At 42.1% G+C, this 144179-nt stretch overlaps 1 protein-coding gene across 1 annotated transcript; it reads left to right on the top strand.

Moving 5' to 3' along the window:
• Positions 1-37060: 37060 nt before the first annotated feature.
• Positions 37061-133748, top strand: MOXD1 (monooxygenase DBH like 1). The gene is made up of 12 exons (XM_088451486.1): positions 37061-37429; positions 50808-50954; positions 51029-51196; positions 52198-52281; positions 84145-84324; positions 84954-85056; positions 96174-96340; positions 98955-99146; positions 107449-107508; positions 114765-114907; positions 128216-128384; positions 133533-133748. The coding sequence occupies exons 1-12, from the start codon at positions 37172-37174 to the stop codon at positions 133686-133688; spliced, it is 1827 nt and encodes a 608-aa protein (XP_088307612.1). The 5' UTR covers positions 37061-37171; the 3' UTR covers positions 133689-133748.
• The last annotated feature ends 10431 nt before the right edge of the window (positions 133749-144179 follow it).

Here is a 144179-nt window from a genome sequence, read left to right as displayed (position 1 = left end):
AACATGACATTTTTAATATGATTACTTTTAAGTGACCTGGGGTTATATAGATGCTATGCAGTGGTGTAGCCAGCTTTTTACATAAAAGGGAATTAAATTGGAAAAATAGACCAAAATTAAAATATCAGAACCTAATACATTATTTGCATCAAAATTACATCAATAATTCTCCCTGACATTACATAATTTACCCCCCCACACACTACCAAAACAGTTTAAAGAAACATAGCCAGAACTCCGTGATCGCCATACAGTAAAAAGAGCATCCCAGTCACTGCCATACAGTACACAGGGCTCTGACAGAGCGCTCACTCTGAATCAAGCCGGCTCTCTGGTTTTTTTGAGCAGCCTCCTGGCCGCTCGCATAGCTGTGAATGACCACCCACTGCTATAGCGAGTGGCCATGATGATGGTCGTGATGGTCAAGACCTTTGCGACCATCGGACTTGCGACAAGACCCTTGTGGTAGGGTCTCGTTGCCGCAAGCCCAAGAGTGCTTTCGGCTCTAACAGAGCCGAAAGCACTCCCACTGACATCACTTGTGATGTCAGTGGGGCCGGCCCCGGACGGTAGGTGTTCCCATGGGAACGCCTCCGTCTGGGCAGCCACGCCCCCAGCCCGCCCACCAAAGGTGGTGTGCTGTCACTCCACATCGACAGCACGCCCCCTTTGGTACGAGACCTGGAGCGACCGTTTGCCCGACACTACCCGGGTCTCGCGGATGCGCACGACGGAGCCGCCTCCGTCGTGCGCATGCGCACTGGGACACCATCGACCTACTTGTGAGCGCAAAGCGCTCTCAAGTGGGCCTGAATCAGGCCCACAGTCTCCAGTAAATGCCATATGGTAACACAGCAGAGCAGTGACTGCCAAACAGTATATAGAGCATACTAGTGAACATCATATCATACAGAGAACATTTTAGTAACTGCCATAATAGAGGATGCATTAAATCCTCCTCAAAAGTGTGAATTTAGGCTGATTACTAATATCTCTTTTAGATAAAACGTATTTCATAACAGTTGTTGATTTTTGTTAAAGGTTTGGCAAATTGAATCCCCTTAAAAGGTGGCTAGCAAGCCTATCCTGCTGTTACTCTAAGTATGTGACTATGGGCCTGCTTCAGACCCTTTCGCTAGTTGTGGCTGCTGTCTCCCTGAGTATGTAAATTAATTTAAGTGACGTCAAGGCAGGCGCTCACCCAGCAAGACCTTAGCACGCCTACTATGTCTTGGCGAACGATCACTTTGTGTTTCCAGATGCCCACCAGCCTGTCTTTAGCCGCTCTAGCGTACATCATCTCCAGGAAGTATATACAACCATCGGTACATCGGTAATCATCGGAACTGACCGTAGCACTTGCGGTTGACTGTACCCTACCGCAAGCACTGTGTGCAGTTCAGTGTAAAAATCAACCAGGTGACGTGTAGTATGACGCTGCCTGTTAATTATGCATGCCTCTGAAACAGCATTGAAACACTCTGGCACGCCTGCGTCCGCAACTCTACTCCCCCGTTACTACTGCCCTGCCCCTGTTACCACCCACAAATGGCCTTTCCTGTCACTCATTCCACTGGGCTGTCTTGGCAGGGCGAGCGAACACATTCCTATAGCTCGTACTAGTTTGCGCACTGCGAACCACACGCATGCGCACATTAGTGAACATCATCTGCAACAAGCGGCCGCTTGCTAGCAAGCAGGTCTGAATCAGGCCCTATGTGTAGCCACGAAGCTTGAATGACCTTGTTTAAATACCAATGCTGCAGAACCCAATCGTGGCAATTGGTCATGGGGAAAGACTTTGGGCCCGATTCAGACCCGGACGGTAAGCTGCGGACACACACTATGGGCGATTGTAACCCATCTACGCATGCGTATGAATGCCAGTGCGCGTGCGTGAACCAGTCATTGCGATAGGGAATCATTCGCTCTTAACACAAAAAGACTGAGGACCTCATTCAGAGTCTCTTGCTAGGGCGCGATCGCTCGCATCAGCAGTGAGCGACAAAATGCAAAGCGAGCGCTCGCAACGCACAGCACAAGCGGGTAAACACCCACCACAATGAAAGCACACCTCCCGGACCACGTAACAGGGCGAGCGAGGACTACAGTCTTAGTAATCTGTCGGACACAGCCGTCAACCTACGTGACCATCGTGATATCTTTGCTGAGTCTTGTTTTCTCATCTGCTCTTTCGATGGACCTTTTACTTGGTTTCGATGCGATTGCAATCAGCGTTAATTCGCACCTTGTTTTTTTTGTTTTGTTTATTTTGATTTCATCATCTCATTTATACAGACTGGAGTAAGCAAATTGGACTTCCCCCAACTTTGTTAGACAAATTAAATATTGTTGCTCGCAATACATATCTATATATATATATATATATATATATATATATATATATATAGAAATATATATAGAAATACATAGAGAGATAGATCTAGATGTTTCCAGACAAATATATCTTAATTTGTAAGTAAACATATATGTATATACATATATCTAGATGTGTATCTTTATATCTGCACATATACTGTATATATATTTTTTTTAATTGCAAAAGATTATATATATAGATATTTTTTTTGACACCTTAAAAATGTACATGTCTACCCAAACATTTATTCCTATAGTTCGACTTTATTAAGATCTGTTTTTATGCAATTTTTGCCATTTAATAAAAACAACACTCATTTTTCTGGTCCAGCTTCATTTATTTTTTCTAATTTTTGGAGGACAAAAAAATATTTAAGAGCATTAGGTGGAGGACACATTCTGCAATTAGGGCCACCTACCTCCTAAGTAGGTCCCACAGTGGCTCCTCTTCTTCAACTGAAATGTAAAGAAAATTGATTAAGAATTATTAAGTATTTGTTATTAATGCAAAACAGTTTTTAATAACAACCACCCACCATAAGCCTGAATAATTGGTGTGTATCCCTTTGCCACATTGCATTCTTTTCTGGTTCCTACATTACATATACATTGCATAATGACATCTTTAACATATGTACCTTCAGGTCCTTGGCCCAGCACTTCTTGGGCTGATGCAGCCCAATTACCACTTTCTGCTGAGTGGGTGGGTGAAACCTCTTCTGGTGTTGGTAGGGAGGAGTGGGTGGGGGAGCCATCTTCTGGGGTTGGTGGGGAGGAGTGAGTGGGGTAGCCATATTCGGTGATGGGTGGGGAGGAGTGGATGGGTGAAACCTCTTCTGGGATGGGTGGGGAGGAGTGGGTGAAACCTCTTCTGGGATGGGTGAGGAGGAGCGGGTGGGGGAGCCATCTTTTGGGATGGGTGGGGAGGAGTGGGTGGGGGAGCCATCTTCTTGGATGGGTGGGGAGGAGTGGGTGGGGGAGCCATCTTCTGGGGTTGGTGGGGCCTCAGTTTGCCTCCTCCTTTGTCTTCTTTGACGTAATCCTATGAATTTTGAAATTTGTTTTATAAACTGACAACGTCCAAAAAACAACAGCGCAAAGGCATGCTTTTTTTGTACATTTTTTAATAAAAAGGAATACATAAAGGCACCTGTGTCACCCATGTGACAAGAATCCAGAGACACAGCATAAAATGTAGCCTGACACTCAAATTGTCACACATCTTCTGCATTTAAAGTAACACATATGTCATAAACCATGTGGTTTTTAAACTCACACACACAAACTCACACACACCTAATGACTACAACAGTTGTGCTTATTTTTAAAAAACAGTATTGAAATTATGGGTTGCAACTTGTTGGCAGCCATTTTGTGTTGTTAAAAATTAGGCACACCTTAAAATGCGGCAAACAAACAGCCCTTCAAAAGCAGAAAATAAAGCATAAACACACACACCCACACACATACACATGCAGAAAGGCATACACAACACATAGCATACACGATGCAATGCATATACATATTACTTACTTTGGCGGTTGCCCGCACGCAGTTGCTCCAGGAGGGCCGGGGTTCGCCTCCGGAGATCCGACCACCGCCGCTCTAATTGGACCACTGTCTGGTGGAATCCAAGGTGCCGCAGCCTCCCTCGGACCTCCGCGGAAGCCCGCATCTTGATGAGGTTTGGCACATGCAGGCCTACGGGTCCCAGGCGTCGGTCTATGACCTCAGTCAAGATGCGGAGCTCCCGCCTGCAAAAGCTGGAGGATCTCATGATGGCAATGAAAAATATTACAGTGTGCAAACTTTATATAAACTATGGTGCAGTCTGATTGGTTGGCCATTCTAAAATGGTGGATAAACACAGGACATTTGTTGATTTAATACATCTCTAACAACACAACACCTATCAGACATCATATGACTCACCTCATTCCACAGCTAGGATATGCCTGTGCAGCCTTTAGGGCACTCCCAACACTACGCAGCTCCTGGGGAAAGTGTTTGGAATTGTGAGGGGTGCTTTTAAAGGGTGTGTTAGTCGCTTGTGCATTGCGTAGTGCACTGCGTGGGAGTGGCGCACAGTTGCAGGCGCTTACACAGATTGCTATAAATAGAAATGCCCGATTTTAAAACATTTGCAGTCATGGATTCAGAGGAGGCCAATGAGGACTGCATGCTTGATATATATGAATTTCTGGACGAATTTGGTTTAGGAGTTGCTTCAGAAATTTAAGTAGTGGATACACTTGCAGATGAGGCTGAAAAAAGTGTGCCTGATCCCACACCAGATGATCCTCCTCCAGCACCTATAAACACATCACCTCCAAATGTGGCTGACCCATCACATGGAATAATACAAGGTCAAGTTAAACCTTGTCGGGTTTCAGATACACTAATCGAGTTGGCACTAACCAGATTCACTTTTGGACATAATATTCCTTTGCATGATCAGAAAAAAATCTGGGTGAAATTTACAAAGATCATCAATCGGAAGCACTCCACTCATTTGGAGACCTCTTTTCTGCGAAATAAGTAAGTTTATTGCTAAAAATTTAAAATTTTTGGTTACTGTACAAAATGTTAAAAGTTTTTCTCTAGTTAACCAAACAAGTAGTAAAACTGAAAAATGTTTGTAAAATTGCCTCACTCCTACAAAAATGTTTTGCCTTAAAAATAATTGTGGTGCACTTTTTCAAAAGGTGGAGTGACCTTTGCAGTCGACTCAAGTCGAAGCTGAAATTGCGGATCCTACACTTTAATGGGCCAGGGGGTCCCCTGCCTGACATCTTGGCTTTGAACAAAAGCCAACATTGTCTTTTGGGGGCCTTAGATAGGAGGATAGCAGTGGAGGCAAAAGTATACCATCAGGAGCCTCCACAAGATGACCCACATGCTGAGTCTGGTAATTATTTGCATGCACCTGGCTCTGTATCTGAATTCATTTATTTTACTTTATATTAATTGTTTTTTAGTCACCCATTTTTAGGCACTAACATGGCTGAAAGCCTTCTGATGGATGGGGTGACAGCACAACCTTCATCAATTGTGCCTCCCCCATCCTCTACTGCCACCGTTACCGAAGTCATGGATGGGCTTAGGGAGGCAGTGTTAAAGCAAGCAGCAGCCATGGAGGTTGTCCAGGCCAGCATGTTGGAGCAAACCTCCTATCTAAGGTCCATAAGCCAACATGTCAGGGAGATTAAAGAACATCTGACTGGCCCAGTAGTAAAAGGTGGGGTGGACCAGTGCCCTGCTGTGGCTGGACCGAGCACCCAGCAGGGTCCACGACGGTCCACCCTGATCCATAATTTCAGCTTACCGGAGTCGGCTGCAAAGAAGAAAAAAATCAGATTGATGATCTTTATTGAATTTCACCCAGAACTTTCCAAAATTATGTCCAAAAATGGAATCTGGTTAGTGCCCGGGGAAGGCCCACAAGGACTATTTTGATTTTGTATTGTTCCATGTGTTGTGCCTGACACATTTTGAGGTGATAAGTTTGTAGGAGGTGCAGGAGGATCATCTGGTGGTGGCACAGGCACACATTCATCACCCACATCTGCAAGTGTGTCCATTTTCTGTTGGTAATCCAAAACCAAATTCGTCCAGAAATTGATGTATTTTTAATGAATTAAATAGTTATTTTATTTTATGTTTTGCCAAAAATATTCAAATTATGCTTTTGTTTAAATTCAAATCCCCCCCCCAAAAAAAAAACAAATAAAAAAAATACATTGACAAAATATTTTTTGTTTCTTCTTCCAACATAAATTATGATTATGAAAATAGTATGGTTGAACAAATCCAGCCATGGCCTGCAACAGTATTGGCCAAAAAACATGTATTTACTCTGGAATGGCATGCTGGGATGTGCAGTACCACAAACAAAAAAGCACTATCACTTTAAAAACTTAAAAATAATCAAAACATGTATTTACTCTGGAATGGCATGCTGGGTTGTGCAGTACCACAAACAAAAAAGCACTATCACTTTAAAAACTTAAAAAACAAACAAACATGTATTTGAGAATTTTAAAAATACAGGGACTATTGTATTGGAATTAAAATTTCTATGGGTTTGTAATCAAATTTAAGATCCAAATAACACACCAAAATAGACAAAAGAAAAGAAATCTTAAAAAAAATATATGCTAATTTACGCAACCACTTTGCTTTTAAACAATGCAATGAGTACTCTATTAATTGACTGCAAACATCGCCTGCACACGCACACGATGAAGAAACCATCGCCTGCACACGCAGTGCTTGTGGTAGACCCTGGGCTTCCACAAGCACTGCGAGAAGTTCCATGGTAATGGATGCGATATGACGTCTGCTATGATGCGCACTTTAAATTGTGCATGCCCTTAAAACTCAATTTTGACGGTCAGACACGCCTGTGTTCACAGCACCACTCCCCCGTTCACAAGCACCTTCCCCTGTTACCACCCATAAACAGTACTATCTGTCATTCAGAGCAGCGACCTGATAGTGGCTTAAGAGCAACCAAAATCAGCTCACAAAGACTGACTTGGGCATGCGCACTGCGAATTATATGCATGCGCAGATGTGAAAAAATTGCTCATAGCGAGCGATCGTGCCCTAGTGAGAGACTCTGAATGAGGTCCTGAGTGCTACTTTCAGTGACAGATAGTGCCGTTTGTGGGTGGTAACAGGGGAAGATGCTTGTGAACGGGGTGGTGGTGCTGCAAACGCAGGCGTGTCTGGGCATCACAGTGGAGGTTTATGAGTCTGCATAATAGCATGGAAGCGTCAATGTACACGTCACTTGGTTGTATATCAGCCTTCAGTGATCGCAGTGCTTGCGGTGGAGTAGGGTCTACCTCAAGCGCTCTGTGTAGCTCCGATGGCTCTCGATAGTTCTGATTAATCATACACTTCCTGGAGATGACATGTGCTAAGAAAGAAAAGTGGGCATCTTTATACCGGCATGCGCTCCCTCTGCCGTCGCTCTTTAAAATATAGAGGGCATCGTTACACTAGACAGTGCGATTACAGAATTTGCATACTGGTCCCTTTTGGCAGCGAGAGAGCGCAGCTTAGCATCCAGGTCTGAATTGATCCCTTTGCTCTCAACATAAGTGTTCATGAACCGCCGAGCGGCAGTGGAGAAAATCATGCTCTAAGGGGCATATCCAATTGTTGGTGTGAAAATTAAAAATCCCCAAGGCGCAGGGTTTTTTGCACAGCTGCTGGGTATTGCTATTGAATAAGGTGACTGAAAATGGGATGCAGTGATTTCTATAGAAATTACTGCGTCTTTTCTCTCGCACCTCCAGAGCAAGTCTGATTTTTCCTAAAATCGTTACATTTTATAAAAAATCAGTGGGACTTGCTCTGGGACCCTGGCAGCACCCCCCGTGAGGACTAATTAAGCTATTGGAAGATTCAAATTAGCTTATTTAGTCCTTAATTACTCACCTTCTGAAGTGGTGTCTTCTGCATCCAGCGTCAAAAGCAGCTAAACCTCGCACCCAATTGAATATGTCCTTAAGGCTGACTTCCTCCAATTCAAATTTATGCTCTCATCCTGCAGTGCTGCCCTTTTTCTCTCTAAACAGTCATATTTCAAGAACCTAATCTCCTCCTAGTTCTCTAAACCCCGGTTTATCTTCTCCATGTTCAACTCCCTCCTCTAAAATGTAATCAATACGTCGGGACATCAGTTCCCACGAAACCACCAGCACTCCACCCCCTCCTTTCCCTGTTAACTTCTCCCCATTCATCACACCAACATCTGACATCTTTCTTCTCTGTATCAGGAGAAGTAGTCATGGCCCTCATCAGGACCTCCTCCCTTCCATCTCCCCCCTTGACCCTATCCCCTCCCATCTCATCCGCTAGCTCTCTCCTTCTACATGTTCCCATCTTGCCCACCTCCTTAATCTCTCCATTCTATCAGACACTGTCCCTTCTGCCTTCAACATGCCCTTGTATCCCCCATTCTTACAATGCCTGCCATTGAACCCAACACTCTCTCCAACTACCGACCCATCTCTCTCTTTCCTTTTGCCTCAAAACTCCTTGAGCATATTGACTACAACACCTTTACCACCTTTCTTTCCTCCCACTCCCTCCTTGACTCATTTCAGTCTGGCTTTAGTTCTCTCCACTCCACTGAAATTGCCATTACAAAAGTCAGCACTTACCTCCTTGCTGCCAAATCCAAGGTACACTGGGCCTGATTCAGAGCCGGACGCTATTTGCGCTCGCTCGTTCAGAAATAGGGGCCGGCTATTTAAATTGAGCGCTTGTTCTTTGCGGTCTGTTGACGCCTCTATGTCTGAGCGAGTGAACGAAACATGCGCTCGCTATTTTGTAAAGACGCCCCCTGGCCGCTCGCATCATACGTCATCTCCGCTATTTATTAGATTAATCGAGTACATCGAAAGGCGCCTGAACTGCTCGCAGTGCTTGTGGTTGGATTTTCCTACCGCAATCATGCGAACAGTTCAGGCTAAGAGACAACCAAGTGACATGGCCTATGACGCTGCTTTGTTAATTATGCACACCCTTACAACGCCCATTTTGACCGTTTGGTACCCCTGTGTTCGGATCTCCACTCCCCATTTTCAAGCACCTTCCCCTGTTACCACCCACAAACGCCTCATCCTGTCACTCAAATTAGCAGGCACTCGCAATTTTGCGAACAAACGATTTCTGACCGCACTGACTGGTTGGTGCTTGCGCATTATGACCCATACGCATGCGCAGATGTGCGAACATCGCTTGGAGCGAACGAGCGGCCGCTTATGAGCGGCTTTGAATCAGGCCCACTACTCTGTTCATTCTTCTTGACTCTCTGCTGTTTTTGACATTGTGGACCACCCTCTCTTTTACTCCCTTGGTCTACATGATACTGCCCTCTCCTAGCTGTCCTACCTATGTGACCATTCCTTCACTGACTCCTCTCATGTCTCCTCTTCTGCCCCAGTTCCACTAATGATAGGTGTTCCCCAAGATTCTGTTCTTGAACCTCTCCTATTCTCCTTCTATACATCTTTTTTAGGTGAACTCATCAGCTCTTTTGACCTTCAATACTATCTCTCTGCTGATGATACTCAGATCTACCTTTCCTCCCCTGACCTCTCCCCCTCTCTTGTATCTCCAACTGCCTCTCTGCTATCTCTTCCTGGATGTGCCAGTGCTTTCTTAAACTTAACATGTCAAAGACTGAGCTGATCATCTTCTCACCCTTGTGCATAACCTCACTTCCCTCAAGTTCATTATCTATTAATGGCGTAACTATCTCCACTAGCCCCCAAGTGTGATGTCTTGGAGTTATCCTGGACTCCTCCCTCTCCTTCAAACCACATATTCAGAACCTCTCACAGTCCTGCTGCTTACATCTCAAAAACATTTCCAGGATCTGACCCTTTCTCACCCTGGAGGCAACTAAGACCCTCATCCACTCACTGGTCATCACCAGATTGGACTTTTGTAACCTCCTCTTGTCCAGCCTCCCTGACTCCCACCTCTGTCTACTCCAGTCTGTTGTCAATGCTGCTGATCGGCTCAGCTTCCTCTCCAAACATTTCATATCTGCCTCCCCTCTCCTACAAGCCCTACACTGCCTCCCCTTCACCTTTAGAACACAATTCAGGGTTCTTACACTCATTTACAAAGCCCTCTCTCATTTACATCTCTGATCTCATCTCACTTCACACACCTGCCCATCCACTTCGCTCAATTAATGCATGCCGCCTCTCTTGCCAACTGATTACTTCCTCCCACTTCTGCCTCCAAGATTTTGCCTGTGCTGGTCCCTACCTCTGGAACGCTCTCCCACTTCCTATCACACTCTACAAATCTTCATATGGGCTCTCAAGACCCACTACTTCATCAAGGCCTTAAGGGCTCCCATCTTAACTCGCTGCTCCATGCTTCTTCATTGCTGTGTACCCCATCTGTGTCACCCCTGTCTGTCTGCCCCTCCCCTTTAGAATGTAAGCTCTCACAAGCAGAGCTCTCTTCCCTATTGTTCTTCTCCTTTCCTCACTCATATGATCATCTAATCCTAACTCCGCACAAGGGCATCTAACACTTGGTTTATGACGCCCTGCTGCTTATGTGAGTGTTATGATCACTATTGCAGCATTGTTTAGAAACTATTTCCCTGTCCTGCATTATTTTGTATTGTAAGTCACTGTTTTCATGTTTGCTCATTTGTTTATGTACTTTTTAAGGTGCTGCGGAACCCTTTTGGTGCCATATAAATAATGTATAATAATAATAATAATAATAATGTCCCAGTGCTGCTATGCTCTCAAGGCTCATACACACTAGACAAATTGCTGTATGAATGATATTGGTGAAAGATTTCCCTTGAACTTTCTGTAGTGCAGGACTAACAATATTGGGTGTACACACTGAAAGATATCTTTAAAGATATCTTTCAGTGAAGTCATCCTGCCACATATCTGAACAGGCAATTCCTGATGATATCATCAGATTGACCTGCATGTATGGATGACAAAAGACATCATTAATGACCCGTGGGAGCGCGCATCATTGGTCGTTCACTGCATACACACTGAGTGATATGAACGATATTTTGTTGTACAATATCGTTATCGTCCATATCATTCAGAAAAATCGTCTAGTGTGTATGCGGCTTCATCCAATCAGCGCTTCACCATTCATGTCAAAGGGAGTGACTGGTCATTTCGGTATAGGCACTAAACAGAATGCAGAGTGTGATCGTGAGGATTGGTAATGATTTTTTTTTTATTTTACCAACACCTATGGGTGCTTGAATGGACTGAAAAGAAGGCCACCCAAGTATTTGGTAAGTATGTAATTAGTGTTTTAAAAAAAATAAAAATAAAGGATTATCACCTTCGCTGTCCGAGTGCTGTGGTTATTTTAGTATTTTCTTTACAGGCAGACTACAGATGCCAGTGGGCCCTTAATGTCAAGGCATGCTGGAACAATATTATTAGCTATTACTATTACCACATACCCAAAGCCCAGGTGGTGCATAGAAGAGCCCAGGGCTTTTAGTCCAGGACTGATAGTTCCTTGGTAGGGGGAACCCCATTTAATTTTGGGGTCCCCACTTTATGAGGAATTACAGCCCTGGGCTGACCAATTTGGAACTGGTTAATATGATGGCAGGGGGGCCCCATGCTGTATGTTTCCCTGTTATGGCATTATCCCCCTGGCTGGTTTTTGGAGACTAGGGAAAACCCCATGCCTTTTTTTTTCCTATCCAATATCAGACCAGGCTGAGAAATCCAGGGCTCGTTACAGATTTTAGGGAGGACCACACGCATTTTCTTTTCATTTAATTTCAACTTTTTTGCATCTAAGCTAGCAGCTTTGGTGAAGTGTGCTAGTAATATATTATGTTTTCTACTAGGCTTTTCATTTTAGTCTATTAATTCTTGATTAATGAAAACATTCATTAGGATCAGATAGTTTATTAAACTGCCATCCTGTTTGCCATTGCTTTGCCACTATGTAATATTCTTTTAAACGGCCTTGTGTTTGTGCCGCTGCTCTGTTGCTTAGTTTAATTGACAATCATTAATGAATAATCATGGCCTGAGGCCTGTGATTTCTGATTTACTGGTTGGAGAAGTGTGCTATATTATATTATATTATATTATATTTCTTTCTACTAGGCTTTTACATTTAGGCTAATAGTTCTTGAGTAATAAAAACATTCTATAGGGTCATATAGTTTATTAAGCTTGCATCCTTTCTGCCACTACCGTGCCACTATGTTTCTTAGATGTGCTATATTCTTTTAAACTGCCGTCTTGGCCTTGGGTTCGGCTTTGTCAAAATATCTGTCAACATATTTTTAGTCTCATGGTATGTTAGCAAAATATTGCGCCACTAGATCACAAAGGTAATGATTCTTCACATCAACATCATGCATTTACTTGTTCAATGTTTGCAAGTATTATGCATCCTTGATTGTCCTCAAACAACACTGTTGGTTGAGCTCTCCAAATCCTCTAGTAGCTAATGAAACCAAGCAACCTCTGACTGGCATAGGCTGCTATTCGGCTTCTGTTGATAATAAAGCAAGTAAAATGGCTTTTTACCAGACCATAAGATTGCACTGTTCCCAAGTTTGAAGAAGTAGTCACTTGTTGACTGCAATCCCTGTTATGACCTGATCAATATGCATAAACGCATACATTTTATTGTAAGTCAAGTTTACCTTCTGCTAACAATATTATGTTCACCATTTGTGTGTTTAAGGTATTGTGCCACTCTCTTACTTGTATTCCAATCTCTTTCACAAGGTTTACTTGCATGTCTACAAAGTTGAGACACAGCTAGTGAAATATAAGGCCTTGTAGTATTTGCCACATATAAGAGTGCCACAACTGCTTGTTAGTACTGTTCATGATTTGGCAAGATGTCATATTCTTCTTCTAATTTCAGATATGATGCATCTCTTGGTGTTGTCATAACTTTTGCTTCTGACATTCCAAACCAATTGAGAATTGTAGCATTTGTAGAAGACTGATTAAGTAGAAAACTTCCATCTTCTTCTCGTTGTATGTAGATTCCTAGATAGTAGATTCCTATATAGTATGTCACCTCTCCCAGGTCTTTAGTATAAAAGTTTGAGTCTAAAACTTAGTTTTGTGATCTCTTCTCCTTCATGGGCAATAATCAAATCATCCATGAATAAGAGCAGAAACACCCATTTCCCTCATTCAAACTTTCAATATAGACATGGATCAACTTTACTTCCTGTAAACAATTGTTACTTCTACAACTCCAGGTGCTTGCCGATTGTTTAAAAACATAGAGTGATTTCTGTAAGATGATCTTGGCCTTTTTGAAAATCTTTATCACCATTAAGAAAAACAGTTTTGATGTCATAATGTCCCACTTGCTTATTCCTTAAGGCATCTATGGTGATCAAGGTTCTGAAAGTACTCTGCTTAGCAACTGCTGCAAAAGTGGCATCGTAATCTTCACCATGTTTTTTATAATAGCCTTCTGCCTCTAATCTTGCTTTAAATCTGTAAACTATACCTTCAAAGTCATATTTGGTCTTTTTTGCTGGTGGTAAATCTGTAAGATCTCATGTCTGGAGCAGATGAGAAATTCCATATCTTCATCAGCAGCTTTAATCCATTTTTCCTTTTTCTGAGTAGGCAGTTTCTGCATCTCTTTCCAGGATTCTGGCTCAAGTTATGGTGCTGCCCGAGCAAGATAAGATAACTGCTTTGGTGGTATACTCTTATTCGACCTAGTAAATCCCCTGACCAAAGGCAATGGTCATATTCCCATTTCAACAGTAACTGGATCATTCACAGTAGCTCCAATTTTATTTACCTCTTCCTCTGGTGGTGGTTTCTGAACTTCTTCCTTAAGCAGTTCTGCTTGTGTAGCTTCATCAAATGATTGATACGCTGAGTTTTCATCAATAATTACATGTTTGCTTAGTTTGACCAGATTGGGTTCTTTATACAGAATTATGTAACCCTCCACTGAAGTCTACAAGCATTCTTTCCTTTACAAGAGAATTCCACTTTGATGGGCAGATCTAGTTGCAGGCGAAATTTTGAAAAACTCCTTTGTGCTGGGTTTTTCCCCTGGTAGCAAGGTTTTTCCTATTCAATTGCCAGGTAGAAAATCAGTCTTGGTAATTTCTATGGGAATTAACACAGCTATTTTCTCACAGCCCAGAGCAGGTCTAAGAAAATAAAAATTACATATTTTATAAATGCTGGGGACCCTTACAGCATCCCTTGCATAACATTATTACCTTTTTTGCTACTTTTTTTGCATTTTTTGTTTCATTTGGTTGTAATAAAACAAAAAAGTTTGCTTTTTATAATATGTTTACTATAAAAAATGCACAAAACAGCCATTTAATGTATTTTTAAAAAACAATATATTTTTCTTTAAGACAGTAAAAACAATTATTACTGTTACCCAATATGTTTTTTTTAATTTTTTGGGGTACAGACTGTTCCCAATTTAAAAAACAAATCCAGAAAAATATTTCCAACCAATTATTTTCTATTGGATTCAGCGGTGGGTATCAGGAGGTTGCATAACTGTGGTAAAAGAAAATTGGTGGTGATGTTCGAAAACCTTGCGGCTAAATGAGCGTTTCTCCTTTGGAATATGATTAGATGCTTTGATTACAAATATTTTTATATACTGTAGAATATATTCCTTCCATTTCAAAGTTTATATTGAGTCTTTTCAATTGTTTTTCCAATTTTGAAGATAGCAGACTGTTGTTATAGCTTCTCCCTAGTAAACTGCTGGAATATCTGCATCAAAAAGCATGCTTCCCCTACTTTCACAGTGTGTCTATTCATCCTCTCAGCTACTGTACTCCATTTTGCTCTGGATTGTATGGTAATGATGCCTGGAACATAAATCCATATCTTTTCAGAACGCCTTTTGTGTCTGGCTTGTGTTCTCTGTCCCATTATCTGATTTGGAAAACATCCAAACTTGTTATTTACTTGAGCAAGATAATCTACAAGTTTTCCTGAGACTTCATCCTTACTGTGCAGCAAGTGAAGTTTTGTGAGCTTTTAGTAATCATCAATGAATGTGGGAAAATATTTATGTTGTTCTGGGATCACAGTTTTCATTTGTCCAAGTATATCTGTGTAAATTATGTCTAGACAAGCTCTTCTGTTACTGGTTTGTAGAAAACATTTTCTTGCATCTTCCCTTTTAAAAAGCTTACACATTTCTTGAGTGCAGGGATCAATTTTAATACCATTTGCATGCTATTCTTGGATTAGTATTCTTATGGCTTCTGGATTTCTTTGCCTGAGATGACAGGGCTACACATGAGTACAAGGTGAGCTGTGTTAACAGCTTCTTTACTGTCACGGCTTGGCGTGCGCTTGGACCCGGAGTGGAGTCGGATGAGGAATGAGGACTTGTTTGCTGGTACTTGAAGGCAGCCGGCCTTAGGGGAGTATGACTCATGAAGCAGTGGCACGCGACGGGATCAGAACCAGGCTGCGAGACACTGGCGGAACTTAGAGACCCAGGGTAGGCTGGGTATAGCAGGTAGACGGGATCAGGAGACAGGTAGTAACAGGAGCAAACTGCACCAAGGCTGAGAGGGGAGTCTGCAGAAACACACTGGTACTGACACTTTAAATGAGCAAAGGAGCACAGAGAACTAGCTCACAGCATACGCTGTGATAGACGTTGCACTGGCAACTAAAGAGCCTCTGGACAGCCCTTTAGTACCCTCAGGTAGTGCAGGATTGGTTGCTAGCCTCCCCAGCCCAGACTGAACCTGATTGGCCAGAAACAACATGTGACCCAAATCCAAGATGGCCGCGCCCAGTGGTCACAGCATGGAAGCTCTGCCAGTCTCAGCCCCTCTCACCTGCCTCCAGATGGAAGCCCTTGGCCTGCGGAGACTCACAGCACCCAGCGCTATTCTCCAGGAACCTGCACCTCTGCTGGAAACACCATGCCACAGCGCCCGGAGTGGTAAGCGCCGCGATCTCAGCAGCCTGTCACCCCTGGTCGTGACAGTACCCCCTCCTTTAGGAGTGGCCTCTGGACACTTCTTGGGTTTACCAGGATTCTCAGAGTGAAACTTAAGCACTGGGCGAGGAGCGTAGACATCCTCAGCTTTCACCCAGCAACGTTCTTCGGGACCGTAACCTATCCAATCCAGTAGATATTGGAGTTGCCCATAACGAAAACGAGAGTCCAGGACCTGTTTGATCTCGAACTCTACACCCCTCTCAGTCAAGACTTTGGGGGAGGGTGGCAGAGCATCTGCTGGAAACACCATGCCACAGCACCCAGAGTGGTAAGCGCCGCGATCTCAGCAGCCTGTCACCCCTGGTCGTGACATTTACAAGTTAACTGGTACAGTTGAGTTGTGATTTGTTCTTCTGCAAGTCCGTCTACCATTTGTATTATTGCATGTATCACCTTTAAATGTAACAATATGTCCATGATTGGTAATCTTTTTCATAGTTAACAGAATGGTGTCAAGATTAGGCACTTATAAGACATTCTTTATAAGTATCTTTCTGGTAAATGTTGGAGAGACTGGACAGGAAATATAACCTTTTGAAACCATTTAATGACCATAAGCTATGGCTATTGTCTGAATTACTTTTGTCTGAGTAAAGAAATTATTTTAATTTGTCATATGACTTATAGCTTTTGAGTCAATACACCAAGCCTTTGTAACTGTGCCTGTGTTTAAATTGAAAGAACATTGGAAGTATTTTTCAGCTCCTTTATATCACTCTTTGCATGTTAGTTTGTACCTTGTTTCTTTAGCTGATTCATTCTGGCTTTATCAGATTGCAGTCTGCCATTAAGAAACCATTTTTTTTGCACACAAAACATTCATATGTTTCTGGTCTCTGACTAATGCTTTTAATAATACAGTCTTGAGCTCTCAACACTTTGCACTTTTTATCTTTCAATTGAATTCATCCACAAGTTTCCCTTTATCATCCTCTAATGTCAGTTGATTATCTGGTCTGGCATCAAGTACAAGTGTCTCATAGCAGTCAGGGAGACCACTAAGTAGCATGGATGCTACTGTATATGAAAGTCTTTTATTTCTTTTCCAAAGTAGCATGGATGTTCTACCATTTTTAGTATATATAATATATAATTCTGCATATGCTGGCCTTTAAGCAGGTTAGTCTGGTACAACTTTTTTTAAATGAAATACAGCTATTGCTAAAATTAGCTCTTTCGTGCACTTTCTGCAGCATATCCTATAGATTGTAAGCTTGCGAGCAGGGCCTTCCTACCTTTATATCTGTCTGTTATTACCTAGTTTTGTTCTATTAATGTTTACAATTGTAAAGCACAATGGAATTTGCTGCACTATATAAGAAACTGTTAATAAATAAATAAATATCCCACATTTCTATTTTAGAGTCACAGTTACAAATATTGACAATCTGATCTTTATCTACATTGTTAGATATATGTCACAGTTATATATACTGTATGCACCATCTGATCTTTATCTACACTGATAGATATTGTACTCTGTGCTTTCTGGTCTTTATGAGTCTATTCCTCTGTGACTGGGTCAGGCTTAAGCTGGGTACACACCAGGATGACTAACTGGCTGATCCGCCATCCTATCTGATGATTGGTAAGTGAATACACACCAATAATTGACCCAATGTGTCATGACTGATTTCACAACTGGGTAGACATTTACATGTGCTCACCCAGGTGAGCTGTCAGTCACCAGTGGCCTCTGTAGCAAGTGTATAAACAACATGATGCACCAATATAGCTGTAGATATATTGGGCATAGACTGTGCTGCACAGCCGAGGTGATATGTCTGTGAACAGACATATCATCTGTATACACTGGCTGACGCACACACGATATACCGGAGTTCAATTGAATGGCCAATATATTGCCCAGTGTGTACCCAGCATTAGACTCTTATATTGTATATATTTCTGCAAACCTTCTCTTATGAGCAGCATCTTTAAATTGAATTTCCATGTCTGATTAGTTCTGGTTAGTCAGACTCATCACTGTGAATTTGGCTGAAGCACTAGTAGCAGCAGCCATTTCCTCTGGACTCTGTATTTTCTGATTTTTATATATTTTATTTATTTTATTTCTGCAGTTCTGGGACCATAACCTGTTAGCAGATATGCTATATAGGATCAGTAGAAAGTATAATCAAACATGAACTCTTTATTTATGTATAATCTGGATCAAATACATGCTGCAATCTTAACATATTGCTTTCAACATGGAGGAGAGGAAAGAAGAAACACCTTCTTCTGTAACACAGTCTGGATAAACACACCTCCTAGCTACCTTTTTTTTTTATCTAACCTATCAACAGTTGAACACTAATGACGTCTGCATGTAAATGAACACAGTTGAGAACAGTAGTTGCAATATCAAAATGACACATGTCTAACAAGGGCCTTCAGTGGCTGGTCCTGTGGCATTTCTTTGAACAATTCAAGTTAAGAAAAGGATAGTTTGAGGATAGGATAACCTATTTACCTCTGAATGAGACACTTATTACCTGCAAATGATTGTCAACAACCAATTCCGGGGAATGCCTGTATTTCAGTGATGGGTGGGACATCAGCAGGGACAAAGAGGGAAACATATTAGTTACTATTAATGTAAGAGTGGCTTCTTGGGCAGATTTATTCCTAAATTTAGGAGGTTCTACAATCTGGAACTACCAGCAGTGCAGCCAGTGCACCACACCATGGCTCACTGTAATGAAGGAGCCCACAGTTGGATGGTGTAAGCTGGCCTGCTAACAGCTGTGCCATCCAGGACAGTTATTTGCCCATGGGAGCAGTAGTAGGTAGAGTATCAGCTGGACTGTATCCCCTCCTTTTTATTGCTAGGGAATGAGAAGTCACTCATGGCATCACAATAGTCTTGTCCCTGGCACAAAGAGGAGAGGTACTGTCCTGTTAGTGTCAGCTCCTGTGGAAGTGCTGGTGGGTTTGCCTACAACAGAAATTACATGATATTGGTGGTGACCATGGATCTTACTAGCCGCAACCCCTGCACTTTTTTCCTGCATCCTGGTCCGGGCAGGATGGCCACAGTACTGACAGTTACATGACTGACAGATCATGTGCTGTAATGAGGCCAGTGGGCACCTGATCCCTGCTCAACATGCCTTCCTTGGCTGCAATGCATGTGCTTTCCCCACAAACACTCATTTAGACTTTCCATCATAATGGATTGCAGGGCTATATTAGTGGGGAAGCAAGAGGGTAGTTTGCACTTTAAACTATTTAAGAAAGGGACCAGTAAGCTGTGAATAGAATTCCCACTTCCTCACCAGTGACTACCACTCCTTAGCCTCCTCAATTGCCTATTGCTGCACCCTGATGGCTTCCTGCTAAGCCCTGATGGCTTCCTGCTGCACCAATATAGCCTGCAAGTCCTTAACTATGTTCTTCATGTTGTCTGCTGGTGCAGGTGACAAGCAGAATCTGGATTCCCAGACATCTGCTGATAACACCACGAAGAAGTTCACAATATAACAGTACTTAAAAAATGGGTTTCTGCCTCTGGTCTGTTCCCCAGGCCTTGAGAGACTGACTAAAGAGACATACACCCTTTATCAGCTGCTCACAAGTGGTCTGGCAATCAAGGTTTCTCATCTGATTTTATCTACCAGACCTGGGGCATACAGTAGATATCTCCGCTGGACAACCTTTCAAGTATTTTTGTCACAATATATACTATATATGCTTACACACACACATTTCTGATGTCTGGAGATTTGCAACTGTTTTAACCAGCAAGCATTTATTGCTGGGAAATGGTCTCTGCTTGTTGATCAGTTAATTCCTTCTTAGGGGCTGATTCAATTCTTATGTGGGAATTTATCTCTCGGACTAAGTGCACGAGAACTGCTCAATTAATTTCTGCAACTAGCTCCGTGACTGCACTAATCACAGATTTCTGCTTGCACCCTGCTGAGGTGCGAGCAGAAATCCATGTGAAGTAAAGCTGTGGGGCTGATCGCAAATGCCAAAAATGCCATAACTGCATTGCGCCTGGCACTTAGTACGGGAGAAGCTGCTTAACATGGCTAATCCTGTGCATTCTTGCACAAAATAGTGGCCATTGTGGGAATTAATTGAACAGCTCCTGGGCACTTGAGAGGGGGAGCTTCATGGGAAGGGGGCCAAAATCAGAATTTTGGCAAGATGTGAGGCCTCTTTTAACTATCATCATCATCATCATCATCATCATCATTCATTTATTTATTTATTTATTTATAAAATCACAGATTCCCTGGTATTGTACATCCAAAGTACAGAGTGTAATACATAAAATATGAATTCAGAAAGGGTAAAATAAACACAATATTATACATATGTATAAATAAAGGAAATGCATGAGCACATGAAAGTGGGTATCTAGCATAGGAATAAAAACAACAGGAAAAAATACAACTGGATATGACAGTATGTGGTGCTAGCAGAAACTACAATGCTGCATTGCAGCATAAGACTTGTCAGCAACATTACCGAGACAAGTGAGGTAAGGAGTTACAGAGGTGAGGGGCAGTAATCAGTAGTGAAGGTCAGAGGCAGAGCACAATGGTCTGATAGGGGCATAGCTATGAAACAAAGGTTTACAGGATCGGAGAGAATGCTTTATCTGTGACAACATAAGTGTGGTCCTCTCCATTAACAATTGATCTCCTTCTTCATACCCTGTCATTAACTTGTTGTAACATTTATTTATGTTGTCTTTATGGGGGAACATTTTATATTATGCTAAGCAGTGGTGGCTTTTACCAAGGGGCTGTTGGGTTGCAGCCCCTCCAGTAAAATCCTCCACCTCCAGTGAGGCAGTTGCAGTCCATGCACTGGCAGTGACTTCCCATGGGAAACACTATTTGCTAATCACACACAGGAGGGAAGGCTCAGGGGGAGGTTTTTTCTCCCCTGGGACTGCCAGCCTGGAATACGATTAACAGAGAAAGTGCCACCATTGGGAAGCTACTCCACTGTCTTTCCATCTGCCCTACCAGGCTTCTAGGGGCTGCAGCCACTGGGTCCGGTGGTATCACCTCACTGCTATTTGTGTCCCTGCTAGCCACCTGCGACATCCCTGAGATCTGTGGGCCCTCATCTGTAAGTGTGCAATTCCTGCTGTTCTGCATCATAGGTGCTGCCATCGTGGACAGTATCACATAATCTGCTCTGATAAACCAGTCTCCAGCCACACTGGTCACATGATTCATTCTGCCTATCAATTCTATGGGCTCCCAATTTAAATCAGGAACTGCTAACTATTTATTACAACATCTTTCTCTGACAATGTGTAGGCTGACTCCTGGTTCAGTATCAGTTCAGTACAATCCAGAAAACTTGTTACTCTATTCTTTCTCAGCACTCTGTTCAGTGCTATCTACAAAACCTGTCCCAGCATTGCTTCTCAGCATTCAATTCAGTGCTGTATGTCACAAATCGGATTAATAAAATGTGTTTATGCATCAAGTGGTGCCGCTTCATAGCAGTACTGTATATCACTCACCAGTAGCCACAGGACGTGTTTGCAGCTTCAAGAAGCACTTAGGTTGTTGTTTATCTTCATCTAGAGCTGACGCCGCCAAGACATGGGGCCGCCATCTTGCCAAGAGTCAGTTGATCATAGTTCCTCTAATCCTGGTCCAGAACTCCAGCACATGACTCCTGTATCCAATCCACAGCCAGGGCACTCTATTTAAGTCTCTCCCTGCTCACCTCTCATTGCAGTAAAACATCTGAGGATTCCTGCCTGTTGTTCCTGACTGCAGATTCCAGAGTTTGACTCTGCAGCATGACTGTTGCTATCATAGTTCAGTACTATAACATCCTGCTGCTTTCTGCATCTTTACTGTGTTTACCAGTGGTGCCCTGAGTAAATGATATTGCATCTGCACTACCCATTTTACTACAGCGCAATCCTGTTCCAGTCTGTAGTGATTCACCACAGATCTCAACCTGTTCCTTTTATTCATTGTCAGCAAGTGCTCACCAGCACACACAGGGCCTGATTCAGAGCCGCTCGTAAGCAGCCGCTCGTTCGCTCAGAGCGATGTTCGCACATCTGCGCATGCGTATGGGTCGTAATGCGCATGCGCCAACCAGTCATTGCGGTCAAAAATCAAGCGCTCGCAAAATAGCGAGTGCCTGCTAATTTGAGTAACAGGATGAGGCGTGTGTGGGTGGTAACAGGGGAAAGTGCTTGAAAACGGGGAGTGGAGATCCGAACGCAGGCGTGCCTAACGGTCAAAACGGGCGTTTTAAGGGTGTGCATAATTAACAAAGCAGCGTCATCGACCACGTCACTTGCTTGTTTCTTAGCCTGAACTGTTCGCATGATTGTGGTAGGAAAATCCAACCACAAGCACTGCGAGCAGTTCAGACGCCTTTCGATGTACTCGCTTAATCAAATAAATAGTGGAGATGACGTAGGATGCGAGCGGCCAGGGGGCGTCTTTACAAAATAGCGAGATCATGCTTCGTTCGCTCGCTCAGACATAGAGGCATCAACAGACTGCAAAGAGCGAGCGCTCAATTTAAATGGTCGGCCCTTTTTTCTGAACGAGCGAGCCCAAATAGCGTCCGGCTCTGAATCAGGTCCACAGTTCACACTGCTCAAATATCAAGTATCATTATTCCTTCTCAGCAAGTGCTCACCAGCACCACCTGCAGGTCGCACTGCTCAAGTATCAAATATAATTTTTCCTTCTCAGCAAGTTCTCACTAGCACCACCTGCAGTTCACACTGCTCAAGTATTAAGTATCCAAAATGCTTGGGACCAAGGGTATTTTGGATATCAGAATATTCCGTATTTTGGATTATTTGCATACCATATTGAAATATTTTAGGAATAGGTCCCGAATCTAAGCACAAAATGCATTTATGTATTATATACACCTTATACACACAGCTTGAAGGTAATTTTATACAATATTTTCAATAATTTTGTGGCTCAAACAAAGTTTGTGTACATACATGAAATTCATTTATGTTTCATATACACCTTATACACAGAACCTATAGGTCATTTTATACTTTATTTTTAATAATTTTGTGCCTTAAACAAAGTTTGTGTACATTAAACCATCAAAAAGCAAAGGTTTCACTATCTCAGTCATCCTAAAAATATTCCGTAATTTGGAATATTTGGATATGGGAGATTCAACCTGTACCATTATTCCTTCTCAGCAAGCACTCACCCTCACCACCTGCAGTTCACATTGCTCAAGCAATTCCTACAACTGAGCCGTCCAATCAGCCGTGCTACATCCTGAAATACCCACGAACTTCTAAGCACTATTCCTACTGTACTTCTGTGTTTTTTTACCTATATTCCTATCGTATGATATAATGACCATGGGCCTAGTTCAGCAATGTACGTAAATTTGATATTCATGTACATCTCCAATGTTTGTAGATCTGCGCAGGAGCTGTGCCCCGAATGCCACAGCAATATAGACATGCTGCTGGTATATGAGGGTGGTGACTGGCAGTGTTACAGAAAACAGGAGCATTACTGTCTCAATTTCTGGGCATGCCAAAGCCAGTGGCTGGGTTCTTGTTTGCTGGTTCTCTGGCCCCAGCAGCCAGGGCCGGATTAACAATGGGGAGTGTGGAGCTACAGCTCCAGGCCTCCCATTGAAAATAAGCCCACACAGACTGTTTTTTTTTTTTCCTGTCAACACTAAGGAACAGCTCAGTCAGCTCTCTCACCTAATGGCTACCAAAAACAACTTAGTCCATTGTGACCTCCCCGACCCCACCCGTACTCCTCCTCTTGGAGGATCGACAGGCCAGGCCAAAGCCCCGCCCACCCTTGGGACGCTTAAGCACTGCCCACCTCTGAAACCCTGCCCCTTTATACCGAGGCTATGCCCCCTGAACCGTCCTACTACAAAGCAGTGTCAAGCACCTAGTTGAGGAGGGAAGGCAGCACAACCTAGCATGTCAGGATAAACTCCGGTCAGTGTAATGTCTGGCCAGGCTCTGTCTGTCTGTCTGTCTCAAGTCTGTATCTCTGTCTCATGTCCGTCTCTCTGTCTCATATCTGTCTGTCTGTCTGATGTCTGTCTATCTATCTCATGTCTGTCTATCTATCTGATGTCTATCTATCTCATGTCTATCTATCTATCTATCTATCTCATGTCTGTCTGTCTGTCTGTCTATCTCATGTCTGTCTGTCTCATGTCTGTCTATCTATCTCATGTCTGCCTGCCTATCTATCTCATGTCTATCTATCTATCTATCTATCTATCTATCTATCTATCTATCTATCTCATGTCTGTCTATCTATCTATCTATCTATCTATCTATCTATCTATCTATCTATTTCATGTCTTCCTGTCTGTCTCATGTCTGTCTGTCTGTCTACAGCATCTCATGATTGTCTGTCTGTCTGTCTATCTATCCCATGCCTGTCTATCTATCTCATGTCTATCTATCTATGTATCTATCTCATCTCTGTCTGTCTATCTATCTCATGTCTGTCTATCTATCATGTCTGTCTATCAATCAAATTAGGTAGGTATAAGAGCATATATCTATATATATATTATATATATATATATATATATATATAAATATATATAAATATATACACATACACAAGCACAGAAGTACGTGCATATATATAAATGTGTGTGTGTGCATGTGTATACATACAGTACATATACCCACACATACTGTATATACAGTTTATATATATATATATATATATATATACACAAATGTACGTGTGTATATATATATATATAATATATATATATACACACATGTACATTTGTATATATATATATATATATATATATATATACTGTATATAGAGTATGTGTGTGTGTATATGTACTGTATGTGTATACACACACACACACGTATATACCGTATATGCACGTACATGTGTGCTTGTGTATATATATATATATTAGGGGTGTGCACCGGCCACTTTTCGTGTTTTGTGTTTTGGTTTTGGATCTGGATCTTTCTTCGTGTTTTGGATCTGGATTGGTTTTGCCAAAACCACCCTTCCGTGTTTTGGGTTCTGGGTTTTGTGTTTTGGATCTGTATTTTTTTGAAAAAAAGCATAAAAACAGCTAAAATCACAGAATTTGTAGGTTTTTCTGCTCCTATGCTATTATTAACCTCAATAACCTTAATTTCCACTCATTTCCAGTCTATTCTGAATACCTCACACCTCACAATAGTGTTTTTATGTCCAAAAGGTTGCACCGAGGTAGCTGGATGACTATGCTAAGAGACACGAGTGGGCGGCACAAACACGTGACCCATCTAGGCGTGAAACTGCAGTGGCAGAAAGGATGGCATTGAAAAACTAGGCCCCAAACTGTACATAATGCAAAGAAAAAAAAGAGGTGCAAGATGGAATTGTCCTTGGGCCCTCCCACCCACCCTTATGTTGTATAAACAGGACATGAACACTTTAACAAACCAATCATTTCAGCGCCAGGGTCTGCCACACAACTGTGGCTGAAATGATTGGTTCGTTTGGGCCCCCACAAAACAAGCTGGCAATTAATCTGTCCCTGCACAAACTGGCTCTACGGAGGCAAGAAGTCGTCCTCATCCTCCTCATCCACAGATTCCTCACCCTCTTCAGTGTTATGTACATCCTCATCCTCACAGAGTATTAATTCATCCCTGCTGGAACCACAGGTCCCTCTGTACGTTCTGGAGGCTGGTCTCCCTGGAAGAGTTGATCATTCATTTTATGAACATCATCTTCTCCACATTTTGTGGAAGCAACCTCCTACGCCTTTCGCTAACAAGGTTCCCGGCTGCACTAAACACTCTTTCGGAGTACACACTGGAGGGGGGGCAACTCAGGTAAAATAGAGCCAGTTTGTACAGGGACCTCCAAATTGCTTCTTTTTCCTGCCAGTACAGGTACGGACTGTCTGACATGCCTACTTGGATGCTGTCACCGATGTAATCCTTTAACAGACAGACGCACGCTTGTCGCTGCTGCTTTGAGGATTCAAGTGCGGCTACAGCCCACACAATTCACAAAGACAGAAAAAAAAAAAGAATATTTTTATTGTTTGTGGAGCACACTTTGAGGGTGTCACCACCCTTTAACAGACAGACGCACGCTTGTCGCTGCTGCTTTGAAGATGCAAGTGTGGCTACATCGCATACAAGTCACAAACACATTAAAAAAATTTTTTTGATTTTTTGGAGCACTTTGAGAGTTACAACACCCTTTAACAGACAGACGCACGCTTGTCGCTGCTGCTTTGTGGATGCAAGTGCGGCTACAGCCCACACAATTCACAAAGACAGAAAAAAAAAGAACAATATTTTAATTGTTTGTGTAGCACACTTTGAGGGTGTCACCACCCTTTAACAGACAGACGCACGCTTGTCGCTGCTGCTTTAAGGATGCAGGTGCGGCTACAGCCCACACATTTCACAAAGACCGAAAAAAAAAGAACAATATTTTAATTGTTTGTGTAGCACACTGTGAGGGTGTCACCACCCTTTAACAGACAGACGCACGCTTGTCGCTGCTGCTTTAAGGATGCAGGTGCGGCTACAGCCCACACAATTCACAAAGACAGAAAAAAGAATATTTTTATTGTTTGTGTAGCACACTTTGAGGGTGTCACCACCCTTTAACAGACAGACGCACGCTTGTCGCTGCTGCTTTGAGGATGCAAGTGTGGCTACATCGCACACAAGTCACAAACACATTAAAAAAAAATTTTTGATTTTTTGGAGCACTTTGAGAGTTACAACACCCTTTAACAGACAGACGCACGCTTGTCGCTGCTGCTTTGAGGATGCAAGTGCGGCTACAGCCCACACAATTCACAAAGACAGAAAAAAAAAGAACAATATTTTAATTGTTTGTGTAGCACACTTTGAGGGTGTCACCACCCTTTAACAGACAGACGCACGCTTGTCGCTGCTGCTTTAAGGATGCAGGTGCGGCTACAGCCCACACATTTCACAAAGACCGAAAAAAAAAGAACAATATTTTAATTGTTTGTGTAGCACACTGTGAGGGTGTCACCACCCTTTAACAGACAGACGCACGCTTGTCGCTGCTGCTTTAAGGATGCAGGTGCGGCTACAGCCCACACAATTCACAAAGACAGAAAAAAGAATATTTTTATTGTTTGTGTAGCACACTTTGAGGGTGTCACCACCCTTTAACAGACAGACGCACGCTTGTCGCTGCTGCTTTGAGGATGCAAGTGTGGCTACATCGCACACAAGTCACAAACACATTAAAAAAAAATTTTTGATTTTTTTGGAGCACTTTGAGAGTTACAACACCCTTTAACAGACAGACGCACGCTTGTCGCTGCTGCTTTGAGGATGCAAGTGCGGCTACAGCCCACACAATTCACAAAGACAGAAAAAAAAAGAACAATATTTTAATTGTTTGTGTAGCACACTTTGAGGGTGTCACCACCCTTTAACAGACAGACGCACGCTTGTCGCTGCTGCTTTAAGGATGCAGGTGCGGCTACAGCCCACACATTTCACAAAGACAGAAAAAAAAAGAACAATATTTTAATTGTTTGTGTAGCACACTTTGAGGGTGTCACCACCCTTTAACAGACAGACGCACGCTTGTCGCTGCTGCTTTGAGGATGCAGGTGGAATCTAGACGGGATTTGGAACCGAGGACACACTACCTCCATCAATTGTCTAAATCCCACTGCACTAATGTCGGATACCGGACGCACGTCTAACACCAACATAGCAGTCAAGGCCTCAGTTATACGTTTTGCTTCAGGATGACTGCTGTCGTACTTCATCCTCATCGCTAGGGACTGTTGGAGGGTCAATTGTTTAGTAAAAGTAGTGATGTTCCTACTTCCTCTCTGGGATGATGAACAACTCCCAGCAGCAGCAACAGCACTAGTAGGAAGTGGTTCTTGATCTTTCCCTATTTTATTTTTATCAGAGAAAGTTTGGTCCTCCATTTATGTTATATTGATATATATACGTGCGGCTAAAGCGCACACAAACACAGAAAATATTTTTTTATTTTTGCTGGAGAGTAGTGCACTTTGTGGGTTACACCACCCTTTAAGAAATGAGCCAGCCGGCTCTTTACTTATGGGACACAGGCGCACGCTTGGCGCTGCTCCTTTGTTGATGCACGTGTAGCCACAGTGCACACAAGTCACAAACACAGAAAATATATATTTTTTTGGTTTGGAGTGTACTTTGGGGGTTACAGAACCCTTTAACGGTCAAGCCAGCCGGCCCTTTACTTATGACACAGGCGCACGCTTGGCACTACTTTGTTGATGCACGTGCGGCTACTGCGCACACAATTCACAAACACAGAAAATAATTTTTTTTTTGGTTTGGACTGGAGTGTACTTTCGGGGGTTACAGCACCCTTTAACGGTCAAGCCAGCCGGCCCTTTACTTATGACACAGGCGCACACTTGGCACTACTTTGTTGATGCACGTGCGGCTACTGCGCACACAATTCACAAACACAGAAAATAATTTTTTTTTTGGTTTTGACTGGAGTGTACTTTCGGGGGTTACAGCACCCTTTAACGGTCAAGCCAGCCGGCCCTTTACTTATGACACAGGCGCACACTTGGCACTACTTTGTTGATGCACGTGCGGCTACTGCGCACACAATTCACAAACACAGAAAATAATTTTTTTTTTGGTTTGGACTGGAGTGTACTTTCGGGGGTTACAGCACCCTTTAACGGTCAAGCCAGCCGGCCCTTTACTTATGACACAGGCGCACACTTGGCACTACTTTGTTGATGCACGTGCGGCTACTGCGCACACAATTCACAAACACAGAAAATAATTTTTTTTTTGGTTTGGACTGGAGTGTACTTTCGGGGGTTACAGCACCCTTTAACGGTCAAGCCAGCCGGCCCTTTACTTATGACACAGGCGCACACTTGGCACTACTTTGTTGATGCACGTGCGGCTACTGCGCACACAATTCACAAACACAGAAAATAATTTTTTTTCGGTTTGGACTGGAGTGTACTTTGGGGGTTACAGCACCCTTTAATGGTCAAGCCAGCCGGCCCTTTACTTATGACACAGGCGCACGCTTGGCACTACTTTGTTGATGCACGTGCGGCTACTGCGCACACAATTCACAAACACAGAAAATAATTTTTTTTTTGGTTTGGACTGGAGTGTACTTTCGGGGGTTACAGCACCCTTTAACGGTCAAGCCAGCCGGCCCTTTACTTATGACACAGGCGCACGCTTGGCACTACTTTGTTGATGCACGTGCGGCTACTGCGCACACAATTCACAAACACAGAAAATAAATTTTTTTTTGGTTTGGACTGGAGTGTACTTTGGGGGTTACAGCACCCTTTAACGGTCAAGCCAGCTGGCCCTTTACTTATGACACAGGCGCACGCTTGGCACTACTTTGTTGATGCACATGCGGCTACTGCGCACACAATTCACAAACACAGAAAATAATTTTTTTTTTGGTTTGGACTGGAGTGTACTTTGGGGGTTACAGCACCCTTTAACGGTCAAGCCAGCCGGCCCTTTACTTATGACACAGGCGCACGCTTGGCACTACTTTGTTGATGCACGTGCGGCTACTGCGCACACAATTCACAAACACAGAAAATAATTTTTTTTTTGGTTTGGACTGGAGTGTACTTTCGGGGGTTACAGCACCCTTAACGGTCAAGCCAGCCGGCCCTTTACTTATGACACAGGCGCACGCTTGGCACTACTTTGTTGATGCACGTGCGGCTACTGCACACACAATTCACAAACACAGAAAATAATTTTTTTTTTGGTTTGGACTGGAGTGTACTTTCGGGGGTTACAGCACCCTTAACGGTCAAGCCAGCCGGCCCTTTACTTATGACACAGGCGCACGCTTGGCACTACTTTGTTGATGCACGTGCGGCTACTGCGCACACAATTCACAAACACAGAAAATAATTTTTTTTTTGGTTTGGACTGGAGTGTACTTTCGGGGGTTACAGCACCCTTAACGGTCAAGCCAGCCGGCCCTTTACTTATGACACAGGCGCACGCTTGGCACTACTTTGTTGATGCACGTGCGGCTACTGCGCACACAATTCACAAACACAGAAAATATATTATTTTTTTAGCACTTGGGGGGAGCACCCCTGTTGGACAGAGCACCCCCTGGACAACACTACAGCACCTCTTTAGGACTGGGACACTGCACAGGACTTTGGAGTGGACACAGCCCCTATGGAGAACTGACTGCACAACACAGTCCAGCCAGCCCCTATGGACTTTGAAGTAGTGGACACAGCCCCTATTAAAAACAGTAGCACAGCACAACACAGCCAGCCCCTATGGACTTTGAAGTAGTGGACAACAGCAGCACTACACTACACTACACTACACAGCCCTAACTCCCACCCTCCCTCTTCACTGTCCACAGCCGAGTGAGAAAATGGCGCCGACGTGGGTACCTTATATAGGATCCAAAACCCGCGAGACTCGGAAGGCAGGATGATGACGTTTTGCCTCGATTTCAGATCCGAGTCAGGCGGGAAAAGTCGAGCCTGATTCGGATCGGACTCGGATCGGGGGGGCTCGGGGGGGTTCGGATTTCAGAAATCCGAACCCGCTCACCCCTAATATATATATATATATATTGTGTGTATATGTATGTATATACACACGTGTGTGTGTGTATATATACATATACACACACACATATATATATATATACACAAATGTACACGCATATATATATAAATATATATATATTTATATATATACGTGTGTGTATTTATATATACACACACACAAGAGTATATATATATGCACGTACTTTCATGTATGTATGTGTGTGTATATATATATATATATATATACATATATATGCACGTACGTGTGTATGTATAAGTGTGTGTGTGTACTATGTATGTATATATACATAAACACACGTTGGTAAATAGGGATGGTACAGGAGCTTCAGGCACATTTAAGGGGACTGAAGCAGGTGTGGAATGATGTGTAAACATTCATCATGTTGATAGAATGTCAACATGGTCATAATGTTGAAGTTGTCAGTGTCAATATTCATGTGGACAGTGATGGAATGTCGACATATCATCCCTGTTGGCCCAGTCCTCACTGACCTGCTCTTGATGGATACAGTGACTCCAGCACGGCTTCCGGGTCCCAGCGGTCATGACCTCTGCGGCTACAATCTTCCAGTGAGTATATCCCCCCCTGATGCCTACCCCTAACTTATAGTGCCTTTCCCTAACCTCTTCCCCCCGCAGTCTAACTGTAACCTCCCCCTAGTGCCTAACACTATCCTCCTCCCCCTGTAGCCTAACCCTAACCTTCCCTTAGTGCCTAACCCCCCCATGTAGCCTAACCCTAATGTTTACATTTGCATAACTGTCAACATATCACACCACACCTGCTTCGGTCCCCTTAAGTGTGCCTCAAGCCCCTGTACCATCACAATTTATGTGTGTATGTGGGTGTGTATGTATGTACACACCCACATATACATATATATATATAGCAGTCAAATGGGCGGCACTCTGGACGGCTTGTATAAAACACACTAAAACTCAGTTATCAATGCTTCAGAACTTGTATTCATTCTTTCGTCAGGATTACTGAAAGGATGAATACAAGTTCTGAAATGTTGATAACTTAAATGGATTTTAATTGTTTTATACAAGCCGTCCAGAGTGCCGCCCATTCGACTGCTACATGGTTCCCTCCCTTCACAAGCAGAGGTAATTAGGAGGGCACCAGACGCCATAGCACTATCCTTTGCACAGGAGTGGTGGCCTACACATGCACAGTCAGCGGCATAGCAGGGTTAACTCCTGAGTGGCACGGTACCAGCACCGTGCCCCTTAAGTGTGTAACGTCATGCCATTGCGTATAGGTACTGAGGCTGCCGGCACCTGAAAATGCAGCACTGCTCACAGCGTCCAGGGAGAACGCTGCACTGGCCACACCCCTATGTAAACCACAACCACACCGCACTGGTCATGACCCCACATTACCAGTCACACTGCTACGGCACTTGTCACACCTCCTGCAGCGGCATACAATAGGCCTATCAAGAATTTCAGCTCCAAGCTCCATGCCCATGTGGACAATAATCTGGCACTGCCAGCAGTGTAATTTCACTGGACATCCTGAGTAACTCGAGGGTTACACAGATGTCCGATGTTCACGCAGTTTATCCGATGCTGTGTCTTCAGATGCAGCAACGGATCACAGAAGCCTGCAGTGGGCGTCTTTTTACTAAAGACACCTCCTGCTGCTTGTGCATAGTTCATTACAGCCATTGTGTACAAAGATGCAGCTGCTGTGCTAAAGGGAATCGGTATAGGATGCCAGCAGTTAGGTTCCCGGCTGTCAGAGTCCCAACACCGGCATCCCGACAGCGCTAGCATACCGACACTTATTTGGTATGCTAACCTCCTCCTCTCCCTACACTCATGGCCGGATTAAGGGAGGGGCGACAAGGGTGGTCGTGATGGGGCTCCCACCACTAGGGCATGCAGGGGGGTTTCTGAGTACATAGAAACATATGCAGCCCCCCATTAGTTCCCCCTTATGCAGGCCCCCACTAGTACCCCTTATACAGTGCCCCCAGTAGTGGTGCCCCTTATGCAGGCCCCCAGTAGTGATACCCCCTATCCAGTGACCCCTGTAATGGTCCTCCCTATTCAGTGCCCCCAGTAGTGGTCACCCCAGAGCAGTGTCCCTTGTGCCCCCAGTAGTAAGCCCCTTATATAGTTCCCCCAGTAGTAAGCCCCTTATATAGTGCCCCCAGTAGTAAGCCCCTAATATAGTGCCCCCAGTAATAAGCCCTTTATATAATGCCCCCAGTAGTAGCCCCTCCCTATGCAGTGCCCTTTACATAGTGGCCCCAGTAGTGGTACCCCGATGCAGTGCCCACAGTAATAGTCCCCCCCAGTAGTGCCCCCAGTAGAGGTCCCCCCCAGTTGTGGCCCCAAGTAGAGGTCCCACCCAGCAGTGCCCCCCAGTAGTAGTCCCCCCCCAATGCAGTGCCCCCAGTAGTAGCCCCCACCCCCCAGTGGTGCCCCTAGTAGTAGTAGTTCAGCCCCGGATAAATACACTCAAGTAATTAAAAGAAAACAAATACACTTACGTGACTCTACTCTCCGGCTCCAGCTTCTGCTCCCGCCACCGTCCGCACGTCAGTCTTCCCGGGCTGGCGCGCTCTGCATTATGGGAGAGACGTCATGACATCTCTCCCATTGCCCACTGCAGGAGCTGGAAGACGGAGTTCATGAGTGAGCTCCAGCCCGGCTCTTGCAGTGGGTGCAGCAGCAGCAGCCAATGAGAGTCTGTCTGACTCTCATTGGCTGCTGACTAACACACACTTCGCCGCTGCGCTGGCGGCGATGTGTGTAAATACACCAGCCTGAGCCTGCATCCCACCCTCCACCTGGCGCTATTGGGTAAGTGGTCAGTGGGAAGGAAGGGGCTCAGCTGCGCATCACAGGACCGGCGCTGGGTGCAGGGAAGCCTAGCGCCGGTCCTGAGTAAATGTGTAGTACTGACCGCACTCAGGGCCTGATTCAGACCCGTTCGCTAAGCTGCGAACGCACACTATGGGCGATTATCGCACATTTGCACATGCGTCAAAGTAAACATGTGCGAACTAGTCACTGTGGCCGGGTATCGTGCGCTCGTAGTACACAGACTGGCCGCTACTTTGAGTGACAGCACCGATTTTGGGTGGTAACAGGGGCAGGTGCTTGTGAACGTGGGAGTGGTGCTGAGAATGCAGGCGTGTCTGGCCGTCAAAACTGAGTTTTATGGGTGTGCATAATTAGCAAAGAAGCGTCATTATACACATCACTTGGTTGAATTTCAGTATGCAGTGATCGCAGTGCTTGCGGTGGGGTAGGGTCTACCTCAAGCGCTGCATGCAGCTCCGATGACTCTTGAATGTCACCGATTAATCACACACTTCCTTGAGATGATGTGTGCTATGAAAGAAAGTTGGACATCTTTATACTCCGGCATGTGCTCACTGCCATCGCTCTCTAAGGCATACAGGGCATCCTTTCACCAGACAGTGCGATCCCGGCATTTGCATACCAAACTCCTTTTAGCTGCGTGAGAGCGCAGCTTAGTGTCCGGGTCTGAATGAGCTCCTCACTGTGGTCGGCACTACACTGGCTAACTAGGATGGGCCAGTACCATGCCCGGCGCCACTGATATATATATATATATATATATACACACGCACACAGGGTTGGTGTGACCCTGCCGTGAACAGGTGTCCAGTGGGGGCAGAGCAGCTGCGGCTCTGTGTTGTCGCAGAGAGGCTTCAGTGTCCCCCCATCAGTGTCATGTGATACATCATATCCGACGCTGATTACTGATGTCAGGCCTCAGGTGCCGGTCTGAGTTCAATTCAGCAGCGCTAACTGTGCTGCTGCATACATACACAGAGCCAGAAGGTAAGTGATCAGGAGGGTTAAGGGTAGGCTCCGTGTGGCGGGGAGGAGGGGGGGAGAGTAGGCTCAGTGTGGCTTGTTGGGGGTCCCTACAATTTAGTAAGAGAGATTGTCATATTATAAAAAGCAAAAGTTACATTTACATATTAAAAATTAATTACCTCTACTGCAGCAGTCCATATAAAAATTCTAACCAGGTAATGTGAATAGATGGCTGTGACTTAATAATTCTCTTATATGCATTAGCGCTCTAGCACCCGCAAGATGTACTTCAGGGGTCTTCAACCCGTGGCCCATGGTGCTGTTCCCTGTTGCCCTCCGATGGTTAGTGTAGTGCAGACCGCAGTGAGGGCTGTCCGCACTACACAGAAACCAACTCTGCCGCCGGCACCGGGTAGTACACTTGTACTACCCAGTGGCGGTGTTTATGTTTTAGAAGCCAATGACAGTCTGACAGACTCTTATTGGCTGCTTTATCCACGGAGGGAGCCAGGCTGGAGCCCACTCATAAGCTCTGCCTTCCGGCTCCCGCAGTGGGTGATGGGGGAGACGTCAAGACGTTGCTCCCATAGTGCCGAGCGGTAAGGGACACTGCATAGGGGGGACTACTACTGGGGGCACTAAATAAGGAGCAATACTGGGGGCACTGCATAGGGGGGACCGCTACTGGGGGAATTGCATAGGGGGGACTACTACTGGGGGCACTTCATAATGGGGACCTCTACTGGGGCCACTGCATAATGGGGACCACTACTGGGGGCACGGCAGAGGGGGACAGTTAGGGACATAATTGTTTGAGGATGGGGCAACCAGAGAGAGAGGAGGGGCTCGGGGAGTGAACAGGAGGTCCCCACCTCTCATAATACGCCACTGGTCATAATACGCCATTCTACAGAATCTGCATAATTATATGAGAAAGGGCAGTACATGCCCTTTCTCATATAATCTACATAATCTGCATAATTTTATTTATCCAGGCTATGTAACAATAACAAAATCTACAGATTCTGCATAATTTTATTTATCTTGGCTAGGGAACAATAACTTAATTCACAAAAATCTACTGCAAATGATTAATTCGCACTGCAGATCTCAGTCCCCATTTGTCTCAATGGAGACTATGGTCTCACCCCTATGTAGCAAACTTCAAAAAGTATATCTTTCCGGAGTATTGCCAAATTGGTCTAAGCCATCCTCAGATGGCGTAAACCGCTTTAGGACTATGGAGGAGAGGACTCTTGCAACCAGCTCCGGTAACTGACATTGTATGTGTGCACAATTTTAAAACCTTAAGCTGGGTATACACTTAGTGATATTTTGAATGATTTGCCCAATTCCGACGTATCAGAACGTCAAAACGTTCAAATCTCCAAATGTGTACCCACTATGTTGGGTGGTGCGCTTTTCCATGCGGTCATCAGCCGCATCATCAGGTCGGCTCTACTGTACATGCAGCTCAAACTGATGATGCGACTGGTGATCACATGCAGGGGGATGCGGCAGGGGCTGACAAATTGGGCGGTCGGGCACCGGATCATCTAATGTGTACCAGCCACCCCATATCACGGCCCATCGGCGGGGGTGTCGTCAGTCGCATCACTGGGTACAAACATCGCTTAGTGTCTACCAAGCTTTAGGAAGAGTCTTTTCAACATTTAAAAGATTGCCCCGATATGCTGGAGATGCAACTCCCAAGGACAGCAGTTCTCGCAACCAATGTTCCTACAAGTTACTTTTAACACATAGCCAGGATACTGTAGTTTAAAATGTATGTTTTTAATGATACGGCTGCAAAATAATCAAGTTAATTCTGCAATTTTTCATACATAAGCCCCATAGTGCCATTTCCTGCTGTGTTATAAGTATATCATCATGTGATTGACTCATCACTGTTATATAAATTCACAGTTTAATCATATTTGTGAAGTTTGTTCCTCCTGGCATGTCTCCAAAGTAATCACAGATCTGATCAAATGTTATCGATACAAATATATTGCAATATGTATGTCAGCTCTATGGTTCCATTCAAGATTACTGTAATGACTTGCAGATGTCTAATGAATTTGAAAGTGGGCGTGCTATATAAATGAAACATGGAGGCTGTAAGAGCCCCAATCTGTTGCTCCCATGCCACCTAAAATACTATATTTCTATCAACCTTCTTTTCCAATTTCAACTTGTATTCTCAATACACAGGCAATGAATTTGTATTATTGCTAGCTTTATATTATAAAAGAGAAAAGCAAGATGGTTTCTAAAATGATGAACTAATGATATCTCCTTAATCATATTATTTTATATGAATTATATTGGTTTATACAAATTATTTTTTATTTCCTATTTATTTTATCTTACATTGTGAATTTAAAAACATGTGCGCAGACTTGCATTTCACAAGAGAGTGGGTTAAATGTGCAGTACAATTAATTATAAAAAGCTGACAGTCTGTCTGTGCAGTTCCAGAGGTCTGAATACTCTATTTTTCGGTATACTGGATTTATACAAAGGGAAACATCTCTCTCAGACAAAGACAAGTACCCAATTGTAGCAGCATGCCCACTACACAGTACATTAAGACTGTACTGCCTCAGGCTTAAGAGGAGTATAACTGGCTAAAGCTCAAGTCATGCTTATTGCTTCCCGATAGGGGTAAAAAGTACAAGCCCATTGCAAGACATCAGCTTTCTGCATCTCACTCCTCCTCCGATCTCAGAGGAGACACTGCTGGAATAGTGTGCGGAGTGTTAAGTTTGTTGAATAAGAAGGAGCTGAATGAAAACATTATCCCTAACCTGTCACCTTTGTGGAAACATCACTTTAGATGAAGATGCTTGTATACGTGTTTCTGCTACCTCTGTCTGCTGCAGCAATGAACTTGGATCTGCAGACTTATCACAGTGCTGTTCTAGATGAGCAGGGTAAATATAAAATGCACTGGATTCACAAAGAAAATACCATCACGTTTCTGTTGCAGGTGGAGACCCTGGGCTATGTTGGATTTGGTTTTTCTCCCAATGGAGCCATGGCATTTTCTGATATACTTATCGGTGGAGTTATAAAAGGCAAGCCCTATTTCCAGGTGTGTATATCAGCTTCTACAGGTAGAGACTATTCATATAATCCCCATGTGTTAGAACAGCAGTGGTTCTCAACCTCAGTCCTTAAGTACCCATAACAGGTCATTTTTTCCGGATTTCTACCAGTGGAAGCAGGTGGGATAATTACTGACCAAGTGAAATAGATTCTTACCTGTGCATGATTAAAGAAATCCAGAAAATATGACCTGTATGACTGGTGTTGAGAACCACTGTATTACACGGGGCATATTAAGGGGCATATTAAGGGGCATATTAAGGGGAATATGTATCAAAGCTTGATGTGAGATTAAATTTTGAAATATATATCACCAACCAATCGGCTCCAGACTATCATTTCGTAAACACAGCCTGCAAAATTAGCGACGGATTGCCGCGATCTCGCGATGCTGCAACCCGGCATCGCAGGATCGCAGAAATCCAACATGTTGAATTTTGTCGATTTGACGATCGCGATCAAAAAATTATCGCATTTGTCAAATCGCCGACATTCAACATGACAAATGTTTGCGATCCGGCAACGGATCGCAGAACATCGATGGTGGGATGTCTGTGTTTCCACCCATTTCCCATCGCATCACCGGATTGCAACAAACAGTCGCTGATGTATGGGCACCTTCAGTTAGAAGCTGATTGGTTGGTGATATATATCTCACAATTTTATTTCACATCAAGCTTTGATACATATGCCCCATAGTGTATACTTTTAGCAGTTTTAACTGTGTTGTTTTTATAAGCTAATGAGTTGCTGTAAAATTTATCCGGCGGAAAGGTAAGTAGCGAAAAGTCCTGTCGGTTTTTGGGGAAATCATGCTGTCACCCCCCAAAAGATGTTCTGACATGGGGGATCGCCATGGGTACCCCCGATTTGGCCTGCTGAAGGTTTTTAAATTGCTGCGACAGGTGCTTAAATGTGGCTTTGAAGAAGTGGTGAAGAATAGCACTTAGGTTTTTTTTTGGGGGGGGGGGGAAATAACTAGTCCCATCAAATTCGGGGTACATAAAAATGGGTGCAAGCATATTTTTAAGTCCCTAAAGTCCTTGTTTTAAATTCTTCAAAAATCCACCTGCCGCTACCACCTGCATTCTTGAAAACACCTGCCGCATACTTGGGAACCCCGCAGGAGTCATTTTCGCTAGTCTAGAACTTCATCCCCAATATATTTTTTTTCGCCCCCAAAATTAAAGTACATTTTTTTGTTTACATTTTTTGACACACAATACCTTAGGGGGACATTACAAGGGATGCATGCTACTTTTTATTACTTTATACCCCAAAACCCCAATTCTGCACTTTTTTTTGCCATGTATTACATGGTGAAAAATTATCCCTATTTTTTAACAAAGACTTTGAAATTGAATATGGGGATAAATGGAACAGGCTGAAAATTACAGACTTTTCACCCCATATTGAATATGGCCCTGTAAAGAAGCTCTTCCACAGTGCACTACCATTATGTTAATAAATCTGCAGTGAAGTTTTTCCCTTGAATCTATGCAGCAATTCACAGTTCTCCGTTTCAGTTTAGTGGATTAGACTATTATAAATTGTCAGAGTGAGCAGTGATCACTCATTTCCTGCTTATAATATTGAGCCTTGTTTTTTTAGTACTATTTTTTTTTCACTCAATTGTCAAATGCTGCTGAGTATGTTGGAACTATATAACTACAAAATAATATTATTGTTAGAAATGGATTATGCAAAAATGGACAAACTATTCTAACGAAGATTGTGGTATATTAAACCATGTAATTCTATTATATAACATGTTACATGGAGAGGTTTTTCAAGACCACCACATGAACCCTTGCCTCCTAGGGCCGTTCCAACCCTCTTCATGAGATGCCATCTCTCTCTACAGTGTGTGTTTTGTTTATAAACTGTATGCATAACTGTAATTTACAGACACCTATATCTTAATGTCAACTATCTTAAATATTTGCTCTCTCATCATTACTAATTTCTGCATATTGGAGTGCAGGCCCAGAGGTTTGGGACAGGGCAGCATGATCTTTTATTGGGGGTTGAAATCATAGCTTAGCATCATAGTCCAGCTCCTTACCAACATAGAACACAGTGACCGGGAATAGTGAGGGGGGATGCATTCAGAAAGCCAATGGTCAAAATGCTGACCACTGGCTTCCCAACTGTCAAATCCCGGCAGGGTACATCGAAATCCGGATGCCTGTCATTAGACCTACGCCGGGAGCCCGACGCCCGGCATAACGAACGCAGTCAAGCCTGGCGCGGACAGCCGCGGGGAGGAGGATTTGGTTTCAGGGCTGCCGGGGGGACTTGGGGATAAGGCGCCCCCCTGGGAGGGTTAGGGTCAGGCTAGGGAAAGGGGGGTTAGGGACCCCCGGGGGAGGTTAGGCACCCCCCCGGGAGGGTTAGTGTTAGGCGAGGAGAAGGGGGGGTTAGGGTTAGGCACCCCCCGGGAGACTTATGTTTAGGGGACGGGGGGGTTAGGTTTAGGCACTTAGTGGGGGGTAGGGTTAGGCAGAACGGGGGAAGGTGAAGGTTAGGCACCCCTAAGAAAGGGTTAGGTTTAGGGGACGGGGTAAGGTTAGCATGACTTACCTAAATCCGCTGTCTGGATCATCACCACTGCCGGGGCTCCAGCGTCGGGATTTGAACCGCTGGCCATGCGACTGGTGGTAACACATAATGAATTTAAAGACTTTGGGGCCTATGTATCAAAGCTGGGAGAGAGATAACATTATGAGAGGTAAAGTACTAGCCAATCAGCTTAAAATTAACAATTTGCAAGCTGTGTTTAAAAAATGTAAGTTAGGAGCTGATTGGTTAGCAATTTATTTGTTACAATTTTATCTCTCGCCCAGCTTTGATACTGTACATAGGCCCCAAAATGTCAAACATTCAATATTCCCATAATCCTTCTACCTTAAGCAAATGTCTGTCTGCATCGTAGTACCAGCATTTTTCTGTCTGCATCGTAGTACTAGCAGTTTTATCTTTAACGCAAATGATCTGCTCCTACTGTCTACAACTGAATTAAGAAACTTAGGCCCTCATTCAGAGCCGTTCGCTATTTGCGGTCGTTCGTTCAAAAACAAGGGGTGGCTATTCAAATGATCCGTTCACACATTGCGGTCTGTTCCCACCTCTAAGTCTGAGCGAGCAAAACATACGCTCGTTTATTTGATAAAAACGCCCCCTGGCCGCTCGCACCATACGTCATGTCCGCTATTTATTAGATTAATCGAGTACATCGTACAGCGTATGAACTGCTCGCTATTCTTGTGGTTGGTTTTTTCAACCGCTATTTTGCGAGCAGTTCTGAGTTTAAAAAAACCAAGTGACGTGGTCAATGACGCTGCTGTATTAATTATGCACTCCCTTAAAATGCCCGTTTTGACCTTTAAGCACGCCTGCGTTCGAATTCCACTCCCCCATTTTCAAGCACCTACCCCTGTTACCACCCACATACGCCTCATTCTGTCACTCAAAATAGCAGGCACTCGCTATATAGCGTACAAACGATTTTCAACCGCACTGACTGGTTCGCGCATGCGTACTAAAAACCGTACGCATGCGCAGATGTGCGAACATCGCTCGGAACGAGCGTACTGCCGCTAGCGAGTGGCTCTGAATGAGGGCCTTAAACTCTAATGCAGTGGTTCTCAAACTCGGTCCTCAGGACCCCGCACAATTCACATTTTCCAGGTCACCCAGCAGGTGGCCAGGTGTAGTCATTACTCACTGACACATTTTAAAAGATCCACAGGTGGAGCTAATTATTTCACTTGTGATTTTGTGGGGAGAACTGGAAAACATGCACTGTTTGTGGTCCTGAGGACCGAGTTTGAGAACCTGTGCTCTAATGCATGTTTAATTATTTCACTCATGATGCTGCAATGTTAGCGGCCCTTCCTGAGTAATGGAGTTTGGATAAACATATATCAGAGTCTAAAAAAAATGAATAAATTGATTCTTTATCTTAAATGATATGAGTATCCATTTTAGTCATTCATGTTTAATTGTCTTGGAATGTTCTTTGGTCTTCATTTCCACACACTCCTTTAATTCAGATTCGCAGTATTACCAATGAAGGAGCGGAATAATAGAGGAGGTTGCCCGAGGGCAGACTGCTTGTGGATCCTTTTCTTTCTACGTGCCATAGTCTCCTGCGCATGTGCTGGTCTCACATATACAAATCTCAGAGAAAATGATGATTGTAGCAAATCTGCCATTGATTGTCAAGAGTGCCAATTTTTTGGGGGGGATAAAAAATAAAAATAGGGGAACAAAGTGCAAAACTATCTAAATTAATTCAGGTCGGGTCCCCATGTATGCGGCAGGTGTTTTCTTCATTGCAGGGACAAGCGGTAGGTGCATTTTTGCAGAATTTTAAAAATAACTTTAGGGACTTAAAAAAATGTTTACCCCCATTTTCATGTACCCCAAATTTGATAGGAATAGTTATTTTCCCCACAAAACAATTCTAAGTGCTATTCTTCACCACTTCTTCATAGCCTCAAAAATGCACCTGCCGTGGCTATTACAAACTCCGATTTCCTTCAGCAGGCAAAAATGGGGGTACCCATAGTGATCCCCCATGTCTGTTTTATTAAGGGGGTCCTACAATTATTTCCCGAAAATTCCCGTTTTTTTTCGCCGATCAAAGTTTTGACTGTTCCCGATTTTGCCTACTTTGGAATTGAATGCGGGGAATAGTGGTCATGCGCGCGATACTTTTCCGCCTGGAAAACAGGCGAAGGAGGCGAAAAGTCCAGCAGGCAAAAAGTCTGAACTTATCGCCTCAAACTGAATACAGGCCTTAAGGTGTTGTTGCTTGGCGATGTTCATAGGGGGGGTCCAGTTGTGAGACTATGGAATGACTGCTTCATTTTTGTGCTAAACGCATGAGAAATTGGTGTGTGAAAGATATAAATCATTTGATAAATAAGCCCCTAACGCTTGGGGTTAATAATAAAAGTAGGCATAAGATTCAGGTAAATTTAGACTAGAGCTTGTACTCATGTCAGTGCCATACTGTATCAGAGTTAGGAATGAATGTGCCTATTTATTATTATTATTATTATTATTATTATTATCTCAAAATGTATTTCCGCATGAATATCTCTTATTTAGGTAACAGAGGTATGTAACACAGGAGATATCTCAGGTATTTTCTGTGTTAAACAAACTACTGCTAAAAAAAAGTGTATTTGTCACAATAGTCGTGTATAGGAATGGAGGTTATGTCTAATTTAACAAGTGTGTTTTGTTTTTTTTTAGCTTGTCTGGTAGCTCTTACTATAAAAAGAGCTGTTGCAGACTGTAGATGGATCTCTTCAGATCCCTCTCCACTATCCTACCCCTCGTGGGGTCGTGTACAGTAGTGACCTGTGTCAGAAAACACAGCTAGGACAGAACACGGAAGTCTAATCTTTGTTTGCTATGATCAGCAGAGAAAGTAGTTTTAAATATAGGCTGGATCAGTGAAGGGTCTTAAATAGAGCCACATGTCTATTAATCTATAAATGGGTACACACAAGAACGACGGATCGGCCTTTTGATGATTGGTAAGTGCATACACACTTACCAATCGATGGCCCAATGTGTCGTGCCTGACGTCACGATTAGGTGGGCATTTACATGTGCCCACCCAGTTGTGATATCGGGCACCAGCAGCCATTGCAGCAAGTGTATGGGTAGTCGGCGGACCGCCCATACACCTAGCACGATGTGCTGATATATCTGAAGCTATATCGGCCATCGGCTGTGCTGCGCACACCCATCAACGTGCCCATGATACATCGGCCGTTCAAGTGAATGGCCGATATATCGGCCAGTGTGTGCCCATCCATTAGATCCATTGATCCAAGGGATATTAGGATTATCTTGATCAAGTCATGGAAGAAGAGAAGAAGACACTTCTCTCTTTGAAATACAGAGTCTATTTGAGATTGAAGTTCACTGTGAGCCTCTTCTATCCATACAGTGTGACAACAAGTTATCCATACATATGACAATATTTTACATGAGTACGTGTACTACAAACAAGTTAACAATGTCACACAACAGTCTGAAATTAGCATGCTTATGTAGGAAAGACACAATCTTACAATCAGGAGCGTATTAAGAGAGGAGGGAGCCCCGTCCGGGGTCCCCTCCTCTCTCCCTGGCAGCAAACTGATGGCTGACTGGCGACCGCAGCAGTAGTAAACTCTGGGCACTAGTCTGTGCCCAGAGTCTACTGCACATGCGCAGGTTGCCTGAAAATGGTGCGTCCGCCATTTTCCCTGCGATTTCCTCACTGCGCATGCGCAAAACACCTGGAAAATGGCTGCGGCAGCCATCTTCCGGCATTTTGTAATGAATACACCTTTGCACCTGCTGGGTGACCTGGAAAACGTGACCTGAGTTTGAGAACCATTGCTCTATTGTGATTAGGATTCATAGTAAATCTTTACAAAAATAGAGTTTCCTAATAATGCTTCATTAGAGCATGCATTGCTGCCGACCTACACTAGCAAAAAATGCAGACAGATTATTTTAAATGTGAATGATGAGAACAATGGGAAATATAATGCTTTTTATTAGATAAAAGACTGCTAATTCAAACGATACTTGAAAATAAAGGACTATTTAGTAAGTGGGACATCAAAGGATTCTTTTATATTTTAAAAAAACAGCAAATAATATTGAGAACTGCTGCAAATTTCGCTTCCTATTGATGGCTGTTTAAAAGCAAAGGAATTTCAATATCCTAAGAAGGCCATGGCTAGGGGAGGTGATTACAGTATTCACTGTAGCTTAGTACTAATAGTTCCAGTGTAAAAGGAATACACTGTGTGCTACAATTAGATCCATGAACATTACTGTAACTATAGTAATCACAGTCTCCCCTTCCTCAAATGCAATAAATAAGTTATTGATGGCTTATATAGCAAATTTCTGTCTTTTTTTTAACTAACAATAAGTAAAAGTTATGTATATTAGCAAAAAAATAACTTTCTTGACATACAGATGTGTCCTCATACATCATTGCTGCAGTTGCAATGAGAAGGGGAACCTGCAGGGCCGGTGCAACGTTTCAGGGCGCCGTAGGCAAAGGTTCACAATGCCGCCTGTTTTCCCCTAAACCCTCCGCCAAGCTCACAGACACATACACAGCGCCCTAATAATATTCACATGACCCGAATTAAGGGATGATTCCCTCTGCAGTGCCCCCAGTAGTAAGGTCCCCTGTAGTGCCCCCAGTTGTAATGCTCTTGTAGTGCGCCCAGTAGTAATGCTCCCTGCAGTGCCCCAGTAGTAATGCCCTTTGAAGTGCCCCAGTAGTAAGGGCCCCTGCAGTGCCCCCAGTTGTAGTGCTCCCAATAGTGCCCCCATATGATGCCCCCAGTAGTAAAGCCCCTGTAGTGCCCCCAATAGTAAGGCCCCAGTAGTGCCCCCATATGATGCCCTCCTGTGCGGACACTCGCAAAAAAAAAATTATCTTAAACCCTGCTCCAGGGCCTGCTGCCGTCCCCGGCGCCCGCTCCTTAGAACTATGAGAGTGACGTTGTGACGTCACTCCCATAGTGCACTGCGGGACCCGGAAGCCGGAACTCAGGAGTGAGCTCCGTCCTCCGGCTGCTGCAGGGGGGGTGGGGGATACAATCTCAGCGGGCGCCGGGCAAATGGAGGGTGCAGGGGGTGCGATTGGGTAGACTAGTTCACTTTTCTAGTACACTCCTTTTTAGTGGGAAATACACCAAGAGCTTTATTGTAACAAAACAATTGCAACATGTGAAGAAACAAATAACCAGAAGTTGTAACATTCGTTACTGCAGCTTTTTTCCAGCCTGGCTCATTGTTCTAACTCTTGGCTGTTGTCCTGGATAAATGCTGAGTGGGGCTGATGAGACTGGATTGAACTGAAACATCAGTGTAATTGTGCACGCAGTCCTTTGCAAGTTTAATAAAGTGCACCTGTTGCCTCCACACAGTGGAAGTTTTCATTTTGTAGGCTAAACCAATATCCCTGAGAAGGCACTATATTGATTTACTGATTCATTCATTGGCTGATATTCATGAGAATTTATTCATAGCTTATTGTACTCTTATTTATATTATCCTTTTCTAAAAATGCATGTCTACAGCTGACCAGTACTCTTTAAGGGGGTGATGTAAAGCTGGACTCATTTTGCGCAAAAAGTGAGGTATAAAATGTGCAGGTTGCCGAGTTGAAGTATGTCACGATGTGTCCAGCTCTGCAAGAATGGCATATGTGTCAGGTTGATTCCAGGATAAAACAATAGTCTGTATGTGCCTGGTTTAGTGTTCATATTAAATGCTAAAATAACAATATACTGTACAACTCATGCACAATACAGTACTTTAATGAAGTATAATATACATTTAGATGTCTGTGTGCCTGGACAGTGTTAATAATAGTAAGTCAATTAAATACAAAATGTAAATTATAATTAAGTTCAATAACCTACAGATATCAGTTGTGTTCCCGCTTAATAACATCAAATGGGATTTTTTTTATGAAGTTCCGTGTGATTCCAGATAACAAATAATGAAATGGCTCTCCAAGGCCACAGAAAGATTGGATATGGCCTGATGCTGGGGTTGTGACAGACGGGGCATAGTAAAGAGGGAGTGGCATGTCCTGTCAGGTGCCATGTGAATTTGTTATACACTAAAGGGGTTCATATTGGGGGCGTGGTAACGGTAACACCTCCCAGGCAAGTCTGGGCCCCCAGAGAGCCCCACTCCTACATCTGGTGGCCGTACTAAAAATATCAATTGAATCAATGGGATTGATCAAGACACACACAGCCAATGAGTAATGGTTTCAGAATTTTTTTTATCATCAGTGCATATATTTCCCCAGGGTTTGAGCACTGCAAACTAAGTAATGTATACCAGTATAAACACCATAATGTAAAGATTGATCACTATATATACAGCATATATGTTCTATTTTTCCTGGATTATTATTTGCCCTCATGATCAGGGATAGACTGAGGCAGTAACACCACACTAGTATATCAATATGTCTGTGCATGGGAAATGTTCATTGTCACGCCTCACGAGGTATGCAGCGAGTCTCAAGCTGACCGAACAGAGCAACGGGAGACAGAGCTGCTTGGCTAGGCTTTCAGGCTGGACTGGCCCATCAGCCCTTCTGGCATTTGCCAGGTGGCCAGTCCGGCCATGTTTATGATACAAGCTTGAATTTTAGGATCACTCATCATCTCTATGTGTAATAATGATCTATAGTACAGTATGTGGCAACTGATTGATATATTGATTTTTAGTTACAAATATCCTAAAATTCTGAAACCACTATGGCTCTTGAAGACTAGGTTGGACAACCCTTGTAAAGAGAGCATTGATTTTTAAACCTGTCCTAAGGCTACACCAAGACCTAATGCTTAGTGGATAACTCTGTCTAAGAGCAAATGTAAACTTGCTACTGGTATTCCCATTTCATATTATTGTGTGTAAGGTTTATTATGTGTAGACGATGTACAGTCTCAGAAATGTGTTGAAAATGTATTGGGTGTTCCTGGGCGGTAACAGGGAGGTGGTACTTTAAAGGGTGTGACACGGATTGTAGTTGCATACAGAGACACAAAACTACTCGCATACTGTAAGTCATATAGAGATAGAGAATCTGGACCTGCCATAGCTCAGGTGCAAGTTTTGATGGTGCGACCAATAGTGCATCCAAAGACGCGCCAAGCAGCATTTCAGCGTTTATGGATGCTGACAGGAGGCGTCTCAGTCCTTGCATATTCGGATGCACATACGTACAGCAGGGAAGGACTTTGTAGTCATTTTCATAAAGTCACAGAAATGTGAGCAGCAAAAGATACAGACACAGACATGACTGCATCCAACTCAGAATCAGGGCCACAATGTACAATGCTATAACGTGAAAGCACTTTATTATCCATGATCTGTGATAAAAGGACTTTTCACAGCCTCGCGCTCTGATGTTTTCTGCAGTCTACCTACAGTATCTTTATCTGATTTCATATTCAGAAATGGGGAAAGCAACCCTTCCACTATTCATAAAGCATTTATACTGTAAGTGGAGCTTCCCATACTCTGTGATAAAATGATAACACCATCTCTGGATGTTGCTATGATATGAAAAAGCCTCATTGGAGGAGAAAAGCAGATAAGAGAGTATATTCCTTTCTCAGCATGACGTCCCCGTTCCAGTAACTGCACCTGAGTCATACTGTGCCTCCTGGTATCCACAGGGAAAGTCCACAGACTCACAAATCTGGACCACATGGGAGCCAGTCACCCACCTGGAGAGTGACACTTGATACTAGTGTTGCCAATTGTATCACATAAACAGAGTATTAAGTTGTTACATTTCAGATGGAACACAAACACCACTATAAAGAAAAGTAAAAAGGATTTATGAGGACAGCGGGCAGCAGGATTTTAACACTGTAAATTTCTTTTCTCACATTTTACTATATATCAATCTTTATTTTTTCTATTTTGCTAAACCCTGAATAATAATAATACCCCTTTATTGGGGATCATAAAATAAGTAAGAAATGGAAAACTGGTATTATTATTTAATGTGATTAACATGCAGAGAAAATATATATCTTTCACTTTTAATGTATATCCAATAATGCATTTCTATTTTAATAACATAAAAACCTGAGGGGGTGCCTCTGATGATTTTTTTTTTCTAATCTGCTGTTAGGATGGGAACATGAAAATAAGCCCAACTGGTAAAGTCCGACACAGTTTAAATGTTTTGATCAAAGTATGAACAAAATCCCCATGCTTTTATTTGCTAGATGCACAGATTTGCAGTATATTATTGTTAGCACCGATAGCAAAAGTCCTACAGTTTAAAGTAACTGATCTAGAACTTGTTTCTGCAAACAGATATGGCAGCTTGCTAAATCTGTAAGTAGGTTATAAAATAAAACATACACATTTTGAGGGTTTAAGCGTTACTATCTCTGCTTTCCAGCATACAGTACCAAACCAATTTTTTCATTTTGGAATTCTTTATATGGTCATCTTTGTATCCCTGGGGACAAAACCTTGAAGATGATTTCTGCTCGTCTACTAAAAGAGAGCAACAGGAGTTTAGACAAGGATGACAAGTAACATTATTTGTTCCACCATGACTTTCTCTAAGATCTTGGAGATGAAAGGAAACATGCAGTAACTTGAAAGTAAATTCATATGAAGGCTTGGATGTTCAGAGAGAGAGTGCTAAGACAGCTGTTTCTGGATGGAAGGAAATCTCCCTATAGGGAGCAAGTTAATTGAATGTGAACTTCTGAGGCACCTTTAAATCTTGGATTGTAAAAAAAAAAAAGTAACAAAGAAGACTTTCACTCATTATATAGCTTTTGAAAAATACATGATTTGCATATATATATTAGAACATATGAAACATAGGTTTTGTGATAAATTGAACATAAAGATAATTAACTATCCCTTACAATGTTTGAAACAGGGTTTAGCTATTAGGAATTGCATGAGTTTTGAGTGTACAACCAGCTCAGTAAAAACAATTGTCTCTTGCATGTTAATGCAGTTTTCTTCCTCTGTTCTCCAATGCTTTCTCACCTGCATTTAAATATTGTTTATTTTTTTACCGTGCTTAACTTGAAGTCAATGGACGTTTTCAACATAGTTATGTATGTTGAGTCTGGCATATTTTAATATTATTATAACTCATTAAGAGAATCATTTGTTCCAGATGTATATCAGGTGCAGATGTCTTTATTCTTATGACTAACCATAGTGTAGAGATGTAGCTTGGCAGTGTCAGTAGTAAATGCAACTCCATATAAAATGTAATCAAATACAAACACCTCCACATCCGTTGCTTAGCCCTTTAAATATCCAATGGCATAGTTTTTTTCCGCTGGAGTCAAAATAATAATGTCAAATTATTCTGCAGATAGACTAAATATAATATAGCCACAACCCTGATGAATTACAGTAAATACTGTCAACTAAAGAGGTCAAGGAAGTAGACGGGTATCTCCCATAGTGATGCATGCATTGCTCCTCTTCAGCCTTAAAGGCACAGATGGCACAATATGATGTCACGGCACCAATTATAAATCTCCCTATAAAAGGAAGGCTCTATGCACTATTCAGTGCCAAAGTGTTAGGCTCACACCAGTACTCCAGCGTCTGTTCTGCTTGAGCTACCAGCGTATTTATCTGCATCCTGATCCGGCCTGTTTGACATTTCTTCTTGCCTTCTCCCTTGGTACTGCTTCTCATGACTTTCTGGTTCTGACTTTGGCTTCCTTCCGACTTGCTTCAGTTCATCCCCTGGTACCACATTGCCCATCTTGTGCTAACCTGTGTCTGGCAACCTCTCTCCAGTAGGTTCAAGGTGACCAGTTTACTGCCTATTATTACTTTCTCTAGAGTCCACCAGCCTGTGCACTGGGAACCCAGTCAGAGGGCCATCACCTGCATATCAAACCCACCTGCAGGGGTCTCTGGTGAAGGCCTCCGATACGTTAGACTCTCTGCCTCTGTTCTGGATCCACGCCAATCCAAAAAGTACAGTTCACATCCTTATTATCCAAGCGAGAGTTGTAACAAGGTTATTTCTGATATTTCTACCTCTGTTATATAATTTTGCAACAAGCTATGACAACTGCAATAAACAATATATCATAAACACCCCTGCAGCCTAGTCTATGGCAACAGTGACTTAATCAAAATCAAAAGTGATCGTTAGTTAATTTTTGCTTAATAGAAATTATTGAATAATCTAATGTATGAAGGGACTTTGTTTTTACCAATTGTTGGTTGCGACTTGCGAGTGACATTAACTCATTCTTAAGTTATGTTCAGATGATACAGTATATTGTGCTGGGTGGACTTTTAATAGTTCCACCACCTCAGAGATCTGTTATCTTCCTAGTTTAATTCTTGCTACAATAGCACACATTCTCTTCCATTCTGAGTTACCCCATATTCTACTTATTGTATAGCTTACAATCAGGGGCATCGTAACGATTTTATGTTGGGAGGGGCAACATAATTTCGTTCTGATTCCCCTGTGCACCTCTCTCTCAGGGGCTTAAAGACTGCACATTACACCTCCTCCTTCATGCAGTGCGGGTGCTGTGCAGCCTATGGCTATAAAGCACAGCCCCTGACCGTCTACGGCTGCTTTGCATTTCAAATGTTTTGGGGGGGTCAGCCCCCCCATTCTGATGCCCAGTCAGCCCCCCCGGTCTGATGCTCATGCTTACATAAAATTTCATTACAGATCTAATGTCAGGCTTGGTGTGCAGGGGCGCATTACCATGTATCATGACTAGGTTTTCCTCAATGTATTCACATGTCATTATTTTATATTTCTCTACTAGGATTATTTTACAGATGGCAACAGAGCCCTCCACAGAGACCCCCAACAGAACTTTGAACTTGAATATGCAATAGAAAATGGCACACACACTACACTTAAGTTCAGCAGACCACTTCAGACATGTGACTTGCATGATAAGAATATAACGGTAGGTTACACTAATATTTATATTTAAACTATAGCCAGAGATAAGATTTACATTTTCATTATATGCTGTTTCAGGAAAGTACAATACGAGTAATTTGGGCATACCATGATAATGACGTTGATGGCACTGGACCAATTTACCATGGATCAAATCGTGGTCAGAAGAGCTTACGCTTACTAAATCCAAAGAAAAATAATTTTATATCTGTGGAAACTCCATCTTTCAATTTCACAAATCTGGACGTAAGTTTTAATTTTGATAATCTAATCCGAATTCAAACTATAACTTTTAAAATGTTAAGATTTAATTATTAAGGGATCTATTTTTGAAGCTTAGAAAAGCCCTTTCTCCAGTGTTTTGGCCGGCAGATGGCTGTTCTCAGCTTCTCTTCCCACCGGGTTTAACTATTGTGTGTGGTTGCACATGCACATTTACCCTGACTGTATGCCGGCAGCATTAGACTGCCAGAGAAGGAATGAAAATACTTGTAGAGGTGATGGGTGTTCCAAAAGGAGCCCCAGATTGGTAAATTATGGAGCAACTAAAATCTGTATCCCTGTATACCTCTAAATCTCACAGATAATGGTACGCCCATCGTGATGAATCTTTCCACATATATGTTTTACAGTATTACCCATGGGAGCCAACTTTTTAAATGATTGGGGGTGCTTTCATTATATCCATATGTAATTATGAACATGTCTCTAATGCAATGTACATCCATATCCTTATGTCTCTAATGCAATGCATAACCATGACTGTGGGTAGCAGAATTACTGGGGATCCTCAATTACCCACAGTACTCACTGAGCTGGCTTCTAAGGTGTTAAGAAGATTATTAGTTACATACTACAGCATGAGTAATGCTCTCTATTGCTTTGTTTTTCTAGCCTGAAATCATTACTTTATACTTTTTAACTTCATTACTTTCACCATGACGTGGTAGGTGGGCAAACATATCTGGCCAAACGTACTAAGAAACCTTACTTTAAAAAAAAATGTAAACTGTTGGAGTTTATTTGAAATATTTTGCTCATTAGAATTCTTAGTGCTTGTAGTGTGCACCTGCATCTCCCCCCTTTTTCTGCTGTAGAACTACTCAGCATGGTAGCACCTATTATTGTGTTTAATATTAGGATGTGCAGCCCAGCTCCTTTTTTCCTAAATTCATTATTTTACATTCTTTAAATGTTTTAATGAAGTTTAAAACTTGAAGCTTTCCATATATTTTTTTTCAAGACAGGTTCATATTCCAAATAAAGACACTACATACTGGTGTAAAATGTTTAAGATGCCAGTTCTGGACAAGAAGCATCACATTATTAAGGTATTTGTTTCTTTCTATACTGGGTTTTATCTTTTATCAGTATAGGTAATATGTATCATCTTTCATCTACTGTCTGCTTAACAGACTCTCAGACTGTGAGGTCTATTTACTAAGCCTTGGCTGAAGATAAAGTGAATGTAGATAAAGTACCAGCCAATCTGCTCCTAAGTCACAGGCAGTGTTTGCAAAATGACAGTTAGGAGCTGGTTGGCTGGTACTTTATCTCTGTCCACTTTATCTACATCCAAGGATTAGTAAATGGACCCCAGGTTTACCAACGAGTGATCTTCTTGTTATCACTCATTACTAAGAAACAGGCCTAGATTTCAGAATAAGCTCCCCAATTATATGCATTAAAACTGGACTGTTAGATCAAAGTACACAATACATACATTATACACCGTCTAATCAATGTACAGTTAAGCAAGGCATGTTGCTCACATTAATACTGAAACACATATTTGGAAGCTATAATTCTGGTGCAGAAGGAAATCCTAAAACAAGTTGGATGTATGAAATTAATTTCATATAGAAACAAACTTGTTTGACATTAGTGTTTCTGTATTAATGTGACAGGAACTTTGCATCACTACAGTACAGTATGTTTCAAATTCCATGTACGGCCTTTTCTGCTTGTCTTTATTCCTCTTCTTGTATAATGACACTGGCCTTGTTACATACAACCCTGTTCTCACACAATCACATAGCTTTACAGACCAATGCATCCCACAAGATCAGCATCCTCTTCTGTTGCTGTGAGCATTTCTTTGACCTCTTCGGCGTATTAACATGGTACTGTACACACAGATAAGCAAGAGATGCAGACTAAGTAATGATTACAAAAAAAACATTGTCTCAATATAATAATAATAATAGTAATAATAATAATTATTATTCTGTTGAAGGGATCTACACTTACCAGTATTATGTAAAACAATTAGGTGAAACATCTTCTGCATGGACTTTAAGATAATGCGTAGCATCTATTTGGGGTCCCGATTTGGTCCTGACCAAGCACTGTAAAAGTACCAAGCCCCAGAACTTTTCATGAAGCCTATGTTTATGATGTAGAAAATATTAACCTTTTGTAGAGACTTCAAGATAAAACTCATGTAGATTAAATAGATTCATCTATTTACACATGTAGTTTCAAAGGGCTACATTCAGTATCCCGGCACATGGGATGCTGGCGCTTAGAATACCGGCAGCGGAGTCCCGAGATCTGTCAGAATCCCGGCGCCAGCATCCCTACCCCCGGCATCCCGAAGACAAGTAGCGTATGTCTATGTCCTAACCCTATCAGGATGCCAAAGTCAAGATTTTGACCACCAGGATCCCGACCGCCGGCATCCCATACCCATCCTGTCTCAAGACAATGATGATAGAACAAACCATTGACATGAAGGTCCAAGTAAAACAACTCTTTGTCATAAGTTTTCTTAAATGTCTTGTATCTAGAGCTGCAATAGGCAATGTGTGTGTATGTGTGTATGTATGTATGTATGTACTATATATATATATATATATATATATATATATACATATACACACACATGTAATTTCTAACATCAGCCAATAGGGGTATGAATTCAGTATGTCAGGGGTGTGGTTGCATTATAATGGGTGTGGTCATGCTCACAGTTTACATTTTTAACCCTAAAAACACAATTTTTAGAGGGTTTTAAGTGAATACCGGCCAACCATTATGCAAATTCGGACTAATGTCCACATCATTTCCCTACAAATTTGAACTGTCCTGCCAAAATTGAGATGGTATGGAAGTATTATGATATTTTTTTCATTTTTAGTGACACTATGTGGTTAAACCATTGTCTAGCATGAATTCTACAGTTTAAGAACTGTTATAACTAATATTTAACAAAAAGCCAGATCTGAAATCGCATGTTGGACCTGATTCTGTGTTGGCTATGGTAGCGTTCGTGTTTGCTTTTTTGTTGGTATTGCTTTAGTGGCCTTAATGCGACTAATGCTACGATCCCTTCACCTGGTGTAATGGAATACATACTATTGACCGGCGGTCGGGATGCTGGCAGAAATAAGACCGACAGCAGCATCCCGATGTTTATAATCCTGACAGGGGCCGGTAAGTAGCTTAACCCCCCCCAACCCGGTTGTGCCTAACCCTAACCTCTCCCTGGTGGTGCCTAACCCCCCTCCCCGCAGCCTAACCCTAACCCTCCCTGGTCAGTGCCTAACATTAACCCACCACTAAAGGTCCCTAAACCTAACCCCCGCCATCCCCAGCCTAACCCTAACTCGTATACTTACCATTTCGTCGGAATCTTGATGTCTTTGGGATGGCGGCATCAGCATTTTGACGGGTTTCGGGATTCCGGCGTCGGTTTACTGATGTCCGGCATCCCGTCTGTCAGCATCCTGACCTCATCCCGGTGTACCAGCATGCATCTACATGTGCAAGGACTGAGACACCCACTTTCAGTGTCTGTAGACATTAGCATACAGCTTGGTGTGTCTTTAGACACAACCATCAGTCACACTATGGAAACTTGCTCCAGCCCCATGCTACTTGCAGATTGTCTGTCAGAGTATGGCCTCAAATGTGAGTGATTATGCATATGAATTGGCAACTACTTTAACAATACAGCTGCAACAGTCCCATAACATGCCCATAGACGAACCATCTCCATACATTTACCTAGCCACCTCCCTGTCACCTGCCAGTCACCGCCCAGGAGCACCCAATACATTTTGAAGCCATTTCTGACTGTGCGTGTCACTCAGAACTGTGACTGTGCTCATGAACTTTGGACGCATGCACAGTAGCAAACAACCACTCAACTGCGTGTGACATCAACATTGCATCCATCTCACAATCAGGCCCTTGTGTTTTGTGCTTTGAAAAATAGAGGCCTATTAATCAAGGCATATTTGCAGGATACTAACAGGTATTTTTTTTGGGTACTAACTGAATGTATGTATTGTGCCCTGCTGAAGATATCTATGATCCCCCATTTTTGACTGCAAAAACATCTCCCATAGGTTTCCATGGAACCTGCTTCAGTGCCAAATTTACTAAACTGAGGAATGTGAAGCGGTAGCTAATACCATCTTCAAATGGTGTTAGCCGTTGTAGCCTTTAAGCTACACATTACAACATTTACTGAGAGAGAGATCCAGAGGATCCCTCGCTGGCAATGGCAGCTTGTGTATACATGATCAGGAGACCGAGCATGCACAGTAGCACCGTAGGGTCCCATAGGAGAGGGGAAGTGATCTCATTAGCTATCACTTCACTTGTTACATATGCCAGGGATCCTATTGGAGCTCCTGTCCTTACATGTCCTTTTTAATACATGAGGGTGTTATTGCATTTCTTATTGCTGCTATAAGCGGTGATAAGAAAATATTACTATCGGGTCTAATATGCGATAAATAATATACCCCATAGTCTTTGTACTTGCAGCAATGACGTTGGATTATCTAGCAACCTGCCCCTGCCACATATGTACAGCAGGTTCTTTCTAAAGAGACATATGGAATCAATGCTACAGTATGTCCTCATAATGTCTGTTGAACTGTTAATGGTAATTGTGCAGCATAAATTATGTGGGATCCTAGGGAAACGCTGTCTTGGTAAAATAATTAATCAGTATTACCAAAGACTATACATACAGTACAAATGTCAAATAGTGTACAATTCAGCAGTGTTATTGACAGTGTTTTTACTTTGCTAGTTTAAGCCATTAAATGTAATGTGATGGCAAATTGCGTATCCCTTTGTGGTAGCCTCTGTACTGCCTATACATTTAAAAGAGTCAAGTTCCCTCTTTCAAACAATATTGTATGCCCAGTTTTATAGTAATTTTCTGAAGGTCACCTGTGATCACCAGACAGTATTACCCTATGCTTTGGAAACACGTCTTCTGTGGTATGCAGTCATAATGTCGACAGGAACGCGATAATCCTAAAACTGCAATGTTGATCCCAGTATAATACTAATTTAATAAATTTTAATCGTGTCCGCATTACAACTGTTAACATGCTGCTTTGTCGGGATGCAGTCAGGAAGCCGACGGTCGAAATGCTTCCCGACTGTCTAATCCCGGAAGGGGTCTAATGACAGGCATCGAAATCCTGACGCCTGTCATTCTACCTACGCCGAGAGCCTGACACCCGGCATACCGATTGAAGGTAAGCCGGGCGCCAGGTGAGGACGGCTGCGTGGGAAGGGGGGGGAGGGTAAGGTTATAGGGGCTCTCGGTTACTTAGGAACTTAGGGTTAGGTGAAGGATGCATCTATATTGTGCAGAACAAAGTGGAAGGTGTCAAACTATCAAATATGAGAAAAACAGAAAATGTTAGCATACCCTACATGACCCATCCCAGGATGTACAAAATGCTCTGTGCTCTATAACAGTGTTTCTCAACTCCAGTCCTTAAAACTCATCAATAGGTCATGTTTTGTGGATTTCTTTAATCATGCTCGAGTGAGTTAATCTATTTTGCTGGGTTAGTAATGATCCCACCTGCTTCTAACGACAGAAATACTGAAAACATGACCTGTTAGTGATACTTGAGGGTTGAGGTTGAAAACCACCGCACTATAGTACCTTAAATCAATTACATTCCACTGAAAAATCTTCACAAATGGTCAGAGATATTAAAATGTGTGCCTTGAATGCTGTCCTCCCATGTTATACTGTATAGTTGAACATGTGTTCTGTGCTGTCGGTGGAATAAAAGACAAAAGCTTTAGTTGTGCCCCAAAAATGTTTTAATGCTTATGAAACCTGATCAGTTAAGAATAATCCCTAAATTCATCTTCATCAATGCTATGCAAAAATATTGCACTGCAATAAATGTAACATTACTTTTATGTTACAAAAATAAATATTCTGTGACAAGTAAAATATGGATTGATTAAGAGGTATTATACTGCAAATACAAACTTGTGCTGTAATTTCATTTTGAAATCTTTTGATTTAAAAACTTTGGAGATTATATATTATGCACAAAAGTACTATGCAATGCAGAATCAGTTTTGGTAAAACTATTTGCTAGACTGTTTCTGCCAGCTGAAGCGAGGAGGGTGACTCGAGGGTTTTCATTGCACAGGCAATGAATGTATCTATTTTGTGGCTTTTTAAAATGTTGTTGTTGTTGGTGACAAATTGATTAGTTGCAATCTTCTGAATATTTGTTGATTTAGCAAAATTACTGCAGAAGGTCACAGACCCACACATACTGTGTATTATAACCTGAGCTAGGTTTTTATGTAGTAACATGTTGCAAAATATGTATATAAATATGTAGCAATATCTGCTGAAGCATGTAGCTAAATATGTAGACAATGTTACAATGTGTAAAACAAACAAATAATTGAATTATAGCACCAATCAAAAGTTTACTTTATTAAATATTTACAATATATTTTGATACAGAATTAATTGTACGTACTTAAATGCACAATAGACAGGTACATTTCCATATCTTCTGTGGTCTCTGTGCTGTACACATTTACACCTCACAAGAAGTCATTGTAGTGGTGGATGGTATATCAAGTGTAGGGGTGGTTGATCAAGGCAATTTCCCCCCATATACTGTAACAATCACCTTCTACATAGTCGCTTCAGTCAGCCACAACCTCCCTCCCCTCCCCAGTACCTCATATCCTCAGAGATCTGAGTCGGCTTCTCCTCCTCCCTCAACAATCTGGTGCAGTAGGTAGTAAGTAAGAAAGCAGAGCTTGGCCCAGGGAATTAGAAGGAGGTTGCAGCCGCTGAAACTGCCTAAGGAGAAGGTGTGTGTTAAGGCCTCTACACACTAGACAATATCTTTAACGATTTGGCCGATTCTGATCCATGGGAGCGACAAAGTGTTCATATCATCCAGTGTATACACCCTATCCCGGTGCGTGTTCCTGCGGGTCATTGGTCGCATCTTCAGATCTTTTGTACATGCAAGAAGATATGTCAACCTCGTTAACAATTCCCCTCTTATCGTGCAGTGTGTATGCTCTACCGAATGACAAGCGATATATCATTCAGACCTGCACGAAGCGGCCATCACTTGACAGACATTCCCATAGACACTCCCCTCCCATACCTGCTTCAAGCATAGATGCAAGCACAGATCAGTGAGATCCAAGCATACATCTGTCTAAAAAGCTTGTAAAGTGTAAAATAATAATAAAAAATTATGTGGGGCTTCTGTCTAAAAGCATAACCAGCTCTGGACTTTTCAAAGCCAGTCCAGGTTGTGTAAATACAGGGGGGGACCCGGTGAAAGGGTTCCACTGGCTGTGGCATTGTACCCCTGCTAGAAAGAGTCTGGTGCTGGTTATGGAAAATACAAGGGACACCTGCTCATTTTGACCCCTGCATTTCCAAAAGCAGAACCGGCTCGCTGAGCCCAGTGCTGATTGTGCTATATACAGGGGATCCCTATGTCTTTTGTCCCCCCGTATTTAGACAACCAGAACTGGCTCTGAAAAGTCTGTTGCTGGTTGTGCTCTTAGGGGGGGACCCCTTGTCTAACTAGTAAATGTTTATTTTATATATATATATATATATATATATATATAGAGTGGCGGTTCTAAGGGCAGGCTAACAGGGCCATTGCCCAGAGTGCCGGCCCCTAGAGGGCGCCACTGAGTCCCCATGAGTAAGAGAAAAAAAAATCCCAGGAAAAAAAAACGCGCTGGTCCCTCCCCGCTAGCCACCGCAGGGAGGCTTCATGCCCGCTGATATTTGTTATCAGCGGGCACCCGGTTCCCTACCTGCAGCAGCAGCCGAAAGACGGAGCTCACTCCTGAGCTCCGGCTTCCGGCAGAGAGCACTATGGGAGGGACATTGTGATGTCATGACGGTCAGAATGGACGGCAGCGGATGGAGAAGCGGGGCTTAAGGTAAGTATTGTGTTTTTTTTTTCCGAAGCACCAGCACTGGGGGACATTACTACTAGAGGCACGACTATAGGGGGGCAATACAACAGTGGCCACTACAAATGGGGGCATTAATATAGGGGGCATTACTACTGGAGGCACTACAATGTGGAGCATTACTACAGTGGACACTACTAATGGGGGCATTCATATAGGGGGCCTTATTACTGGAGGCACTACAATAGGGGTCATTACTACATTGGACACTACTAATGGGGACATTAATATAGGGGGCATTACTACTGGAGGCACTACTATAGGGGTCATTACTACAGTGGACACTACTAATGGGGGCATTACAACTGTGGGCATTACTACTTTGGACACTACTATAGGGAGCATTACAACTGTGGGCACTACTCTAGGGGGCATTACTGGGGGGCACTACTAATGTGGGCATTACAACTGTGGGCACTATTATAGAGGCATTACTACTGTGGGCATTACCAATGGGGCACTACTATAGGGGACATTACTAATGGGGGCACTACTACTGGGGGCCTTAACACTGTGGGCATTACCTATGGGGGCATTACCACTGCAGGCACTACTAATGAGGGCACTGTATGGGGAGCACCACTTGTTGGGCCATTGTGTATGGGGCACCACTTCTGTGGGCATTGTATAAGAGGCACTACTACCGTGGGCATTGTATTAGGGGCACTACTACTGTGGGCCTTGTGTATAAGGGGCACTAATTTGGACATTGTGTAAAAGGATGCACCACTGTGTGTCATAACATGAATAAGGGACTACTGTGTGGCGTAACTTGAATTGAGGATAATGTATTATAAAGGGAATTACTGCGTGTGGCATAATGTATTATACAGGGCATTACTGCATATGGCATAATGTATTATACAGGGCATTACTGCGTGTGGCGTAATGTGTTATAAAGGGCATGACTGCGTGTGGCATAATGTGTTATACAGGGCATTACTGCTTGTGGCATAATGTATCATAAAAGGCATTACTGTGTAAGGAGCATTACTGCACATGGCAATTATTCGCCACGAGGGGAGAGCTTGGGGGAAGCCCAGCACCTTCGTAAGTGCTGGGCATGCCCCACAGTGTGATGAATTGGGGGTGTTCCGCAAGGACACGCCCCCTTTCCGGAAGCGAGCGCACAGAGAAACGCTGTGTATATGTATGTATGTATGTATATATATATATATATATATATACATACATACATATAACACTTGACAAGCTTTCACACAGATGCATGCAGGGATCTCATCGATCTGTGCATGCTTCTGTGTCTCATAGTACAGCTCCTATTTAAATTTAGCAGAAATCTTTAACATGGTCGTCAGGTGTTTTGGCAAGCAAACCATATATCGTTAACGACGAGCAATATTTCAGATGGTCGTTTGTAAAATTGCCCAGTGTACAGGTATATGCACTATAATGTTAGTCCAGAAGTTCTGGGGAGTTCAGGGGAAATCGTTGACGACATTGGTTCATTTGCAAGTCGTTTAATGTGTAATCAGCTTTACAGGGAGCAGTTGCTCTGATTAGCCCCCTTCCCCTAGATCTGCCACTACATCACTGGAGAATATTTAAAATAAAAAAAACTTTCTCACAGAAAAATGTCCCCCTTGGGATCTACAAATTCCTCATTGTGTACTTGGCACACACCTTACAAATTTTGGATATCCAGGGTTTTATAGGACCATCTGTAACTTAGTAGAAGCACTTTCACTAATTTCCCCTTGCATACAGTACATCTTAGTTTTGATCCATGTTTTCCATGATACCTAAGGTTCCTTGTAGAAGTTATCTGCATTAATAGCACTTGCTTACTCAAAGAACTCTGTTGCTTGCTTTGCGTATGTGTTTTTCCAACTTTACAGTCGGAAATGGAGGACTCATTTATTATGACCCATAAACTTGATTTTGAAGCTAGTAAATACACCACCAGTGTCATAACAAAAATATATTGAATGTTTACTTTACATTATACTTTCAACTGCTTGTCCTCTTCACCATGATAAATATGCATCTGGTGCATGCGCAAATAATTAAATTAAAATGGCATAAATATTACAATACAAAATAGCAAGCATCTCCTCTCACAGAGTTCTTGGAAATCCTCTACAATACTTTCCACTTTACTGTAGGTAGATTCTTTCCACATGGATTGTTTAAAAATAATGGTTAATTGGTTAATTGGTTAAAAAAAAAAAATTGCTGAACGACACATGAAAATAAAACCTAGTAAAAAAAATTGCTAATTATTTGGATTTATGTAATAGTACAACAAATATGTAAAATACTCAAATATGTAAAATATGTTTTAAAAATTAAAATATAACAAAATATTACTCTGCTTTGTGGATATTTGTGCTTACAAGCAAGTAAATATCCAGGAAAAAATATGTAATTGCATAAAAACCCCAGGTCTAATTCTAATATATTATAACGGTGGGAAAAGTAAAATTATTATTATAAAAGTAGCTTGATACATTATTTAACAAAGTATATAGATATTTTATTCTGAATGCCAAACATTGCAATTTGTGCACAAATCTTCTATGTCTAATTGCAGGAAATTCTTGAAAATTGCAAATCTAATCAAGAGTATCTCAATTACTTTTTCCAAGGTGGGGCAAACTAGTTTCCTGATGTATTATATGAAATTATGCTACTTTGCAAACTACTGATGGAAACTATAGCCCATATTGGCATACCCTTCTGGAAGATAATGTCACTGGGCACTAGAGCTAGTACTGCTTAATATACCAAAACGAATCACTTGCTGGAGGGCAGATGTTTATTGAAAGGAGAAATGAATGACCGGAATGGAGAATCATACTTAGCCCAGAATCTAAAGACGTGAATTGAATCAACATAAGAAGTCCTAAATCTGGTGTTTTCATACTCAGCTGGTTAATGCTTTAACAAATCAACTGCTGGATTTGTGTTTTCCAAGTCTCTGTGCATACCTTATAAAGCATGTAGATGCAAAACAGTAAAGAAAAATCTGTAAGTAAAAATTATGAGGAAGTTGTACACTCTATAGACAAACACACAGAGCGACAAACACCACACACACTGTACAAGTTTAGTTCTGACTTGGCTAAACTGCAGCCAAATAAGCCTCAGGCCCATCCTGTCCGTAGTCATTACTTATATTCATTTTGGACAGAATGTGGTCTTATGTTTCCTAGGAATTCGGGGACCATGTGTTGTGCAAAATGGATATAAGCAATAATCACTAAGGACAGGATGGACCTGAGGCTTATTTAGTTACAGTTTAGCCAATTCAGAACTAAACTTGGATCAGTGTGTGTGTGCTTGGGCGTCTGTGTCCTAGCAATGTGAAATGTGTGACTGCTACTGGCTAATGGTTATTTATTAATAAGTAGCCACAAGTGTTCCTCCTAACAACAATAACTTATATTCTTGTTTTCCTGTTTCTAGTAATTCAGATATCACCAACTCAGTTTGTAAAGAATACATGGCCATTAAACCATTGACTGACCTGCTATAGCAAAAAAAACTGACAGGCCCACATGCACATTATGATGTCCTGACCTCATAATTTATTCTGATGCACCTACAAAATAACATGTTGCCTATACCTGACATATCTTTGAGGCAGATTCAATTAGCCGCAATCTTTACGGCACAGCTTTAGCTCCCAGCCCGGTTCAGATTTTTTTTCCTCATAGCTTTTGGAGCTTTGAGAGAAAAATCTGCATTAAGTGCACCTTCAGTGCTAGTTGCGGGCTTATTGTGGGCAGTAATTGAATACCTCTGGCACTTAACCCGGGGTATAACGTAATTTGTAGGCCAACCGCGTGCAATATTTGAATAGCTCCAGGCACTTTACCTGGGAGCTAAAACCGTGCAGTAATTGTGCAGAATGCCCATTTGTGACTAGCTGTCCAACTTATTATTTCAAAGGATCATAGTCACAGTCTGTATTATGTGGCCCATCCTCTTGTGCTTAAACTAATATTTGGAAACCAAGGGGCCACATGTGCAAAATGTACAGTTGCTCTTAAGGATAGGAATAAATGTTGATTGTTACTGAGTGCTACTGCGTGACAGTATAGCATGTGCGCTGCCCCTGTTTATAGCCAGATGTGCTCTGCAATATTGGAGCATGAAAGTGTACAAATGAGCTATAAGAATTATTATACAGTAAAGCTGCTGCTCCTTTGATTTGTGCACAATGTAGTGTATGTACAAAGAGCAAGCTTATTTAACTCTGGCACATGGCTTTGAGTTGGCGGTGGACCAGTTTCCTCTGTGGGAATTCTGATGTTCTCAATATGGGTATTGGCACAGCTGTGCAGACTGAGATCAGTAGTGGGCATGAAAAGTACAATGAAAACATAATCCAAAACACACATCAAATTCCTAAACAGCATCCATTATGTTTATTTCTCTTAATAGTTTCATAAAAAGAAAAATGAACATTGGATCACTTAATGAGGAGATGAGCAGTCAAGGAAGATGTGCTAGATATGAATCTTCTTTTATTTCCTATGTTCTAAAGAGATGTTGCCTCCATTGCTGTTGCCAATTTATATATACTCTGTTACACATCACCATACCAGACAGTAGGTTACTGCTGAAGAGCCACAATGAAGTCAAAACATTTTCAGTGCAAACCTTGAGTCTTGAGCAGGGCCAGATTAACAATGGGGCGGATGGAGCTACAGCTCCTGGCCTCCACATAAAAATAGGCCCATTGTCATTACAACATGATGTTGACTGGCCATCTGCTCTCCACACGGTCAGCCATAAATCAAGAGTCATAAAATTGTATTTCTATTTACCTCACAAAATTAAGCACTTTTTTTTTTTACATATTTACGGAGACATTGGGGCTAAGAGTATAGTTGGTGTACACACCCACATGGCACTGGCCACACCTCCTCTGCTTCTCATAATAGGCCCTTGGTCATTTTCAGCTCCAGGCCCATGTAACCCTCAATCCGGCCCTGGTCTTGAGTGCTGGTCCACTCAAAATGTTTTTAGGGCAAACCTTGTGTGTTGGATGCCTTGGTTCTATGCTGTGGCTTCAAAGTGTTTGGCTGCTGGAAGTGGATTTTGCACCTAGTTTTGTAATTATTGTTATGAGAGCTGACTTATTTCATAACTCTATATAGCCTCCAGTTTTAATTGGGCATACTCTCTTAAATAACCTGTGACACAGGTATTGGTAAGGAAGTGTTTTTTCATGTACCTACTAAGTGACCAGTTTATTGTTGATTTTTTTTCTTATTAAAGCTGCTACTATCTGGAGCTAAATAGCAGCCAAAAACAGGGGCTGCTGCATCCTGCCCCCAGTGCGGCACTTAAGCCATCATAACTAAGCAACCCCATGGGGTGGGTGGACAAGAGTGCCTTCTCTGTCACACTAGCATGCTGCTTGGAGCATCCTACAGACAGCCTAATGAAACCCTAACTGACATCCCTGATAAGTATGAAAACGCTCAGTTATGCATAAGTCCATGAACTTTTCACAAACTTTGAGTTAACACCCATTAACTGCACTTAACGTCCCTCTTTAACACATGTTAAAAAGGGGTTCGGGTGAAACAAGGAGTCTAATTGAAAAACAATAGTTGTGCGTGCACTTGAAAGATGGTGAGGTGGTAATGAGATAAATGAATAGAGATAACTAAGTAAAAATGGTGAGTATTTTATTTATTTATAAGTTGCAGAGTTATTATGGAGTCACAGTGCTCCTTGTCTGCTAAACACTTCTGATGCAGGGTGGGAAGGGGGGAAAGTATAAGGAAAGGGGATAATGATGGATGCCGGATGGAACACGGAGGTGTCTAGTGCCAAAATGGTTGGGACTAGTAATTTTTGTTAGAGGGGGTTGTGTGTGTATAGCACACTGGATATGATCATTAAGGGTGGGTAATTGTCACATGGAGCATCCAAATAGATAGTGGAAAAAAAGAAAAAATTTTAAAAAAGAGGATGAAAGATGGATAAAAATGATAGAAAAAACTTCTATGTAATGGCGCTCTGGAGGGGCGGCGTCCCATGCCCTCCGGTCCGTCAGTTTAACCTATGTTCTGTGAAACACCACGATCCTCCACTGTCCTTGGTGGTAATCGACAGGCTGCCTGCTGCTTGAGTGTGTGCCGCGTTACACACTCGCTGTGGTTCCTTCCTGTTCGCCGGCCATGGGGACGTCTGACAGAGCCCACGCTTCCTTGCGGTCACGTGGTCCCGGCTGACTGATAACGCGGCCGGCCGCTCGACCCGCCAGCCGGTGGGGAAACTTAGGAAATGTAGTTCTATTATGCAGCTCCGGGTGTGCACATATGTTGTGTGCCGGACGAATTCAGTGGGTTCATTGGTAGATTCGCTGGCAATAAATCAATAAAGATGATGGTGTGTGTAAGACTGTCTCTGTCCAACGCGTAGCGGCTGGTTAGCCTTCTTCAGGGACTTGAAGCAAGTGAGTTGGTAGTTCCTTTATAAGGGGAGTGCTCATGATGTGAGACATGATGATTGAAAGTTGTCATGGATACAAATCATGGTAAAGTGAACAATGGTGGGTAATTGGTTGCTCTGCATCACCTGAGCATTGCATGTGATTCCTTATGTATATGGATAGTTACTCCACAAATTGGGAACTTGTAGTAAATTCTGTGTATAGCGGAATGTTGTACATAAAGGAATTATGAACTCATTCATGCTTGAGCTTGTTTATGCCTTGTCACTTGCATGACTACTAATGCAATGAATTGGAGTAAATAAAATTACCTGGCCAAAAAGTACATTTAGTGGTCCTAAAATATAACCTAGTGCGTTGTAGGAATAATTACTTTACACTGATAAGTCTGTGGCGAGTATTGATATAGACTGTACATGATGTGCGTTGGTGAATTAGACCTTTATCATCAATATTGCATTGTTCACTGATGTAACTTACTAATGCATCTGGAGTCTAATTGAATAGCCTCACGCGATAAAGCCAGAGGCTACCTTCCTTTCACCCATGCAAACTTAACAGGCTGAATTGAATTCCCCCCATAATGTCTCTACAAACACTGTGTAAGAACTGGGAACAGGGTGCTGGTTGCAGCACAGGGTGAGTACGGCTGCTACCACCCCCAGGGCATCCCGACCTGTGCAATGGCACCGGCCGCACCATCCTCCTTACAGCCCTGCTTAGGAGGCAAATTGACTCTTAAATAGCAATGCCATCATAAAATATATCTGATATAAAGCATTAATGGGACCTCAAATTTCAAATGCATTTTGTAGCATCCTCTGTGAATCTCTGTTAGTGTTCCAACTTTTTATCTTTTAAGTTTAATTCCTGGTGTGGGAAGTGCAGCATACAGGGACATTGCAGCTCTTTATGCATTAATTGCGATAGAAAACTACATCTACCATCTTGCATTGCACATCACTACAATACCACTAATCTTTATCTGTGTCTCCCCTGTGACATTATCACTCAGCTACTGTACCAGTGACTGTAATAGAGAAACTAAACAAATAAGTGTTTAAGCATAAAATGTAACCTCTATTAGAGGGACTTGTTAGGCCCAAATATGCACATTTGGCAAAAAAAAGTATGGTACCTATAAGCTTACTGGCAAAAACCCTGTGCATAAAGGGGGTATCTATTTAGTGATATTTGTAGGCGATTGAACAATAACGACGTCGTTATCATGCAATAGCTTGCAAATTGTGCATGTATCTGGCACATTTAGGTCGGAAACGACCAGTGATGCGCGTGCCCGCTGGTCGTTTCCGACATTATCATCGCCCGTACATGCTGGTCAACCTGATGATCACATCAGGTTCAGCATGTACGGGGATGATGGATGTCCCTACACTGAACGTTCAGTGTAGGGACATCAATCGCAGACATAGAAACGACAGCACGATTACAATGTAGTAATCATGCTGCCGTTTCTATGTCTGATAATGGATAGGCACCTTAAATCTCACCATTTCTTGTAGAGGATTGGGTCAGAGGACATGGCTGTTATTACCCAGTCTTGTTTTATTACTTTGTTTGTAACGTACAATGGAATATGCTGCACTATTTAGATAACTGTTGATAATAATAATGCCTACTTTCTGGAGGGGGTGCAACCATGCCCTGGGGACATGCCTTGTGCTGAATATTGCTAGGATATCCCTTACACTATATCCCTACACTCTCCTACAACAACACCATAACTGCTATGCATACCCATTTACCACTGTTGCTATGTAAAACAGCGGTGAATGGGAAAAACCTCCTCAACTACTCTGCCGATCAGGACAATAATACAGTCCCGATCATGAATGTAGGACAGAGTCCTCAAATCTGGACTGTCCAGCCAAAGTCAAGATACCTGGGAGGTATGTCTAGTGGGGTTCTTAGAATTTCTATCAATCTTCACATTTTTGTTTCCAGTTACAGTACTTAGTTATGGAAGATTATTGCAGCCTTAAGGTAATAAACAGGAGCATTTCAAATGCATTTTTAAGTGACGCAAGTAAAAACTCATGGAATCCACACTTTGTCTGTGCATGTATTTTATATACAGTATGTACTGTACAGTATATGAATGCATAAAACCATTTACAAAAATGCATCCATGACAAATCAGTGTCTGTTCCACATTCTTTTGGCTACCACAAGTACTGTAAATGCTTCATAACTGCATCTACTTGCATTCACAATTTCTGTTCACATGAATCATACAATAGGAATGAAATAGGTATAAAAAACACTCATAACAATGCACCACCTCACAAATTAAATACATGTCAAAACGCAGATTTGCATAGATTTTTATTTTGTACAATGATTTATATTTTTACTGGTTTTTAACTATACTATACTTAAATTATATTAATAATACAGGGTAAACCAGAATTTTACTGCCAGGCATATATAGCCTTTGTGTGGTACCGTCAGTGGCGGATCTACATTTTTGAGGCCCTGAAGCTTGAACTGTTATGAGGGCCCCTTTGCAACCAGCCACATTAGGGCAACATCCAACAAGGTACAAAGAGCCTTGTGCCCTTGCAAGGACCTGTTATGGTTCTCACACAGAGATGAGACCGCAGGACTGCTGACCAAGGACAAGTCTGGGTAGAGGAGTGTCAGTCCTTCCACAACTGGAGCTTGCTGGAGTGAGGCTGCAGAAAGATGGCACAACATACAGAAAACACGATGTACTAGCAGTGGCAGGACACTATGGTCTGAGGAATGTCTAGGGACTGTAGTTCAGCTGGGACGCTAGACAAGGAATGACTAGACATGGTATAAACTGCAGGGCAGGAGCGACCAGGACTGTGGTATGCAGGATTACAGACGAGACAAGATGGGCAAGAACCTGACAAGGACAAGGCAGACAGGACTGGACTGGCAAAGACAAGACAGACAGCACTAGAGTACGGTCAAGACTAGACTAACAAGAAACAGACAAGGCACAATGATGTGGCAAGAATACTGGCAGGAGTACAGACACAGTTCAAGGTGCGGCTAGTAGGCTGTGGTATGGCTAATGAGCCGAGATGGTTACAGAATATGATGTAGCCAGAATCGAGACTTGAACAGTGTGGCCTTAAGGGTCGTGAGTGACTGTAACAACTGAGGTGCGACTACTGAGCCGCCAAAGTACGGACAGGGTTCGATGCGGCCCTGTGGGTCATAATGCGGCTTAGTCAGCCGGGGTGCAGCTAGTGAGCCGTGGTGGTATAGACAGAGGGTCTGATTCAGACCTGCTCGCGAGCGTATAGCGCTCACAAGTGGGTCGATGGTCAGCCAGTGCGCACGCGCGAGCCCCGGAGTGAGTGAGAAGGAACGCCTGCCAATTGTGGGTGGCCCTACTGACACCATTCGTGATGTCAGTAGTGAACTTCCTGCTCTATTAGAGCAGGAAGTTCACTTGGGCTTGTGGGAATCAAGACCCTACCACAAGGGTCTCGTCGCAAGCACGATGGTCACGATAATCGCAACCATCGCCAGGCAGCTCGCTAAAGCTGTGGGTGGTCACCCACAGCTATGTGAGCGGCCTGGAGGCGGATTTTTTTTTATAAAATCCACCCTGATTCAGAGCGAGTGCTTGCAAATAGTGAGTGCCTCTGAATCAGGCCCAGAGTTCAATGTTGCCTAACAGGCTGTGATGCAACTAGATACAGCTTTGAGAGCTGTGATATACTTGGCAAGGGTGCAGCCTAGCGGCCGAGATGCAGCTTTGAGAGTCGTGGTATACTTGGCAAAGGTGCAGCCTAGCGGCCGAGATGCAGCTTTGAGAGCTGTGATATACTTGGCAAGGGTGCAGCTTAGGAACCATGATGCAACTGAGGTGCAGCTACTGAGCCATGATAGTACTAACAGAGTTCGAGGCCTAGCAGATCATAATGCAGGAACCAGATGGCAGAGAGGAGTACTCAGACACAGCAGGAACACAAAGTGGAGGCAGCTAGGTGGAGAACACTGCTGGCAGAGTAGCTGGGAATACACTCACATGGCTAGATGCGGCCTTGCAGGATGAGGTGCAGGAACCAAACAGCAGACAGGTGTACTCTAACGTGACAGGAACACAAACTGGAGGCAGCGAGGTGGAGAACACTGCAGGTAACATTAGCTGAAATCAGACTGACACGACTAGACAGGACTGTGGTAATAATACAGCAGGGCTGAATACTGACAGGATCATGATACAAGAACAGTTGAACTTAGTAGACAGGCAAGAACTCTGTTAACTGTGAACAGAGCAAACATACATTGTTAGTCAGACAGTATAACCAGCACTGAGTGCAGGGCTGATTGTAACTTAAGAGATGCAGGGTCCAATCAGAGCCGTTTCATGCAGAGAGCTTTTCCTAATCACAGGCTCTACACAGAGACCATGATTAATTAGTGAGCACCTGAGATCTGCACACAGACAGGCAGGAATGACAGGCTATGAGCAGTACACAGACAAGGCAGGAATTCCAGCAACAAGGACAGGACATGATGCAGTGTCCCAGTCGCAACTATGGCTGGGACCTGACACCAAAATGATCTGCAACCTGTGGATCCTAACAGGACCTTGAGCCCAAATGGTAGAAGTATAGAAACCCACCAGATAGTGAGAGACAATAGATAGGTGTAGAAACCCCCCAGAGAGTGAGAGATGATGGATGGATGGATAGATAGATAGATAGATAGATAGATAGATACATACATGGAGAGAGAGAGAGAATGTAGATAGATCACATACAAAACCAAAACTTACTCACTTCCTCTGTAGGATCCCAGCTATTGATCCTCCTTAGTGGGATCTCTGGAATCCCCCTGAGTCAGGTCTTTCCACTACGCTGTGTGCTCCCAACTCTGAGCTGCATGCCATCCGTCAGTCAGCTCAGTTTTCAGTTTGTGGTCAGCACTGCAGGGCCGATTTCTGGTAGATGGGACAGCACAAATGGAGATGGAAACATCTAGTGGCACCTGGCAGCACTGCACTCAGCAGTTACACTGACAGCAGCTCTCTATTCTGCACCCATCCGACTTATAAGAGCCATCCACTAAACAGAGCTGTAGATACAGTGTCTGCTGGCCATTACTGATCAGGGGGGTTTCTGGGTACTCAGATATCCCCCCTACATGCACTAATGTAGAACATATTCTAAGGTCAATATTAAGTACTTCAAACCATTGGCTTATGATTCTATGACTAAAATAACCTTATTTTAATAACTCACACTTAAAAAAATTCAATTGATTTTGTTGAAAAATTCACTCATTAAACAAAAATTTGAAGCTTCAATAGTTTCACAGTAGATCTGCCTCTGGGTACAGTATCTCGTCAACATGTATTACTGTAAAATCGGTCAGTGTCAGAGAGCACTTTGGTTGTATACTAGACAGTACTTTGGTTCTATACTAGAGAGTACTTTGGTTCAATGCTAAACAGTTCTTTGGTTCTATACTAGAGAGTACTTTGGTTCTATACTAGAGAGTACTTTGGTTCAATGCTAAACAGTACTTTGGTTCTATACTAGACAGTACTTTGGTTCTATACTAGAGAGTACTTTGGTTCAATGCTAAACAGTACTTTGGTTCTATGCTAGACAGTACTTTGGTTCTACACTAGACAGTACTTTGAAGTGACATTTTTATATTGCTGACAATCTCATGGTGACCCATAATCCAGCAATGCAACAGCATCTAAGCATTTCCAAAGAGCATCATGGAAGCATGTACTTGTTTATGTGGACAGTTATCAGTAGACCAAAAATAACGTGCTACATGTCCCTATTTTTTGTGTTTCTTAAATGTACTCCTGACCCAAAATAAAATAAAGAAAAAAGAAGACTCTATTGGGGATTTTGCATTTATCTCTACATATAATAATCAGTGTGCAGAAATTAAGAGAATTGTCCAAAATAACTATAATATTTTGAAACAGGATAATATACTAGGAAATTTGTTACCACAGAAACCGTGTTTCATTTTTCCGAAAAATAGGTCTTTTAAAAATATGTTGGCACTAAGCCATTTGAAACCTATAAAAGAAAAATCAGACTGTTTGACAAAAGAATCATATTGGCTTCCAAAAAGACCTGATGGATTCTATAAGTGTGGAAAGAATAGATGCATCACTTGTAATTTTGTACAAAATCGAACCCTTAAAGTCAATCTAGAAAGGGAAAAAACTTATGTTATTAAAAATTTCATTAATTGTGACACATCATATGTCATATATATGTTAATTTGTGGCTGCAACTTAAAATATATAGGTAGGTCCACAAGTCCCCCTCAAAATACGTTTTTTTAGAACATCGCAGAAATACACTGATTGGAGTACAAACTCATAGTGTATCAAAACACTATAGTGAAAATCATAAAGGGGATCCCAAATGTCTAAAACTAATGGGCTTGGAATCCATTCAAGTAAAGGAACGTGGGGGGGACCGATATAAGAGACTAAGAAGTCCTTTGGATGTATAAAATGAATTCTATCTTTCCGGAAGGTCTAAATGAGTCAGTTGAATTAAACACTGTGATATGATTTGTAAAATAATATAAGAAAAAATACCTCCACGAGTAATAAATCCATGTTTTATATGCATGTAATATATGCATGCCTTATAGTTTTAATTTCCTTTGGAATATTTATCATATTTATTTTGTATTTTTATTTATATATTTTTTTCAAAATAATTTCTTCTTTGTTTAACCATTAAAATGGTTTAATATGAATTGTGAGACCTTGCATGATAGTAATGACTACCAAGTATTTAGATGTCATGTATCAATATAGTAATCAAATAGATTTGTATGGACCCCAATGTTCTCTGTGTGCTTTGTTGCTAAGATCAGTTTTAGTAGGGTCATCTAACACTATCTTAGGGTATACAACCATAGATATCTATCTTCTTTTCCCTTTAAAGATTAAGATAAAATATATGTTATAATAATTATCTATATTTGGAGAAAGAAAGATTATTTTCCTCTCCAATTTTATGGCCGGTTGCCATGACAGTAAAACACGCTGAACCTTTTGTCTTTAGTTCGCATACAGAATATGGAACGCTGATGTATGCATTCCAATTAGTGGAAAGTTAATTGAACAATTGTCAATAACCCAGAAGGAGTAACGCTTAATACGTTATCTCCTTCCGTATTCAAGCCTGTATACTAGGGGTTATGGAGATGTGTGCTCCAGATTTAGCCGTCCGGTGGAGTGACGTCAGTCGTGGAGATGATACGCTGACGTATGCGTTTCAATTAGCCGGAAGTTATTTGAACAATGACTTGGAAGGAGTAACGTTGAGTGGAGATGAAACGCTGACCTATGCGTTTCAATTAGCCGGAAGTTATTTGAACAAATACCTGGAAGGAGTAACGCTGAATGCGTCATCCCCTTTCGAATCTAAGCCCATATACAGGGGCTATGGAGATGTGTGTTCTAATTTTAGCCACCTGGTGGAGTGACGTCAGTCACGACCACAGGTGAGTACCTTTAAATATATGATGGGCGCTATTTAGCGATCATATGATCACGTATATATTAAATATGTGTTATTAAAACAATTCCTTTTTATACTTAGTGCTTGTTGAAATAAATGGATTATAGATAAGTCTGCCTCTGAGTCCAAATATTGTCGGTTTTAAATGTTTATAGATATGATGTATGCAATTAGATGGCTAATTAACATCAGATGCACATAGAATGGTTCATTTAGGAGGGTATTTAAACCCAGCCAAGCCAGAGAGAAAGTCACCTTTGATAAAGCTGCATTACAATAGCAGCGAAACGCGTTAGAGTGGATCTTAAACCTATCAAGGACCTATCAAGAACCTACTATTACGCTTGAACCAGGACTGGACTTCAAACCTACCATCACTACTCCAAAATTTGGGACATATTTTCATCTGCTAAAGAAAAAGGACTCTACCAACAAGACAACGCTTACTGGTGAGGAATTTACAACCCCACATTTATATTGGGATAACAACCACTATTGAATACGGGACTGTTCCTCCAGTGGTGTGGATTTGGGAGACCTAGTATATGGACTATGCTCCAGCATGTTTAGTAGTACTATTTAGTCCAGCCAATAAATTAGGAACAAGTGTATGTATCATTGGTTCTTGTACTATGTATTTTACTATTGATTTTTAAAAAATCTTTAATACATTAATTTGTAATAAATACTATTTAATTGTGAGATATATTGTTGTGTATTTTACCATTATTAGCGCTGCTTGTTTTCCTTTTTGATACCTACTTGTATGTGGAGGTGACTTCTCCCATTTAACAGCAGCTGCTTTTTAGAACAACATCCCTAAGTAGCGCCTGAATACACCTTATTGGTAAACTGCTATTACTGTTTCAGAAATTTTATTCAATACTCCCTGGAAATTCCCCCTACCTAGCAACCCATCTGCTCCACACAGTTGTTAGATATGTAAAAAATCCCCAGGACTTTGCCCTGGGTGTGCATCATATATGAGCTTAAGTAAAAATTCCTATCCTCTATAAGATGTAGAAGATAATGTCAGATGCAGAGAATATATAGACATGTCAGAATAGCTATCTCTGTAATTACAGAACCTACCTTCCAGGAACTCAAAGTATATTTTTTTCCTGTTAGTCGTTTAGTGCAATTTTATTTCTGTGGTCACAAATATTTTTACTCAATCATTCCTCGTAATAACAGCATGTTATAATTGCATCTTCATGGAACAAAAGACTGGATGAATACTAATAAAAACAATACAGAGAAATTGGAATCAGATGAATTGTTTTAAACAGTCAGTACAGAGTTATTTGTTTGAAAGTGTATTTTTGGGAGTCATGTTTGGGAAATGTTTACACTTTGAATAGTATCTAATGCTGGGCACACACTGAACCGAATGAATGATCTGCAGATATATCTGCAAATGATGGTTCTTCGTACACACTGAACCACCATCATCTGTGTTGTGTGTAGGAGGAGGTGGGTCCCACTGGCCGAGGGACGAGTCGGGGGCATATCCGCCTCCCTCCCCATGGCTGCCGCTGCATGTGTCTGCAGAACTGACCAGACACACTTGCCGATGGTCAGATATCTCTGCAGACATGTTTGTCCATCGGCTGTGCAGCACAGTCAATGTGATATGTCTGTGAACGACGTCGTTCACAGACAAATCGCAGGTACACCCTGGCCGATGGGCAGCAGATATATTGGCCGATCATTTGATCGGCCAATATATCTGTTAGTGTGTACCCAGCTATACTCAACTGCAAAATACATTGGTACATCAATTACATTGAAATTGCTGCATTACCTAGTACTTTGTCTATTGTCTGCTAATAGACTATTTTATAAACAGAAAGTAAGAAAAAAAAACTGATACAAAATTAAGATATTCAAAATAGCAGTTAGTTTTCATGAAATTGCCTCTAAAAATACATATATTAATTCAACATCAGAGCTCAATAACACCAACAGTAATAGTTACACAAATGTGTTTGCAATATGGAATACATTGTACACTGATGAAACATTTCTTTTACTCATGTATTTAGTTTTCTTGTGGCTATAGAAAAGACTTTATATCTAAACGTTTTATGGTATATAAAATTATACATTATTATTCTTACCATACAGTAGTTATATTAAATCATTTGCATGCACATGATATATAACAGGATATAACCAGTTTGTTCAATATGTGTATATACTGTGCAGTTGCTTGAAAGTATTTTTGTTTGTATATTTACAGTGGTATCTGGTCAGATGTTCGACAGTAACCATGTCGACATTCTTAATTTTGATACCAGGATGTTGACATGTTTACCATATCGACAACTGAAATGTTGCCATTATGGGGATACTGACGGTTAGGATAAGGCACCACCAGGAGGGTTCGGGTTAGATTGTGGGGAGGGGGGTCAGGTGTAGGGATTAGGGATAGTGGGTGGAACAGTCACAGAACACCGCTGATGAGACTGCGCCTTCAGAACCGCTTCTCACGTGACCAACAGGACCCAGATGAATATTCTGGAGCCGTTACTTGTGCCAGGATAAGGTTAGAAGCCACTAGCTACCAGGGATGGTTTGCTGACAGTTCAACATGTAAACATATATTATGATGTTTGTGGACATGTTAAGTGTTGACATTCTGCACTTTGACGGTTCAATCATGTCGACATTTTCATATTGACCTGATTAATGTCGGCATGATTGCTGTGGACCAATCATACCACCACCCTTTCTAGTATATGAAGGTAGAAAACAGTGTTGTGTTTTTTTACTCAAATATTAGAGGATAATACACAAATGCACTATGAGAATTCTGTAGTCGCTCCCCCACTCGTTATCACATTGGTATATTACCAGTACATGGATCTGTATCGATATCTTTTTATGTTTATGGAATAAGGCATCTAAATTTTTTAAAATAAAATTCACTTTATATTGCTTAGTCCTTCTAATATTTAAACCAAACTTTTAAAGTGTTTATGTAGTCTTTAGATGTGCTGACCTCTGCATATTGAGGAACCTCTTATCACAGACATTTTCCATCTGAAATCAGCAAGATCTCTGTATATGCATCTGCATATCTCCTGAGATCCGAAAATAAATCTGTTAACTGGCAGTTATCACCCAATAAATGCACAGTTAATGCACAGGTCTGTGAACTTATGGCTCTTCTGCGTTAACATCCGATAACCCGAGTTAACACACGTTTAATGTACGTTAAGAAGGCTATCAGGTGAATGCAGGAGGCTAATTGATTTAGCCGCAGGCCTTAATGCCTGTGGCCACCTCCCCTTTATTATCCACAGTAATTTACTGTGGGTAAATTAATTCCCCCCAATATCTTCTATTACATACACTTAAAATCATTGTATATAAAGTCAATTAGAGTGATCTCCTGTTGAAAGTGATGCCTAGCAAAACTATTTGATCTTTTCAAAAATGTTATTTTATTAAGGAAATGATTTTGATTGTACTGTCTTCATTTCTACATATATTATATAGATAGATAGTTATATTGATTTTTCATAATTGCTTAGTCCTGGAATATCTCACCCTATGCTGTTGTAGCATGTCATAGCGAATACCTGCTAAAAAAAAGTTTGCTAACAATCTATTTGGTTAGCCAAGTGAGATATGAGCTGTAATAAAGTCTACTCCACCTGTATCATTCTCTAAACCATATAAGCTATTCAATAAATGTCTAGTCCTTTAATAACCTAATCCATTACTTGCAAGGGCTGCTAACAGCATCAAGTGTTATGTTTTCACATGATGTTTAGATAATGATCTTTGCTCAATTTTTGCTTGCACCTCATAAGGGTGAGTGGTGTTCTTATTATCATAATTACTAGTAATGTGAGCAGAAACCTAACAAGTTACTGAACCTCATGGTTAATTGATTCAGCCCCATAATGTTACACAATTATGCAATGAATATAGCAATAAGTAATATGGTATATAAAACAATGCAGTATTTAAGACAATTTATGATTTATGTTAATTCTAAAAATTAAATTGTAAATGTATAGATGGGATTTGATTCTATGCTAAAATAGCACATGAAATGCCTGCCACAAGACACATCAATTGCTTTGTTCCCTTCTACTTGTGCCCTACTGCAATAGTGTTGAGTGAGCAGAGCTAGTGTAGCCGGATCTGACATATCCTTTGCAGCTTGGGGCCCTGGATTGCACTATTTAGCACAAGGTATTGTTCTCCATCTGTTCCATGCATATATTTTAAAAAAGGAAAAAAACTATAAAAATAGTATATAGGGCGCTGAGGTGAGAACTCTTCCCAGCAGCTGCAAAAAGAGAGGTAGTCAGCCACCTATGAAGCAATAAGAAAGAGAAATGTGCAGCGCTGATAATAGATGCAATTTCATGAATATTGGAATTAAAAACAATATTACATTCATAAAATAGAAATAAAATAATTTGGATCAACTATGATAGTAAATAGAGGTCCATAATGCGACCTCACAATGCATGCATGATAATATCTTATAGGCACTTGTTACTGCAGCTTTGGAGAAAAAATGGACACTGAAAAAAATTCTTGCAGAAGGAACTTGGAATAGAATAGTAAATCCAACAGTGGGAGAATGGTTTACCAGCTTGTATTAGATGAAACGAGGGTCCCAAGGAATTAGTGATGGTATCACACCGGCGAACATCCAACGCACGGAAAAGCCTCTGGAGAATAAATGCTGGAACCAAGACAGCGTCCCAAGTCCAATATGGTACTTCAGTACAGTTCCTAAATAGTGTCCAATTGATGAGTGCCTGGTATAGGGAGAACCACCAACGCATTTCACTACCACCTGGTAGCTTTTTCAAGGTGACCTTGAGGCACTCATCAATTGGACACTATTTAGGAACTGTACTGAAGTACCATATTGGACTTGGGACGCTGTCTTGGTTCCAGCATTTATTCTCCAGAGGCTTTTCTGTGCGTTGGATGTTCGCCGGTGTGATACCATCGCTAATTCCTTGGGACCCTCATTTCATCTAATACAAGCTGGTAAACCATTCTCCCACTGTTGGATTTACTATTCTATTCCAAGTTCCTTCTGCAAGACTTTTTTTCAGTGTCCATTTTTTCTCCAAAGCTGCAGTAACAAGTGCCTATAGGATATTATCATGCATGCATTGTGAGGTCGCATTATTGACCTCTATTTACTATCATAGTGGATCCAAATTATTTTATTTCTATTTTATGAATGTAATATTGTTTTTAATTCCAATATTCATGAAATTGCATCTATTATCAGTGCTGCACATTTCTCTTTCTTATATATTTAAAAAAAATTGGTAATAATACTAGCTCACAAAATGGCACATATTTGCACTATTTTACTTAATTGACAATTACGTAACTAAAGTATGGCACCTACATTATACAGGTGTCTTTCATATTCCCATTCAAATAAATCATTTTCCTAATGGTGCATACACACGTAGCGATCAGACAGCGATACAATATCGCTGGCTGATCATTATGCACCCTCCCTGGTGTGCTGGGTGATCGATATCGATTACCCAGCACACCACATACTTACCAACGGCTATAGCGATCAACGATCGCGGGTCCCTATAGTAACCTGCTCGATATCGAGCAAGTTGACCGGCATGCACGGCCGATGGACGATATTGCTATCGTCCATACATGGCCGCGCATTGCTGGTCGATTGTAAATTGGTAGGGATCTTTTAAATGAGCGATTTGAAAGATAACGATATTGTTATCGTACAAATCATTCTTTTAAATCGCTATGAGTGTATGTACCATAAGACTGGCCTTCGCAGATTACAAAGAATGAACCCCATCTGAATACAAACAACTGTTTGTGACACCTCCACAAAACTGTTGATTAAAAATATGTTGAAAGAGCTTTAACTATGTATAAATAGCCTGCAACTACTCTGGGCTATTGATAGTACCATAATCCCTCTGACAATCATATTGCAAAGGTTAAAATGAAGAAGAAAAAAACCCATCTTTGTAATGAATGTCTTTGTTACAACATCAATTGACTAGCAGACATTTAGGAGACTTAGAAGATAGACATCAATAGATTTCAAACAAAGATATGTCTGTTTTTGGATAGCTGATGTAGTTGCAAGCACCAGTATTAAAGGATTTAGATCTTAACTTTGGCAGTGTCCTGTTGCTTTCTAAAAGTTGTCTTTGGATGAATATGTACAGTTCACAAAGAGGGCATAGTTTAGTATGGGATCACTGTACATATAACTCTCTCATATCTAGGGACATTGTTTCTTTTCATATAATATAGTTTACTAAATGCACCCAAGTGTACCCACAGAAGCAGCTTATAGTAAACTACAAATTGGCACAATGCACACGGATGTACATACTCATTAAATACAACACAAAAGATTTATTATTTTGAATTCAAAACAAAGTTATTGTTGTAAATAAACATAATCCTGAAAGCAAAAGACTGTTGATAACATTAAAGTGTCGACGCAGAGTTTGAACACATTTGTGTCACAAAATACGCCAATGTCAAATATGTTCATTAAAATAATGCAATTGCATACATTTGAAAAGCTGGACAAATCTCAATGTGTGTATAGTCTTTACTTCATATGCATCGGGTGTATTTCATATACACTTGCATACAATGTTTTAACCTTTTCTTTTTATAGTGAGATCCATATTCATCCTTAAGGTTGCATAAAATAATTACCAAATCACAAATACAGGTGTTATTACTCTTTGTGTGCAAAAATTACAATATTGCTAAAGTACGCCCACAAAACATATAATATAAGCATGATGAATACACATTCAGCCAGTTACAAGTGCCCATCATCAACAGTGTATCTGTGGAACTGCCCTCAGGCTGCCACAATTGTCAGGCATAGATGTGTCTCTGTGTGGATCTGCATCTGTTCACAATTTACTGTACTTGGCCGATGTCAGATTGTTTTTTTTTTTTTTTTCATTAATTACGAACTCCGTCTGTAATTTTACAAACAATTTCCAAACCAACAACGGGGGCTTATGTAATAGGTCGTGAGCTGCAGCTGCTGCAGGAACTCCTGCAAGTCTTATTTTTAAAGCAGCAATCATTTTAAAGGCAAAACCAAGCCCCAATATTTAGTTTTTTACATTATATCTATACTTTTATTCTTGGTTTCTCTTTTTCCTTTCTATTGCCTTAGTGTTCATTTCTTCTTTAGGGTCCAGAGGGTTCACAGGAACTACCTTAGGGGGTATGTACTAGTTGGAGTAATCCATTGCACCAAACAGCTACAGCTTTGAAGCTCCCAGCATGCATAGGGCCTCCACCCTATATACCCCGCCCCCATCCACAGGCATTCAGTTTTATTGTTTGGTGCGTGGCAATTATCCAGATGCACTGGTTATAACAGCGGGACTGCTTAGGCAGTCCCAGGCTTTTCATTTTGTTTTTTATTTAACAATATTACAGATAAAGAAATGAAGTGCTGTCAGTATGACCAAATGTAAAAACAATATTTTAATCATAAATAAATAATAAGATCTATGCTCAGATCAACCTGATGACAATTGAAAAATGTGGTGCACTCATATATATATTCTGTCCATCCAAAAAAGCCCTCTTGACGGGCGTTATAAATATAGAGGTATTCAACTCAATACCGCTGCTCTCTGGTCTCCCGCTGAGACCGGCAAGTACCGTCTGTGTGATCACACATCCTGTGTAAACCTTTGTCTCAGCGGGAGACCAGAGAGCAGCGGTATTGAGTTGAATACCTTTCTATTTATAACGCCCGTCAAGAGGGCTTTTTTGGATGGACAGAATATATACAGTATGTGAGTGCACCACATTTTTCAATTACCGCACCTCTGGCTACATATGCTGTTTCCTACCCTTATTAAAGGGAAGAATTAAATACAATTATACAGTCTGTTAAAAATCCCTACACCTAAACTTTGGAAATATACCATCGCTTACCTGTTTATATTGTGGAGAACGGAATTCTATCAAGGTGGACACTGTGTAGCAATATATACTACTAACTGTATCAATTTAGTGTCAAGGCTGTTTCAAAACAATGTATTGTTGCCAATAGCGCTTGGAACTGATACGGATTCAGTTCACACTGTGTGATTAACTGCCTAATAACTTTGGACACAGCATGCATGCATTCAGTTTCAGTTGTATTTAAGACCGGGCTTATATTATTTTTTAAATTATTTATCAGCTATTTAAGAAGAGGACATATTCAAGGGGTTCCCACTGATGTCATTAGGTTGATCTGAGCATAGATCTTATTATTTATTTGTGATTAAAATATTGTGTTTACATTTGGTCATACAGACATTTCTTTATATGTAATATTCTTTTCTTTGTTTGGTAGGAAAGGTATAACCTATCCTGATGTGATAGCAGCAGTCTGAGAGCCTTAAATTCAGCAGTGCTAGTTTCAGCGCCAGATTCTATTTCTTTTTCTGTTTTTTATTTACCTTCATTTTGGCAACTACTGAGTTTAGCGGTACTGGGTGCCGAATAGAATGTCAGTACGCTATATGCCTTAGGGATTTTGGTGGATCACAACGAGGCTTAGCTAACGGCATAGCTGGGGTCCGGACTGCGATCAGCTTAACGGAGATGGTAAGGTAAGGCGATTCCTAGTTGCGGGTAATCGTGTGCGGCAGTCTGCACATCTGGTGTAGGAGACGCGTCAATGGCTGCTGTGGGTGAAGGACTCATCAGCATGTCCTCACTAAGGCGGCCTTGGCCATATCATCTGTAGCTGGGGATATGTAGTAGACACACTAGAGCGCACTAGTAAGCCTCTGCTATTGTGAGGCCAGCATACCCGTGCCATTAAAATTGCAGTTTAGGGGAGATAGGTGCTCCCCCGGCTGCTCCTCCACCAACCCAGACGCAACTTCTGGTGTGGATTGCCGCTTCTGGTTTGCTATTTCTGACCACCTCGTGTGTGACCACCTTGGTTGCACTGCTGAAAGCTGTTGGTCTCAGGGTTTGGTCTATCTCCCTCTATACCTCTCCCCTGGGTCAGGCATATAGCGCTCTATTTCATGCCAATACCCCGGAGGGGCTGATCAGTTAATTCAGAGTCCATTTGCATTTAGCATTTGAATGTATATATGCATTGTATGTGACTTTAAGGCTAGCTGCTGCATTTGTACTGCCTTTTGTTTTTCAAACTGTCAAATATATCTATCACTGTTTCTCCTCATCCTTCTGTAAAGGTTGTGGGGTTTTTCATTGGCTTTTCACAAATGTGAAGAGGGTCACATTGCATTTATACCTTATACCTGTTATACATTGCTACATTATACAAAGGTAAAGGGAAGAAGGATGAGCCTCCGGTGCTAAGGTCATGTAAATCCTGTTTTGCAAGCCTGTCAGAGTAGGATTTTGTGCAAGATGGTTTGTGTAGTGTCTGTTGTAAACAGTCACCTTTTATATCAGGTACACCTGCACTGGAACAAGAACCTCCATGGGTGGCCTCTTGGTCTCAGGTTTTGTCAAATTTAGTGGACAAAGCTGCAGCGTCACAAGCTCCTGCTACAGTACTGCCTCCTTCTATGGGGTACCCACAGCATTTGCATCCTTCTATGTATATGTCCCCCATGAATCCCTTTTAGTTTGATTCTTTTTCTCACTCTAGTCAGAGTATGCTGCCATCTATAGCGCTGCAGCAGGTAATGCAGGCAAATAGACCAGTTGAGGTAAAGCAGGGGCATAAGAGGTTCCCTTCAGATGTTTCCTCAGGATCCTGACTCACACTCTGATACTCAGAGTTCTGGTTCTTACTCAGTGGGGGAAGACCATCAATCCTCTGTGGATGTCCCCTCTCTGTTGAGAGTGGTTAGATCTGTCCTAAGTATAGAGGAAGGGGAGGTTTCGCTGAAATCTAAGACTCTGGTCTTTAGGCATCAGAAGTTGGCTAAAGATTATTTCCCTCAGTCTGAGCAAGTGACGACTCTCATATCTGAAGCATGGTGTACTCCAAATTAGCATTTCCATGCTACAAGCAATTTAACTTCTCGGTACCTATTTTCACTTGGTGAATGTGACAAATGGGAATTCCTCCAACCTTTTACCTTTTTAAATGATAATGAAATAAAGAGGGAATAGCCCACACCTGTCCATGAAATAGCTTTTGAGTTGATTGTCCCATTACTTTTGGCCCCTTAAAAAGTGGGAGGCACATGTAGAAACCGTTGTAATTCCTATAGCGTTCACCTGATTTGGATGTAATTACCCTCAAATTAAATCTGAAAGTCTGCAGTTAAAGCACATCTTGTTTGTTTCATTTCAAAGCCATTGTGGTGGTGAATAGAGGCCAAAATATGAAAATTCTGTCAATGTCCCAATATTTATGCACCTGACTGTATGCTAACGGAGCGGCCCATGCCCAGCCTGACCCTGGTCATCTCCTCTGGAGCTAGGTCTAGGCAAGCACCTATGTCACCTATACCCAGGGCTGGTCCTGTGTGTATAGGAATGTAAGCGAAGATTACTGAGTTGGTCTTATATGTGTTTGCTTAGGGCATAAGTTATATACTGTAGTGTGACCTATGCCAAGAGAATAGTAAGGCTGAGGACAGACGTGATATAAGGTAGTAACTATCAATGTATAATAGAGAAAACTATAAAACAGGCATATATAAGAAAGTACACTTACCCTGGGACATTCCCAAGTCTGCTTACTATCATCAGTATACACTGAAGACTTGTATGGAGGTCCCTGCAAAAGAGAAAAGAAATCCTGTTCCAATAAAGTTACTCTACACCTCGTTACATAGCAGTTACCACATTATAAACTACATGGGAACAACTAGAAATATAATAAAGCCCTGTGTGTCAGCATCACCATGGGTTAAATTAGAATTTTTTCCTCTTCAAACTGCAGTGTTTGTACTGTATGTGAAGTTAATGCAACTGAGATGATACATATACATATTCAATTAATAAATACAAATCTGCTTTTCTAGGTTGAACCACTGATACAAAAAGGTCATGAGAGCATGGTACATCATATATTGCTATACGAATGTAACAGAGATGCAGGTGACACTGTCCTTGAATATGGTCATGAATGCTACCATCCCAATATGCCTGATATCTTTCTTACATGTGAAACTGTTCTTTATGCTTGGGCGATTGGTGGGGAGGTGAGTACCACAATTTTATTTTTTTTATCATAGATTATCATGTATCACATTTTCATTTCTCAGAATCCTGATTTAAGGTGCTTGTGGACTGAAATAAACAAATACAAAGATAACTTGTGTTACAGATTATATATCAACAAGAACCATAACTGTATGCTGTAATATTCCTCCCTTCTGTCCTTCCTATCTTCTTTACTCCTTCACTTCCATCCTTTTCCCTTCTTTCCTGCATCACTTCCATTATTCTCCCCTTCCTTTCACCTTCCATTGCATCATTTTCTTTCCTTCACCTTCCATTCCATTATTCCCCACCTCTTTTCACCTTCTATTCCATCATTCTCTTCTACCTATGTCCCTCCATTCCATCATTCTCTCCTTTCTTTCACCTTCCATTCCATCAATCTCCACCTGATTTCACCTTCCCTTCCATTGTTCTCCCTTTCCTTTCACCTTCCCTTCCATCATTCTCCTCTTTTGTCCTCACTTGCTTTCTTAGTGGTCAAGGTAAATGTGTTTTTCAAAAACTACAGTAAATATACATTTTGTGTTTTCTTCTATATGCTTTAGATCCCATAATCAATTCCTTATTTATCTTAAATGTATTTTATTGAACACTGTACTTATTACAGGGATTTACATATCCACCACACGTAGGCCTGTCCATTGGCACGTCAACAGACCCAACATACGTCCTTATGGAAATCCATTTTGATAATCCATCACATCAGCAAGGTACTGTAAAACAAAAGTCTGTAATTATTGTGCAATGAAGGACTGTGGGCCTGTGTATCTGTTCACCCTTTTACTTCAAAAATATGCAAATGGCACAGCTGCCAAAACTTGTACAGAGACGCCCACCAGTGGTGCTTCCGATCCGCTAGTTAAGTACAAAGATACAGCATCAGTAGCACATCTGTAGCATAATTGAACATCTTGGCAACCCTATGGCTGCTCAGCATCTCCATCCGAAGTAACCTGCCAGAGCCATGGCCATGCCACTGCATACACAGACAAGCCCACTAAATGGTCTGGACATGCCTGCCTTCATCTAGCCACCCCCTATTACCAATCATAAATGCTCACTCACTGTCACTGACTCTGTGTCTAGATTCTCCCTGTGACCGCCACTGGTAATGAATCCTGGTGACTGTGCAGTATGACTCATATGCATGTGCAGTACAAAAAAGAAATGCTCAACTCCGCAAACATCGGCATTGCATTCACATCTGAATCGGACCCTGTATGTAATTTCTTTTCATCCAGTAATCTCTTGTTTTACTTTTGCTCTTTTCTGTGTTTTTGTCCTTTTGCATCAAGTATTCTTTTGATATTTCAGAATAGGAAGATTAAATGTAATTATTGTGAGGGATGGAAACTGTAGTGCAGGAAGAATAGGTAAAGGGCTGTTGGGAAGAATTTAATCAGTGATAGACAACAGGTATCTCTGGGGCTGCTTAGGCCCTCCAAGCAGGCACTTGAAGCCCCCCACTCCTTCCTTCTTTATGGTCATATTTATTTATGTCATGTGATGGTGGTTTAAAATGATTGCTAATATATTATTACAGATAGGAGTCTCATTCATTATTGGTGCTAAACACTGAAGGTTAGAGGGCAGCCCTATGCGGCCCAGGGAGTGTATCAGGTTTGCTTATCAATGATTTAAGCAGTCTGGTGATCTACTCCCTTCTAAGCTTATTATTACTGTAGTAAACATGTTCTTGGCATGCACTTATTGAAATAGCATTGGTATTTCACCATTGTCATGAAGTGGAGCATGTCATGATTCAAAAGAGTATTATGAACCCAAGATGTGTAGGTTGAAAGGTTGAAGTGAGACATTTTTAGATAATGACTAACAGGAAACATGTATACGGTACAGCTGGTTTAGTACTCAGAACTGTTAGACAGGTCCTTGGAGGCATGCAGGAGAGATGACAGGGTTTCAAGAGATTTGTGTTTTATGATTTGCCTGGAGGAACTAAAAGCAGGTACAGTTGATCATAACAACATAATCTCTAAACACTAAATGTAAAAAGCCTTGTACTTATGTCCTTTCTTTAGTTCGTAGAATAATCGCATTAATGACAGATAAAAGGAAGATAGATGGCAAATGTAAGAAAACATCTAAAAATTCAATTGAATTACTAAACTCTACATATATTTATTTTCAACATTACACAAAAAGAAAGAAACACTTTAATAAAATAATTCAATGTTAGATAAGCAGACAGCATCTGTTATATTTGTTATAAAATTAAAATGTTAAGTGTCTCATATATAGTGAAAAAGAATTCCATATTTAGATCTAGAGATGTGCAGGCTCGGATTAGTTTGGATTTTTCAGCCAAATTCAGCTTTATCCCGCCATGGACAAACCATGTATTTTTCCCCCATATTTCCACAACCAGGACCATCTCACAAAGCCTAGTGCTAGTTCTGCTTTAGGGGGTGACCCCGCGTAATTTTTTTTACATTTTAACACTGTAAATCCCATTTTACACACAGCCTGCATGGATCTCCTTGATGTGTGCAGGCTTCTGATAAACTCGTACCTTGTAATGAAACCCACATTATAAGTTGTGAGTTCTCTCCCAGGAAAACTCTCATTGACTTGCATCACTGATATACTTGCACCCTTCAACTCACACTCTATTTCATAGTGTGACTTTAAGTATAGACTTGCACCAAACTCGCTGCGAAATTATGCGAGTCCATAGTCGCACATAAACTCAGACTATTTTACAATTCCCCCTGTGTTTCTTCTCATTCCATAATTCATATGGAATTTTCTCTACTGCTTTGGAGAATAGTCTGTTCTGTAAATATGTGGCTGCCATTGCAGCTTCATCTCAATATTTTTAAGATAGTCTTGAACCTGTTAACATGCATCTGATCATTTTAGTCAGAATTCTGTTCTTTCTCTCTGCTACCCCATTCTGTTCTGGCATGTAGGGAACTTTCTCGTGGTGCTCTATGCAGAGTTGTCTTAGAAAGTGTTCTACTTTGTGCCCTGTGAATAAACCTCCATTGTCACTACAGATGAAAGTGTATTTCTTTGAAATGTATTTCTAGCCATTGTTACATAATCCTGTAACTTGACCAGTACTTCATCTTTGCTTTGAATCAAGTAAGTGACTGTGTATCTCAAGTAATCATCAGTGAAAGTCACTTTATACTTGTTACCTCCTGATGTGCGCACTTTGATTGAACCATCTGTTGATGTGTGTGAGATCAAGTGGTCTCAATGTTCACCTCTTACTTGTTTGAGGGATTGTTATTCTCGTGGCTTTTGCTTTTATACATCATTTACACCTCTTGGTTGTTGAATAGTATGATACTGTGAGATCCTTTGTTAGGTCTCTCCTTTGCAGTTATTTAATGCAGGTTTTTTTCTGCGCTGATATTCAGCTAAGAGTCTGTTTTTCACAAAATCTAGGATGAGTTCTGCCTCAGGCCTTGTTTCCAGAGCATTTATCAGTACACAGCATTAATCAGTGCACTGTGTATGTCAGGTAAGCTGAAAGGAGCATGGCTACTATGAGGTAGGGTTGGACATTGGAAACCGATTCGATGGAAGTACTTTTTCCATCGAATGCTGGGAATTCAATGGCTGCTAGCCATCGAATGCAGCTTTCCAATGCCCATCAGATAGCTTGCTGTGGGGGTAAAGCACACACCACTGCTCTGCATAACAGAGCAGCGGGTGAGCAGTGGGAGAATAGATGCCGTGCGCATTTATTCCCTGTTTGTATAGCTCTATTCCTTCTGAGGTATAATACTGGGTAACTGCTGCTATGCAGATTTTTTGTTCAGAGATGTTTCTAGTGCCTAGGTCATTATAATTGGGTCTCTGGTAACTGGGTTCTGTGGTATTTTTTGTCTTTGTCTGGGTTCCTTATGCTTGTTACTGGGTCGGGTGGCTGCCTAGGTCCATAATCTGATGGCAAAGGTGTTCTTATGGCCGGTACACACTAGATGATGTCTAGTGTGTACCAACCTTATTAGCGTCAGGACCCGACGGGGTGCCAGCATCGGCAAGTGTGTACACACTTGCTGATTCTGGGAGCAACTGCAGCTTTCGGCAGCATGTCCCCCCGCTGACGATATCACTCGTCAGATCTACATGCAGGTCCGACTGATGTAGTCACTGATGAAGCGCGGGAATGCACATTGCATGATATGCAGCATGCCTATGTTCTATGAGCCAGTACGGGTGTATCTGCAAGCAAATCACTACGTTAAAGTGTTATAGTGGCTATTAGTGTAACTTAATGTTTCGCGTGCAGATACACCCAAACTGGCTCACAGAATATAGGCATGCTGCATATCATTTTAATCAACAGAAGCTGCCTGTGCTATCAATTCGATTCACTGTATGATGCAGATGCATTTGAAGGTAAAAAGTCGCATAAAAGACGCTCGCACTAGCGAGTCACGCCATGCTATAACAGAATTCACACACACCACCAAGTGATTTATTTTTAATCTAGTAATGAAGATTCAAAAGAAGAAGAAAAAAAAACCTCCCCTTCCGTGATTCGAACCCCAGACCCCAAGGTGCAAGGCGCAGACCTTACCCAAAAGCCTACACACTCTAGCCATGTTGAGAGCTGCATCTGTCGTATATGTGATGTGAAGTGTGCAAATTAAAGCAGGCATTGTGTACAATGTCAATAGTGGGCTCAGCATGCGGCAGCATTGAATAGAAGTGAATGATGGTGGAGGTGGTGGTGAGCCATACAATGAGCTCAATGGAGTTGAATAGTAATTGTGGGATGGTGGGGGGGAGGTGGTGAAGGAACGTGGATGGCCATACACAGAGAGGAAGGGAGAAGGGAAGTGCAAAGTAGTGCATTTTAAAAGTATTGAACCTGATCTCTCTTTATGAAAAACTTGCCCCCTGTTATGTGTACAATACAATGTCTACTTTATAGCAAAAATGCCAAGTAGTGGGATGTCGAGAGAAATGTTTTGAGTCTAAGGTCACAGGAGTGCTGTGTGACTCGGTAGTGCCGAGCGTCTTTTTTGCATCTTTGTACCCTAAAATGCATCTTATTAGCACAAGCAACTTCTGCTGATTAAAATGATATGCACCGTGCCTATGTTCTGTGAGCCAATATGGGTGTATCTGCAAGCAAATCACTACGTTAAAGTGTTATAGTTGCTATTATTGTAACGTAACGTTTCGCGTGCAGATAAACCTGAACTGGCTCACAGAATATAGGCATGCTACATATCATTTTAATCAGCAGAAGCTGCTTGTGCTTGTTACAAGTCGCAGTCACAACTTGACACTTTCTGACAGTATGCCCAGACAGGACAAGGTTACTCCAGTTCTTCCTGTTGCTAGGAGATCGGCACACCTCAGGAAGTGATGTGTTTTCCAAAAGTGCAAACCTGATTGGAACTTCAACCTATTTATACTCACTGATCTATTGCACCTGTGCTGACTATAGAGTGTCTGTGAGTTCCCTCAGCCTGGCTGCAGAGTCAGGTTGTTAATGTTTTCCAGTTCACTGAACTCCCACACGGCTTCCTAACCGCTCCAAGTAGCTTCCGTGCTACCACCAATCTCCAAACGGCTTCCTAGCCGTATCCAGCACCTCCCGTGCTGCCAACGTTCACCATACGGCTTCCAGGCCGCTCCAAGTAGCTTCCGTGCTACCACCAATCTCCAAACGGCTTCCTAGCCGTATCCAGCAGCTCCCATGCTGCCAACGTTCATCCTACGGCAATTGCCCCAACATCGGCACCATCGCTGTCAACATCGGCACCATTGCCGCACCATTGGCATCACTGCCGCACCATTGGCATCACTGCCGCATCATCTGCACCACTGCCGCACCATCGGCATAATTGTCGCACCATCGGCATCATTGTCGCATCATCGGCACCATTGCCACACCATCGGCACCATTGCCGCACCATCGGCATAATTGCCGCACCATTGGCATCACTGCCACACCATCAGCACCATCGGCACAGCTGCCACACCATCGACTCCAAGCTATTGCCCAAAAAACCAAACTTTACTCTCACAACATCTTTACCACCGATATCCTTAAAATCATCAACTGTGTCAGTACTAACGGTACATTCATAACCTGTTGAATTCCCCTGTATCTTCATGTGAGCCGCTACTAACTCGAGCATAAGTCCAGGCGGCCGCCTAAGTACCGGTGAATATATCCCAGTTCTAAGGGAACAACGGGCGGTTGTTATTGGCAGAAGATCTCGCTAGCCGGGTTCTACGGGTCTCACATGGAGCAGGCAGTGGGATTCGTAACAGTGCTATCAATTCAATATGCTATATGATTCAGATGCATTTGAAGGTAAAAGTCTAATAAAAAATGCTTGCACTACCGAGTCACGCCATGCCATAACAGAATTCACAGGAGTGCTGTGTGACTGGGTAGCTCCAAGCGTCTTTTTTGAGTCTTTTTACCCTAAAATGCATCTTATTAGCACAAACAGCTTCTGTTGATTTAAATGATATGCAGCAAGCCTATGTTCTATAAGCCAGTACGGGTGTATCTGCAAGCAAATCACTACGTTAAAGTGTTATAGTCGCTATTAGTGTAACGTAACGTTTCACGTGTACATACACCTAAACTGGCTCACAGAATATAGGAATTCTGCATATCATTTTAATCAGCAGAAGCTGCTTGTGCTATCAATTTGATTTGCTGCATGATTCAGATGCATTTGAAGGTAAAAAGTCACATAAAAGATGCTCGCGCTACCGAGTCATCATGTCTTAGTGAAAGCTGTGCCTGCCTGTGACCGCTGTCTGAACCCATGAGACAAATATATATATATATATAGTTTTTTAACAGTACAGGCCTCACACACATACTGTTATTATTTAATACTTTATTACAAATTCTTCTACAGCCCTGATTCTATGACCAAAATGCTATACTATAGTGTACCCGATCACAGCTTCTGTCAGTCAATCATCGTGCGGTGATACAGAAAATGCATTGGAACACTGATGCATGTGCTGTGTAGTTTAGGAAAAGTGACACCTGGTGGACAAAAAGTTGTATTACACAATATGACTATTTTCCAGTTCTACACTACGTCCGTTAAGAAATATTCTGTGTGGCGCGACTCTGTGTGGCGTGAGATGCATGGCACGCTACATGGCTGTATGGAGTAGCAAACTAGCTGGGCACATCTGTAGCCAGTACACACTGCTCAATATGGACAATTTGTTGTCCGATCATATGCTGTCAGTAGGCACACACTGGAAACTCTTTGTTGTAAAACTATTTTATATTAAACTGGTTTTGTTTAACAGCATATACAGACTTGACAGGTTAACATGCATAACAGACATCACTTTATCACATCACTTCTTCTAGAAGGTTCCTGTAAAAACAAAGGGCCTGATTCAGACCCACTCGCGAGCGGCTGTCCACTCGCAAGTGGGTCGATGTTATGGACTGAGCATGCGCACGACGGAGGGAGCTCCGTCGTGCGCATGCGCCAGACGCGACGAGCGAAGGAAAGTCCTTCGCTCGTTGTGTCCGATCAAAGGGGGCGTGCTGTCAATGTTGATTGACAGCACGCCCCCTTTGGTGGGCGTGCCAGGGGCGTGCCTCCCTGACGGGGGCGTTCCCACGGGAACGCCTCCCGTCAAAAGCCGGCCCACTGACATCACTAGTGATGTCAGTGGGAGTGATTTTGGCTCTGATAGAGCCAGAATCACTCCGGAGCTTGCGGTTGAAAACCTCAACCGCAGGCTGCGGCTCGCAAATTCGATGGTCGCGATGGTCTCGACCATCGTGACCATCACAATGCACGCTCGTATAGCCTGTGGGTGGTGACCCACAGCTATACGAGCGTCCAGGAGGACGCTCCATGAAAATGGAGCCCGGCCCTCATTCATAGCGTGCGCTCTGCTCAGAGCGTACGGCTCTGAATGAGGGCCAAAGTTCATAACTGTATATAGAGTGACAACACACTAACACATTATGTAACAGCGCCACTTACTGTCCCTCCAGTGTAATTACTCAAACACCTTAAGTCTCAGACACTTGCAATATCTTAATCATAAATAATCAAATATCAGAGCATTTCAAATATGTTACTATGCTGCTGCTGTTATTGACTTCAGCCTCAAGCAGAAATTGACATGTTCCATTGCAACCAATAGTTTCGATCACTAGGGCTACTATCTTTTCAATTTTAGATTTCTGGACAGGGGGTGTGGCCAGGGGAGTGAACAAAACTGCAGTAGGGTTACAGCCACTTTATTTGTCAGATTTCAAGTCATTTTTTACCACCTAATAAAGAGCCCCCTCATGCTCTAATGACTGCTCAAAGCCCTCTCATTCCCTAGTATTACTGTCCAGAGTACCCTCATATTCTGACTGCCCAGAAGCCCCTCATGCCCTAATATTTCTGGCCAGAGCTCCCTCACACCTTTATATGACTACCCTGAGCCCCTCACACCCCAATATGACTTCACAGTACCCCCTCATAACCTACTATGACTACCCAGTGCCCGGTCTTGTACTAATATGACTGCCCAGAGCTCCCTCATGTACTAACATGACTGCTCAGATCCCCTTCATACTTTAATATGACTGCCCAGAGCCCACACCAACACAATGGCTCCATCACCCTGACTGGAAGGAACACACAGTTCACATAGGAGGCAGCCTGCGGGTAGCTAAGGACTGTGATGGGCAGGCAGTTGATGGGCTTTGGCAGTCAGGAGGTATGGCGGGGTTGTTTGGAGGAGGATTCAATGGCAGTCGGAGGATTCCTGGACACAACACATCCTGGATGAGCAGGCATCTGGATTCTGGACAGTCTTTGTGATTACTGGACTGTCTGTATCATACCTGGACAGGTGGTAACATCACCCCATAGCCATTTACCTTATTTGAGTAGCATTAACCACTTGCCTGTCACAGTTGCATCAGATGCGACCACACCAGGCTGGGCTTTCCCTGATATGGTCACATCTGATGTGGCCAGTCAGAAACGCCCTGTGGGAAGCTATTGGACGAGAATCTTCCTATTAGTCACCAGGCGTCCTGGCCCCTCTGCTGCTTCATATTTCCTCCCACCAGTGATCAGCCATCCCTACTACCCCCCTCCCACCCAGCAACTGTAGAGAGAAGCTGCCACCAGGGACTGTCAGCATCCACCACTCGTTCAGTGGCCTCCCCCACCGCTGTGATCACCTGCTTCTCCCTGCAGCCGCCGGGACATTCAGAGCTGGCCTCCCCCCCCTTCCCCTGTGATCACCAGGCGGCTGCTTCTCCCTGCAGATGCCGGGACATTTAGTGCTGGCCTCCCCTCCTTGCCCTGTGATCACCCAGTGGCTGCTGGGTGATCACAGCGCCAGCCCTCCTCCCCCTTGTGATTACCTGGCACCTGCTTCTCCCTGCAGCCGCCGGGACCTTCAGTGCCCACCCAACTCTAGTAATGGCCATCGATAGTTAAATATTGATTGTTCACTAGCGATGGGCAATGGTTTTATGGTTTTACCATCAATGGCAGAGAGCCAATGGTTCTCTGCCGTCGAAGGTAAGCCGATTATTTTTAAAAAACATTTGGGCAGGACAGAGCTTAGCCTCGCCACCGGCAGCCGCTAAGCCCCCCTTGTGATTTGATCTGCTTGCCGTGCCCCCAACAGCGGTGGCCATTGAGTGGTGCAAACCATCAATTGTTCACCACAGATAGTTTGTGTCATCGATGGTAATCACCGATGGACAACCCACCAATGACCATCCATAGGACATATATAGCAGTGCTCTTACTGCCCGCGATAGTATTGATTAGCGATACTTATTGATTTGACATGTTTGGGAAAAAAAGATTTTTGTTTTTTTGAAGAAAGTTAATGAACAGTGGGCCTGATACAGAGCCGGCGCTATTTGCGCTCGCTCGTTCAAAAAAAGGGGCCGGCTATTTAAATTGAGCGCTCGCTGTTTGCGGTCTGTTGATGCCTCTATGTCTGAGCGAGCTAACAAAACATGCGCTCGCTATTTTGTAAAGATGCCCCCTGGCCGCTCGCATCCTACGTCATCTCCGCTATTTATTAGATTAATCGAGTACATCGAAAGGCGTCTGAACTGCTCGCAGTGCTTGTGGTTGGATTTTCCTACCGCAATCATGCGAACAGTTCAGGCTAAGAAACAACCAAGTGACGTGGTCAATGACGCTGCTTTGTTAATTATGCACACCCTTAAAATGCCCGTTTTGACCGTTTGCAACGCCTGCGTTCAGATCTCCACTCCCCGTTTTCAAGCACCTTCCCCTGTTACCACCCACAAACGACTCATCCTGTCACTCAAATTAGCAGACACTCGCTATTTTGCGAGTGCTCGATTTCCGACCACAATGACTGGTTGGCGCATGCGCATTACGACCCATACGCATGCGCAGTTGTGCGAACATCGCTCGGAGCGAACGAGCGGCCGCTTACGAGCGGCTCTGAATCAGGCCCTGTATACTAGGGATAGCCATCGACCGTCGATGGTGTATAACCATCGATGGCATGTGCCTGATGGCAAGCACCTATGCCACCCTATCAATGGCAGCACCAGATGTTAACAAAATCTCAGTGTTGCAGGCCCGATGGGTGTGCTCTACACATGCGCAAAACCCAACCATCCATGTCTGCATCATCAGTGGTTTTCGAATGATGGTTCAAAACCATTGGTTATTGATGGTACAGGTATCGATGGCTATCACTACAGTATACCATACAAAATTGCTATTTTTATGGTATACTGTCTTAAAAAAAAATTTTGCTATAAAATCGTATTGGATAAGTTTTAAATACACGTTCTTGACCCATTTTAATCATTAAAAAAAATACAATTTCGTAGCGGTTTTTGGGAAAAAAAATTGTCAGTTAAGTGGTTAAGAAACACTAGTGAAAGCATTTGTTTTAATGACACTTGGTATCCTGCCTAATAGGTGTTGTAAATAAGAGAAAAGAAAGAGATGTATGAAGCCTCGAAGCGGCATCAGCACATGTTATGTGCGTGATACCTCTTTTCCCCAATGTATGCACCCCTGTCATTATCGGCGCTGCTATCTAAAAGATAGCAGCGCCGATAGCCTGGGCAAAGTATGAGTGGTCAATTCGTCTGACCGTTATTCCTGCTGCAGCTGTCGCTATTGACAGCTACAGCCTGCCGATGCCCTATCCCCACAGCAGGTACAACACTGTGCCTGCTGCAGTGGTTGCCAGCTCCAGGGCTACACACGGGATCTTGCGATACTTGCGAGATCCTGCGCATGCTCAGTGGAGCTGGCCGGGACTGAGACACAGCGCATCAGCACTAGGCTGATACGCTGTGGGCTCTAGCGGGGATCGCCGGAGGGGGGAGTTAACACTACCCCGCTCCGGCCAATGAGTTGGTCATACATCTCATCGTTAGTGCTTCCTGCTTCGCCTCGGTAAAGAGGTGAAGCAGGAAGCGATATAGCAGCACTTAACATGCCGCTATAATACATCTCCCCCAAAATTGGGTGTGAGGTGCAAATAGCTATAGGAAAATCATATTATACATTGAAGTCTAGCCCTAATTTGTAACACTTTCTTTAACCAACAGCAGTAATCTATGATATCCATGGTAATTTTGTTGAGAATTAAAGTAGTTATTATTTCTTACAGTAGATAGCTCAAGCTAAAACTTTGTTCAATCATCGTGACTCAGATTTGTAATATGTAAGTAATTTCTAATCATTAAAAAAATTTAAATTTCCATGTTTAAAATGTGATTAGTGCACAGTCGGACAATTGGTTTATTTTGTGCCTACAGTATTGTCACAGTCTAACTGATTTGTTTAGACATGCTTTTTTTTTGTCATTTTAGGTTTAATAGATAATTCAGGCATTAAATTGTATTACACTCCTCACACGAGAAAATATGATGCTGGTGTATTAGAGGCAGGCATTTGGGTCAGCCTATATCATATGATCCCACCAGGAATGCCTGCATTCAGCTCCGAAGGACACTGCACTGTGGAATGTCTGGAAGAGGTGTGTGTGTTGACAGTCATTTTATTAATCAGAGCATGTCAGGAATTATTTAATGCAAAGTTAGTCTTGCAGCCAATTAAAATGCTGATAAATATCTTAGGAGTGTAGCATGTGCTGGATTTGCTAAGTTCTGCTGTTTAACAAATGTAATCTTCTCTAAAGCACATTTTTGTTAAAATATGATTGAGACTACATTATTATCTTAAGTATAATATGTATTGATATTGGTGATCTGTTTGCCAAACTGTAGAAAGAGTGAGGTCATCATCAGTATTCTATAACTAAATAAGCGAGAGAACATGGCCAATGGGGCTTAACCTAGAAATGAAGGATGGTCAGCTATTGGGGGCTTACGTCAATTAAGTAACTGTGAACATAGGCATGCATGATTACACTCACTCCACCCAGCCCCACCAGGGACATAGACAGGGAATACATACGGGAGACCGGCAGTTAGGATGTCAGCAGTGAGAAGACAGACAGCGGCATCCTGATGCTCAGAATCCATGCTGCAGTGTGTGGGGGAGCCGGGGACCACAGACTTTCTGGACCCGTCAGAGTGCTTCCGATAGGAAGGCTGAGCAAGCTTCAGCTTACGCAGCCTGGCTGAGGGCAACGACTGAAGATGGCGAGGGTCATGATGGTGATCTGAAGCAGCATCTGTAGATGCTGCATTTGCATTACAGATGCATGCAGGAGGTGTCTGTCTCCTACAGATGCCCCATGCTGCATTTGCATTTTAGTTGGATTATATTGCACAGCTGCTTCCTTGCGGCTGTGCAATAACGTCCGCATCAGAATCAAGCCAATAGACCACTCACCAAGAAAGTAAGTACATCTATCATAACCATAAATGTATACATTTATGTGAAAGTCGATGATGATAATCTTAATCAGTGGTTCCCCACTGCTGTTTCACAATACGTATTCCAAACGAAATAGGCAAGGATTCTGTATGCTGTGTGTTCTTTATAGTTCATATGTAGCCCTTACATCATATCTCTTGTAGGGAATCTGTAGGCTGGGTGTTCTTAAAAGTTCAAATATACTGTGTGTTAGTGTCCACTGTTGTGAAAATAAATGTCCAAAAAAAGAGAGTTTCAATGTGTTGGTCCTACAGGTGTATAGTAGCCGCTGCCCTTTAACAACCCTTAATTACCCACCCCTCCACCTCGTACCCCTGGAAGCGTCGATTGTAGGAGTAATGGTGTAAAAGATAGAATTAATATTGTTCTTTACAGTAAAACTCCATGTGCCAGCAAGCCTGCCCTGGCATCCCGGCATTATGAGAACCACAAGTGTCGGCATGGCAGGACAGTTAAGGACCACTGGCACCTGTACCTGTAAAATATTTTAAAAAGACAGAACTCACACACTGAATGATTTAATCCCACCTATTCCTTGGGGGTGCTCAGTCCCCTTGTCCATGTTCTGTAAAAATCCTGTCTTGGAAAAATAAAAAAAATGCAGCTTCCTAAGCTCACGGACATGGTGTACTGTATATTACAGTACAGCAACCCAAATGACCATTCCCATGTGGGTCGACTCTCTACACTGTAGCATTGATTGGCTGAGAGTGGTCTGACTCTTAGCCAATCAGCAGCGCTGTCATAAATTCCTTTTTATTGGAATGCCCGCTAATATCACTGCTGCAGAGAAGTGCCTCAAGGCTGTGACTGCCGGTGTTTGTCTGCTTAGTTACAAGTGCCAATGACTTTATGTCATTAGTACGTGTTGGGACTGGAGCCACGAAGGGGTTAGCAGAACCGCACTCATACACCCTGTGCTGCTCAGGTCTTTGATTCTAGAGATGAGAAGTTGCAGCAAGGCTTTGAGTGAATTAAATTTGGCATAGGAAATATGTCTTGCACAAGTGGGGTATGGCTATTTCACACAACAATACATTTTCACATTTCATATACAAACAGTAATGTAATGATGATGGAAATGTATTTTGCTCAGAGGCATGGTAGAGGAGATTACAGTCAATTTAATGCCACATTCTGCTGGTGAAACAGGTGGAATTAATCTTCAAGAAAATTATTTGTGTTCTCATTGTGTTTTTGTGGGTTTCCTCCAGGTGCCCAGATTCCTAAAATCATACTGGTAGAATAATTGGCCTCATAAAATTAACACAATCAAATATATATATTTAATTATAAACCACACTTGCTATACAATTTGGTGCTCACTTATACATATTATTTAGTGTCACAAGGAAAGTTATACATTAAATCAATATTCCAATGAAAGTTTATACAATGTTTTGCACAATAATCCTTACTACAATATCATCAGTTTGTTTAATTAATGGAGTTTAAAACCATGAAGTGAAGAAATAGCCTGTGGGCTAAGCAGGAAGTCTCCCCCGCATAGACCAGATGTGGTTAGATGTAAAGTATGCTATCCATGACAATAAGGGATGTGTTCTTTTAATGATCAGTGTCACTCAACTACTTGGAGAATTTGTCACTTTGAGACTTTAAACAAAAGTCTCTTGTTCCATCTTTGCCATGAGCAGATTTAGACTGGGACATTTTAGTGAAAACCATGTTGTAAAAAAATGAATAAAGGCAGCTGCAGGATAATATAATATGTATTTAATTCTTGTCAGGCTCTGAATCATGAAAATCCAGATGGGATCAATGTATTTGCTGTTCTTCTCCATGCTCACGAAGCAGGACATGCTCTCCGTGCACGTCATTTCAGGAAAGGAGAAGAGCAGGCGTTGCTTGCATATGATGATACGTTCGACTTCAACTTTCAGGAGTTCAAATATCTAGAGGAGGAACGGACCATCCTGCCTGTATGTATATTTAGCCTGCCTATATACGTAATATGAATCTGGCACATGCACAAATGCAGCGATTCCCAAATGTGACGTAATTGGACCATCCTGTGCACATCTGTAACCGCTATGTAAACAATATGGGCCTGATTCAGAGACGAACGCAATGCCAATATTTTTGCAGAAGGAGCGATTGTTATTGCGCCTGTGCGAAAGCCGCACTGTTTATGCACAGCGAGTGCATTGTCATTACTCTCGTACACAGGAACCATTTGCAGAGAGAGTGACAGGTAGTCAGCATTTGTGGGTGGTAACGTAGTTAGAAAACGCAGCAGTGTCTGACCGTTTAAACGGCGTTTCATGGGTGTGCATAAATTAGACTTCGGAGTATGAGAGCTCTCTGCGTGTCATGAGAGCTGCAGTGTTTGCGGCTGGTCAGACTTGACTTATATGTTAACGCTGTTGTACATAGTCAGATGGATATGAGAAGGCAGCAGTGGGCGTCTCTATGATTGGCTATGCTTTGGAATGCATTAGCATATGTGATGGCATTAGTGTAAAGCTCTGAATCAGGCCTATGACCTCTTTTTTGGATAGAAAAATGACCTTTGTGACCAGAGCCGCACAAACTTATAAATATAAAATTGTAATTTGACAGGGGTTGTGTACTGATCACTGTGATCAGACCAGTGGTCGAAGTGGGGCGGTATATGGTGGTATGACATACCGCCACTTTCCGGCCCCACTTAATTTTAGAGAATGCACCAGCGCTGGGATCCAGTATGGGATCCCAGCACTGAAACAGTGGCAGCAATGTGTAGAGATGTGTCCCACAGGGGACACATCTCAATCGCGGCAGCGGAGGTGCTGACATGTAGCTGGGACAAAGTACCTGGTCCCGGCTGCACTGTAAGCATCACGCACTGTGCGGCTGCCAGCCAATCACGAGGCTCGCAGCCGCCAGCCAATCACGGGACTTGCGGCCGCCAGCCAATCACAGCGCTCGCAGCTGCCAGCCAATGAGAAGCTGTCAAATGGCAGCTTCTCATTGGCTCGTAGCGGCGCCTGATAAACTGCAGTGAAGAAGACCCGAGGATTCCGGTGGCTCCACTACAGCAGCGCAGGTAAGAGGGAATTAGAGAGAGGGGAGGGTGTGAGAGAGGGAATAGAGAAAGCGGCAGACAGAGGGAGGCAGGCTAACTATTGTAGGGGGTGAAAGAGAGAGGCAATCAGTAAGAGCAAGGTGTGAGAGAGGGGAGCAGGCAGGGAGAAGGGTGAGGGGGGTGTGGGGTAGAAGTACAATGGGGTGATATGGAAGCAGGGGCCCATAGGGGGGGATTCAATCTCCATACCCCCACCTCTAAATTACCACTTCGAGCACTGGATCAGACTATTCGTTAGCTATCCAAATACCCCATTTGTAACATTAGTTTCTCTCACAGAGCCTCCATTACAGAGGTGGTAAGTGATTTTTCTGCATTTCGTGAGATGTTGTAATACTCCTGAAATCACAGGCTAGCATGCATTGTTTTCCACAACTGTAAATAGTGCCCTGAATATTCATTCAATTAAATTATCAGACTTCGCCCGATAAATCACTTTAATGAAATGAAATCAAATTTTTTTATTAGTCTGGTATTTGTTTATTTCTTGTATTGCAATCACAAATGAGCAGGGTCTGCTTCCCATGTGAAAGTGTAAATATGCTAGTACCATGCTGTGATTAAGGGGTCCATTCATTATGTTATATATCAGGGTCCCCCAATAATTGGATATTCAACTTGCTGCAAGCAGCAGCGGAGGATATAAAGCCACATGTGCAATTGAACATTGCACATGTGGAGACAGTTGATCCAAAAATCAGCAGTCTTTGTGATGTTCTTCACTGCTGCTTCCTCATTCTGACTCAGCAGTGCTACTGCACCTCCTGAATGTCAGAAAGAGCCGGACGGGTGCGGAGGGATCTGAATGGATCCCTTTTCGCAACCCGGGACTCCTTCCCATACGCAGGGCCGAAAGAAGGAGTTTTGTCACCCGGGTCAGTAATTTGGTGCCCCCCATTATGCCACGTACAATAATGACTCTTACCTTATTATGCACACACAGTATTGCCCCTTATATATTATGCACACTCAGTAATACCCCTTATATATTAAGCCACACAGTAATGCCCCTTATAGATAATGCCACATGCAGTAATGCCCCTTATACATTATGCCACACACAGTAATGCCCCTTATATATTATGCCACACAGTAATGCCCCTTATACACTCTGCCACACACAGTAATTCCCCTCACACCATTATGGCACACACAGTAATGCCCCTTACACCATTATGGCCCCCCACCCCACAGTCTCTCACATCATTCCCCTCCTCCCACAGCAGCCCAGCAGTGTGGATTTGAAAACCTTATGCCAGCCACCCACAGCTATTCCTTGAAAGAGACTGCCACAGTCATTCTAATGTGGTGCCGATTGCGAGCCAGTCTGAGCCCGTGGTGGCAATGGCTGCTGATTGGCTTCCGGTCCATGAGCTCTGATTTGGCTCATGACTGGTGCCACAAGCGGCAACATTAGAATTTAGAATGACGGTGGGGGGCACTGTGTCTCTCAAGGCTGCGGGCGGCTGGCTGCAGATGCGGGTGTGCAGCATCAAATCCACACCTGTGCCACCCAGCCACCCTCAGTAGCACATGCGCCCCCTTAAATTCTTCACCCGGGGCACGTGCCCCTATAACCCTCCTACTTGTGGCCCTGCCATAGGAAGGAGCTGCAATCCAGGAACAAACGCCATCTGAAGATGGCATAAGTTCCCGCAGTCAAACTCCTAAAATATATTCTTTTCAGAGTTTGATGAATTTAGGTCCCCATACTAGTGTATGTAGACAGAGGGCCACATTGGGGATAAAAGGTAAGCAGGAAATATCTGTGATATCTCCTGTGTTACCTTTATAATTAATTGCCCTGACACTTAAGTCACACAAGTAGGTGAAAATGTTTTTAGAAATTAAATGATGATGAATATCCCCTAAATTACCAAAATGCTATCTTCTCACTACAAGACATTCAACGGTAAGTCAGCCACTCTCTCTTCACCAAGTCACCAAAGAGCAGGATCTGTCTCTCTTAATATGGGTGACATGGGTACAACAACATGGCTTGTAAAAACAAAACGATATGATAAACAATCCTTGCGCCGACACTCTTCCAATGAACTGTTCAAATGATTTCCAATGAAGGACAAAAGCTTTGGAGTAACCAAATCTTCTTATCAATATATGTATTGAAATCCCATCAGAACATGAAAATAAAACACATAATATTTGGTATTAGCAATAATTAAAATAAATTGCTTATAGATGACACCTCTGAATGGAAACCATATAGGAGACCCGTCAAACCAATGTCCTCAAGTGTCAGATGGAAAAACTTACACCTCATGCAATGTGAGAATATATAGATATGAATGCTCACATTAGTGTTACCTAGAAGAAATATGAGTAAATCCCTTCAAGGTTTCTTTAACCCATATATAGATGGGATCAGCAAAAGTGCTTACGTGGAAGCTTACTTGAAGCAGGTGTATGATAAACTTATAAAGGTTTCTTTCTCCTTTTTCAACCATGAAGGATGCCCACGTGAAAAAAGAAACTACATATGGTGCAGTAGGTCTATGTAAAAGTAGTTTAATGACAAATAACACAATATAAAAAAAGTGGAGGTTAGCCCTCGTACCAGATAGATAATAGTCAGCATTCACATAATATGCCCAATCACGCAGGATAGATGGAACCCGGGTATTCCACTGCTGTAGGTGCATATGATTGACCAGCCTTAGGTACTCAGGTGAACCTCCACTGCCACTCCTCCTGACATGTTTCGACACCTTCGGGTGTCTTTTTCAATGTGGAGTGGTAAAATACAAGCAGACTTTAAATATCATCTATCTGGTACGAGGGCTAACCCCCACTATTTTTATATTGTGTTATTTGTCATTAAACTACTTTTACATAGACCTACTGCACCATATGTAGTTTCTTTTTTCATGTGGGCATCCTTCATGGTTGAAAAAGGAGAAAGAAACCTTTACAGGTTTACCATACACCTGCTTCAAGTAAGCTTCCACGTAAGCACTTTTGCTGATCCCATCTATATATGGGTTAAAGAAACCTTGAAGGGATTTACTCATATTTCTTCTAGGTAACACTAATGTGAGCATTCATATCTATATATTCTCACATTGCATGAGGTGTAAGTTTTTCCATCTGACACTTGAGGACATTGATTTGAGGGGTCTCCTATATGGTTTACATTCAGAGGTGTCATCTATAAGCAATTTATTTGAATTATTGCTAATACCAAATATTATGTGTTTTATTTTCATGTTCTGATGGGATTTCAATACATATATTGATAAGAAGATTTGGTTACTCCAAAGCTTTTGTCCTTCATTGGAAATCATTTGAACAGTTCATTGGAAGAGTGTCGGCGCAAGGATTGTTTATCATATCGTTTTGTTTTTACATGTATTCTGCAAGTTAGGGTGACTTGTTTTAATGATATTTCCTTGCTGCCAGCACGGTTGCGCCTTGGTGTGTTTTTTTTCTTTTCATTTACAACAACATGGCTTATTTTATACCACAAGGATAACAAAATACATCAGCACCATACCCCTCTCCTACAGTACCTCTTACCAACTACTATTAGCAGACATCATCCCTCACCCACTAAAATACACCCCACTCACTAACACCATATCTCACCCACTGAAATGCCATTCAAACACCACCATTCCCTGACACTATACTTACCCACTTAAAGACTCCTCACTTACTGTACCACCTCTCACTAACACTATTCACATTCACCACCGATACCTGACACTTATGCTTCACACACTAAAATATCATCTTCAAAATCTGACAAAATAGACACCAAAAGCAAACAGTATAACATTTTGGTTTCTTTAATAAATGAGATTGTCCTAATTCTCAATGGCACCTCTGATGTTCACATTGGTCTGTATACCTTAGATGCTTTTTTGTTATAGCCATCTTTTTCAGTGGTAGAGAATGGGGAGATATTAATTGGGTAATACTTAAATATGTACTTCCTGTAATCAAAGCACAAAATTAATAATTACATTGTACTTTACATATCCCTAGAAGCAACTGTGCTATGAAAGAAAGGGATACTTTTCTTATAAATAGGCTTATTACCATGTTGGGTCTGGAATGTACTTCACATCCAATCAACTTCCATACACTACAAAGAACATCAGAGTGACTGCCATACTAAAAAGAGAAAATGCAGTGACTGCCATACCTAACAGAAAACATGCCAGTGACCTCCATACTAAACAGAAAACATGCCAGAGATTGAAATACTAAACAGAAAACATGCCAGTGATGGCTATATTCAACAGAGTGAATCCGTAGGATTGCCGTACAGAACAGAGAGCATCAGTGACCATCATACAATACAGAGAACATCACAGTGAGTGCCATATAATATCATCTTAACATCATGAACTAGATTCTTCTAAAACATTTGTTCAACACAATTAATGCTATTATAATCATTACTGCCTCATCCCCATTTTAAGTAAACACCCATATAATTAATTCCATTCATACTTATTACCTCTTAATTACCTCCCTCAGTTAATAGCAAGAACCAATGATGTAACTATCATAGATGCAAGGGGTGCAGCGGCTATGGGGCCCAGAGCTGAAGGGGGTCCATCTTCCCTGTTAAAGTTGCAGGTATATACATTTTTCACCATGGGGTGGTATGTAGTTGCCGTTAAAATCTTTTGCAATGGGGGCCTTCAACTACCTATATCACAAGCCACCGCCGAGACCTCAGAATCAGACCCCGCTGCTAACCTGTCCGGGCGCTGTCCCGCGGCGTTCCGACTCCCCGGCAGTCTGCCGCTGCTGCTGTCCTTGCACCTGCTCCTGTGCGGTCGCTGTCCTCTCCGCTCCCTGCTGGCGCCTGCACTCCATCTCCCTCAGCAGGTTCTCCAGCCGCACTTCCAGTGTAGATGGGTGCAGCCATCTTGGTCCAGGACATGTGATGCTGTCTCCACCAATGGAGCATCTCTCCCTCTGAATCTGGCCAGTCAGCATCCAGCAGCCAGTATAAAGGGACCCCCTGTCCCACTAGCAAATTGCCAGTGCAACAAGTCCCTTAGCTTATCTAAGTGAGCCTCCTCACTGCGCTCCCTAGTATATGTATATACTACGGTACCGTATATTTCACTTCCTGGTCCTAACCGGTGAACCAGCCGTCCTACAATTATCAGTCCTAACTGGTGAACCAGCCGTCCTCCAATTATTTGGAGTGGTCACCTCCCGGTCCTAACCGGTGAACCAGCCGTCCTCCAATTATTTGGAGTCCAGTCACCTACCGGTCCTAACCAGTGTACCAGTCGTTTTCTTTATGAACTCTTAACTATCTATTTAGTCAAGTACTCTTTTTCATGTGTAGGAACTTTATTAAACCCAGTTTCCTTCAGAGACCATCCAAATGTAACAAAACAGATACAAGACCCAGCCCGGGAACACAGCCTCTAAATCCTTCGTCTGTGATAACCTAGTTACACCCCTGGCAAAAACTCCTTCAACACATAATAAAAACCAATAATAGGAATTAATCCCCATATTCTTAATGTTACCATCCCTCAACTAAACCCATAGCTCCCTCCAGCCACACTTAAAAGTACCTGATGATTACTGAATCTATCTCTCTGTGTAGCTGCCATGGTGAGCTGGCAGGAAGCGGGTTCTCCTATCATAGCTGTGAAGAGAGGGGCAATAAGAGTGGAGAAAGAGGCTGTGCTACCTGTTGCCACAGTGCATGGTCCCTGGGGAGGAATAAGGAACTTTAACCAGATGACTGCTGGCCAATCGTCCACCTGTATAAAGCAAATCGTTTTTTTTTAAATATTTAAATCAGGCTGCCTTAATCTGTTCCGACCCCTAACCATATGTGTGATCCATGGCTCTCACTGTGACTGTTAGTGACAGTTCTAAAGGGGGCAGAAAGTGGAATGCAAACCAGTCCCCAGTTATGGGTTTTCCAGGTAGTCTGGCCAGGCCTGGGTACTGGCAAGGGGCGTGGCTTAATGTACGGAGGTGTAGCTATGTCTCCTTTAAAAAAATATTTTAAAAAGAGTGTTTGTGATTGGGACCAGGAGCAGATCCCCCCCCCCCTCCCACAGTCATAGGAGAGACTGCTGCTGCTGCTGATCAGTGATGTTCTGGGCTGGGGAGCACTGTCGGTGATGGGTAATGGAGAGGGGGCATGGGTGGCAGTTGACCCGGGCCCCCATTGGGACCCTCATACTAGCTCCCCACCTGATACATGCCTGATATAAATCTGGAGCATAGGCTACTGGAGCAGAGCCAGACGCTATTGTTACACCCAGCATCAGTCCCATGTGTCTGAATGGTGGTCCGATGCAAATCTTGCATCTAAAAACAGCATTAGAAAAATAGTTCTATTGTAGATAAGTAATTAGCCATGGTTTTGCTCAAACATTGTTTGTGCAAATTAAAATGAATAGACTTATGTTAGGAGTTAGTGTACAGTACGTTGTATTTGCTCTTATTACTGAATACACCCTACACCCCCTGTGTTCAGACCTCAGCACAGACCGTATTGCAACACTTTTTATCCTGGTGTTGACAATTGGAACAATGAGACATTGACAAAGAGCACTGTCTGGTCGGAGCCATGTTTGAAATTGGCACAAAGCTTTATGAATTTGAACAGCTCCCACTTATCAGTGCCAGCATATAAATTGTTCAAGTGCTGACACATGGGAATCCCTGGCATGGAATAGTTCATTCTGATAAAGAGGTGTTGGATAAAGATGTCATTTTATCTTGGGTTTCCCTACAATAAAATCTATTTTGATGGTTACTATAATAGTTACCGCATCTATCTTGTCCATATGTTTCATATATGATAATGGCAAGGCCCTCTGCTGCATAATTAAGATTATATTGCTACATCTAAAAGTCTGACCTTCATAAAATATTTGTGATGAGACGTATAATACACTGACATGAGCTAGCTTATGTGCTGGGGACTTACAGTATTGATAGTGTAAATCATTTGGGTCCTCAATGTTAGATAACTGTAATGTACCAGGTATGCAGCCATACATAGGGATATTCAACTTTAAGTTAACTTTAATGCAAGAAAAATGTTGGGTTTCCCGTTATTTGAAATATGTAACCCAATCAACACATGCTATCTTCTGCCTAATGAAATCTTAACATACTGTATGTGTTTTTGTATTTTCTAGGGAGATAATATAATTACTGAATGTCAATACAACACAAAAAGCCGATCCACGATGACATGGGTAAGCCCATTAAATATACATTTTAATTATTCTGTTGGTACATAAATACATATTACTCTATAAGTAAAGTACTTAAGTGAAGATATATCAAGCCTTGGAGAGAGAGAAAATGTACCAACTAATCAGCTCCTACTTGTTACTTTTTTGGCTTTGTAAGAAAACTGACAGTTAGAAGCTGATTGATTGGCACTTTATCTCTCTCCAAGGTTTGATACATCTCCCCCATAATATTAAATAAGTTTGCTATCTATGAGTAACCGCATACTTAAGTGTGCATAGTGATGCCCTTTAGTAAAGCTAGCGTTGCACTTATGTTATACATTTAAAATAGTTGATACTGAATTATTACGTAGGTTATTTTGAATAGATTTTGTTGACCTTGGTTTGAAACATATCTGAGCAAACAACATAAATGTAAACAAATGTCATATTGATGCAGTATTCAGCCAAGCATTTTCTTCATGGTATTCATTAAATTTGCTTCTTGGTAGGTATACATATTTTGGAATATTAAAGAGCGTGAGAAAATACCAGTTACTGCCTCCTTTTAGGCTCTGTTGATAAAAATAACAATAACTTGACAAATTGACAATTGCCTGTGGCTCTTTCCAGTCCTATCTGGTGAGCAGCTTAGGGCTGGGAAAGGAAATCACTAGCCCTGGCATGAGAGCAGAGGTTTGTAAGGAGAAGTTAATAGGTAATATCTGACCCATTGCCAGCAAAATTAGCCCAGCACTGTTTGATGCAGTTGTTTCTTGATGCACTAAAAAAACAACCCTCAGCATGTCAGTGTTACAGTATATGGATTTTTCTATAATCTGTGATGAGTTTAAAGTGATGGTGATAAGGGGGAGCATATAGTTCCAATCAATTTTTAAAGCAAGCATTAGTTTAGTTGTCACATTACTTGATAATGATTACACTGATAGCCTTGCTGTAACTTTAGTGTTGTAGGGCCATTTTTCCTATAAGAACGTCTAAGCTTCCACCCACAGTCCAGCGGTTGACATCATTGCCTAATATACATTATTATGTATTGTAGATGATTGTGTATACCTCGAAGCAAGGATAATGTCGCATCAGATGATACAGCTTGAACAATAGAGTAGATGATTGATGTGTAGACAGACTGAATCAGATATACTCTTGGACTGGACTGGAACCGGCTGTAATGGAACTGACATCATGCTGGAACTGACAATGCACTTAAACCTGACTGGAACTGGCTGGAATGGAGCTCAAGTCAGGCTGGAACTGACAATGCTTCTTGAACCAGCTGGAATGGAACTGAAGTCTCCAGGAAGCCAGCAGTATACACAGAGTGCAGACTTAGTTAGACTAGCCTCAGAAAGCTGTTGGAATGGATCGGCTGACCACTTCTGGGCTTGCGATTGGAGGAACTGAAGTCAGCTGATAGTAGGTGTCATGGCGGCACTCAGCAGAGAGAGATGGCAGGAAAGACTGGGAGGTACCTGTTGGAATCGACTCAGAACTAGAGGGCAAAGGAAGAAAATATGAAAGGAATTGCGTATTCTCAAGTGTAGTGGGAGAGGCAACTGGGTTGATGACTCGTTCTACAGGGAAAGGTTCAATTAAGCGCGAAGCAAACTTCATTGAGGGAATCTTAAGCCTCAAGTTGCCTGTTGAAAGCCAAACCCGATCACCCATTTTAAAACTTGGGATGGCTTGCCATTTACGATCAGCAAGAACCTTGTAGCGAGCAGAGGTTTTCTTGAGAGATTGATGAATTTCTTTCCATACTTGAAAAAAACTGTTGCAAAGAAGCAGAAGCTGCTGGTATGTCAAGAGAAGGTAGAGACTGGGAATCCAGAACTCAAGGATGTTGACTGCATACAGCAAGGTTGGTGGCAGTATGGTAACGAAAGTTGTGGGTGAATTCTACCTGGGTTGTAGATCAACCCAGTTATCCTGTGAAGATGAAGATTATTTTATGAAAGATAATTTAAGGAACAAAATGAGCCATCTTGGTAAATCTGTTGACCACTGCCCAAATAGTGTTGTAACCATGTGAAACAGGTAATTCGGTTATGAAATGAGATGGGACCACAGTTGACTGAGAACAGGCAGTGATTGTAAAGGCCCTGTTTGAGCTTGCCGAGACACCTTGTGCTGCACACACTTGGAACAGGAGGAGATGAAATTCTGAATGTCGGGTTTCATGTTAGGCCACTAGTAAGTTTTTAAGTACAGTGGAATGACCAGACAATTGGGAAGTATGAGCCCAGGTCAGCAATTTTTTTCTGTAACTCAGGAGTTGCTCAGATTCTCCCTGGAGGAGGAGAAAGTGATCCTCGCGTGGAAGCGAAAGCAACAGGATCAATGAATGGATGTTCTTTACTGGAAATAGTTTCTTCATCTGGAAACACAGACCTGGAATGTGCGTCAGCTTTAACATTTTGTTGCCCTGGCCAGAAAGTGATTTTGGAGTTGAACCTTGAAAAGAACAAAGCCCATCGTGCCTGACTGGGATTAAGAGACTGAGTGGATTTGAGATAAAGTAGGTTCTTATGGTATGTGAAAATGGTGACCGGAAACTTAGCTCCTTCAAGGAGGTACCTCCATTCCTCTAGAGCTAGCTTAATGGCAAGTAACTCTTGATTCTCAATAGAGTAGTTATTTTTCAGCAGGAGAAATAACCAGAAGGATGTAATTTTTCATCTTCAGAGTTTTGCAAGAGAACTACTCCCACACCTGCTTCAAAAATGAATAGCTTGTTACAGCAGTATCAGGCTAATGCAGAATTGGTGCAGATACAAATACCTGTTTGATAGCTGAAAAGTTGTCTGTGCCACCTCTGGCCCTGCAATGGATCAGCGCCTTTTTTGGTGAGAGCAGTGATTGGGGCCACAAGTTGAAAAGTCTCCAATGAATCTCCTATAATAGTTTGCAAAAAAATTCTGGATGGCCTTTAATGAATGATGGCTCCTTTGACACAATACTTATGTTGTCTACTGTATACAAGGTCCGAGACCTGCATCTTTTTTCTTAACAAAAAAGAAGCCTGTATCGGCTGGAGACGATGAAGGCTGGATGAAACTTTTCTGAAGGTTGTTTTTAATATATTTGGACATTGCCCGAGTTTTGGGTAGAATCAAAGGATAGATATGACCCTTGGGAGGGTATTTTCAGGTATCGAGAAGGAACTCATTCTGCTCGGAGTGAAGAATACAAATGCACAAAGTAATAGCAACAGTTTGATGATTGGTTGTTCCATCGGAAATTTGACTTCCATCCACAGCAGTCAAGGAAATTGACCCTGTCCTGTCCATAAGCGGAATTCCTAATTCTTGGACAACAGCAAGAGTGAGGAGATTACATGCAGCTTCTGAATAAATCAAGTCAGCAGCTAGAGTGAGGAAGTTATCTGCAGCTCCTGAATCAATCAAGGCAGATAGAGATTTGGAAGTTTTGAGCAAACTCTAAAGTAGCAGAAATAACACAGTCTGTACTTGGAGAAGATTTCTTAAGTTCCCCTAAACTAACTTCTCCACAATAGGTTTGCTTTGGTTTGCATTTCCCGAATGGATTGGACAGAAACTAATGAAGTTCCCAGGAGCATTGCAGTAAAGGCACAATTTTTCTCGGTGACTTCTTTTGCGCTCTTCAGGAGTCAGGCAAGATCTGTTTATTTTCATAGGAACCGTCAACTGCTGGTGACTGAGGATGAATATGAGCTGCTGGACAAGCTCTTGTTCGATCACTTCTGAACTTTTCATTGGCTCTCTCTCAAATGCGAAGGTCAATTTTAGTACACACCAACAAAATTGGATGAATTAATTTAGCTAAGTCTTGGGATGGCAACTTGCCCTTCACTTTGTCTGAATTCCATTTTAAAAGGCTCAACCAGAGCCTCATCATTCCATCCAAATTCAGAAGCCAGGGCCTGGAACTGAACCACAAACTGCTCCACGTGCATGATCCCTGAAGGACCCGAAGGATGTTGGCCAAAGCTGAGGTAGACCTGCCCAGCTCATCAAAAATTATTTGAAAGGTGGCTATAAGTTCCGTGTAGTTGGACAGTAGGGAAATCAGCTCACTCCCATAATAGGGAGACTCAGTCCAAGACTGAACCTGATAACAGGGAAACAATGTAATCAATTGTAGTTCTTGCTGTTGGGAAATTAGGAAGAAGCAATTCAAAGTGAATTTCACACTGGTTCAGAAAACCATGGCAGAGTTAAAGATTGCCATCGAACTTGTTTGGAGTTTGCAAATGCAGTCGAGATACAGGAGCAGCAGTGGCGGATGAGGCAAGCTCTAATGGAATAACAGGAGCTGGACTTGGAGCGGGAGCTGCAGCGGATAAAAATGTTTGAATGTTATCCAAGCATGAAGAGACCTCTTGCACAAACTGCATAACTTGCCATTTGACAGCTTCCTGACTCTCAAATCTGATTATTAGACTTTGAAGTACCCCTGAACACCTGGGTCCATCTGGCCAGAGCAAACTGTCATGTCAGGATTCTTGTGAACTTGAGGATAACACTGGCAGTGATTCAGTAGGCAGAACTATGTGCAGGGAGCTTGGGGGTGTATGTAGGTCTTGCACATGAGGCTATGCTGGAACAACAGAGTAGATGACTGAACTGTAGACAGACTCTCTCAGATATACTCTTGGACCGGACTGAAACCAGCTGGAATGGAACTGAAGTTAGGCGGGAACTGACAATGCTTCTTGGAATGGCTGGAATGGAATTGAATTCTCCAGGAAGAAAGCTGGAAAAACTTACGGGATACTCTGGCAGAATAACGGAGCTGACAAAGTCCAGTAGTTCACCAATGCAGCAGAATATAACTCCTGGAACAGTAACTCTGCTCAGGAGTCTGGAGCAAAGGTACACATCTGAAGTAGCAACCTTGCTCTGGCAACTTGCTAGGGAAACTGAAAGTCCTTTTATCCCCCCTGCTGCACTGCAATTGATGGAATGGATCAGCTAACCACTTCTGGTCTTGCAATTGGAGGGACTGAAGTGTGCTGATCGCGGATGTCATGGTGGCGCCCAGCAGAGAGCGGGAAAGACTGCAGAGTACACGCAAAGAGACAAGGGACACACGGGAGACTGCAACGGGGAGTGGGGGCGATACCGCCTGCAGGAAAACTGCTGCAGGCTGACCAGCATGCCTGTAAGTAATGCAGCGTTTAAAGATTTAATTATGGCATTTCTTAGCTGGAATTATATAAAATAAATAAAGAAATTCTGCACTCTCCCATCCTCCAGGTTGGATCCTGTAAGTCCTAAAATATAATTGGGCTGGAGATTCTCTCTCCTGGTGGCAATGTTGGTATATTAGCTATGTGAGTGTGTTACAAGTATAATCATGTAGAGAGGGCACTGCTAGTAGCATAATGTGTGGAAGCAACGCTAATTTAATAAAATGTTTATGGGCCCACCTGATTTTATTGTATTGAACTCCTGATTAAATTAATGTACAGTATGTGTTGTACTAGTAGTAAAATGAATGCATGGCAGGTACAGTACCACTGTGTGAGGAAGCAATGCTGATATATTTATGCACCAGTAATTACTAATATAATGTTTTGAATATTGCGGACATTGGAAGAAGGCTGCAACCATAATTAATTTGGTTCTGTAATATGGACTAGTTGCTTTAGCTCCATTTCAAAATCTTTTTGCATGGATGCAACTTACAATTCCCCAGTCTCCAATCCTGATATCATCTTCCACACAAACAACTCACTCTTATGTTTATACCAATAGTCTCTTGTCTGCCTTCCTTGAATGTAGGAGCTTCCGCATGCATGTGTATCCTTAGGTTTTTCAGAATGATAAATATTAAGGGAACACTCTGCAATGATATCACAATGAGGCATTGCCAAAACAACTTGCAAGTTTAACATCTCATACACAACAGTACAGCCTCTGACCGTTACCTGTCTTGCAAATGGACACCAATATGACCCAATGAATGAAGGAGTTACTGTAGCCATGAGATTCTGAGCCTGTTGATAAAAATGCATTAATTATACTGTGATTATGTGTGTGTATCTTTCTGGTACCCTGACACCGAAAACGGCATGTGCGCACTATGGGATGCTAACATAAGGATTAAAATATAATCCAATATATGTTTTACTCTTATCCTGCTCTTCCTAGAGTTCCCCTCCCGTCTCCCTTCCTATTACCTTGATTTTATAATTTTGCAAACCTCCCACATCCAAGAGGCCCTGGCTGCACCACAATGAAATGATAAACCCACAATTTAATATCAACTATCATCCCTGCGACAAGTGAATTAAATTGTCCCTCAAACATGACAGACCTGACCACTTCTTTAGTATCAATATTATTTTAACTACAGCTATTGCTAAGAGTAAAGATTTAATTGTTTTGCATCCTAGGGCAGATAACAAAGGGCAGGCAGTTATTCAGAGCACATTGATTATTGCAAATGCAGTATCTATCCTTATTTCACATTTCTAAAATTGTAGACATACAGTCATTAGCTTTCAGTTATACCTAGGGAATGTAGCTACAGTATGTGACCGGCAGCCGCAAGGCTGCAGAATGCCGGCAAAGGATTTATGATAGGCATCGCAATACCGCCGCCTATCAGGAATAGCTAAATAGCAACCAGCATGTCTATCCCATTCCATACCTAGAAGGGAAAATAACATTAGACATGAAGATTAATTAATATAAAACAAGTTGACTGTACATTCCTGCCACTAAAGAATATTGTTGTAAAGGCCAGGCAGACAATTTGGGGACACAGTCTACTTACATTTATAAAGATGCATAAGCTATTGTATTGTATATGTGCACTCATGTAATTCATATGGTATAAATGGTCATTTTCTGATTCTCGTATCATATTTTTAAATCTTCATGAGCAATAGTTTTATAACGTATAAGAATCTCCTTTGTAAAGCATAAGGGTCTGATAAATTACTTTAGAGTTATATACTTTTATTAAAGCATGTAGGCTACAACTTTGTACCTTTATACAGCCGTGAAATTTTACAGGGGCTACTAATATTCTTATAACTCACATTGCACCCCATAGACATAAGATCAGTCTGGTTTTATAATTTGCTGCAGGGCAATTATATTCAAAGTAGGAATCAATTGTTCACATCATAGAACTCTCTCATTAAATACAAGGGACAATGTCAGAGGTCCGAGTCCCTGTACTGTATAACTAGAAACTGGCACATAACTGGCACATTATTTCATCATCAGCCAAGATGACAATTGTTGTCTGTAATCTTTCAGGGTGGCCTCAGTACAAGGGATGAAATGTGTCTTTCCTATTTGATATATTACCCAAAAATCGATCTTGCCCGATGTGAAAGCATCCCTGAAATAAACGAACAGCTTCAGTTCATTGGCATAAAGGAAATCTACAAACCAGTCACGTAAGTATAGACCGGGTACTACTAGGACTTTTGTTTGATTTTAAACAATGTCGCTATTTAAGCGTTAAATTTATAAAAGTAAAATCCAACCAGAAAGTCTGTAAACTATATACTTTTAATGGAAAGAGTCTGTACTATTGTAGATAATTTATTTATCCATTTTTTTCTATATACTGTACGCATGTGAAGTAGGGATGTGCAGGCTCGGATTAGTTCGCTCTTGCACGCCAGGTTCGGATTTTTTCCCTCAAAAAAACGGGACTCAAAGAGGCAAAACATCATCTTTCATGGACAAACATAATCATTCCTGGACTTTTTGTCCAGGAATGGTGATGTTTGTCCGTGAAAGATGACGTTTTGCCTCTTTCTGAGTCCCGTTTTTTTGGAAGGAAAAAATCCGAACCTGGCGTGCAAAACCGAACTAATCCGAGCCTGCACATCCCTAATGTGGAGTAATGTGATATTGGTAGCTAAAATATTATGTTAGTACATGTAAACATGCTGACTCATAGATGTGAATGTTCTCTTGCTACATGTCCACAGAGATCCTGCATGGATTCTGTGGCATTATAAATAATAATTTAATTTATATAGCACTTTTCTCCCAATAGGAGTCTATTCATTTCAGGAATAAAACACATGATACAAAATTAAACATAGCAGTGATTCCTAAACTTTTTCCTCAAGGCACCCTAAGGTTTTAAAGATATCCTTAGTTGAGCACAAATGGTGTAATCAAAATGAATGAAGTACTGATTAAGTCACCTGTGCTTAACATGGATATTCTTAAAACCTGGATGGCTAGGATGCCTTGAGGACCAAGGGGGTGATTTAGCAGAGGCTATTGCAGCTGCTAATATGGTAGCAGTTATGATCACATTAATATGATGCCTCCTGCTGCATTACTGATCCGAGCTGAATCCTTAGAAGCAGCATTAGATCATCTGGGCTACCATTGTCAGGCTGAGTGACCATGGGGTCATGCAAGACAGCCGCCGCAGATGAGTAAAAGAGGCCAGGAAATATCCGTCAGCCGATGGAAATCCTGGCCTCTCCACTCCCCCCCCCCAATGGCGGCGACACACCTCCGTTTTGAGAAAGGGAGGCTGTTGCCGACCTGCTTTGCGCATGTGCAGATTCCCATACGTCGGGAATCGGCGATCAGCTGTGCACTGCTGAATCAGGCTCCAAGTTTGGGAACCACTGATACTGTATATAGGTATAAAAACAAAAAACACGGGGCGTGGCCTGGCAGCCATTTGGAGGAGACGTGCGATTCTGCAGCTCCTGATCTGGAAGTTTTTTTTAAACATATTTCTATCCATCCAGCCTAAATTGCTCAGGTGAGCTACCATACTGTGCCCAACACCGGCGGGCATCCCTGAGGTAGGACTGCGGAGTCGGGGAGGGTCTCATACCCTCCTGCGGGCTGTGGCCTACTCCCTGACCTTGGAGCCGGGACCTGGAGTTGCGGCAGCCGCCCGCGCCTGACTGATAGCGGACCCGCTCTAGACGCCAGCGCTTCCTCTCAGCCCCCGCTGGGGCCTCCCCCGTTGATGCCACAATGACCTCACTCCACCTGGGGGCATTACCTGATTTCTGCATCCCCGCTGGCCGGCTCTCGGCGGGTGACTGACACAGACCCGCGGAAGTGCCTGCCATCTTGTAATTCCTGGAAGCAAGAGGTCCTGAGTGTGGGCCCCTGCTGCGCTTTTCTAGACTCCGCTCAGCTGGCTGCTGGGGAGTGCTGCAACCTGTGGTCTATGGACGGATAAGACATGGTGCCTCAGACCTCCTGTCCTGCTGAAGAATGGTGAGTGTGTCAGGCTCATTACGGAGGGCTACAAATGCCATCAGTAGCTATTTTATTGCCGCTTACACCCTCAGTGGTCCCTGTATTATTTCCCATTATCTGCAAAGTGCTGAGTGTGGACTACACATTGTCCATTTCTGGTGGCCTGATGATTTCATTATAGTGATCCTACTCACTCCACATAAAGCTCCCAAATCCTCTATGCTCCATCATTTGAACATTAAGAGGTTGTGATAATTATAACATATATGCTCACCAAAGAGTCCTGCTAGGATTTAATACTTTTATTTATCTATGTTACTTAACAAGAGTTACTCTCAAGTATTTTACACTGACTTAATCCTCATCAACAATACCTGCTCTTTTTGGCTCCCTCTTGTGGTTGTCTTTTGGAATCTTACTACCAAAAGTTCTCATCAACCCCTGGAGACTGTCATAGACATGAAACACGGCTGATCTTCTCTCTGTCAAGATGTGACGGTACTCCTGATGGCTGCCTGGGTCTTTTAGGGGGATGGTGCCTGGCGATGACCCAATCCTTTTTCTTTCTTCACTAGTCACCTTCACATATGGAATTCTGAGCAGATCTCATTCTATGTCACAAATCTACAGTTGAATTCAGAATGGGGAAGGACAAGAAACAAAGGTCCAGGTCCGAAGTTGGTGGTAGGTCAGATAGTGGATCTCATCAAGATATGCGTCAGTTTTTAAAGCCTGCTGGTACCATAGCGGCGGATGAAGCCTCTGCACCGGCCTCGCCTGCTGCCTCTTCCTCATCAGACAGAATGTCTCCAGGAGCTAATCTCAGTTCCAGCCCTTCAGCACCCTCCTTCCAGGACGAGATTAGTGAAATTCTCTCCCACGTCAGATTACTACCAACGAAACAGGACTTTCAGTCCCTGGAGGCCAGGCTTCAGTCTACTATTCATCAGGAAGTAGCCATTATACAATCGGATATGGCTGAATTGGTGACCAAGATTGATGGCCTGGAAGATTATAAAGAGGTATCTGCGGGCGTTTTTCACCAATTTACAGAAGTTCTCTCTCACCAACAATCTGAGATCCGCTCTCTTAAATCGCGTATGGACGATCTGGATAACCATGGTAGACGCAATAATATCAGCATACGTGGTCTGCCTGAAGATGTAATGCAACCTAGCCTTACAGTCGCCCTCACAAAAATATTTGGGGAGATCCTCGGTCTAGACCCCAATAGTGAAATCTTGTTTGACAGGGCGCATCGGGCCCTCCGCCCGAGAGGTCTACCCACTGACAAACCCCGAGATGTAACATGTCACCTTCACTACCATACCCAAAAAGAAGCTATCTTACAGAAGGTCCGACAACTTGAAGAGGTCGATTTCAACGGGGATAAAATCCAACTCTTTCCCGATCTATCATGGTATACCTTACAACAAAGGAATGCTCTGAGACCGCTAACAGAACAACTTTGCAAGCATTCCCTGAGATACCGGTGGGGTTTCCCATTTAATTTACAAGTAATTCATAATGGAAAAAATGTTGTTCTACACTCTTCCGACGACCTCCCTTCCTTCTTCTCGGCTTTGGGCATAAGTCCAGTGGCACTCCCAGATTGGGAGAACCTACACAGACCTCCAGCGGTTCCTTCCCTTCCTTCTGATGGAGAAAAATGGCATCGTACTTCAAGCTCCAAACGGAGGAAAAGATGTCCGTCTCTCCGATTACCTGTATAAGAGACTTGACCACTTCACCTTATATTTATAATTGGTGAGACCGTTTCAGTTTCTTCCTATCTACAAAAGACTCCGGTCTTAATCATAGATTTAATTGGTTTGATGCCAATGTTCATTTTATTTAATTTTTGGTATATTTTCATTAATTATATCAGCAATATATGTGACGTTACTCCTTATTACATCTATAAATTTCATAATGCAATGTTAACAGTGTGATTTGCCTAGTTGAAGTTGATTTAATTTTATATTTCTATATTTGGGTGGTTGTTGTTGCCGTCCCTCCGAACCCCCTCAATGCTGCATTGAGTGCGGATTGCTACGCTATCTTTACATTATTAATTTATGTCTAGTCGTAAACCTGTGTTGCGGATTGTTACCATTAATGCCAAAGGACTGAATGTTCCTGAAAAGAGATCCCAAATGCTAAGGTCCTTTCGAGCTGATAAATTTGATATAGCACTTATACAAGAAACACATTTCAAGAAAGGGCATGCCCCCCTTTAAAAAATTTCTATTATCCTCAAACATTTCTAGTGATAATTCAGTAAGTAAGACTTTAGGTGTTGCAGTTGTGTTTGCTCGCCACTTACCGATATTTGATATTTCCATACATAATCTGGTTGAAGGTAGAGGTATTTTGGTTAAATGTACTGTATACCATCAGCGTTTCTCCTTTTTAAATGTTTACACACCTAATTCTGGTCAACCCTCTTTTATTGCTGCTGTTTTAGACAAAGCTGAGACCTTGCTGGAGGGAATAACGGTTATGGGAGGTGATTTAAATTGGCCCCTTTCCGTGACACTTCCAATAAAAAAACTCATAGACCAGGGAAGGAGTTTAGGCGGATGAGATGCACCCTTCACGATCATCAGCTAGTTGATTCCTGGCGGATCGCTCATCCAGCTGTGTCTGACTTTACCTTCTTCTCTCGCCCTCACCACACCTACTCGAGAATCGATTATCTTTTCTTAAGTCACCGACACCTACATCTCATATCAAACACTTCCATAGGATCTATCACATGGTCTGACCATGCTCCAGTTTTTCTTACCCTTTCCCTTCCACAACACTCGCTCAATCCTTGGTCATGGCGTTTTAACGATCTTCTTTTACAAGATGCCTATTACAAATCCCAAATTGAGTCTTCTATAGACTCTTATATTGCACAAAATGACCAAGATGACATTTCCAAGATCACGGTGTGGGAGGCACATAAATGTGTACTTCGGGGCACTTGCATTCAATTAGGCTCCTATTTAAAAAAACAGAAAACGATGCAAAGAGACGCCCTTTTGGCTGAGATCAAATCCTTGGAAACTACTCACAAGGCTTCCTTATCCCCACACTACTATTCTAAATTGGAGGAAGCTAGAGCTGCTCTCCATAAACTCTCCATGGATAACATTAAACTGTCCTACCATAAATGCCGTAGTCGTTTCTACCAGTGGGAAAATAGACCAGGTAAGATGCTTGCCAGGGCGCTGCGCGAACAGCGTGCTATTACGTTTATTCAAGCTATAAAAGACAAACATGGTCAGACCCATAATGAAACTAAACGAATTGCTGAATCTTTCCGGTCTTACTATGCTAAACTCTACAACCTTAAGAACCTGAGTCAAGACTCGGACATTGTTGCCCATCGAGAGGCAATTTCATCTTATTTAAAATCACTTGACTATCCTCAGCTCTCACCAGACGAGGTTGATTCTCTGGAGGCACCTTTCTCTGTTGAAGAGGTGGATCAGGCAATCTCCTCCTCTCCTGCTGGTAAGAGCCCTGGACCAGACGGATTTTCTACACCCTACTATAAGGCTTTCAAAGATAGATTGGCACCCCTTATGACTCGTGCCTTTAATTTGATCTCTGATAGTAGGGGTTTCTCCAAACAATCATTGGAGGCACACATAACTGTTTTACCTAAGGAGGGTAAAGACCCCGCCTTGTGTCCTAGTTATAGGCCTATTTCACTCCTAAACATTGACATGAAGATTTTTGCTAAACTCCTAGCCAACCGGTTGAAAACATTTTTACCTAAATTGATCCATGATGACCAGGTTGGTTTTGTCTTAGGTCGCGAGGCCACAGACAATACAACAAAAGTTATCAATTTAATACACCAAGCCTCTCTCTCATCTGCCCAGACTATTATTTTATCAACTGATGCAGAGAAAGCTTTCGACAGGGTTGACTGGGAGTTTATGTCAGGTCTTTTACGTCATTTGGGATTAGGGCCTACATGTCTGCAGAGAATTTTGGCATTATATACTAGTCCCACAGCAAGAATTAGGATTATTGGATCCCTTTCTGACCCATTTTCTATATCAAACGGTATGAGGCAGGGGTGCCCTCTCCTTTGTTATTCATCCTATGTATGGAGGCTCTAGCTAGAGCGATACGTAGTAATGTGAACATTTCTGGTATCCATATAGGTAGCAAGGAATATAAGCTAGCACTCTTTGCTGATGACCTTCTTGCAGTGCTCTCTAACCCGACTACCGCTCTTCCGAATCTTGTTTCAGAATTCCAAAAATTTGGCATGTTTTCAAACTTTAAAATTATTTATTCTAAATCTGTAGCTATGAGTTTGACGCCCCTCCTTCTTTGGTAAATTCTTTGAAACAATCCTTCTCATTTACCTGGCACCCCACCAGACTTAAATATCTCGGAGTCTTCCTGACTAAAGATCTATCCCAACTGTTCTCGAATAATTTTTTACCGTTATTACAAACTATCCACACTGACTTAGCCAAATGGCGTACCACTCGTTTATCCTGGATCGGCAGGATTAACGTGATCAAAATGAATTCCTTGCCAAAAATTCTATATTTAATGCAAACCCTCCCAATTCACATACCCCCGTCATGGTTTGCGGAGAGGTTCGTCTGGAACACCTCTACACCATGCTTTAAACATGCTATCCTTTACCGCCGTAAACAAGATGGAGGTCTGCAACTTCCCCACATTACTAGCTATTATCAGGCCATAATGCTTAATCGTGTTCTTGAATGGACTCGAGTGAAGGGTTTCAAACAGTGGATCATGTTGGAGGAGAACAGCCTGGCTCAACCCATAGAAATTGCTCCATGGCTTCCCAAACTGCCAACTATTCGACATCCCACTATAACACCTACACTACGCGCTTGGCGGAAATTGTGAAGTCTCCCTCACATTTCATCTAATGTTTCCCCTCTCACTTCCTTCCTTGGGAGTCCGGATTTCCTTCCTGGGCTCTCAATACTGCCCTTCAAAAACTGGATGAGCGATGGTCACTTTCGACTGGCTATATAATACAATGTTCAATACAAGGTTGCCTTGATAAAACTCATTGTGAAACGTACATCGGCGTTCTTAGACGCTGACCGCTGATGCTGCGCTACAATTAATATGAATTACTAGTAGTAATATGATCGGAGCGTGAATTTCATATCCACCGAATGTGTTGTGGCTTACATGAGAATAAAGATTGCTTTATAGTTACTGTCGGCACTTCCAAATGTTATTCGCTCAATGCTCTGCTAAGATTACACACTGTCTTATAATTACTATAGGACAACTCCCCGCATAATCTATTTAATGCTCATTCGGAGACTAGTGTCCGCTATTATATATGTGAACGCTATCATGTACTTAGTGAATCCATCAAGTGCTTGTGAATAATATATGATTACAAGCTGTTAGATAATTATAACTGAGCCTTATACCATTATATCAGGTATAACTATATCCACCAAATATGTTGTGATTTATCTAAGATTACACGCTGCCCAATAATTATCTTCAGGCATCTCCATATATTATTTATTTAAAGATCTGCTCATTTGAGATTACACGCAGCTTTATAATTATTACTAACCATTTCCATTTCATTGTATACTTTGTAACTAGTTGGAGATCAAGTGTGTGTTACGATATCATTGAATGTTACTACATACTTACTGAACCCGTTAAAGGCTCAGTGGAGATGCGTGATTGCATGCTGTTTGATAATCACGAGACAAGTACTTTGTTGTCAGACCCGCAATGAGTAATTGAAGATTGATGCCTGTTACATTTATAATATTTATGAGTTATTTTCTAACAGGGAACATCAGTAAACCATGAGGTATAGAGCATGATTAATATTTGCTCTGACCTGTCACTTCATACTCTCAGATATTTAATGAAGTACTCTAACACGATCACTCCTGATCCAAAACTGTATAATAAAGTTTTATTTAATAAGGAGTTCATCACCTCAAAATGGCTAGCCTGGATATATGGGAGTGTTATGTGTTAAGAGCATAACTGTACATGTATCAACTTTATTGAACTGATAGTGCACTTGGCATATATTAACTACATCTTAATACAGCGTGTATTAGTAATGATATGAAGGAATAGGATATAATGCGCAGTAACAGCAATAATTATCTATAATTGCTTAACTGCAACACATAGGAATACTGTTGCTATGATGTCTTTTGTATTGAAATAAGGAACTCACGTATTGTATGAATTCGACATATGGAAATAAAATTGAGTTGGCACAATTGTGAACCCTATATAAGCAATAGCCATTATTTCTAGGCATAATTGAGATTGTAATTTTTCATGAGAAGGCCCATAAGGTCTGTAACCGATCAACTACTAGGGATAAGAGACATAGATTCTCTAATATTAATACAATAATATAAATAGCAGCATTCAGTGAGTCAAGTGTCTTGATATTTTAATTTCACTTTCAATCTTTGTTCACCATTTCTTCTATCTATATTATTTTAATTATATTTCACAAAACAAGGTTTTAATACATACCAATAAAGGTTACATTTTATTCTTTAATTGTATTTGTGCGCCTATAGAGGACATTCTGTTTTCTCATCTCTTTGGGATATCGATTAGGTATCACTTTCGACTGGGTCAGATGGTTTGTTCATCGGGGGTGCGTCCATTTACAGAACTCCAGGAATCCTGGCACCTCCCTAAATCCGAATTTTGGAAATACCTCCAAATACGACACTTTATCACCAATTCTTGCAAGCTCCCTGACCTCACCAGGACACTTACCTTATTTGAGTCTTTGTGTTCTTCCTCTCAGGCTCCATCCCATGCTATATCAAAATTGTATTCACTAATTATTGGAAATCTGTATAAACTTCCCCCTCAATTCACTGTGGTTTGGGAGAAGGAACTTCAGCATACAGTACAGGATATTGATTGGGAGATTGTTTTTGCTTACACCTTTGCCAGTTCTTCCTGTATAGCTACTCTAGAAACCCTCTACAAAGTTTTAACATGCTGGTATAGATATCCAGTACTTTTAAATAAAATGTATCCGCAGGTTCCAAAAGTCTGCTGGAGATGTAATTCTGCACCAGGTAGCCTTCTCCACATATGGTGGGATTGCCCCTCCCTGGCTAATTTTTGGTTGAATGTATTTGAATGTTCCAAGATAATTCTTGGGGGAGAGGTCCCTAGAGATCCTGGCTTTTGGCTCTTAAACATAACCTCTTCTCATTCGGCTTTATACAAGAATTCATTGCTGAGGCACTTAAACAATGCAGCTAAAGCGGTAATCCCTGTGTTATGGAAGTCCACCTCTCCTCCCTCCATTAAAGATTGGTTCAAGAGGATTGATTATTACATGGATATGGAGGATATCATATCCTTCTCTAAAGGTAGTCCCACCGACTTTACTGCTTTATGGTCCCCTTGGCTGTTATTCAAGGGATCTACACAATATTCCATGTTTAATGGCTCCAACCCAGTACCCGTATCTGTCTCTTCTTGATTCTGATATAATCTATATGAGATTATGTATTTTGCCCCCACAGATCACCCCCCCTCCATTCCCTGCTAGCTTCCTCCTTCCCCTTTGACCTCCCACCCCCTGAACTTTCCCCTTATATTGTTATTGGTTGTCTATTTTATTACTATTGTCTACTGTTTATTTTATTCTATTGTATAACTTGCAATGCGATTTATTGATATTATATGAGAAATTTGATTGTATTATTTAAAATGGAATTTTCAATTGTCAATTGTTTGAATCTATATCCTTTTTCCATTCTGATATATCTAAATGTGTTTGATTTTCTTTTCAAAAAAACACAATTTTTAGGGATAACAGAATGCAGAAAATGGTGCTGTACATGTGTTTGTTTTATTGTAAATAAAAGGGCTCTAATGAAATGGTTGAGTAAACAGCTACAGTAAGTCCTAGGTCTGTTTTTGAAGATTTCTAAAGTTGGTTCTTTGGACTGTATGAGATGGCATGCTCCAGAGAGTTTGAGCTGCAAAGCTAAAAGTGTAAACTCCAAATGAGTTATTGGAGATTCCAGGTACTGTATGTAGTCCTTCATCTGTGATTTAAATGGAGCGATTGGGAGTGTAGGGAATAAGGAGATGCTTCATGTACCCAGGTTATATAGGGCTTTGAAAGTCAATAAGCCCATCTCCAAACAGTTTTGTCTTTTCACAGGCAGCAAGTGAAAGGAATGGGTAGAGGTGTTATGTGGCAGAATTAGGGTTGGCTGGTTAACAGTGTGGCTGATGCATTTTGTACCAGCTGCAAGCAGTACATTTCTTTTTACTGGGAGACCAAAATAAAGTGCATTACAGTAGTCCAAGTGTGAGGACACAAATGCATGTATGAGTTTAGGATGATCTCCAGAGGGAATTAAATGCTTGTTACTGGCTTGATGAGAGAAGATTTGATCATAACTGAACCTTGAGGTTTAAGTGCCAGGTCACAATCAAGTAAAACACCAAGAACCTGCATAAACTGGTATCAAACTGCAGTTTGTTGGCCAAAGTGGTCTTCTCACTAGATGGTGAGTTTCTATCATAAGAAATAAGGGTTCAACTTCATTCATGCACAGGTAGAGCTTAACTAGGAGCCATTTAGGATTTATATCGAGTTCTTAGTACCCAGAGCAGTGGACAGTACAGTTGAGTATCATCTACAAAGTCCAGTCCAGTCACCACATGACATGGAAACTCTCTGTGGCCTGCCAGTTAGAAATTATTTGACTGATCTAAAGACAGGGCAATCCAACCTCATACATTCTTCGGGCACTGTGTTAGAATCACATGGTACCAAATGTTTCAGAGAGGTAGGAGACTTAACAACCTTCTGATGGCAAGAGACAGGTGTTCTTAAGCACATGTACCAGAGCTGTATCATTAAGATTTTATCTCCTGAATCCTGACTGATAATGATCCTAAATACTGAGGGTTGACAGACGGGGTTCCAGTTGGTTTGCTTAATAATTTTCACTAGAAATGGAAGGTGTGATACTGGTCTATAGTTATACTGTCTACATATAAAGAAGAGTTTTTGTGGAGTTCTTTGGAAGATTTCTGCCAATTGGTTTAAGAAAAATGTCTTTCTGTAAACAGCATTGTTCTATTTTAATAAGTAATGGATCAATGACATGAATACATTGCTAAAAGGTTTGTTGGGGCTGGGTCCAGATTACAGGTAATAGTACACAACTTTAGGGTAATTTCAGCAATGTTTTCTATGTCTACGGGGTCAAAGCTCATCTAAGAAGTCAGGTAGCCTTGATTTACAAGCTTGGAACCTTGACAATAATTTGATGGCACTGTTTGGATTCCAGCCTAAATAGAGGCTACCTTATCAGAAAAAAAAGATTTTAAGTTCATTGTATCTTGATTGAGATAGGTTTGCATCAGCTTTCAGACATGCTGGCCTGTACACCCTCTCCATTGTATGGAAAAGCTGAGCTGTCTTTTCTTTGCCATAATCTACTACTCAAATGAAACTGAAACATTTTACAGATGATAATGGACTGGCATTATTCTGTATGCTTGATTAGTTTTGACTTATCCCCTTCCATGCAAAACTTTGTTCATTGTATTTGAAATCTGTGACTCCACATCTTCAGATACCCAATATTGCTATCAAACTAAGGTGTGGGCAATGTAGTACATGAGGTCTTATGAGACCAGAATCTTTTGTGGCTGTCACAACCTTATTGGAGTAACACAAGAGAACAAGGATCCTCACAGGCACACATCATTCCATAACAATCCCAGAATGACACTGGAAATAGAAGGCAATGATGGTCACATGATTGTTACATGATGGTCAGAAACACTCAAAGTGTGATCTTCTCCTATACAATTGTCAAAGAGCTGACTCTGGCCAATTTGTCTGTTCATATTGAAGACTGGAGCACCTTCTAATCGGATTTACAAATAACTCTTGACACATTGTATAAGAGAACGAACAACATATTAAATCCTTAAATGACCAGGTGTTTCCACACAAACACAAGGCACTTTGGACCAGCTGGTTTAAACGGCACAATATGGCACGGCACCCAAAATCACTTAGCTTGTATCAAGCAGTACTGTACCCGATAGAGCAGAAGTCTCTCATCATTAGCACATTTTGCCAGGATAATTGGAATTGAGATATCGTTCTATAAGCAAAAATAGAATAAAAAATAGAACAAAGGAATTAAAATCTACTTGTATATGGACTAAGCTAGTCTATGGGCCTGATTCAGCAGTGCACGCAAATGGAGTGGCAAAGGCAGGATCTGCGTTAATGGATGCAGATTCCTGGCCATGCATGCCAGCCATCCTGTGTAAGCTTTACTTAGCTGGCCGGCATCTGTGATCCCAGGATACAGCCTTGCAGTGCTGGGATTGCAGATGCAGCAGGTGGTGTCAGACACCTCCTGCGCATTTGCATATCAGCAATATTGGAATTGCAAAGCTGCTTGTTTGTGGCTTTGCAATTCCGTCCTCTGCTGCATCAGGCCCTATGTACTGAAACATTCAGTAACTTTGCTGGAAGAAGTATGTAAACATTTAAATGTATCTGTTGTAGCATCTCCTTTACCCCTTAGGTCCACTGACATTTGACAGACCTACAGATCCTTAGTTGTTACCCTGGGGTGTTGATTGACCTTCTGGACTATTGTACATCCTTTGATCTTTTAGGCTCTCTCTGAAGCTATGCCTGTTCATGGATTAATTAAAGCCCAAGTCTTTAGAATGTATTTTAACCCTGTATCTTATGAACACATTTTGTTTATGCCTGAGTTCTCCAAAAACTATTTTGATTAGGGCGGGATTCACTTCTACTCAAATATGCCTTCAGGTGCAGATCTTGATAGGGATAACTTTTACTGTTGGTTTGGGGTTTTCCTTCTTTTTCACTTGTGAAAGGTCCCAAAACATTTTATTATTATTATTATTATTATTATTATTATTATTATTATTATTATTATTATCTATTACTTATATGCTTGCACAGAGTGTCTGCAGTGCTGACCGGGGATCATTTCAATAAAACACACAAACAAAACAATTTATTCAAACAAACAGTACAAGAAAAATACAGATAATATTATTAGCAATCAATGACCCAGTGCCCTGGGAAGAGAGAGATCGAAAAGATCAGACTGCAGAATGTGTGGGGGTGCATGGGAGACCAGGATAGTGCAGGGTGAGAACCAAGAACCTGGGTGGACTTACAGTATAGTGGTGGTAAATTGGGAGGTGACCTGGCAAGAGCTAAGGAAGGAGGATAGCAGACAAGGTTGTGAGAAGGACTGATAGGCTTGATGAACAGGTGTGTTTTCAGGCTAGTAGATAGCCTTATAGAGTCTTACATCTAATTGTCAGATTATTTACTGAAACATATGTATTTCTTCACTGCCTATACATTTCCCAAATATTACATTTCATAGTTTTATACTTATTTGAATGACTAATTAAAGATAATAAATACGAGTACATCTTTTTATTTAAACTTGCAGCTCCTGGCCCTTTATAATTAAGAGTCCAAAAAGATACAACAACCTTACATTTACAGAGGCTATGAACACATTTCAGTGGTCCAAGAAGAAGGGAAATTCCTTTAATGAACGTGTCCGACAGATTCCAATAAATGTCCGATGCTCTAAGCACGAAAGTGGAGAATGGGCTGTAAGTAAAAACACTTTCTGCTAATTTAATTGTCCAAATAGAGTATTTAGCTGTGGGATAAGTTGACAAATCATGCAGAATGAGTGTGGATTGAAAGATCTACAGTATTTAGATAGACAGTCAATGGGTCAACACCATATGGTCAATAGGCAATAGGTCGACTGGGTAAAAAGGTTGACAGATGGTCAACATGGTCAAAAAGGTTGACACACAAATGGACAACACATGAAAGGTTGACACGTTTTTTTGTTTTGTTATTTTAACCGTAATCCTCAACCTAAACTTCTACCTAGTGCCTAACCCTATTCCTAACCCTAACCCTCCTTCTAGTGCCTAACCCTAACCGTCCCCTTCTGCAACATAACCCTAACCCTCCGCCAAGTGCCTAACTCTAAACCTAGCCCTAACCCTAAAAATCAAGAAAAAACAAGTGTCAACCTTTTCTCTGTCAACCATTTGTTGGTTGACCTCTTGACCATGTCGACCAAAGTCCATGATGACCTTTTAACTGTTGACCATTTGACACTGTCAACCTTTTGAGCGTTTCGTCCATTTTTTTGTCGACCATCTGGTGTCGACCTATTGACTGTCTATCTAGAAACTGTGGATCTTCCGTCCTTGTACAATGCAGAAAAAACTGTTTTCTAACACCAAGTGATTTCTTTCACATACTGACACTTTAAGGAAACTTATTGCATTGTGTCAGGTGTGTTTTCTGAAAGCGCAGTATAAAATTGTCCTGCTATACATTCTTCTGTAACAAGGTGACACCTTGAGAGAATAATAAAAAGAAAGCAGCATATGCGTACAGTGCTTTGTAAGTCAATGTTCTTTGATCAATCTGTGTTTGTGTTCATTCTAAAATTACATTGCCAACATCTAAGGTCTCAGTTAAAGTAATTAACTCTCAAAAAAAGGAAAGTGGCTGAATAGTGGGAAACTGCAAATAATGTACCTCTACTCAGACCACAAGCACTGCACTCCGTAATACAGAGGGACATCGTGCCCCTCCCCACATCCTCAGACTGCCTCATACCCCTTTTACACCAAACAAATAACCCGGGTTATTGCCAGGTCGATCCGGGTTGAGGCTCTGTGTGAACGGCTCCCAACAAAAAAACCCGGGTCGATTTACCGGGCAATCTTAATCGGGTTGAGAGCATGGTTGAAAACTAGTTGTTCCCGGGTCATGAGGCAGTGTAAACGGGTGCTACCCTGCTTATTTGACCCGGCTAGCTCCGAAAGATGCTGATTGGAGCTTCTGGGGCACCGGCAGATGATGTAATTTGTCAGTGCTCTGCAGAGAGAGACTCACATGAAGCCATCGCTTGCCTGCCTAACCTCCTGCACCACAGCCTGACCAGCAGTCACAAACGGAGGCAGGCACACAGCCTGCCACAGCCAGAACTGCAGCCTGCACCACAGACTGACCAGCAGCCACAAACGCAGGCTGATACACAGCCTGCCACAGCCAGAACTGCAGCCTGCACCACAGCCTGACCAGCAGCCACAAACGCAGGCTGATACACAGCCTGCCACAGCCAGAACAGCAACCTGTAGCAATGCTGTAAGCAGTCCCCACCCCTCTCTTTTGTTGCCTTTTGTGACCATCTTTGTCAGACCTTAAAACAGACCATTTTTAATTACTTCTATAGAGAAAAGCAGGGATTACCGGGGTTCAGTGTAAACGGGGCAAACCTGGAATAACCCGGGTAGAGTTGCAGTGTAAACGGGGTCTGAAGCCGAGTTCGACCTGGGATTGACCAGTGTTCAAATTCCAGGGTCGGACCCTGGATTTTGGTGTAAAAGGGATATCAGAGTGTGGTGCCCCTGCTATAGTGAAAGTCAAACATACCCCTTTCACATCGCAAAAATAACCTGGGTTATTGCCGGGTCGACCCGGGTCGAGGTGCAGTGTGAACGCACCACCAAGAAAATTCCCGGGTGGAGCAACCCAGCATTTCAACCCAGCAGTCAAGCAGATTTGAACACTGGACCGACCCGGGTCCTAGTGCAGTGTGAATGGGTCCTACCTGGGTTATCCAACCCGGGTCTCAGCAAACACCACTGATTGGATGTTCTTGGGTCTCACTTGATGATATCTGCAGCCAGACACACAGGCAGCACACTGTCACTGTAGAAAACAGCAGAAGTAGTCTGGAAGGGGTTAATACCACAACTGTCTCTACAGTGATGGCTAATTGGAGTGATGAAAAAGTGAACTGTACATTATGCCGTCAGAAGCTGCATCATGCTCTCATTGGCTGAATCAGATAGCAGTAGAGCACAAACACTCATGAACTCAGGGCTACACAGTGGTAATCCATCAGCCATGATTCCTGTAATGCTGTGAGCAGTCCCCACCCATCCCTTTTTGTTCCCTTTTGTTATCTTATCTTTTTGAGCCAGCAACAGTACATTTTTAAAGACATTCATAGGGTTTTACAGGGCTGACCCAGGTTCATGGTAAATGGGACCAACCCTGGAACAACCCGGTGCAGTGTCAAAGGGGTCTGACCTGATCTAGGTTGGACCCGTATTCAAAATCCCAGGTCAGAGCCGGGTTTGCGATGTGAAAGGGGTAACACTGACTGGTCTCTCCAGAACCCTAGTTCATCACTTTATTGCGTGGTGCGAGTTGCTATATTCTCTTCGAATTCGCATTGCGAATTCATTTTGCAATCCAATTAGCAACTTGCACTGAATCAGTCAGACTGAATTCGCATCTTTCCATTCGTACCTCCCTGAGGGGGAGAGATGGTAAGGAAAATCTTTATTTTAAGGTTAAAATGTTGGGACACACTGCTGAAGCCCTTGGACAGCCTTCTAATGACTGATTAGGCAATTGGAAGTTTCCAATTTGCTTAATTAGTCCAATAATTACATGTCATTTTTTTTTTTTTTGGGGGGGGGGGAAATTATCCTCAGATGATCCCAAAATAATTTTTGCCATTAGTTTAGGCACCCCAAATTTATTACAATATTTTTGTCATTGAAAAATAATTTTTTTTTTTTATAATTTTGTTTACATTTTTCCCAGTACCCCAAAATCACCTTTTTTCTTACTTTGTTTTGCATTTTTCGTTTCATTCGTTTGAGATTAAATTAAAAAAGTTAGTTTTTTAATCAATTTCTGGCATTTAAAAAAAAAAAAAAACACAAATCAGCCATTTGATACCATTTAAAAACCTACAGTACCTTCCTAATGCCCACAAACAGCCTTTTATATAGTGTTCTGATAACAAAATAATCCATTTTGGGGGGTCCAGGATGGTCTCCCCACTTTTTCATGCACTTCTCTCAAATCTCATTTGGCAGTCAATTCACACCCCACTGCTGAGACTAGTGCGAATAGGCATTTTTAATTGGATTGGAGAATTCTTGGGAGCGCGCTTCAATGCGAAGCCTGCGAGTAAAAAAAAATAGCCTAAAACAAATGATCCTCCAGCTATAAACAGCCATCATGAAATTTTCAAAACACGAGATTCCCTTTAAAATCCCATACACAGCCAGCCAATGCATGGGAAACCGCTTGTGACAGGTTTGTAATAAAGGAAAGTCCCATATTAATTGTGGCATTGATCATTTAATGGCAGCCATTCAAGTGTGTGGGTGGTATTTTTTAAAGGATTTTTTAGTTTTCCACTAATTTGAACTCTGCCAATTTTTGCAAGAAGGAAATATGTTATTATACATTATTATACATTTAATAAAGCAAAGTTTTTGCTTTTTTTATTGAGTTAAAAAGTGTATTGCAAAATTGTTTGTTTGTGCTTTCTCCTCTTTTTGAGTAATAGGCAGGGGTCTTCTAGTGTCCATTACACTGAGACAACCAAGATGGAGAATTTGACGCTCTAGGTATCACAGTCTTGGCGATTACCCTGGCCCCTACAGCCTAGGGAGTTGGGATAAGACCCAGTGCTCAGTCTGCTACGCCCACCCCATAAATCACTAGCTCTGTGCCAATTTATTTATTTACATATTCTGCAGTGCTTTATAGAGAATATTTGACCATTCACATCGGTCTTTGCCCCAGTGGAGCTTACAGTACAATATCTTGGGATGATTGGCCAAACATAGTACCTATCTTGCAGACCAAATTTAATCTTTCTCCACTTGGTATGTCACCGTATGTGGGCACCACTATAACTAGGAATTTTAGCACCGTGGGTGAGTGAGTACCTTAATATTTGACCTTATATAGCATTTTTTTTGTTCATCAATCGTAAAATTCCCCAATAAATACATTTTCATTTCATAATGCAAGAAAATAAAAGTTTAAAAATGCCACAAGGGTGAATGCTTTTTATAGCTACTGTAGCTTTGATTATAATTAGTATTTTGTTATGTTTATACAGTATGTAAGTTTTAACAGCTTGGAGGTGTAACTGTCTACAGTTATTCCAAAAAATGTCAAGTTTTAAATAAAAGCACTCCACAGATATGAGTGTAGTAAACAAGTGAAGAAACAAAACATTTTACATAAAACCACATCTTATAATACAGTTTCTACAAAAAAAAAATAGTACCAGCTGCATAGCATTATTGTGTCTAGCAATAAAGCATGGAGAATATGGTCATATTTTGGTCAAAACATTTAAGCTTGCTGCCTAACATAGAGAGATCCCAAACTCTGCATGTCCATACACTAATATATATTTCTAAGTCCCCATTAATTGCTGTTAAATGCACTCTACTCTCATATGGAGGGGGTAACGTCCAGACAATAGCTGGCTTGTTAGTCACACCCAAATAGGCCACTGCAGAATCAGGCCCTTAGTGCTTCTATGGAATCGGGACAATAGGGTTTTGCCACACTGCTATGGGGAGGGACTGTCATGTACTTTGGAGACATGTTGAGCTCTTCAGAGGTGTGAATACTGTCCCCAAAGCCCCTCCCTTAAACACATCCATGAATTGCTTCACACAACTTAAGCAGACGCCCGTTCTCATAGTGATGATCCTGCTCACTAAGGTGTGTGAAGACATGCCTCCCAAGATCCTAAAATTGGGACTGTTCTGCCTACAATAAATCGGGGCAGTTGGTAGGTATTCTCTAGGAGGAGATTTTACTCCATATTATATTATCATCAGATTTGCACATGAGTTCTACACATTTCAGGCTTCATTGTTTCTGATTATTTACAGGTTCAAGGCATGTTACTGTCACCGCCTGAAGTGAAGAAGGTGTACGTGGCAGAAGAATTACCATGTACCTCACTGTCGTCACTATCACCATCTTTGAGCGCTACCACAGTCACAAGTCTGCTGTTTGCAATATGCACTGTAATACACTATAAATGACTTACCATGCTCTTACTGACATTAAATATTATATTGAAAAACACATATAAATGCACTATTGGAAATACTTTTTAAACAAAATAAAATATTTTTTATTAAAAGTAGAACTCAGTAATTTTATATAGTACATGCATTCATCATATATTACAATGTTGTGTTGTCTGCAAATGTTTGTTGTACCCAGGCGCTAGTCACACTAAGATTATGTAGTACATATAGAGTTTGAATTAGTGTGTCCATATATATTGATCAAACACTTTCTAGTTCTATAAAATTACCAATATTCAGTAAATAATAATAATAATAATAATAATAATAATAATAACTTATCATTTATTTGAGAGGTCAAAAAGCAAAAAGATAGTAAAGTATGAGTTCGGTACTTAAAAAGTTGTTAAAAATTAACAGATAACAATTGAGCTTGAGACTTGGTAAACTCTATATATAAAACCAGATCACAGTAGGTACTATAAATATAAATGGCTTATTAGAAACAGTCCTTATAAAACAATCTATTTTGTACACATGAACCATATCACTGTTAAAAATAACACTGTGGTTCAAGAAATTAACTTTGTAATGAAGCAAGTCTGTGCAAGTACTGCAGATACTCAGATGTACATCAGAACAAGGTGCTCCTTTTGAGTGCATGGGAGGATGTTGTTATTACACTTTGTGGTTTCTCAATAAACATGATTCTGGGTGTCCTATAATAATAATGGGGTGAATTTCCAGCAATTTTGGCCTCCAAATTGCTGGATATAATACACAAATTGTCTGTATTGTGGGATGGGTATAAAATCCACACATTGCCAAAAGTTTGGGCTATGCCGACATGTTGAAAAAAAATTCAACACATAAATTTAAATAGCATAGTTCAAAGAGTAATCCATATTAGTGCTCACAGCCTAGGCTGGTGACAGCATAAACTGGAATAAACAGTCTAGGTTCTCCCTCCCAAAAAACGCTACTAGCTCTGTACTTTGACAAACTGGGCAGGGAACACTATAGTAGGCAAACACATAGCATGGGATCCTTGGTCATAATGTCCTCCAAACATACTTGTCTATTCTCCCATAACATTCAAGAACTTACCGAATCTCAGGTGGCTCTCCCGGATGCCCAGAAAAGTGGGCAAGTCTCCTGGAGTCTGCCTGCAGTCGCCCACTACTAGAGTGAAGTGGGTGGCTTGATGACGTGATATGCCCTGAATCCTGTAGTCTTGGCCCCGTTCCCCAATGCCAGTTGGTGCAGCATTGTATAGTGAAGCCACAATGAAACAAGAGCAGTGCCATGCCCACAAACCGATCACTTGACTGCACCCCGCCCCCCACGTTGCCGACCTGACTGTCCCCCCCCCCAAAGGGGACAACTAAGAAGGCAGCAACTAAGCCTCCAACCCTAGTCTATTTGGCACAGAGCTAAATTCTCTATGATAAGCGGTCCCATTAAAAATAATGTGAACAACAGGTCCCAGCAAACCCCATTATGCCTACAATTTATGGATATGCTGGCACTTATAGAACTGAGCCAGCATACCTATGACTGCCAGAGCATGCTGGCATTTGTAGAACTAGGGCCCTTTGGTGAAGGCTCTGAGCACTTGTGCTGATTACACTTTGGTAGAGGTAGGTATTTTTGTATTTGTTTATTTTTAATTGTATGAATGCCCAATGAAAGCATGATGTGCCCAAATCTGCATCAACCCTATATGCTTTCAGCTATCTTACTGTACAGTAGTCCTTCTATTCTTTTCTACAATTTTTTTTTTAGTTGTGTTTTCAGCAAGTTTGCAATACTCAGATGATTGCATCTGGTGAGTTGTATTCAAAGCATGTGAACAGTCTTTAAGGCGGCTTACCACTTTGCGTGCGACTGAGAATCAGCCCCTTGGTGTCAGATCATCCTATTTCAGGGTATTGTACACGTGCACAAATTATATATATTAAAATGTCAACATTAACTGATGAACGGTAATTTACCTGCTCAGTTCTGCATAGGAAATGTCTACTTATGAAGAGGAATACTGATATCATGAACACTGGGTCAGCACTCACAATCAATGCCTGCCATGTGTAGGCAGTGTTGGACTGGGACATGAAGGGCCCAAAGGGGGAATGAAATGGTAGGGCCCACTGAAGGGAGGCGGCGTAAAGCTACTGGCTAGCTGATTGAGGGGGTGTGGCAGAAAGCATTGCAATGCTAATATTCTACAAAGTGTCACAGTGACTGCCATATCATACAGAGACAATGCAGTAACCACGATTTAGGCCAGAGAGCAGTGATTGGCATATAATACAGGGAGCACGCAGTCAACACCATATAATGCAGAGACCATCAATAACCCATAATATAACATAGATTATATGAATACAATCGCCACCACCACCATGCGCACACACACACAGCCCGAAGCGGTGACTGTGTGCCTGCTGCTGCCCGCAGGTCCTGCTCAACCTTCCACAGCAAGGTAATACCTGGGCAGCCAGCCTAGTGTGTGTGACTGTGGAGTGCTGTGTGTCACTGACTGAGTATGCAAATAGTTCTGGGAGTTGTAGTTCTTACGCCCAGACATCACTACTTCCCAGTACCATAGATGGAGTACAACTCCCAGCATGCCTCACGCCTGTGTAATGACAGGTTGGTGTCACCAGAGACAAGAATGCACCGGCCTGTACAAAGGACCTGAACCAAGTCAGCCAATTTGAGAGCAGTTGTGTAATAGTACAGTCCATACCAAGCATCTCCAGTCTCCTCTGCTCTGCCAGAGCACAGCAGACACAGCAGCACAGCACTGTGACCCACTGTGTGCCCAGTAGCTGTTCCCTCTAGGCTCCATCACTGCTCCTCTGTACCCAGTTACTGCCCCCTCAGGTGTGCCTGAGCGTCTCAACGCCGTTCCAGAGGCATGCATAATTAAGTCATTGTACACGTCACCTTGCTGAACTTTACACTCAAACGATCGCAGTGCTTGCGGAAGGGTATAGTCAACCTCAAGCACTGCGTTCACTTCCGATGGTACCCGATGTACCGATGGTTGCATGCACTTCCTGGAGATGACGTGCGCAAGTGGGCATCTTAAGAAAGGCTGGTGGATGTCTACATACACAAAGCGATCGCACGCCAAGACATAGTGGGCGTGCTTATGCCTTGCCGTCACTTATCCAAATTTGCATACGCTGGGTGCGAGCGTACGCATCTAGCAAGCGGGTCTGAATGAGCTCCAAAGTTCGAGCGAGTTTTCCCTTGACATCAATGCACCCTCCTTCTGTGATAGTTACTTAGATAAAACAACTAAACTTGTGCACTGTTTTAAATATCTGTTTAGACTCCCCATATAATTTACTGGTTGTTATTATTCAAATTTGTCCAACAATGCTTTGCTTGTTTTGTCTATACATTTGTTAATATTATACTGTTATCTTATACTGCATCTTAAATATTTGTGTGTGAGTTTGATTGCAGGAGTTTTTTAATTTATTCACATTGCCTTTTTTTTTACTTGACAACTAAGGAAACATTTCTATGTAAATAGTTATCCATGTTTGCTGTTGAACTTATGTTGGGTTAATAAACCAGAATAAAAAAATAACTTGCTACTGATAGTAAATACATTATAGAAAGACAATAAATGCAGGGATGTGCACTAGAGAAAACATTTTAGCAAAATGTTATTCTGCTGTTGGCAACAAAATGTATGTTATTCTGGTGTTATTTGACTTTAACAGGGATATTCAATTTGGAGTGAAAATTTCGGAATCGGCGATAAATTATCGCTGATGACGTAATTTTCGGCGATTTCAATTATCCCCGTATTCAATTTCAAAGACTTTTCGCAGGTTCGAAAAGTCTTTGAAAAAAAACGGGGATAACTTTTCACCACTGAATAGGTGACGAAAAAAAGTGCAGAATTGGGGTTTAGGGGTGCAGGCTTAAAAAAAAAATAGCCCGCACCCCTGGGAATTACATTTTAAAAATAGCTGTGTCAAAAAAAGTTTAAAAAAAAAAATAGGGAAACCCCAGAAAACTAATTTAAAAATTGGGATGAAAAAAAAAAAAGGAAAAAAAAAGTTTAAAAATAGGGAAATAGGTTCAGGGCTATTCTGCAAGTATGCGGCAGGTGTTTTCTAGAATAGGCTATTAGCGGCAGGTGCATTTTTGCAGAATTGTTTTAAAAATTACTTTAGGGACATAAAAATATGCAAGTACCCATTTTCATGTGCCCCAAATTTGATGGGACCACTTAAGAAAAACAAAAAAATAACCTAAGTGCTCTTCTGCATCACTTCTTCAATGTCAGGAAAAAACACCTGCCGCGGCTATTTAAAACCCCGACTTTCATTTGCAGGCTAAAACAGGAGTACCCATAGTGATCCCCCATGTTTTGACAGCTTTAGGGAGGTCCTACAATTTATTCCAGGTAAATTCCGTTTTTTTTCGCCGATCCTATTTCGCTGCCTCCCGTTTTAGTAGATTTTTAATTGAATACGGGGATAAAGCGGGTGCGTGCCCGATACTTTATCCCAGGAAAAGCTCAAATGTGGAGCGAAAGGTCCAGCATGGATTTTTTGCTCCCATATTGAATACCCCTCATAGTGATGATTGAATGATAGTCTGCACTATTAATTGGAGAATTTCAGCACTAACCATAGCTAATTATGCATCCTTCTATATGAAGTGGCTTACGAAATTAAATATGTGTCAACTCTAAAACAAAGAAACTCTGTGGATACAATTTGTTTAAACAAGCAGATACAGGTTATTAACTGTGTTATTGCTCGGTTAGACACAACCACCTGGAATTACAGTGTCAAATGTGAAAAGGTTTTTCTTAGTAATTTTTACAGACATATACATAAATCCTGACTGAGATCTTTTCAAGTGGAAATATGATTTTTATTGAACTATGGCCCTGATTCAGACCCGCTCGCTGCTGGAGGCAGCTCGCAGTTCTGAAGGGCGTTTTTTTTTTTTTTTGGTGTCCGGCCTCCTGGCCGCTCGCTAAGCTTTTGAGAGCGGCCAGGTGATGGTCGCGATGGTCGCGACCATCGGGCATGTGACGAGACCCTTGTGGTAGGGTCTCCTCTGCCGCAAGCCCCAGTGAGCTTCCGGCTCTAATAGAGCCGGAAGCTCACTACTGACATCACATATGATGTCAGTAGGGCTCCCCCCAAATGGCAGGCGTTCCTACAAAAACGCATCTGTTTGGCAAACCACCCACCCGACCCTCAACAAAACGGGGCGAGCTGTCGATCAAAATCGACAGCCGCCCCGTTTGTAGCAAGCCCCGGAGCACTGCCCGGCCATCGACCCACTTGTGAGCGCCATCTGCTTGCAAGCGGGTCTGAGTCAGGCCCTATATATTTTATACAAATAGTTGATTCCAGCACTATATGAAGTTGTTGTATTTAAACTCAGATACGGATTTGTATTCAATTAATATCACATTTATTACATTACAATAGGTAAAATAATGATAATAAATAATAAAAAGAGAGAAAAAAAAAGTGATGATGAAATGCACAAACAGAGTGCTAGGTATAAAAATAGTTATATCATATGCAGTCACTACTGGGGAATCTGATTAGTCCATATGGATAGACACTAGCTGTAGGACAAATGTTGATTCCGTGTATATGGTACAGTAAATAGTTACCAAGTGGAGTGTCCTTTATTCTCAGTCCAGATGAATTGATCATGTGTCCAAATCCTGTTGGTATTGTCACAGAATAGACTGGATAGGATCCACTTGTAGCTGTTATCCTGTGGAATTAGTGCTTCTGAAGAAGCTGGATTGATTTACCAGCGAAACGCATTAAGCCTCTCCACAATCGCTACTGTCTTTAGGGTACAACATCATTCATTCACCATGGACACATTGCTTTGCTGTTGGGACATCCACTGCTGTTGGGACATGCCCACTAGCGCCAACTACCTCTATCTCATATCAGTAACACTTTGCAGTCCTGCGTATACATCGGGAACATTGAGTAACATCGGCCCCGTCATGCACAATTACAGCAGGTCTGACCTTACTCAGAAACTGATAACCTCATCGCACGCGGTCAGAACACAAGCTGCATAGGCCGTTGCAGTGGCCAATTTATGTATGCCCAAGCAATGGCGTTCAAGCGGACAGACACGCCTGAGTTTCTCCATCCACTCCCCTATCACCACCCCCAAAAGCTGACATCCCTCGGTCTGCGATGGCTTTGTATCTGTGTAGGTGATCGCAGTGCAATTGCAATGCTAACTTACACACGTGCACTGCAGTGTATACGCATGCATAGTATGCACCATTGGCTGATCTGCATATGCTGTTGCAGTTGCAATCTGTGATGAATCTGGCCCTATGTCAGCACTATCCTGATGTGGTGGCCACAGGAGCTGCACAAAATTAGCTATCCTAAGGGAAGCTTTGAAGGGATCCAGCTACTAGATGGTTCCATTAGTCTATCATCCCTATACCCAAGGTCGGGTGACCAATTTGTTCGTCAGGACCGCTTCAGAACTCCAACATGCATGCATAGTCCACCATCTTTCAGGTCCTAGACATTATTCTCTCTTGTGCATATTACTGTACTCTTAATATTTTCAGCTGGGACTACAAGATAAACATTTTTACATGATTTCACAGATTGTGAAATATAAGAAATATAAAAAATAATGTTGAAACATAGCTGTGATTCAATTCTCAGGAAACTGTGCACAGTAGACTCTGGTGCAGTGGTAGTGTCTTTTAGCTTGTGCTGCCAGCTAGAGAGAAGTGGGCACGGACAAAAAACTACACATGGGTCCCCTCCTCACTTAATATGCCAAGCGGCGCCAAGAGGGGGGGGAGCAGATACTGGGTCCTGCATTCCCCCTTGCCACTGCTCTGCCACGATATATGCGGCCCTTCAGAAAGGGAGAGAGAGGAGTGTGCTGGGCTTGGGAGAGAGGCTTCTGCAGCAGCACTGCAGTCAGTCTTCTTTCTCCCTGCTTGATGTGTGGAGGGGAGCAATCGCACCCACCAGATCTGCCACCAGCGCCCCCTATGCGGCCTCTTCGCAGCGGAGCACATAACATTGTTTATTTTTATTCTTGTAAGAAGGGATTATGGCCACACATCCTCGGGTTGGCCACGCCCCCTCCAAGAACCTGGGCCCAACGGAGCTGTTGGCATACATGAATATGCCCATGCTGTGCAGCTTGAAATTTTTGGATATGAAGCAAGTTTCTTTTGGTAATTATGTCCCAGGGTGAGGTCTAAGGGGTATGTGATTTGTGCAGCGCTGCTGCCGTGGGACTATGGAGAGTTGTTAAAGAACATGTGTGCAGGGTGTACGGTATGGGCCCCTGATCCTAGAGGCCCATGTGCACCGCACATCCTGCACCCCATATAGATACAACACTTCTGTCCAGAATGTATCTAGTGGGAGACTGCAGCAGATATCGGTCAAACATTTACAATCACAAAAGCAGTTTCTATAGGTCTCTATGGGGGTTGCTAAACTGAGAGATTTGTATTTGCATACCAGAGCTTGGCCAAAGTAGCTAACATGCTCAGGGCCAGATTAACAATGGGGCGGATGGAGCTACAGCTCCAGGCCTCCACATAAAAATAGGCCCATCAACATAACAGCATGATTACCAGCTGCCTAACTGGCCATACATTTTAAGTATTTAAATAATTTTTCTAGTTTTCCCCCTAAAAAACATGCAATTTTTCTATTTCTATGTAGTTAGGGAGACATTGTGTCTCATAGTGTAGGGGGTGTACACACCAAGGTGACTTTGACCACACCCACCAGCACCAATCACAGCTATTCCCCATCTCAGTATAGGCCCTTGTACATTTTCAGCTCCAGGCCCATGTGGGCCTTAATCTGGCCCTGAACATGCTACATCAGCATATATTTTATTCACTGACCCCCACTGACACATCACAGCCTAATGATTGTCCTTTCGCATTAGGCTTGCTGGGTCCGAATCTGAAAAAAAAAGTGATAATGTAATCTATCACTCTGCTTCAAGTCTGTGGCCCAGCAAGAGAAATATGGTAAATTTTAGTGAAAATATATTCCTGGAGGTTGACTCGAGGTGTGCGAGGAGTTCCCAGGGGCTACGCTGGTACAGGTAAGATTGGCAGCTTCTCCGCGCTGTAGACTGCTGGGTGCCGCCATCTCGGTTTTGGGCATGTGACCTGAATGGGCCAATCAGGTTGGAGCTTCTGCATGTGACTCTCAGCAGCACCTTCTCATGGTACTTAAGGGTGTTCAGCACGCCCTCTAGTTGCCAGTGCAATGTGTACTTGTTGTGTGAGAGTTCTCTATGCTCCCTAGCTTTGGTATTTCGCAGTTTCAGCAGTGTCTCGCTTGCTTCCTGTCAGCATTCCAGGCAGTTCCCAGGATTCCTGCACCTATCAGCTATACCCCACGTCTCACCCTCCGCTGGTAACTGACCAGCTGCACGCACTCAGAACCCACCACAGTTTACAGACCTCTGATCCTCAGCGTACCTCTATTGGACTTTGCTTTTCTGTCAGTTCATTACCAGGCACCTGTTTCTCTGCCTCACAGCAATTGGATTTGTTTCATTACCAGACACCTGTTCCTCTGCTTCTCATCAATTGGATTTGTTTTATTATCAGACACTTGTTTCTCAGTTACACAGCAATTGGACTTTATTTCTCTGCCAGACATTTATACTCAGTTCACCCTTGGACTTTTGTTACAGTACTTATATACTTGTTTTATCCCATGAATCCAAATACTCCCATTAACCCAGCTGCCTTTCAGTTTAACAAGACCGTTCCTGCCTTGACTCCTGATTCCATCCTGGGTCCAAAAACCCCCCAGGTCCTGACACTGAGATATGGGGAGGAGGTTGAAGCAAGAATGATAAAGGAGACAGTGGGACAGACCAACTGTATAGGGAAAAAGGGCAGGAGGACACAAGGGGAACTTTTAAACTTTGCCTCTGTGCACCACAGTTACAGTACATTACCTTCTTCTGCATAACACACAGTACCTACTATGCCTGGCCAACGGGAGCAGAGAGGAGAGGAAAGGAGAGGGAGAGGAGAGGGAAAGGAGAGGGCAACTGCTGATAGTGAGTGGAAACCAAGAAAGCTGATCCAGTGGGTGGCCTGAGGGGGGTACCTGCCTGAGAGAAGGAGGCCTAGGGCAGGTACCTACAGTACTTTATAAACTGGCCCTGCTGCAGACGCTGATGTTCCCGGCAGAGAACTGCTTCTGATTCTCACTAGGTCCTCTCTGGTTTGCCGGGCCCCATACAGGTGCACCACCTGAACCCCAAGTGGCAGCCCTGCTCTGGATGCATCTTTATGCTAGATATAAGGGTACACCTATCTTATTAATTGAAAATACGGTTGTGGAAACACAAGTGTGCAACTTCATTTTTTGCTCATAAGCCAGGCATCAATAAGTATAATTTCTTATCCAGGCCATTAGATTATAAAATGTACTCTTCTTTATTAGTTATTGTATAGTACAAAAAAATATTTGCTAACATACAAGTACAAAGCAGATCAAAATTATGTAATTTTGACATATTTCATATGTGAAATACTGGGAAATTAGGTCTGCACATTGCATTATTAATAAAAACCAGTAGATGGCAGCAGCTTATTTGGTGCAGACAGTTAAGTTGCTTTCTTTTATTAATATATCATGTACAGTATAGTACTTTCAGAGTGTGAACTCAGGGCCTGATTCAGCAAGGAACGCAGTTGCTTATACACATGCAGTCTGCCGATTGTTGCATACTGCGCATGCATCGCAGTGCAAGTGCGCAAACCAGTCATTGTGATCGGGACTGCAATCACAGCGGCTGTGCAGACCCATCGCAGAGTGATTGACAGGAAGTGCCGTTTGTGGGTCATGATGTGGGGCTGTTGGGCGAACGCAGGCATGCCAGTGTGTTTCAACGGTAGTGTAGGGACGTGCATAAATTAGCCACTGCAATACCATACGCAGCCTGAGGCCTCATAGCATGCGTTGAAGTTAGCAATTCCTGAGTGAGGACTGGCCTGCCTTAACTGTGCGTATGGGTCCGATGGTACTCAACTGTACCGATGTTTTCGCAGTCTTGCTAACCATTATGGATGTGTGTGTAGGTGAAGTGGGCGTCCTTATGTAATGCTGCAGGGGCATTGCAATCACTATGGATTAGCATACTATCGCTGTTCAACTGCGTACGTACGCTATATTGCGATCTGTAGTGAATCGGGCCCTCAGCAATCTTTTCCTATTTCTAAGCAATAAATATTTGTACAGAGCAGCTACCTACAAAAAAGGAATGTTCCTAAATGGACAGAGGCTGGGCCACTTCTATACTTTAATGTGAACACATTTTACACCCACCGACTGCATTATTACGGAAAATATTTTTTCTAGAAACAGAGTAATAAATAATTAAAAACAGAAAAAGTGACAGAAGACACACAGACAATCCAATATTCTGATTAGTATATGACAATCCAATATT

The sequence above is a fragment of the Taudactylus pleione genome, unplaced genomic scaffold (assembly GCF_031769625.1).
Source record: "Taudactylus pleione unplaced genomic scaffold, aTauple2 ptg000006l, whole genome shotgun sequence".
NCBI classification, from domain to species: domain Eukaryota; kingdom Metazoa; phylum Chordata; class Amphibia; order Anura; family Myobatrachidae; genus Taudactylus; species Taudactylus pleione.
The sequence above is the reverse complement of the archived record's forward strand: the minus strand, read 5'-3'. Positions and strand labels throughout refer to the sequence as shown.

Excerpts from the sequence above, each read along its gene's own strand:
- MOXD1 (XM_088451486.1), top strand. The coding sequence starts at position 37,172 with ATGAAGATGCTTGTATACGTGTTTCTGCTACCTCTGTCTGCTGCAGCA. Across the intron at positions 51,197-52,197 it reads TCAATTTCACAAATCTGGAC|GTTCATATTCCAAATAAAGA; the intron begins GTAAGTTTTAAT and ends TTTTCAAGACAG. Across the intron at positions 107,509-114,764 it reads GCCGATCCACGATGACATGG|GGTGGCCTCAGTACAAGGGA; the intron begins GTAAGCCCATTA and ends GTAATCTTTCAG.